Source organism: Aptenodytes patagonicus, chromosome 3, assembly GCF_965638725.1.
Source record: "Aptenodytes patagonicus chromosome 3, bAptPat1.pri.cur, whole genome shotgun sequence".
Taxonomy (NCBI): Eukaryota; Metazoa; Chordata; class Aves; order Sphenisciformes; family Spheniscidae; genus Aptenodytes; species Aptenodytes patagonicus.
In genome coordinates, this window is record NC_134951.1 from 7545827 (window position 1) to 7690005 (window position 144179).

Consider the following 144179-nt stretch of genomic DNA (forward strand, 5'->3'; position numbering starts at 1 on the left):
GAAATGAGCAAGCTTCATCCTATGAACTGTTATGTCGCTTCTCTCCAAACTCCTGTGTGAGTGTTGTTCCAGAATATCAGGGCTGTGCTCTGCAGTGATATTTCCTTTCTAATTTCCAGTCTAAGCACATCCACCACCATATTGTATCCATCGATTCTGAGCAGTGCTGCTTGTAAGCTTTAGCCGTTTCCTCTCCCTCGGATCCGCCCACGGATGTATTTGCAAAAAGAGAATCCCCCCCTTCTCACTCTTTGTTCTGTGAGACTAAACAACCTCTTTTAGACTGCTCACACTCCAATATGGTTCAAACGGCCCTTTTCCGTACCTATTCCAAACTGGATTTACTCTTCTTGAATGTGGTCTTTGTATTCATTTTTCATGAGTAGGTCTTACTAGTTAAATGACGGCATCAACTTTTCCCTATATAATGGAAACACCTCTCCTGATAAACTGAAGAATCGTATTTGTCATTTTTGTGGCTGCATCATGTTAGTGGTGCCAATTACTACTCTGATTTTTCTTCTCAACGTCTATCCTTTTGATCAAATAACTTCTCACCATTAGCTTAAACGCAGGACCAGTGCGGGACCTTGCACTTTGAACTACTGTCTTTCACACTGAGAGGCTTAAAAACAAAGGGAGCATAGTTAATTAGCCCAGTATTTTATTACTTTCTTTCCACTTCAAGACTTCCTCTTTAAGCAGCTGTGTCTAGGTCTTGTCTCACTTTTGGGTATATGAAGCAACCTCCGGAAACATGAACTAAATCTAACTCTACATTGTCCAAAATGCACTGTTGATTTTGTTTGCAAGGAAAACATTTTAATAGCAGAATGTAAAGGCAAAAATAACGCAGAGATGCTGCAAGAGGAATGTGTATCCATCTACTTTAATGAAGGCATTCGCTTTATCAAACTTTAGTCACTGAAGTCTAAGCTAGTTGTGTGGTTTCCCTCTACAACCACCAGAAAGATGCTGGCACCTCTCCAGGGTTTTTATCACTCACATTTTAGGCACTTACTTTAGGATCTGATGAACTGTTTCCTATCAGTGCCTGCTTCTTCCTTTCACAGATTGTCAAATGAACCCACATCAGCAGAGTAGCTGAAGCATGCAGCTAAAATCAGGTGAAATGAGCCTCCCTTCACTGTGTATCTTAAAATTCAAAAGAATATTCCAGTCAGTGACTGAAATGGCTGGGTACATGAAGTGTGCCATGCTGCATTTTTCTAAAAATTACAGGTGGACATTAGCACTTTTCTGAACATTATAACAAGGGTGGATTTCATGCATGGGTGTTCCTGTGTCCCTTTTGACCACTAGCTCTAGAACAACTAAATGTTCCAGTATAACACAGGAGTAGGGCTAGTCAGCAAGAATGAAAAGTGCTGAGGTTTTGGCACTTGGATTTTTCACACACTGAGAAGAAAACAGATCACAGAGCAATCACCTGGGATGTCAGAGAACTGTATAAAAGAACTGCACTCCCTAAATGCAGTCATTACTGACATGTCATAAGACAAATATAAACACTGAAAGAAAAACATAGGACGTTTGAAACTTTTTTTTCCCCCCAGAAACAAGTGTTTTCCAGAATGTTTATTGCAAGAATTGCTGTCATTTTAAATTGGAACAGGAATAAGTTTTGGAATTCTGATTTCCCATGAGAGAGCTCTGATTAACTGGTGTAGAAAATGGCTGAGATGGGAAATTGCCTCTGACCAATCCTATGTTACCACCTGTCCTTGTATCAGACCGATCCTGTTTTCTAAGAGCTCGCTCTGAAAAAAATAGTCTTTTAGCAGACCGGTGTGTCTAAACAAAACTATTGTTTTTGCTCTTGTTTGTGACAAAAGGTCATGAAGAGAGATTGGGCGTTCCCGAGTACAGCAGGAGCTCTGGAACAATCATAAACTGGAATTTCTAAAAAGGAAGGAATTTGATGTGAAGGGCCAAGTCATAAGGATTAATTAGATTCAAGAAGCGATGCTGACTTTCAAGTAGTCTGGGCTGGAAATAACACATAGGGAGAAGTGAAAAAGAATAGAAAACATCGTGTCTGCAAACTGTTCTCTGAGTGGGTGTTTTTGGGAGGGTGCCAGCTAAAGGATTCAACTTTTGGTAGGAAAAGTATGAATTATCCACGCCCATATCTATGGGTAATCAGCTCACAAATCGGCTGATTAGTTAATGTTGCTTCCTTAGAAAAAACACTCAGGTTTGTGAGTATACTTGGTGATACACTTTTGGTGACTCAGATACCGTGGCTGGAGCACATTCCCTTTTTCTGTCACACATTCCCCTCTGCACCTTCTGAGGGGAAAATGCGAGTCCCAGCAACGCAACAAACTATTCCATATAATTAATTTCTTTGTGGTGTTTTTCTTTGCACACAAAAAGCCTACAATTCTTAGCACCTTAATCAGGAAAAGCAGAAATAATCTCAGTTCACTGCCCCCCCTAAAATGGGAACTGAAAAATATTTTACTTGTCAAGACATAAATCCAACCTTCTGTTTGCCTCTCTAACTTCATTGTCTCTGAAAACAAAATAGGAGCTGCTTTTCCTCCTTCAGGTTGAGATGTTGATAACTCTTAAAATGGAAATACAGAGTCAAAATTTCCACTTGCAGCCAGTGGGTGAAACAGAAAACTCATCTTCTGCTGGTTTTGTGGGAATATGCTCTGGTAGAATGTATAATCCTCAACTTCTAAACTTCTTAGGAGGGAAATATAAAGCAATCAGGTGCTTCTGAAGTGCTCAGTCTGTTGTTAGGCTGAGCTTGCTGTCTCTCTAGAAAACCTGATGTGCATTGTTGGCAGCAGGCATCAACGCCCCGAGGGAGAGGATATACAAGCCTGCAGGAATGTAGGTAAGTATCTAAGTTCTTACTCTGCATGACAACAACAAAAAATAATCAGTGAAAGCCTCCAAAGCTCTGCCAAGGGGCCCTTCTTTACAGTCACAAGTACCTTACTAAGAGGAGAGCTAACCCTTCTAATTGAAAATATTTCATATTTATTAGATCCAATCATAATTCTGACTATTTTAACAAAAAAAATTGATAGGTTTTGTTTTGTCTGGGGAAGGGGAGGAAGAAATGTGGCTCCTTTCTTGATCTGCACAATGTTTTCTCTGCAGTAATGCCTAATAGTTTTGTCAGCTGTAATTTACTTGATAACCCTCAGAACTGAAAATGCAGGAAGCCAACCCTTTTGTAAAATTTAGTAGCTTGCTGGAAATAATTATACACCTTACAGAAGCATCTACTGATTATAGCAACACATCCTAGAGTTCAGTTAGTATAACTGAAGGCGAGGGTGTGTAATTGTCAGGGGAAGTAATATTTTATTATAGAATTTTCTAAACAGTGAGTATTTGGTCAAGTCTGGTTATCCCACAGATGTACAGACTGCCCCTTGGGAATGCTATTTATAAACCCAAAAGCGGCTGAACAGCACTCTCAAAAAGGCTGCCACTTTCAAGAAAATTACCGACAATCTTACATTGTTTGAGAATGAAGAGGCATTGTGTTAAGCTTAAAGCACGAAGCGATAGACAAGTATGTTTGCACTCCTTTGTCTTGACCTCTCTATCGAAGACTGTGATATTGATGAAAACGCACTACTCATTGCATTGTCAGCTTAGAAAAATCAATACAGGAAAATGTAAACATACAGGTAACTCCACATCCCATTCTCCAAAAGGCTCCCAAGAGTCTATAGCACATCACTATGGAGAATATTGTGTCTTCGTGTCCTGGAGCTTGCAGGGTGTGGCTTTGCTGTACTTCCATTAATAAAAAAACCACAACAGAACCACAAAAAAACCCCAAGGCAATCATACTCAAAATAGTTCCCTGAGTGCAAGTAATATGTGCAGAGTTTCTGCACCTGATCAGTCTTTTTGGTGATAGCCTGGTTTTATTTGGAATTTTTAAAATTACAGTTGAACATAGTTTAATTGCAAGCCCAAACTGCTCTGAAGACAACAATTCCCTGCTTTAAAAGTTTCCTGCTGGATTTGGAAGCTGAACTGACCGAGCAAAACCATCGGATGAGCACTAGAACTAGCGCAGGAGCCGAGATAGATAGCCAGAAACAGAAGTTCAGTGTCAAAGACTGACACTTTCCAATTGCGGTGGCAATGACTCAGCCGCTTTTGGCAGCCCACTTATAGCACAAAGGGGCTGTACAGGTATCAGTGACTGCCATTTGAATATAAGAGCACCTTCAGTTGACACCATCATCTTACCTGTGGCACAGAAATGCACCTAATACATAACGTGCGTGCATTACAGTGATACAAGTATTCATGATGATGTATCAACTACTACCTTTTGAGCAAACTTTAGATCATTGCAGTTAGGACTACATTGCTGTTACTGATGGAGCGAGGGAAAAATTACATCACTAATACTGTAAGTTTTCTGTGAAGTTGTCTCTGCAGAGAAAAGGCTTCTTATCTCCCTCTCGGAGCACGTGTGAGAACTGTTACAACAACAAGCAGTTTTTCCTTTACTTTTATTTTGGTAAGACAAAACGGCTGAAGGCCACAGCTGTTGATCTATTCAGATGCCGAAGGAAACCATTGGCCCATTGGACCCTGAATTTCTTTGTGCTAGATGTTAATATAAGGAAATCCCAAACAGTGGCTGCCAAAGGGACTTAATACAAATGCAAAATGCCAAATGTACCTAAAAGGGAAGGAGGAAGGTGGTAGCTTATTAGAGAAAAAATAAATAAGCCAGTGAAAAGCACAGTTTGCTTTTTTTCTGCTTCTTCTTGTTTTAAGTACAGTGTGATGTACTACAACCAAACTGTGGAGACGAAAACTCTCCTGTATTTAAATCAAACAGAATATCTTTGAAACTACCTGTATGGTTACACATATGGTTATACCGCTAAGGACTACATGTCCACGTGAAATGCTTTTTATCAGCATGACGTGGACGGAGCTTGTCCACAAACTCCCTGCTGTTTGCAGCTTTGCATTAATTAGTTGTAATAGCCCAGTATAAATGAACTGAATCCTCAGAAGAGATGTCAAAGAAAAAACATAATAGCTGCCATCAGGGTAACTACTCTTTCAGATTACTGTTATAATGGCCTCATGGCAGAAACATGATTAATTGTTGCCTATACTTAGCCTGAATTCCAGATACACCCCTCTCTCCCCCAATTCTTTCCTTTCAAGATTCAACAGTTACAAGTCCTTTATTTCACACCCGTGCAACAGAAGTGACGTTTCTAATACTTCATTCAGGACTTTTCAAGTACTGGACAATCTGTCATCTCCAATAATACTTTAATCAACATTGGGTCCTATTTGAAGGAAGTATTTTTATACAACAAAATGAGGCCACAGAACTGAAACTTGTCCTGGCTCCCCGTCTTGTGCTCAGCCCAGCAAAATGGAGCAAGGCATAGGAACTTTTGGCATGAGGCAAAGGAATAAGACAAGGGAAAAAAACAGTACTTGCTAGTTAAGGCTAGAACCGATTATGGAGAAGAGAACGGGATTGACTAAAGAGGTTGATAATAATGGAGGAAATAGATCAAGAGTGGTTAAACTTGAAACAAAGGACAGAGGAATTTGTTTCCACTGGCTGATGTTCCTCAACCTTTTCAACCAAGAACTTAACCAATAAACAACAAACCATTTTTGTGGTGTTGCCACAATAATTTCCAGTTAAAGACAAATAAAATCAGGATAAACTTCCAGTGCCCATATTATTTCCCTCATTTTGGTTGCTTGCTTGTTCGATGTGTGAGAATGCAAGTGTAGTTGGTTTACAAAGCCTTTCTCAATTATTTTGTAGACCAGCTCCTGAGTTCTCATAGAACATCATTGATCTACACTCCACGTTTGAAAAATACGGCACTATTGCATGATTCTTTCGATAGACTGAAAACCGGCACCTCAATTCCTTAGTATCACCAGCTGTCTGTAGTGACACAGTATTTCATCCTCCTTTAGCAATAATCTGCAAGAAAGACTACGACGAGTTGCTCTCTACCTGGATGGAGGGAGCTGTGCTGCAGTTGCAAAGGGTCCAGCCTTTCTAAGAGCCCTGCATAGCTGTTAAGATGCTGCATAATGGAGTGTCTGTAGGGGGGTAGGAAGAAAAGGACAAAGTTGGTTTTGCTTCTTGAAATAATGCAACCACCCCCGAACAATTAAAAGAAATAATAGGATTAAATGTTAGTGTGCAAGCTTAATTTGCCCTCTCCTTGAAAATCTACATTTTGATACAGTTTTTATTTACAAAAAAATTGCTCTGTGTTTTGTATTTTCTTTTTTTTTTTTTTAAGACTCCTGCCTCATTCTGTGGAATAAGCAGATTCACTCTCCACTGAGTATGCAGTGAAGGGAAAAATACGTGCGTGCTGAATGAATATTTTCCCACAGTTTGTAATTTTTTAAATGAAATATATCTGCTGCTTCTTCAAACCAGCAGAGGGAGTTTCCTCATCTAAATAATTTTTTAATTTCTGAAACACAAACCTGTCTTTGTTTTAGTAATGTTATGTTACCTAATAGGAACTGCTACTGAAAACAAAAGGTGAAATTTTACAGTCATCAAGACTGTTTAATTCCTCAGTGCTAGAGGCTGTATGCTTCCAGTCAATTTTTATGGGTATTATTGTGCAAGAAGTTGTTGTCAGGAAAAATGCAATAGAGTATTAAAAGCATGAAAAATGGACTTGGCTGGAATGTTTGGGAGCAAACTATTTGGTTAAAGGGGAATGTACAATTATTGGAGTACATGTGCCAGTCATGTACACGAAACCATAACTTAGTAACAGCTGACACATGATTTTTGTTTGGAAGAAAAGTCAGTTCTTTTATTTTTTTGCACTCTAGGGAGAAGTTTTGAAAGTTCCGGGTTTAGGTTTCTTTATTTGGAAGTAATGGAGTAATTTTAAGATTACCATAGTGGCAATAAAGTTCAAGCGAAATGTTCACTGTAGCGCTACTAGGAAAAGAATCTATCATTATTCCTAGGTTTTTTGTGAGAAAAAAAAGCATCCCCAGTGGTGACAAATTGTATCATTCTTATGTTATAAACCTACATACCAGGCTTTATACAATGATCTCTCTTATAAAATAAAATTATAGCAGTTACCGACATTAACAGTGAATATTTTCTTGATCTGTGAACATGTCACAACTCCCTGCAAAGGCAGCAGATGGAGGCTCTGGGAGAAGCAGAGGATCCCCTGCCTTCTTGCCACCAGGTAGAAAGAGGGGACCTAAGCGACGGGGGGGAATGGAAACAGGTCCCTGCTCGGGGTGCCAGGCGAACCCCCGCCCGGCCTCCCTCACCTTCCCGGTTGCCTTTACACAACAGATATGGGGCCCTGGAACTTGAGGGCGAGGCAAGCGAGGATGTAGACGAAGGTCCATCCAAGGGGGTCGCATAGGGTGAGGCAGTCAGCCCCATGCATTATGACTGCCACTGCTAAGAGAAAAAGGAGGGTAATTGTCGTAGGCGATTCCCTTCTGAGGGGAACAGAGGGCCCGATATGCCGACTGGACCCATCCCACAGGGAAGTCTGCTGCCTCCCTGGGGCCCGGGTCAGAGACATCACTAGGAAACTCCCTGGTCTGGTACGGTCTTCCGATTACTACCCGCTGTTGGTTATACAGGCTGGCAGTGATGAGGTTCCAGAGAGAAGTCCAGAAGCAATCAAAAGGGACTTCAGGGCACTGGGGCGACTGGTTGAAGGATCAGGAGCACAGGTAGTGTTTTCCTCTATCCCTACAGTGGCAGGGAAGGATACTGGAAGGAACAGGAAAACACACCTGATCAACACGTGGCTCAGGGGCTGGTGCCGTCGGAGGAATTTTGGCTTTTTTGATCATGGGGAGGTTTACACGGCACCGGGCCTGCTGGTGACAGATGGAGTCCAGCTGTCTCACAAGGGAAAAAGGATCATTGCTCATGAATTGGCGGGGGTCACTGAGAGGGCTTTAAACTAGGTTTGAAGGGGGAAGGGGATAAAACCAGGCTCACTAGAAATGAGCCTAGGGGTGGTGTGCCGATGCCGGGGGTGAAATCGATAGCCCAGCTCAAGTGCATCTACACCAATGCACGCAGCATGGGCGGCAAGCAGGAGGAGCTGGAAGCCATTGTGCAGCGGGAGAGATATGACTTAGTCGCCATCACAGAAACATGGTGGGGTGACTCTCATGACTGGAGTGCTGCAATGGATGGCTATAGACTCTTCAGAAGGGACAGGCGAGGAAGGAGAGGCGGTGGGGTGGCCCTGTATGTTAGGGAGTGTTTTGATTGTCTAGAGCTCAACGATTGTGATGATGATACGGTCGAGTGTTTATGGGTAAGGATGAGGGGGAAGGCCAACGAGGCAGATATCCTGCTGGGAGTCTGTTATAGACCACCCAACCAGGATGAAGAGGCAGATGAAGCGTTCTACAAGCAGCTGGCAGAAGTCTCTCAATCGCTAGCCCTTGTTCTCGTGGGGGACTTCAACTTCCCGGACGTCTGCTGGAAATAGAACACGGCAGAGAGGAAGCAGTCTAGGAGGTTCCTGGAGTGTGTGGAAGACAACTTCCTGACACAGCTGGTAAGTGAGCCTACCAGGGGAGGTGCCTCGCTCGACCTGCTGTTTACAAACAGAGAAGGACTGGTGGGAGATGTGGTGGTCAGAGGCCGTCTGGGGCTTAGCGACTGTGAAATGGTGGAATTCTCGATTCTTGGTGAAGTAAGGAGGGGGGGCAGCAAAACCGCAACCATGGACTTCCGGAGGGCGGACTTTGGCCTGTTCAGGACGCTGGTTGAGAGAGTCCCTTGGGAAATAGTCCTGAAGGGCAAAGGGGTCCAGGAAGGCTGGACGATCTTCAGGAAGGAAGTCTTAAAGGCACAGGAGCAGGCTGTTCCCGTACGCCGTAAGAAGAACGGGCGGGGAAGACGACCGGCCTGGCTGAACGGGGAGCTCTTGCTGGGACTCAGGAAAAAAAGGAGAGTTTACCGCTTGTGGAAGAAGGGGCAGGCGACTCAAGAAGAGTACAGGGATCTCGTTAGGTCATGCAGAGAGGAAATGAGAAAGGCAAAAGCCCAGCCAGAACGCAATCTGGCCGCTGTCATTAGAGACAACAAAATATGTTTCTGCAAATATATTAATGACAAGAAGAGAGCCAAGGAGAATCTCCATCCTTTATTGGATGCAGGGGGGAACATTGTCACCGAGGATGAGGAAAAGGCTGAGGTACTCAATGCCTTCCTTGCCTCAGTCTTTAACAGGCAGACCAGTTATCCTCAGGGTATTCAGGCTCCTGAGCTGGAAGACAGGGACGGCGAGCAGGATGAACCCCCCATAATCCAAGGGGAAGCAGTCAACGACCTGCTACGCCACCTGGACGCTCACAAGTCTATGGGGCTGGATGGGATCCACCCGAGTGCTAAGGGAGCTGGTGGAGGTGCTCGCCAAGCCGCTCTCCATCATTTATCAGCAGTCCTGGTTAACGGGGGAGGTCCCGGACGACTGGAGGCTTGCCAATGTGACGCCCATCCACAAGAAGGGCCGGAAGGAGGATCCGGGGAACTACACGCCTGTCAGCCTGACCTCGGTGCCGGGGAAGATTATGGAGCGGTTCATCTTGAGGGCGCTCACAAGGCATGTGCAGGACAACCAGGGGATCAGGCCCAGCCAGCACGGATTCATGAGAGGCAGGTCCTGCTTGACCAACCTGATCTCCTTCTATGACCAGGTGACCCGCCTAGTGGATGAGGGAAAGGCTGTGGATGTGGTCTACCTGGACTTCAGCAAGGCCTTTGACACCGTCTCCCACAGCATTCTCCTCGAGAAGCTGGCGGCTCACGGCTTAGACAGGTGTACTCTGCGCTGGGTCAAAAACTGTCTGGACGGCCGGGCCCAGAGAGTTGTGGTGAATGGAGTTCAATCCAGTTGGCGGCCGGTCACGAGCGGTGTTCCCCAGGGCTCAGTACTGGGGCCGGTCTTGTTCAATATCTTTATCGATGATCTGGATGAGGGGATCGAGGGCACCCTCAGTCAGTTTGCAGACGACACCAAGTTGGGTGGGAGTGTTGACCTGCTCGAGGGTAGGAAGGCTCTGCAGAGGGACCTGGACAGGCTGGATCGATGGGCCCAGGCCAACTGTATGAGGTTCAACAAGGCCAAGTGCCAGGTCCTGCACTTCGGCCACAACAACCCCATGCAGCGCTACAGGCTTGGGGAAGAGTGGCTGGAAAGCTGCCTGGCGGAAAAGGACCTGGGGGTGTTGGTCGACAGCCAGCTGAACATGAGCCGGCAGTGTGCCCAGGCGGCCAAGAAGGCCAATGGCATCCTGGCCTGTATCAGAAATAGTGTGGCCAGCAGGAGTAGGGAAGTGATCGTGCCCCTGTACTCGGCCCTGGTGAGGCCGCACCTCGAATACTGTGTTCAGTTTTGGGCCCCTCGCTACAAGGACGTTGAGGTGCTGGAGCGTGTCCAGAGAAGGGCAACGAGGCTGGTGAGGGGTCTGGAGCACAAGTCTTCTGAGGAGCGGCTGAGGGAACTGGGGTTGTTTAGCCTGGAGAAAAGGAGGCTGAGGGGAGACCTCATCGCTCTCTACAACTACCTGAAAGGAGGTTGTAGCGAGGTGGGTGTTGGTCTTTTCTCCGAAGTAACAAGCGATAGGACGAGAGGAAATGGCCTCAAGTTGCGGCAGGGGAGGTTTAGATTGGACGTGAGGAAAAATTTCTTTCCCGAGAGAGTGGTGAAACATTGGACCAGGCTGCCCAGGGAAGTGGTTGAGTCCCCATCCCTGGAAACAGTTAAAAGACATGTAGATGAGGCGCTTAGGGACATGGTTTAGTGGGCATGGTGGTGTTGGGTTGATGGTTGGACTCGATCTTAGAGGTCTTTTCCAACCTCAATGATTCTATGATTCTTCCTCTCTGAAAAGCAAGCAATAAATTCAGATATTCCATTAAGCTCAACCATAAAGCATTTAAAATGCTAATCTTTCATTTTTAAAAGTTTTGTTGAACAAGTTCCACCTCAGGAGAAAATAATCACAGTTATTCTGGGGAACCTAATCGGATTTGAAAATACTCTGAAACAAATATGCACTTTTATAATTCCATAGAGTTAGAATATCAGTGCTCTACATTCTGCTTGAACTGAAAGAAATGATTGAATAAAAAGCAAGATCCGGTGTTCCCTGCATATATATCAGTGTAACAGCAAGACTGTATTTTCAAAGGTCTGGATAAACACCAATCTTTGCATAATATCCAAGTGAAAATGGATAATTAAATATTTTCAGCTTTTACTGAAATGGAAAGTGAGGAAGGAACTCATTGTAGGTGATTTAGAAGGTAATTATTGGTAAATAAGCATTTAGCACATGACATCAAACATAGAGCATATAGAAAAGAAATGGAGTAGTCACATGGCTTAACGGTCAAGGCATACGTTAATAGCCTAGCACAGATGTGTTTTCCTTATATGTATTTTAATTGCCAACTCATATAAGAATGCCAAATATGGGTCACTATGCTGCTTTTGAGTTACACATGAGCGGGCTCTTGCATTTTTGCAAAACTCACTGCAGCGAAGTCTTGTCAAACTCAGCGGAGCATGAGGCAGACACAACTGTGCAGTGCCATATAACTCACGGACCAAAGCCCCAAAGAAGGACCGGCTTTAGACATGGGCAAAACAGAAAATTGTACGGGGCTGCAGATGATGGATTCAGCAGCATCGCAGCCAGTCGTCCAGAGAGAAAAAGACTTCTGGGCTCAGCAGCCACAGGGGCTTCCCCAGGAACCATCCCATTTCTACCTCACTGGTACTGAAAAGGAGATTGAGGCTAAAGCACAGGACCGGCTGGATGGTGGTGCACTATCATCAGAGCAGATGGGCTCTGAATAAAATTCAGTTTTTGTAGTCAGACTGGTAAGAAGCTTTGAGCCAGCCCTGGCCACAGTTATCAAGACATGTAAAAATAAAACAGAATTTCAGAAAGCCAGCATCTTGCTAGTCCACAACATAAGAACCAAGAACCACTGCTTTGCTCTTCAGCATGTTCTAGACTGAAAAGGAGGGCAAAGGTAGCTTTATGTCAGCATGAGTATTCATTCAGGGCTGATCCAAATGTAGTAACGATGCTTAAATAAACTGGAATGAGCTTTTGCCCTAGTTCAGACCAGCTTCCTGAAAGAAGGCTACATGGAGCTCCTTCAACTCTCTGTAAAGGCATACACTGTGACTATTTTATCTCTCACCTCTCCTTCATGCATACTTAGTCTTCTGGCAGGGTTTAAAAAGGCAAAATTGCTACGTCAGATCAAATTTATAATTCCTCTCATCCTTTATCCTTTTTTTAGCATGTAGCTCTTCAGAGGAAGTTGGAAAAAAACTATACAGATGAGGATAATTCATCCTCATGGAAGTTATTTTCTGAATTTTTGTTGGGAGTGACTTCAATCTCTAAGGATGATGTTTCCTTTCTGTCCCAAATCTCCTCTTGCTACTAACTATTGTAAATCAGGGGGTGCGGGGAGGTTGTACTTTTATAAAAAATAGATTCTCCTTTTAAGGGGAGTATCATGGGGCCATTTATCAGCGTTAAACACTATACCTGCTTCAAGGAAATTCTGACTGTCACTTGTATGTTTCCAGTTCTGCTGATGGAAGAAATGGAAGCACAGTTTGCCTCAAAGTACAGTGAAGGAGATAAAATATCATACTACAATACGGTATATGCTTGTTTATACCCTCAGACTTCACATTTTGTCTTCAGTACTCATTATCTGACTCATTTTCTGTTTATATGCCATGAGAAAGATGCTAAGCAAAAGCTGACTCCTGGAAATACTTGACATTCTTTTTAGGCTAATTTTGTCTTGAGCTTGGCTGAAATGGCTCATTTTGAACCGCTCATAAAAGGATGTCTGCAGCAGGGAAGACAGAATATTTTCATTTCAGAGAGCCCTGCTGTGTTATATTCCCTGATTTTCATCAAAACCAGACCATGTTTACTTGCCCTTTTGGCCTCAGGGTCACTGTTTCTTCTTTAAATCAGTTTAGTTCTAAGTAGTCGTTTTCACTCAGTCCTGGGTTTCCCACAAAAACCTAAACAGTGGCAGCCAGATAATAGCTTTGAACACTTTCCTCCTTTCTTAAGCACATCTTAAGTAAAAAAAAAAAAAACCCAACAAAAAATATCCCTCCCCTATAAACTCTCCAAAAGCAATGCACAAGCGAGGTTAGCAGCCTCGAAGGCTGCATAAAAAGGGGACATGCCCGCTTTCTTCCCCAGGCCTCCCTGCACACACCCGTGCCACCTTCCTTGGGCCAGGAGGAACAACCTGGCCCCTGCAGCCAGAACCCACTCCAAATCTTCAAGACTCCTCTGCCCAAAAGGGTCTTCCCGAAACGAGCCCAACGTGGGCGTTTTTGGGTAGGGGCTAGAGCCAGGAGGCTGCTGGGGGAGGAGGTTGGGAAGCCCCTGGATGCATGGGGCAGCCCGAGGGCCTCCGAGGGCCGGGGTTTTGCCGAGGGGCTGTAGAGCCGTGAGGCAGCTCCTTCCCCCGGGGGAGCTTGTGGGTGCGCGGGCTGAGAGCAGGGCCCCCACCCCGTCCGGGAAGGGGAAGGGGGCATCGCCTCAGTGAGGCGGGGGGTGCCTCCTCAGGAGGGCCTGCGGAGAGGTGACTGCGGGGCGGGCGGGAGACTCGGCGGAAAACTGGACTGGGGCGGGGAAAAGCGGGGCGGCAGCGGGGCAGCGCGCCCCTCCCGCCGGCGGCGGCGGAGGAGGCGGTGGAGGAGGCGGAGTAGGAGGAGGAGGAGGGCCCTGCGCCGGGGCAGCGGGCGGTGAAGGAGGCGGCCCCGCGGGGCGGTGACACCTTCCCGCGCGGGGCGGTGAAGGGGCGGTGACGTCATCCCGCCTGGCAACGGCGGCGCGGCGTGGGGGCGGTGGCGCTCGGCTCTCGCGGGATTTGGCGACCCCCGCCGCGGGCGGGGCGGGGCGGGGGCGGTGCCGCCGGTGCCGGAGCTCGCCTGAGGCGAGGCGAGGCGGTGGCGGGGAGCGACGGGACGGGTCGGGTCTGCGGCCGCCTCCGCCCCGGGCCGCCGGCGGCTGGGAGAAGCCCCCTTCACCCCCGTAGCGGCACGGATGGAGCCGCCGTGTCCGGCTTGAGCGCGTCGGCGGGACCCGGAGCCGCTCTGCCGAGCCCGGGCGGGCGGGCGGGCGCAGCATGGGTGAGCGCGGCGGAGAAGGGCTGCCGCGGCGGGGGGCGGCGAGACTGGCCCCCTCTTCCCGCTCCCCCGGGGCCGTCTCCGCCGCCCTTTGTCTGAGGGGGAGGGCGCGGACTTGGGGTGCCCGGGAAGCGCCGCGTCAGGGCAGCCTCCGAAGTGCCCCGGGGAAGGAGCGTTGCTGGTACCCGGTGCCTTCGCAGAAGGTGGGGGCCGGTGGGGGACCGGAGGAGCTGCCGTCGGTGCCCGGGCCCGGCGGGCGGGAGCTGGTGGCGGCAGGTGCTCGCAGGTGCTTGGGTAAACGCTGCCTCTTCGGCGGGACGAGGGGCGGCGGCGGGGCTGGGAGAGGCCGGGGCCGCTCCCTCTTGCCCGACCTGTCCCGGGGGGGCAGCGGCGGGGGCCCGGGGCGGGAGGAGGTGGGTGGCAGCGCCGGGGGTTACGTGGTTTTCGGTGGGGAGAGCGAGGTTTAAAGCCGTACAGCGAACTCTGATCCAGTGCTGGTTGGAGGGAGCTTGGTTGGAGTGGCTTGGTGAAGAGTAGAAGTTGTCCTGATTAAATCCAGCCGTTTCGGATTTTTTTTACCTAGCTTCAGTTTGAGCTGTGCCTTCACCTATTTCTCCACCAAGGTGTTGGCTTAAAAAAAGCAAGTGTGTAACGACTCAAAGTATTCCTGTTTTCATAACGTGCCAGTTCAGGCTTACACTCAAAACAATCAGTTGTACTGGGTCTAACTTTTAAAGTAAGAGCATCTGCATAGAGAAGTATGGAAGTGTGACTTAAACATCACTCTTCAGAGCCCTCTTTCCTTATTCAGAGTTCCCCCACTGGGGTCCAAAATGGTCCACTGACCATTTTGTCTTCTCAGTTATCTCCACTCGTATTGCATCCCTTGCTTCGCTGTCTGGTATAACATCAGCTGCTTAATGTACTTCTGGAGGGGTGTGTGCAACGGTGCGTGTGACGGTGGCTTTGTGTGTTGTGTGAAGAGGCATGTGTGTGCTTACATTGCTGTGTGCAAGCGTGCCATGTTTGATGAGCGTGACTTAAGTTTTTTTAAGTGGAAGCATACCTGGCTTTTGTATAGCTTTGTTTCCTCCCCCTTGTGCATAAAAAGAAGGGAAGAAGTGCATGGCGTGCAGATTAAACGTGCAGTTAGTGAAGCGATACGTGCTCCTCTTGACTTGTGCGCCTCCTGATTATAAAGATGTGATTTCAGTGTTTTCATTTTAAGGAAAGCTGTCTTATGTGATCAAAGCACACTTAAAATGAAGTCTGAAAATATAAAGTGAAATTGGTGTGTTAGGTTCTGATACAAACCAAACTTAAAGAACTCACTTTTTGATGCTTGTGATTGTTCAGAATAGGTAAGAATTACTGTTTCGTTTCTTTTGGGCTGCATCGTCTTACTTGTAAGTGAGAAGTGTTTACCCAGGTCATTTGCGGTGGCCTGCCATGGTAGTTCCTATAGCATAAAGGTTTAGTATGCTAGTTCAACGTTTTGAACTCAGACTGTGTAATGCTGAAATGTGAAATACCTGAGGATTTACATATGGTAGGTCTGGATTATTAAAATTATTAGTATGCAGTTAGGAATACTGTATATGACTATTAATAAAAGACTGAATCCAGTTTATGACTAATGATTACTATATGACATTGTTTTATGTATTTTTTCCTTACCCTTCCTTTTCTTAAGTGTGGCTTCTTTCTCTGCCTCTTCTGATTACAGTAGTGAGCATATTATTACTGCTCCAGAGGAGACTGAATTGAGTGGGTGCATATACTCCATGTCAAGTGTTGTTATTGCATGGATTGTTATAACCATAACAATTTGTATGCATGGGCAGTTATAGAACTGTTTGTGCCAGAACGGTGGCAAACCTCTATAAATGATTGCAGAATGATCCCAGAGCCTTTTAAACAGACTTTCTATGAAGGTGTCATCCTTTATTCACATTTTCAAGTGTTACTCTCTTGTGACCAAAAGTAGGGAGGAATGTACAGTAAAACATCTCTAAAAATAAGAGTGGAAAAAGAACTAACTGTAGTTTGCGCTGCACTCGCTGTATTTAGTGATGGCCTCATGTTTACCTTGAGAAGTCATTATTTGGTTATTTTTGAATGACATCATGGTAGAGCTGGCTCTTGATAAGACATTGTTTGTCTTTTATGTCAGCTTATGAAAGAGATTTTACATGTAAGAGGTGGCTTGGAGGGGACTGTTGAGGTATCTGTTTGACAAACTCAATCAAGGGTTTCTGAGACTTACGGAGAAGTAAGAATGGGGCAGTATGACTCTGGAGGAACTAAAAGGAGAAGGGCAGAAATACAAAATGCCTTGGAACAGGTTCTTTTATGTTCTTGTAGTAACTGGAAATTAATGTTGCAAGAGCACGTGTCATTCGGACGCTTGAAAGATGGGGAGGAGGATGTTATCAGAGGTGACAAACACTACACCACATAAAGTTACTAGTAATGGCCAGTTACATGCTTAAGCTCTGTCATTATAATTATTTGCCTTCTCTACTAGATTAATCATGAGGATTCAACATATGGCTCTACAAATAGACAGAGAAATAGATTAATTAAAGGAAAAAAATGTATTCAGATGTTCTGGGGAAAAAAACTTTGAGGCAATTATCTTTTTGCCGCCTTGGGTTGATATCCACTTGGAGGTAGAGTTCCATGTATCAGTGCATTATAACATCTGTCCGGTTTACTTCTATGGCTCAGTAACATATTTTTCCTAATTATAGTTGAGAAATGGTTTGATTATAGAACTTGCACGTTAACAGGAAGGTTGAGCTAAATTTGCAGTGTCCAACTAATTTTTTTATGGTGTCACAACTAAAAATGAAATATTGCAACAACAGCTGCCACAGTGGTACACTGAAATCTACTGGACTTCTGTCAGTATCTTAGCTATATGCATTCCCCCCCCTTTTTTTATTTCTAAAAACTTGTGCAAGCTTTGATTTGTGGTTCCCACAAGTTAGTACATTTGAAGTTGCTGCATTTCATCGTTAGAAAACTTTATAACTTTGGAATACTTTAAGAAGCCAGACATACTTCTTCATTGCTCACACAATGAGTATAAGTATACTTAAATATGTTTGGTCTACAGAAACTATTTAGTAAGTTCATCAAACATGAAACTTGTGTGAAGCCTGTTGCTTTCTTCACCTTCGTGTTGGCAACAGAAAAAAATCTAGAAGGTTTTTATAAGCAGACTGAATATTTTTAACATACTGTCACAGGGACAGTGACAGATTGTTTCAGTATTCACTAGTAGTATTACAAGAACCACTTAAAACATTACTTCAAGGTTCTGTAATTTTAAAAACAAACAAACAACTGGAAAACAACAAAGGACTAGGATAGATCAAGAGTCCTTCAGGTAGTATTTTTACCAAGAAATATGTAAGATGCAATGTACAGTTGAACTTTATTCACAGTAAACTACTGAAGAATAAAATTACTTAATCAGAAGTACAAGTTATTGCAGCCCTTCTGCACTAGGGTACTTGACAAGCCTAATGTCGACAGACGAACTGTACTTGTACTGGCAATGTTGAGCAAAGTGCTTTCTTATTATAATTTTCTTTATTCTAGACAAAACTATAAGGGAAGATGATGGAAGGTTGACCTCTGGAAGCTACTGGGAAACCAAATTACAATAACTGGGAAGAGTTGATGGATACTGGGTTTGGGTCAAGGTAGAGGAGAAATCCCATCAAAAGGTGCCAGAGATTCTGTCAGCTCAGTTCTTTCCTCTTTTGTTTTTCCAAGAATGTAAGAGCTGCTGTGCTGAGAGCCCTGTCTGTAGGGCAGGTAGGGAGGAAAAGGATATGGAAAGCAGGTCTGTCATGGAAAGTTCTTTATTTTTTTTATAAAAACCCGTGGTCTGGCAATTAGTAATTTATGGACTTGCTCAACGGTGTTTGTAGTTTCACCAGACCTTTTTTATAGATAGGGATGGACCATCGGGGACTTGGACAAAGAGGAATGTGGCTCTGGTCCTCCACAACTACCTGTGGCAGTGAGAGTCCCTGTTTAGCATGAATGGGGGTGCGTGTCAGAAATAGGTCCTTTCAGCATGTGTTTTTTTTCCCTAAAGCTGCTGCTTGTTCTGCCTGACTCCTTTGTATTTTTGAGAAATGGTGGATGATTGTTTGGTGACTTCAGACTGAGAAGTCTCTCTACGTCTACTTTCCTTGTTTGCCAGCCATCCCAGGTGTTGGTCACCTTTACTGGATGGTTATTTTAATTTTGATAGCACTTTTATCTTCTTGTGGAGCATTGTTCAGGACTGTGTATGTGTTCAAGACTTAACTCCATGCAGGGGTGTAATTATATTTGCTGTCTTGGTTTCTTTTGTTTTCCTAACAGTTCTTAGAGTTTTTGTTTCAGCTAGGTAGGATCTTCCCTTTGAAGTCTCTTCACCTTCACTGGCCGTCTTCACTCCATTGTCTGCCTGTGTTAGGTTTTTTTGTCCCTTAGTGGGTTTTTGTTGCATAAACACAGGCAATGCGTGGTCAGGCATGCTGTACTGTCCGGCTGAGTGAGGTGGCTGCCCGGTCTGTCCCGCTCTGCCTGTCATAGTTCTGCTCTTCCCATCCATTTTGCTTCCTTGGAGATGCTGTCACATGTGACTGCTGGTTTAGTATTTCCCTAACCCGGTTTTATAAAAATGATTTGTTAGGAAAGAGCAGCAATGAAAGTGTTTAAAGTGACTTAGGTCATCTTGACAGGAGTGGGTAAGTCGATCAGGTGAAATTTGTTGCTGGTGGGTCTGGGGTGTAGTGATTTCTAGTAGCTAGTCCAACCTGTGATTACCACCTGGGCACTTAAAATGTGTCTCTGGTCCAGTACAGGGGTTTAGACTACTTCTTCTGTTCCTTTTAAAGTTTTTGTGTTTTTTTTTTTAACTGGCTTCCTATATTTTATAATGTAGTTAAATTATGTTCAACTTTTTCTTCCCTGACACTCTTCCTTTCCATGAACATTGCTTTTCTCTTCTACTCCAAATTGTGAATTTGCTAACTATCTAAAATGTGCCCTGCTCCCTGTGAAGGGGACACCTGTGGCTTTGCTGTCCCTTATCTTCTTGGAAGTGCAGTGATGAGAACTAGTCTTACATAACTTTGTCACTGTGATGGTGCGAGTGTAACCCTGCTTGTGCATTGCCCTCGGCTGTCCTGTCACACTGGTTGTTAGCAGGGCTGAAGTACTAAAACTGCCTGTTCAGTTGCCTCTTTCCTAGAGTGATCCCTTGCTATGTTAAATAAAAGCATACCAAAGATTTAATTTTGATGCTAGCCTTGCTTTGAGCAGGATGTTCGGCTAGATGGCCTCTGTAGGTTCCTCTCAGCCTAGATTATTCTGTGTTTCTTAGTGTAAACTTCAATTCGTTTGAATAATGTGATGCCAGCACAGCTATTTACTTTCTCTGACTAATGCCAACAAGTATTTTTGGGTGGGATTATGTTTTGCTGCTCTAGCCATGTGCAGAATTTACTTTCTCTATATAAAATCAATATGAAATGTTGCTTTTTCAGAAATCTTGAATGAAGAAAATGAAGTATTGTAGATATTTTTGAACAGTATATCTGCATTTCCTGAAAAATTTAAGATCTACCACTGCCAGAGTCCTAAATCAGTTTGAAGGAGAAGTCACAGTATGTGTGTCTGCCAAATGAGTTAAATCTTTCCACTTTTAGGGTGATGTACACTGGAAAGAATATAATACAAGGTCATTTAGAATATTAAGTTTTCTTAAAGGTATATATATTGCCTATAACATGCTCAAGGTGTTAGGCAGGATTGCTTTCAGGGGAACAAATTAGAATCTAATATTTTGAATTATTAAAAAAAGAACCATTTTCCTTTAATTTCAGCAATTTGGACAGTGCTGACTTGTGATGTTACAAGAGAGGATTGCAGTTGGAGTTCTCCACTGAACTCTGGAGAAGGAAGCGAGGATCTGTCTGCTTGCGTGCCTTAGTGCTGAAGAGCTTTGCGATTGTAAACTTTGAGTTTAAATTTGACATTGTTGCTTAAGAAACTCAAAATTAATTTTATCACCTTTATTACTTCAACCAGATAAAGTATTATTTTAAATTACTTAAATGGCTTAAGCTCATGCTGTTTTCTTAACAGTACCTAAATTGCCATGAAATGTGATACTTTTTGACAGTAGAGGAATACATAAATGGTTTTGGAATTAAGCAGTACTAGGTAATCTCTCTCTTTTTTTTTTTTTTTTTTAAATTTCGCTTCTGCAGCAGCAGAGTCTCAGCTGCTGTGAACAGATTTTTGTGGATTGGAGTTGTTGTTGATTTTTATTTTAGTTTTAAATTAAGAAGGCAGTTTTGCTGGAGTTCCTGGAAACTTGCCTGACTTACCATTTAAAGAAGACTCTTAAGTCATCTGTTTCTACCTCTTGGATAAAATTACTAGGTGGTCAGTCTTAGTCAAATGTTTTTGACTGGATATGTAGCTTGATCTTTTTAAGCTGGCGCTGAAATAAAGTCTCACCCTTCATTTACCTCTGGCTAGTGAGTATTGTCCTCTGCGTTTGCTTGTACGAGCTGAGTCTTCTGAAACTTCCCTGTCTTCCTGGATTAGCTTTCAGCCAGGCTGGCTCTCCAGAAACTGAGACTAAGCTCATGGTCAGAAAAATTTCTTTACTGAAAGAGTGGTTAAAGATTGGACCAGGCTGCCCAGGGAAGTGGTTGAGTCCCCATCCCTGGAGGTATTTAAAAGACGTGTAGATGAGGCGCTTAAGGACATGGTTTAGTGGACATGGTGGTGTTGGGTTGACGGTTGGACTCGATGATCTTAGAGGTCTTTTCCAACCTTAATGATTCTATGATTCTGTGATTGCAAACAGAGTGAATGGAAGCAGGAGGAGGCTGAGGATGCTGCTTACAGCGGTGTCAGCTGCAGCCCATTTACAGCAGTTGTCAAAGTCATGCCTGATAGAAATTATTGTCTTCTAATTTTAGGTCTTTAGTTCAGTTGTGGATTTACTGGAAACATACCCGTTTACCTTAATTCCACATAGTTTTTTTTTTTTTCCCCAAGCTGCTTTGTTTCTCCATTTTTCAGGAAAAACACAAAAGCAGAACAATAAGCAAACTTCTCAGAATGGTTCAAGTTGTTTCCACTCAATGCTTCTTTGGGACTGGGGGGAGAAAAGTCTCCCATCTTTGCTGCTTGAAGAAATGAAACCGCTAGTTTCATGAAGTTTTCACTCTCTAGTAAAGGAGAATCACATCACTTAACTCTGAACTTGTATCTTTAGTTATGAAAGGATTTGTTTTAAGGCTGCTTTGCATGCAATCTCTCTTCTCCTGAAGTCATCCTGTGGGTGCAGTTTCACACGGTTCTTCAGCAGAGATAACTTCAGGCTGCTGCCAAAAAGGGCCAGAGCTTTGCGATGCCCCTTCTTGGCTTGCCATGGCTCTAGCGGTTATGAGTATGCGGTGTGAACTGATAAGCTGGCTGGTGTGGAAGAAACTCTTGTGCCAGGTTTGCCATCATGTCAGCAAACTGAATGGCCTTACCCTGACTGCACAGTCATTAGCTCCTGTGCAAGAGTGTGGATGGGACTATATTTCAGGAGCCAGGGAAGGGGGAGTGTTTTTCCTTTTCCATTTTAGCCTGCAGTTACTTTGCACTGATCCAAGCTGAAATTTTATAAGCTTCTTCTGAGTGTCTATATTAATTCCTCTCCCTAAGTGTTCACGATCCAGCAAACAGATTATTTCACAGCTTTTTTGTTCCTAATCTTTGTAATGCTTTTTTTAATCTCCTTGACATCCTCTCCCATCCATTTTAAGCCAGCCAAGTGCCCTTTTTAAACTGTGCTTCTAACTTGCATTCTTTTTTTTTTTTTATTGGTATAATACCACCTTTAAAGAGAAAATAGTTCCTAAACAGCTACAACTTGTTATTCAGGTGCTGTTTGTATTTCTGTGGATTTTGGTTTTGGTTGTCCTCAGTAATGTGTATGTTTTGAGAAGAAGACTGAGCACAGTATGTAGGGAAAAAAAAAGCCTCTGTCCTTCTGTATCCTGGTTTTCTGCAGTTGGGCTGAACTTTAATGTTCCCATCACTTAAATGCTTTTTGGATTTTGGCTTATTTAGTACTGTCATAAATCAATAAATGCAAGATTAACTAGAATAAGCCTGCCTAAAATTTAAGGTAAACTATGTTGCTGTTTGCACTCATCTTAACATCTGAATGTTTCTATCGGGGAAGTTATTAACTACCAGAACAAACTGCCAAGGGAAGTGCTAGATCCATCATTTCTTGATATGGTCAATCCCCTGGATGATGCCCATCTCAGTGCATTCTTGAATCTTCCCTTTTGGCAGACTTAGTGATCATGTGTCCATGGGATGATCTAGTTCAAGATACTGGCCAGAGTTGAATCCAACTGGAAGAGAACCAGCTGGCTGATTTGGCAGCAAACTAAACCGGCACACCCTGGAGCAGCACAACTGCGAGACCAGCACAAGGGAAGAGGCAGTGGTATGGGAACAAGTAGGGGGAGAGCATGCAGGGTCACTCCTTTATTCTCAGATTGTTGGATTAGGTGTAAGAAACTGTATTCTCTGTAAATGACTAAAGCGACTGTTCCTGAAAAGCAGAGCCCGTCTGTTTGGTTTCCGAAGTGGTTAAGTGAAGAATATTCTTTTGTTCAGAGTTTTTAGTACAAGACTTCACAAATTCAGCTAGATTTGCAAGCTGCCTAGGACTGTGAGCAGTTTCGGATGACTATCTGAAGAACGGGCCATGGGCTGTTTGTTTGAAACCTCAGTGTCCCAAACAACACTTCTTTTTGTGTTCATTTGAGTTAGTGCTGTGCTGAAGCCAGGTAAAATGAGATGCCATTCTGAAATTGGGGCAGTGGAAGTGCTGAGGGGCACAAGTCTTTTGTAGACTTGAGGACAAAAGCAAATATGTTAATCCCATACTATCACAGGTATGGTAGATAAGGAGGCAGCAGATCTTTCAGAAAAGTGGAAACAGCAGAATAAAGTCCTTTTATTAAACAAACTATTGTAAACGGTGCTGTTTTGCTCTTGAAAATCAAATATGATGCTTGCTTTGCCTGACTCAAGCTATACGTGGTACCGAAAACATACCTCATCCTTCAGCACAGGGAAGGAGAGTTTGTGTCTCAAGTGGAAGACAGTAGTTACTGTGAAAATGTTAAAGTAGTGTTATACTTAGGCTTCTCATAAAAACAGGATCTGCTTTTACTGCATACCAGTATCTGTGTAAGGATGTGGTACAGGGAAGCAGGGGAATTGGAAACCATCTTGGATGAAACCCTTTGCAGCTTAAGGAGAGCTTGAAGGCATTGCTTGTAGCTGTATGTGCTGTAGGGCTGTATGTGAATTAACAGTGTGGTGGTTCTCAAGTAAAAGCACAGTTGAGAGTGCATAAAATTGTTTCCTCTAATTTTCATGTGTTCATCTTCTTACTAGATGCTTATTTTGTGGGAAGAGGGTTTGCTCTTTCAATCTTAATGCTGCATCCTTACTGAGAGAGAATCATAAAATATGTATATGGATTGTAATGTAAATGGCTTCTAATGTGTAGGTAGTAGAAGAAAACCTGCCCTGGTAGATAACTAGTAACAGGAAGCCTCTGGCTTGATGAATAGCAGATGAAATAAAGCTGTTTATGAAACATGAGATGTGCTGTCAGTAGAGTAAGACACAACCTGCCATGTCCATGCAGCATGACCATGCTAATTTCCTACCAAGACAGAATTGCTGGATCTTTATGTACGCTGCTGTATCACGCTTTTGCAGTTCTGCGCAGCAATTGAAGAGGTAAATCCTGACCTGTGTGTTTTTTTTAAAAAGCTGAGGTTATATTGCTGATTTTTCTCTCCTCTTGATTTTACATTTTTTTTGTGTGTAGTTGGGTCACCAGGGTTGTGCCTGGTAGTTGTGAAATACATGGGGACAGTCAAAAGGATTTCACTTGTTTCTGGAATCCAAACTACTGCTTCAAGCGAATGTGTTGGGAATGGTGGAGGTGTGTGTTCGCTTTCTATGAACTTGTGTTCGGGTGCTTTGTCTCCTGACCGCAGCGACCAGTATCCCTTGCCCCAGACAGCTTTTCATAACCTCCAGTAATGCCTCTGCTCTCTCCCCAAATTCTTCAAATACCGATCGTTCTGTGTTACTATCAATTAGCTGTGCAAGACACAGCACATGCTGTAGCTGCTTCCAAGCTGCATATTTGGTGATTAGCCAACCATCAGGTTAAAAGAGCAGGAGTGTTGGGGCAATCCTGAAGTCTTTTCCTCTGGGAGGCCTGTGATTTGGGTGCTTCAGTGCTGACTCTGAGGAGGGGGGGAAATAGCTCTTATTTTTGAGACACTACTCTTCTGGCATATTTCAACAAAATGGGTGTACAGGGGAAGAATCATTGGGAGTGAAGCAGGAGGATAGGCCGATTGGGACGCTCATGCGAGCCTGGTTTCTTCAAGTGCTCAAGATTATGTTCAGGTACCTGAAAAAAACCACAGTGAATGGGGAGGGGGGATGGTTGATGTGCTGCAGTAGTACTGGGGGAATGGGCCAACAGGAACCTCCTGTGGTTCCAAAAAGACAAATGCATAATCCAGCACCTAGGAGGGAACAACTTTGCTGTCTACCAGGTGGCACAAGCAGGACAGTAGCTAGCAGGTAATGGGGGGTGGTTGTTCCCCGCTACCTGGCACCCATGAGGATGTTACTAAAATACTGTGTCCAGTTTTGCTCCTCTTTCCCCTCAAATGCAAGAGGGATGCCAACAAACAGGAGAGTCGAGTGTGGTTGGGATGCTAGTGCGTATAGTGTGCAAGAAGTTGGTCTAGCATGAAGAAGAGAGAGCCATAGTCTCCTTGGAGGCACAGTGAAAAAATGTAAATCAATGGCTGCAAGTGAGGACAATGGTAATTCCTGTTGAATATAATGGGGAAAAATTACTGTAAGACTTCAATACCAGGAAAGGTGCCCAGGGTGGCTGTTCTAACTCCATCCTTTGAAGACTTCTAAAATTTAGCTGGACCATGCCTTGAGTGACCCGATTTGACTTTGAGGTTAGCCTTGCTCTGACCAGTTTGGAGTAAGCAACCTCCAGAGGTCCTTTCAAACCTTGTTTTTCTGTGATTGGAAATACTGCAAGCCATGCAGGTTTAAATCATGGTCTTAATAAGATATGCTTAAATCCTTCAAAATCCAAGTTACAAATGGATGTTTAAAGGACTTGATCTCCTAACTTTTAGAACATAATTGAGCTAATGAAGCAATTTTGTCTCCTTTAAAACTATCTGGTTGAGATTGTAGGGTGCCCTTGAGCATTTGCAGTTTTGACTGGCTTTTGTAAAAATCCATTGTATAAGGATTTTTCTTTGTGCTTTTCAATCAACGGTTCAGTTTTTTTGTGTTAACTAAAATGTCCACACTGAAAAGTAAATTAACTTTATTAATGCCATAATTAGTATGGACCGTTCTGACAGCATGAAGTCGGATAGGAACACTTGTCCCTGTTTTAATGCTAAGCATATTTTGTGGTTTTTGCAAGATCCCAATCTGGGACCATTCAGACTATTGCATCATGCCTGTTCTTAAAGATGAAGGGAACACTTTGTGCATGCTCCAAATGATGCTTTTAAGTTTCCATAAATTTATTTCAAAGCCAGATTCTTGCCATGTTTGCAGAAATACTAATTGTCATTCTGAATTAGGTATGTGCCAAATTGTAGGCCATCTATCAAAGCATTTTTGCTTTTTTCTTTTATTTTTTCTTTTTTTAAGAGCGTGAAAGGAGTTTTTCTTTTGGTTTAAACCCAAAAGGCTTTCAGAGACTCAGACTTTCTTTTTTTGTAACTCATGAATTTGTAATCTGGAGCTATGATCATGCTGTCCTTCTTGGCAAGAAGAGTCCTGAAAAATATCTGCAGGACGAGCTGAAGCTGTTGTAGTAATATGGGGTCCTGATATTGAAGGAAGAAAACTTTTGTAAAATTCAAATACAGATTATTTTTTTTTTTAGGAGGGGGAAGGGGATGACTTTGTAAAAAGGATTCTAACTGAGATAAGCAACAGAGTCTTCAACTTCAAATGTATTTTTGTGAGCTAATTATCTAGTGGAGATTTTAAGGGAAAAACCTATAAATACGGTGTTGACCCTGTGGTACTCTTACTGCTTATTTGGTGCTTTGGATTTGGACTAAATCTAAATGAGGTATGACTTTTTTTGTTCTTCAGAACTTTTTGGCATGGCTCTGTTATAGCAGCTTTTGTAATTTGGTGTTTTGTGACTCGCCTTGAATGTTTTGCCAAATAGATGTTATAAAATTAACTTAAGGGAAGGAAGAGACATAAATCTATATATGGAACAGTGTCCGAGTCTTGACTTAAGAAAACGTGGTGTGCTTTTTTTAAAGTACATTCCCCTGTGCCTTCTAAGATCCCAGGTTTAATATCCTTATTAATTTAATAACAGTTTTTCACCTTTGCTTGTGAAGACATTTGCTACCTTTCCTGCAGGTGTCACCTCTCACTTCCAGGCTGGTTTTTGGCAGTGAGCTCTACTCGGACTGAAGGAAATAGCAAGTAGCACAAAACATCACTTTCTGCTTAACGTAACTTCCCAGGTGAAACATTTGGACCTCTTCTGTCCTTACAAGGTAGTATCAAATACCTGTAGGTGGTAGAGATCTTACTCTAATATTTCCTATTTCATGTCTTCTCTTGTTTTAATGGGAGGAGCCTGGCAATTCGCGCTCATAGAAGCGAGGGGGTAAAACCAAATCCACAATTTTAGCATTTATTAAGTTTGTGACCGAATTTAAGACAAGTATTTCTGATAATATAGGAGAAGACATGATCGGATGCTTCTTCTAGTGTCAGTTTAATGTACCTGCAGTGAGGAATGTATCACTAAAACGCTCTTTTTGCAGCTGGCTGGTGATGACTTATCTACAGGATACAGTTGTAGGATTATGAGGGTATGTATGGGAATGATTCGCTTTAGGGAAGTGAAAATTGACAAAAAATTTTTTAAGTGTGTTCTATCATACACAGTGGTAAGCACTAGGATGCACTCTAGAAAATTACGGGAGCCTGAAGCAGGAAAATGAGGCATGCGTGGTTTGCATCTTTAATGCTTCAGGGCAGGCTGCTGAGCAGGATTTCTGCTATACTATTTAATTTTCTTCACAAAGTATCTTGCTAATTGTACCGGAGCCAGCTCGAGAAGCTGGTGTTTGAGATGGCTACTATTAGAATGCAATGAGTTTCTCATTACTTGAAATAGTTTGGGAGGAAAAGCGTACTTTTTTTACAGTTTTCATTTGTTCATTTTCTTAATTACTTCAGCCATTCTTACTGGGCTGTAAAATTAGACAATCTTTTATTAAAAATGTGTGGTGAGTCATTTCTTGGGGAATGCACCACTGAGTTGCCCAATCTAAAAATGCCAGGCGGATCCAGGACAGCTTCCAGATGGACTAGTTCTGTGCTGACAGAACCAAGGCTCCTGGCTTTCGACTGTCTCATGGGTAGCCTGCTATTTTTGTTTTTATTTTCCTTTTTTTAGGCAAGCTATTGCTGTAAAAGGATTGTTGCTCTAAAGCAGAAAAGGTTTGTGCTAGAATGGGGTGACGCAGCATAGGGCAAATTATAAAAGGAGTAAGGAAAAACAGCAGACTGCAGGGTGGAAAGAAAAAAAAAAAGAAGCAAAACTTTACTCAAATTGCCTTATCACTGGCTTTGACAGCGACAGGAGCCGGCTGGGGATCACACTGTCTGAGAGTTCATGATTGTGATGTCAGTGGAATAGGAGCAGGAAGGTATTTTTGGGAGAAGTGTTCAGTGGCTGAAATTAATTTCAGTTTGGCCAACTTCTGCAGAGTTGCCTGTCAGCTGTAGATGTAAAATTAGAAGTGTGAGAAACTTTAATGAGGGATCTGACAGATCTTGTTGATCACAAGTCTCTGAAAGTCACAGGATGCCTCTGAAAGAGAACATGCTAAAGCCAGTTACTGATACATTCTTTTATTTGTATGTATATCTAACACCTAGGTAAAATCTCATTAAAAGATTTTTCTGTCTGAATCATAGAATGGTTTGGGTTGGAAGGGACCTTCAAAGATCATCCAGTCCAACCATCCTCGATGGGCAGGGACATCTTTCACTAGATCAGGTTGCTCAGAGCCCCGTCCAACCTGATTTTGAATGCTTTCAGGGTTGGGGCATCCACAGCTTCTCTGGGCAACCTGTTCCAGTGTCTCACCACCCTCATAGTGAAGAACTTCTTCCTTGTATCTAATCTAAATCTACCCTCTTTCAGTTTAAAGCCACTGCCCCTTGTCCTGTCACTACAGACCTTGGTAAAAAGTCTCTCTCCATCTTTCTTATAAGCCCCCTTTATATACTGAAAGGATACAATAAGGTCTCCATTATCATTAGGAAGTATAAAATGCAGTGGGACCCCATACTTTAGGAAAATAACAGAACTACCTTTTATTCCAGCTTGTTACTTCCCCTCTTCCATGGCAATTTTTTTCCCTTGAAGCTCATAGTATTTAATCAAAACGGGAAGCTGACAGTAGCTGGGCTGCTGATGCTGAAGTTTGGGCAAGCAGAGGTCCAAATGTGATATTGGATATTGTGAGACTTAATATGTGTGAAAGTTGTTTTGTTGCTGTGTTGTTTTTTGTTTGATTGTTTTTGTTCCCCCCCGTGTCTGTGTTTATTCTGACTTCATTAATTTTTTTCCTAAAAGCTATCTTTATAATAGTATAAAATACCCTTACTGTAAGCACTCTAGAGTACTCATTAAGTTTCTAACTGATCTTGTAAACCACCACATATATCCAGCGCCTTTTTGGTGGCAACTTGTGATAGAAAGGATACACTGTATTCCAGAAGAATGATATTTTCTTGATAACCAGTGCTATGGTCTTTGGAAAGACTTTGATTTTTAAATTCCCTTCTAAAAAGACTTTTTTTTTTTAAATCTGATGGAGTAGGGGGGGGGCTGGGACTGGAAGACTGAGCTGCCCTGGCACAGTGCTGCATGCATGTGAGCTCAGGTGGGGATGGTGCTCTGTCTGATCAGCTCTTATGTCGGAGAAGTGGAAAGAGGGCTTGTTGGGGAATTTGGCCTGACTGCAGCATGGTGGCTGCTTGCCATGGCTCATCTAATGCTGCATGAAACCTAATGAACCTTCTGAGACGTGGGGTGTGTTGGAGTGAATGTGAAGGCTGTTGCTTCAAATGGAGCAAATCCTGTTGGGATCCAAACTGAGTCCCTGCTGGGTGGCAGCAGTGTGTTTGCAGTGCTCCCAGAGTTTGGGTGGACACAGATGAGCTGGTTTCACATAGAATCAGCTTGGGTCCAACAGTGTGTGTGTGTTCGTGTTGAAGGCATCTTATTGCTTGAAAGCAATATTTATTTGCCCAGCACCTGAGCTAATAAATTCTATGGATTTATGTTCTTCGTCTTTGAAATAATCCACTACTGGAACAATCAGCTTACAGCAAATTGGGAGTTAATTGTATATGCTTAAAAGAAAATGTATATAGAATGGCATGAAAATCTTTCAATTCCATTGGCATTATGTTGTTTTATTATAAACTAATGAAAGAATCCCGATGGCTCAGGGCACTTGGCTTAAAACAAGACTTTTAAGTCAATATTTGAATATATGAGGTCAGCATTGTCTTAAACTGCAAAGTGCCTCCTCTGCCACATCCCTTCCTTGTGGCAGCAGAAGTTTGCTTGGCTGGCATGTAGGGGATCAAAGCTTCAGGAGCAGGAAGCAATATGACTGCTTTGGTAGAGAGTTGTTTATCAGGACTGGAGCTGGCATGACAGGTATGGCTCACTTTGGAGTAGGCACAGGTAGAAATGGCTCTGCTATGTGTCACTGCTGTTTCTGAGGCCATACAGGAGGCGCCTGACCTCCTTTTGAGCTGCTATGAAGGTAGAACATCTTACTTGTGACGCATAATGCTTTCAGTAGTCCTCGTGATGCAGCTGTTTTGCAGGTCCTCCCCGTGGAGCATGAACGTGATGGCTCCGCATGGCTCAGCTTGGTTAAGTGTCTGCTATTCTGTATAGTGTGACTTAAAACTGTTGATTTACTGAAGGCTGTGGTGAACTGTACTGTAAAATATGTGTAGACTGCATGGTCTCCATTAGTTAAATATACTCTTTCCTTGTTCGATGTCTTAATAGCTTGGAACTGCATCTCTGACATCAGAGTCAACATCAGAGTTGACAGGAATCCAGTGGCCTTGCATCATTAATGCATTATGTTAGGATGTGGTTTCGTGGCAGATTTTGGCTATGTGCAAAGCAGCAAATGGTGAGGGGCAAGATGAGTGAATCTGTAGAGGGAAACTGCTGGTGTTAGGGACCTGACATTCATATTGCATGTTTTGGACACTTTTATATCATCATAGTTCTAGTCTCATCCCATGGACTTAATGCCTATTAAAGACTAGCATGAAAAGTGCTTCTGGGCTGCATATCTTTGATTTAATTTCAGTGAAAAGAAATCCAGATTATTTGCTGTGGGACTGCACCATGCTGTGAACTGAAGCACAATAAATGAGGATGGTTCGGAGCTTCACTGAGAAGTGTGCTCCTGATCTGGACGGTAACAGTGATGTAGATGTTGATCTAAGTTGGGTTTGGTGCAATCCTGCTCCTCTGACCCTGCAGTGAGCCATCTTAGGGAGGTAAACTTGCAGAAAATCGACACTAAATAGTTTTCTCCCGGGCTGTTTTCTTTATCTGATTCACGCAGAGCAGGGGGAAGGGACTATGTGAACACACAGAGAAGAGGATGGAATCACAGCATCCCTGGGTTAAGATGTCTTGGAAGTACAACTTTGCAGGTTTCCCACTTGCCATTAGTGATGTAGCTGTCTTGGGCACTGTGAGAAGGAAAGAAGGAAATACTGTATGTTTCCATCTGTTCAAGGTTCAGTCCCTAGGCTGTTTCTCATGCTGATGGCTATTGGGGTGTGAAAGGAAGGGAAGTACCTTTTTGCACAAGACCAGTGGTTGGGGTGGTTTCCCCAATAGTGGGAAGTGTGAGGCACTTCCCTGCTCAGTGTGAGGAAGACCAAACCCACACCTGTACCCCAAAAGAATACTTTGATCTTTGGGGAACTGGTTATTATGATCATTGTGGGTCGTTGTGTAAACAGGAGAGTGAATCACGGGAGCAGATGCAGAGCGCAGAAGGAGGAGCCTGGCGGCAGAGCAGTAGAGGCTTTTGGCCAGGAGGGATTTGTCTTTGGTTGCCAAACCCTGGTGCTCACCTTGTGCGTGTGTCTTACCAGGAGAGCTTTGTAGGGCAAAACTCATGCAGTTTTGGAAGCAGGGGCTAGAATTCTAAGGGCAATGGGGAGTCCACCAGGTCTCTTTATTTGAGCATATGAGTTGTCATTAGTGACTTAGGTCAGGATAACGGGGAATTATGTGGCGTTGAAGTGGGGGAAAAAAAACATTCTCAGAACCACTACTTAATGTTTAACACTTATGGGTGTGTTTTCATTGTTCAGCATTTAAACACCTGAACTGCTTTTTCAGTGTTAAGATCTGTCTTCAGCGGCCAAACGTATACTATGGTATTACTATTAAAACAGCTGGAACTCTTATATCTCACAAATTGTAGGAATGTTTCTGGGGGAAAGCAATTGGAAGGAGCTTTTTCCTTCAGTCCAGCATCTGATTTTGAGATAGTTGTGAAGAAAAGTATGATAGTTAAAAGGATAAGATTGTGTCTTCTGTCATCTTTTCTCTCTAGTGTAAGCTTGCTGTCTGCTATAAAACTAAATACCTTTGCAACTCTGTGTGTCATTCATAAATAATGACAAAAATGTTAGCTTGGTTTTACAGAAGACTAAACTTTGTTTTTTTGTGATAGATGTACAAGTGGAAATAACAGTACTAATAAAGCTTGTTTCAGGCATCTAGCAACTGTCTGTTATGATAAATTGGAAAAGCAAAGTCTCAGTTTCTAGCGTAACTGCAGTTCTGCTGGCAAGATGCTTCTGGAGGCCACACAACTTTCCATGGTTCACGTTCCAATAAATGACTTTTAATCTGAGCTGACCGAAAACCAGCCTGAAGAGACCTTTATGGAGCATGGCACGCAACTCGAGCTCCTTTTGCTGTTTGATGTTGGACTCTTCCTCCAGGTCTGCTGCAAGTTTCAGCAAGGCTTCCTGAATAGCTTTAGAGTTATATGCAAGGATTTCAGTTATCCCACAAACTATTTTTTTCATTTTATAAGCTATTAAATGTGTTTTTCATGGGATTTATTTTATATCTGGTTTGTGTCTCTTTCTGGCTACTACAGAAAGGTCACTGGATTCTGACAGTATTGTAATATCCTAAACAAAGTACCAAGAATGTGAAATTGTGCTCTTTGCTGGATGAGTGTCTCACACTTGGTTATTTCTGTTGAAGACACAGGCATGCTAGAATTTCAGTGTATTTTCCATTCTTTTGCTGATTTATTTATGGTTTTTTTCTTGTAGGGTTCCCAGAGGGCCTTAGTTACCTATAATAGCCAACTTCAGAAAGAGTCTGAGTAGCTGAAGACTGCCTTTGTTTAAAGTCAGTGAAGATGGGTGTTACGCAGCCATGCTTATCAGGAGGCTTGCCTTCTGCTTTGGCACCGGGATGTGGTTGGCAAAAGAGCCGGTTGTGTAAGTTTTCGAGAAGTGGAGAGTCCACCTGTGCCAGCAGTGACTGAATGCCTTGTGCAGGCAGCGTTACTATGTTGACTAATAGTGTGAGCTAGTTTGTCAAAGAGGCAGTGTTGTTAGACAGGACGCTTTGCGTCTTTGCCATGGGGAACAACGTAGTCTGTAGCTGTTGTCAGGGCTGACTGGCTTTGACGTGTTTGGTCTGTTTTATTGTTTCATTAGTCACGTTGTCATCTTACTTGAAACCAAGAGCTGAACAGACCCCTCCCGTAAAGCCTGCTATAACCACCTTTCCCCCAAAGATGGCCAGTCAATATCTTTTCTTTTTTTCACTTAGCACTGTTGATTTAATCGATGCCCTGCCCCTGAAAATGGGTCAGAACCTTCAAAAAGCACCAACTGGGAAGTTCCCTAATTAAGTTGGAAAGCTGTCACGGCTGGATGACAGAAAGCTGCCACCTAAGGCATATCTTTGGCTTGAATCAGTCACAGAATCGCTGAGGCTGGAAGGCACCTTTGGAGATCATCTAGTCCAACTCCTGCTCAGAGCAGGGTCAGCTACAGCAGGTTGCTCAGGACCATGTCCAGCTGGGTTTTGAGCATCTCTAAGGAGACTGCACAGCCCCTCAGGACAAACTGTTCCGGTTTTTGATCACTCTTGCAGTGTGTATGTGTACATATATATATACGTGTGTGTATATATGTTTATGGAATTTGTTCCACTTCAGTGTTTGCCCGCTGCCTCTCGTTCTTTCACTGGGCATCGCTCAGTCTTCTCCATGCTCTCATTAATAAGATCTCCATGAGTCTTCTTCCAGCTCTTTCAGCCTTTCCTTGCATGAAGATGCTCCAGTCCCTTAATCATCTTTTTGGCCCTTTGTTGGGCTCACTGCAGTATGTTCATGTCTGTCTTGTACTGGGGACCCCAGAACAGGACCCAGTGCTCCAGATGGGTCTCACCAGTGCTGAGCAGAGGGGGAGGATCACCTCCCTCAACCTGCTGGCAATATTACTCCTAATGCATCCCAAGATGCTGTTGGCCTTCTATTGCTGCAAGGGTGCGTTGCTGGCTCATGTCAACTTGGTGTCCACCAGGTCCTCTGCCAATCTGCTTTCCAGCCAAGCAGTCCACAGCCTGTACCGGGTTGTTCCTCCCCCAAGGGCAGGACTTGGCATTTCCCTTTGAACTTCATGAGGTTCCTGTTGGTCCATTTCCTCAGCCTCTTGAGGTCCCTCTGAACAGCAGCACACCCGTCGGTCTGTTAGCCACTTCTCACGGTTTTGTATCATCTGCAGACTTGCTGAGGGTGCATTCAGTCCCATCATCCAGATCATTAATGAAGATGTTGAACAACTCAGCACTGACTTCTGGGGCACACTGCTGGTGACTCTCCTCCAGCTGGACTTTGTGTCATTGATCGCAACCCTTTGAGTCTGGCATTTTGGACAGTTTTCAGTCCATTTCACTGTATGCTCACCTGGCCTATACTCTTATCAGTTTGTGTATGAGGCTGTTATGGGAGACAGTGTCCAAAGCCTTGCTGAAGTTGAGATCAACAATGTCTGCTGCTTCCCCATCGTCCACTGAACTAGTCATTTCATCGTGGAAGGCTGTCAGGTTGGTCAGGCATGATTTCTTCTTCATACATCTTTGCTAATTCCCACTATCACCACCCTGGTGCTCTTGAGTGGCACAGGCTCAGCTGCCTCTGATGCTTCATTGAACAGAGCTTCCAACCTCTTGACTGCTACCAGGGCACTGAACCTAGTTCCATGTTTCTAAATTTGTTCTGTCAGTTCTTACAGTCTGTTATAACTTATTTCCTATAATACCCTAATCAACCTGACTCTAATTTGGCCTGTCACTTTTTTGTTTCCTTCCCTCTTCTCTTGGTTGGAAGGATGCTTATCTTTTGAATTCTTGCCAAAATGAGGTTGCCACTTACTTGTTAGAGATCTAGGATAAAGACATCTTTGTATGCTGTATAGGAGATGGTTTGTGATGGCCCATGCTGCCTGTGAAAACTTAGAAGAATGTTGTCTCCCTCTCAGGTGAGCTTTGATCCTGCTGGATGTGCAAAAAGAGCACGATTAAGCTCACTCAAGCTTGAGAGAACTTTTTCATCCAAGACTTGGTCATTATGGACTTTTAAGCTACAGACAATTGATTTGAGTTGGGTTTGAAATGGAGAAAGCTGTGTAAAAAGCAGAGGGGAGGTAAGATAGGTATTTTTGGTAGTTTGTGTTGCTGAGGTGTTCTGCACCTTCTACCAGTTGAGACTTTCTGGTTTTTGAACGTTTTGACCAGCTTATATTACATGCAGTTCAACTTACTGCTGACTGATTTTAGTATCACATCTGTTCTTGAGTAAAGCTTTTAAGTGAGAGCTTTAAGCATTCACAAGTATAATTCAGAAGCATTCAGAACTACTTCAAGTGTTCAGAAGTATAATCCGTGGATTGAGATGACTCCTAATTATCGTTATTATAAGGAGTTGTGATTCCTTAAAAACATTTTCTGTCACCACTGAACACTGTTTTTGCTTGGGTAAATATTATACTTGAAGACCTTTCAGAGGCTTATTTAACCTGGACTGTTTTGGCAGTAGAATGGTTTCTTGCCCATCACACTGCAGTCCTAATTACCCGGACGGTTCATCTACTGCTACTTGCTAATGTTGAAAAGCAAAACTGGTAAGTGTTCCTCTTGAGGATCAAGTAGTAGAGAGATGTGTAGCTTCTTGCTGTTTCTGTGTCTTCACATGAAAAAACATACGGGATGAAACTATCTTGACATTCCCCATGACCTCTCTCGCTTCTCAGGTGAGAGAGCAGAGTTTAGATCTGTTTTGTGTATGTATCCGTGAGAATGAGGGTGGTATTGAGTATCACTGACATACAAGAGGAAATTCAGCACCTAAATTTAAAAAAAAAAAAAAAAAGTATATTCATTTGCTGCTATTTTTCTTTGGAACACAGACTCATGGATGATGACTGGGAAGTTCTCAAGATCCTCCTTCGGTTGTTGGCATGACTGAGTCCATGTTTTACAGTCTGGAAAGGTGACCAAAATGAACGTGTTGTGCATTTCAAGCGCAAATACAGAAATGTTCCCCCAAGGAAGTAAAGAAGCTTTCAAAATAATTAGTTCATGTTGACATAGTGTGGCTATGATTACCTACTACTTCTGTGGAAAAAAGACCAGGTGTTTGGCAGTTCAAGTCATAGTCTGCAATGCTGTAAGCGTTTACCATGACTGACACTGTGTTCTGATCCATTTTCCATGTTTAACTTTGTAAAACTGTCCTACAGTGTGTGTATATTGAAACGTAATACCTACTAATGTGCTTAAAAACAGAGTTTATCATGAGAGAAATATGTAACATGGATATTTCTTACATTTTTATGCATTTGTAGTTTTCCAAACTGGTGGGGTTGAGTTGGTTGGAAGATGACATTTTTATTTCCAGACTATAGGTGATGAATGCCAGTTGTCTTTATGATCTGTGGCTGCCAGAATTTCCTATCTGTTGGGCAATATTTCCTGTCAGCCACTCAAAAAACAATTCAGTGCAGAAGCAAGACAAAACTACTATGCTTGCTGCAGGCAGTAATGGGGAAATATGATGCCTTGAAGCAAGCTTAGAGAATGTGTTTGGCAAAAATAAATATATACAGTACAAAAAGCGTATGTTAGGAGTTCCACAATGTGTATCACGAGCGGATAACTCTGGTGATGACTTCTGTTCACAATGAAGAAAGAAAATTTTCTTTCTTAATGGAAAAAAAGCAAAACTAAGTCTTCATGTTTATATTCAACTGGCTCCTTTGTTAATGGGTGTATTCAGAAAATAGTTTGCCAGACAGATCATTCTAGCTTCTCTTGTATTCATGGCACCATCACATGGTTCTGTTTTTTACCAAGGGTTTTCTGACTTCATCTATAGGCATCAGAGGGATAAAGGCTATGTTGCAACATGTGCGCAGCAGCACTTCTGATCAAAACTCTCCCCAGATCAGAATTATACATTGATTAGTGGAGCTGTAAGTTCAATACTGGGAAGAAATACTTTCTCCCATTTGATTCCTTAACTTGTGAATTAATTGTTGGATGTTATCATGCACTGATTGAATAAGGAGTAACCTGGGAAAAAACTTTTACAGCCATTCAGGATTTCTGTTTTAACCCTGTTGTGCTCTCATCTTTGTTCGTGTTTGTTGTGATCTGCAGAGGAGAGGGAGGTTTTGGTGAGAACAGGGTTACATTGGATATCCAGTCAGGATACTGGGTATCCTGACTGGATTTGAGTGAGAGGGAAGATTATTTGATTGCTGCAGGTTTGTGGAAATTTCTGGCATAAACAGAATTTCTTGATGAACAAATGAGTTTTTATTGCCAAACGAGCCTTAAGCTGTTGGTAAGCAACTCTTGTGGATCTTGTGCAACAGATGGACAAGTATGTAAATACATTGCTATGCTCCTCCGAGTAAACTTAATTGTATCAAAATTAAAGCTCGTTTGCTTGTTCTTCTTCATACAAAACCAGATGAATCTGAAGGAGGGTGCCTTTTACATGTCTTTGCAAATTAAATTGTATGACATTGTCAGTTTTACACCTGGCTGTATTACATTGCTTGGATCAAACCTGCAAAAATATTGTGTGTGCAGCAATCAATTTCTTGCAGCTATAATAGCAGATGCAAGTATGAGAATTAACAAAGCATTGCATGTATGTACCGTACATGCACAATTTGAACCCTTCTCCCTCCTTGGCCCCAACTATGTGCTGAGTAACAAACGCTTGCCCTGTGGGCAGTGATTCATAGTTGGTAAATCTTGGGCTGGGACTTGGCGGGGTGGGGGGGTGGGAAAAAACCGCTGCCAGCAATCCCTTCCACCGCACGTGCACAAAAACCTACCCACCACCACCAAAATAGGTGACACTGCAGGTTTTTTTCCCCTCCCCAAAACGTTTGGGAACACTACATTTCACAAATGAGTGTTGCTGTAAGGGAAACCCTTGTTTGTAGCATTTGTCATTAGGTTGTACATGCATGGCGGAATTTCAAGTTGCGTTTCCATGTCTGAATTGCATTCACTTTTTTTTTTTTTCTTTTTAGTGGACTATATTGTGGAATATGACTATGATGCAGTGCATGATGATGAGTTAACAATCCGAGTTGGGGAAATCATCAGGAATGTGAAAAAACTGGAAGAAGAAGGATGGTTAGAAGGGGAGCTAAATGGCAAAAGGGGCATGTTCCCTGACAACTTTGTGAAGGTGAGTTTTCTACATTGACGTGGTTTTACTGTGATCGTACAGCAGGCTAGTTATTATTGAAATGGTTAGAATACACATCAGTTGTATTTGTAATGAGATGATTTTTTTTTAACTGGAAGATCTTTGAGGTGATTACATTTTTTTTTTTAGTATGCTTTTGAAGGTCTCTTTTGTTTGAGTAAGTTCTGCTGTCTGTTCTTGCTCACTTTAGTATTTCTTTTGGTCTGTACCCTTGCACTGTATGTTCTGTCTCCTTCCTACTGCTGCAGTGCCCTAACAGTTGTCTGTAGCCATGATGACCTGCTTTAGTGAGACGAACTGATTAAAAAAAAAAAACAAACCAAAACCACAAAAAAAATCCCATACCTACCCCTGCAGAAGACATCAAGTCATGAGAGAGTTGGGAAAGTGGGGTCACAGCTCAGTCAGTGCAGCTATAATGAAAAACTACATCCTCAGGCTGTGGTTGTGTGGGTGCTTGAGCCTGGATTAAGCTGCTTTGTTTGAAGGAGCAATTCTGCCCTACCCATGACTCCCCGCTGCTGGCACTGCCTTTCTTGTGACTGTGCAAAGGGGCAGGGCAGGGAACGTGTCCAGCTAAAAGGTAACTGAAATCAGGTTGGCTTTCAGCTTGTTTGGTTTCCTGACTGGGCTCCCCATTTGTCAGCAGCAAATATTTGAAATGGGAAGAGTGTGAGGTAAGTGCTCCACTGGGCTGCAGCACTGTCGTGTCTTTGGATTAGTCGTCATCTTTCTAAATATCATCCTCTTCTCTGCGATCTCTGTCTCGCTCAGTGCTGCGTGACTGACTTGCGGTAGTTGTCTTCTGCTGTGAGATATTGCTTCTCAAACCTTTTATTTAACCTTTTATATTTATTCTGTGTGTGTCCTAATTTTAATTGAAGTTCTTGTTTGCACCTTCCACATTTTTTCCTGTTTTCTCTACAAATTTTCTAAATGCATACTCTAAATTGAGTATGCACCTATTTATTAGTTACTTACAATGAAGAAGTCTGCAAAGCAGCTAGCTACTGCAAAGTAGCAAAATAGCTACGCTATTCCACGTGTAACTTCTGAAATTCAGTCTGCTGAGCTGTAGATATTTTCTCATCTAAACTACGCAAGTGTTATGGAGATGTTATGCATTGCTTCTTTATGCTTTCTAAGCTTTTTAGTAACTTCCGTAAAGTATAATCAAAGAGAATTTAGATATTCCTGTCTCTTTTGAAGTGAAATTAATTCTTTGCAAAATGGAATTCTCTAATGTATCTTACTGTGGTATTTTCATATCGTTAAACCTAAGGGGAAATTTGTCCACTGCTATAAACACTTCTTTACACTTGCTTACATTAAATTTGACAATTTTTCTGCTCATCTTACTGAAAAAGCAAAATTACTCATTTTTTTTATTTACTTCTGAGGGATTTAAGTATCTACCTTTTAAAACTGATGGGAATAATCCAGTTGTTCTCAGAGGGTCTTTTACCAAGGAAAAGTTTGTACAAATGCCTTTCACTTGTCTAATATTTTTAAGTTGTTTGTAGTTTAGTTCAAAATCCATTTTGGGTTTTGAGTCCTGTATAAATAGTATTTTTACCTTAAGTGGTGTTTTGATGATTACTGTGTTGGTGATATACTTAATTAGTACTCAAGTGCCATATAGGAAGAAAGCATCAGGCATGGCTCTTCTCTGGTTCTTGTGTCATCAAGACCATCAGTCTACTGAACAGCAAAGAGGGGTTGGATGTGGCTTGTTTCCATGTTAAATACTATATACTTGTTGGGTGTTTTCTTGCCCTTCTGCAGCTGTGGCTGTCATAAACTTAATTTTAAATTATTTCCATCCTGAACAATCTTTATGCATCTCAGCTCCAGGTATTTTTAACTATACAGCTGTTCAGTATGTGCATGGCATGGTCAGATATCCTGAATTACAGAGGACAGTCGGTTTTCTACAAGATGTAGGGATTTGGAGAAGTGGAAAGAAGTTGCGTAGAAGAAAATTATCTCTTTGGTTTCATGACAACAGGGTATAACTTGCCTTCTTGGTGTTGAGTGGAGTGCAGTTATAAGGCTGATCTTGGGAACTTTTTCTTTTAAGACGGTATGCGTAGGCTGGAAGACTGTCATGCAGTGGTGAGATGATGGGAAAGCATTACTTGTTAGGGAAGTGAAAGTCATGGTTTTCTTCATGGCCAATTTGATTACGGTTTCTTCTTAAAAGTTAATTTACAGGTAGTGATAGTTTGAGAGACTGTTTCTGGGAAGGCTGTTGCAGAAAAGTGGGGTTTTTCTGCCTGCCCCTCAACTGTTCTCATTTGCTGCTGCAGTAGGTTGTTGATAGTGCAGGATCTATGAAACGGTACTATGACCGGACTGCTGCAAATAGCAAGCCTCAACAACTAAACTCAAATGCTCCAGCTTGGCCTGGTGCAATGTTAACACCCGCAAGGTGCGGATGAACTGCAGGAGGGAGGTGGAAACAAGCTGAAGCAGGGTTGTACCTGCAGCCTTGTGAACAAGGAAGGTCTCTTGAGAAATGGATTTACTCATTTGCTGCCTTGCCCAGTAGCTCACCACCACCAGGTGGTGGTGGCCTCTGTGTCCTCTGAGCTTTCTATGGGAAGGGGTGTCTTACTGCTCTAAGTAGTAACCTCCTTACAGCATCTGCAAGGGGGTGTAGAGTTGAGAGTAGAGAAGTGTAGCAAGTTGATTGGGAGGGGTAATGACAAGAAGGATGCTGAAGAGGGACAAATATTGCTAACTTCTCATGACCCACACAAGAGGGAAAGGAGGCTGAAGGTCTGAAGGATGCAGTGAGGAGGAAACAGCTGGAAGGACACTAGGCTGGGAGGACTGGGGGGGACCTTGGGTGCATGGGGTGGGTCTCCCAGGTCAGCTCAGTAGAAACGTGACCATGGAGAGCAAATTGGTGTGGACAGGACCAAGGGTTGCATCAAGTTTTACATGTTTGGATGCAAAATTCTGGGACTGTACCTTAATATTTATTCCTTCCTGAAAGGATTTTCTTATTCTCTTGTTATGAGTGTAATTTCATGCATTAGATGGAGATCTGGTCTGAACTCATTATATGGACAAATTTGTTGTGTTTTTTTTTTTGTGATGTATATGCTGGTTTGTTAAGAATTGAACTGAGGCCAGGGTATAACCTCTCCATGCAGAATTTGGATGGTAAATTATAATCTGCGCTGATCTGAAAAAGATTAGCATTTGAAGCTAAAAGTGCATGTGTTATCCACTAGATTTGCCTAGCCTCTTCATGTATAAAATACTTTAATCTGTCATATTTATTACATTTTTAACTGGGTGAAGATGGACATGTTTTCTTTTTCAAATGTTAAATGTTTTTAGAGAAGATAAATGAGTTCTTTAAAAGAAGCCTTTGGTTTTCATCAGACAACTGCAGGAGAATCGGGAGGGAGGCGCTAATTCCAGCTAGTTTGGTTTTTGCTCATTTTGTTAGTTTGTCTCTTCCTCATCCTGCCCTTGGACAGGAAAAGAGCTTGTTGCCTTGGTGGCAGCTGCAAACTGTCCTTGGCTGCCAGGCAGTGTGCAGCTGCTTCTTGCCTGTTTGAAGGACAACCAAAACGCCGACAGGAGGATTATGGCTGCGTGCAGCTTGGATGTGTTGGATGCTACAGACTCGAACTGTATCGTCACCACTAAAGCAGATCAGTCCCCTTCTGTTCCCTCCTTCTGGGCTCCTCTGATACATAGGATTTACTGACATTTTACACCACTCCTCATACTTTGACTTTTCCATGCTTTGACAAATGCGTCTTTTCTGTTTGAAGTATGACCAAGTGCTACCAACTTCATTTTGAGTTGTGCAGGAAACAGCTTTTTGATTGTGTCGTCTTTTTTTTTTCTCAGGTCTTCTAAATACTGCAAAGTAGTTTTATGTAGTGGTAGTGGGTTTATGTTTCATGCAGTAGTAGTGATTGGGTCTTTGCTATTAGAACTGCAGCAAAGGAAGCTGACTTTGTTTTCAAATGGGTTAATTTGTTGTACAGACAAGTAGGTGAGCTAAGCCCTATGACTTTGAAATACTCATATGTGGAAGGGAATGTATGGAAGCTTCCTGTGGATACTGATGTGAAGCTGATGCTCGGTACCTTAAAACATCTGCTGGTAACTTTTTGGTTGGATTTTTTTCGGCTTCTACCCTTACTTTTTGCCCATTGATGGTGAGATCCTGAAGAAGGATTGGAGCTTGGTGGTGCCTGGTTCCTCGTGCCAGCTGGGACCTGGGCATTTTCTGCGAGCTCGTCACTTGATGGGTTAACCAGCAGTCTGAGATGGTCTGTCCCAAAAGCTACAGTTCTTGCTTGGTGCTGACTTCCACCTGCGTTGTTTTGCATTAGAAGAAAGAGAACCGGTAGGCTCTGTTAAGGGGAACCCCATATAGCCTCCAAAACATCCTCAGATATTAGTGTGACAGTGTCACTGCATTGGATGGAGAGTGGGAGGTATTGTAAAGGCTGGGAGGGAAGTCAGAGCGTGGGACATATGAAGCAGTCCTGAAACCAGAGCTTAGGGGTGGTGGAGAAGCTTGCGGTGACTGTATAGTTGAAAACAAGTAGGTAAAAAAGGTACAAGCGATTACACTGCCCGCTTGTGAAGCTAATCTCCTTGAATTCACTTTTCAGTAATAGGCCTTTTTAAAGATTTTCTGCCCGTATTGCAGTGTTGGATTTTGGAGTGCATAGACTTTCAATTTTATTAACAAAACCTGATTTGAAATTCCCATTTGAACTGTGTGTATGTATGTTTTTAGTGGGGTTGAAATATTTGAATAAGAGTTCTTGTTCCTGACATTGTTATTGCCATTTTTTCCCTCTTCCTGTATGGGCAATTTAAATTAAACAACTTCATAAATTCCTGAAAGGAATTAGCAGTGGAAACCTAGCAGACTTTCATTCTTTTCTTTGAGAGTGGCTTTTCCTTTCTAAAATACATCACAGTGCGGAATGTGCACACTGACATTCCTCTCCAGTATGGGTTAGAGCAGTGCAGTGATGCTATTAGATTGAATATGTGAGGGTTTGGGAGATGTTAAGGTGCGTGGGATGTGGAAGGCTTTTTGGTTTTGGGTTGGGTTTTTTTTGTTTCTTTGTTTGTATTTTGTTATTTATTTATTTATAGTAGCTCTATTCATTCTCCAGCTAACTATTGTGTTGATAAGCTGGAAGTGATGATTTGGCGTTCATCCTTCTGCTCATTTTTGCAGGTTTTTGTCTGTGCATAGCTGAGAAGGTTTTTAAGAACTTGAGTTCCTTGTTTTATTTCATTTATTGCTATCTTAGTTTTGTAACTAGCTATATTGTGAGTAATATGGCTTTTCATGGTAGTAAAACCAGTTCGATCATAAGCTCAAGGCAGTAACTCAAATGAGGGAGGAGCAGCGGATAGATTAATTAGCAGCTTTCATCAGTTAAGGTAGAAAAATTTGCCGGTAGGCTTTGGGGGCATTCTGGTGAGCAAGCTGGACACTTCTACAACCGTGTTTGAGATATGCACCGCTTCAGCCGCCCGCTCAGCGGAGGACATGTCTGTGATAGAACTCCTTCGGAGAAAACTTTTTGCCTGCGCAGGTGTGTGCAGCTGCTCCCACTTAGCTTAGCGCCGAGCCTGGATCATTTTCAGGTTAACACGTGAACTTTGCTCGCTGTGACATTTTTCTTCCTCCCCCTAAATAAAAAAACTGCAACACTGGGTGTGTTCAAGCAAATATGTCCTTGGAAGCGGTAAGCTTGCTTTATTTTCTATATGTTCTTAACATCAAATATTGTAAACAGACTTTGCGTTTCGGGGTAATGAACGTGAACAGCAGCACAAATTTAAAAGTTGTGATTGCAGTATAATTTTTAGAGTTGTTTCTGTAATAAAGTTACTTGGGTTTGGTTTAGCTTATCCACCATTCTGTAGTGTATAGAGACGCTTAGGAACTGCAGACAACTATGGTGCTTGCATGAAGAATTTCCTTAAAAAAGGGTGGTTTGTTTTTAGGGGTTACTTCCTTGTTCAACTTCCTGGTCTATGTGTTTGTCCATGTAAACAAAACAAAACCCAGGCCCCTTTTCTTCCCTTAAAAGCCCCCCTACATCAAAACTTCAGGGTATTAGCACAGCTGACCTACCTTCTTAAGGCTGTGTCTTTGTGTCTTTGCTGCCTCTTTCCTGAGTTCTCGCTGGTGGGATGCTGTTAAGCACCGAGCATGCTGTGAACTGGTGAGAGAAGTTTTGGCTGAAAATTCCTTCAAGTGTAGTGTCTTCCGTAATTCTTTTACAAAAAATAGAAAATTGACCTCTCCCGGAACTTTAAACAGGAATCGTGGAGTCCGGAGGGATTGCGGGCGAGACAGTGTCATTCTCTTCTGGGTCATTCTTAATTCTAACCTAGGCACAATTAAATAGTGTAGTAACATTAATTAAAAAAAACAGATTAATAACTGCAAGCTTTTAAACAGTGTATATAGTATAAGCCATATGCATCTAGTTTGAAGTAATTAGGTTGTCTTTATAAAATGGAATAAAACATGTATCTATTTCCAGAATTTTGGGGTTTGCTCCTATGCTAGGTGTTCTGTCCGAATTCTTTGCATCCACGTAAGGCTTGGAGAAAATTAGATATGCAGTAATCTGTCAATCCTATTGGTAAATGATATTTCGCTTTTTACAGCTTTTTCCTTTGCTTTATTGTTGTTTTGAGGAAACTGTAATTGCAGTGGGTTGTGTAGGGAGGTGAGACTGAGGAGCTCGGAGGTGTCGTTAGCTTCCTGGGGAGAGGTAGGCAGCCCTGCCGGTAAGAAGGCGATGCTTGCTTTGAAGCTGGCAGTTCTCGTTTTTCAGAAACAGAGATAACATGCAAGATTGAAAAGCCATATTAAGTAATTTTGGTTTCAGTGCTGAGTATATGAGAGAAACAATGGGTGTAAGCTGGCTCTTTGTTTCCTGGCAAGGAGTGAAGCTGAGAGTTCAGGCTGGTGCTTTAAGACCTGTTGCCAATACGATGGTGCCATCCATCGTTCCTGCTGATTTTTCTTCTGGCTTTTGGAGAAAATAGTGCCACTGGAGAGTGTGTTATCAGGGGGTGCCACATGGGTTTGCCTGAGCTGCTCCCGCTAATCCCGTCCATCGGCATGTGCCTGTGATTTGCGAGAACGGTGATAGTGATTCCTGTGCTTGTGGGGTGAGAGATGGGTCTCTACTAGCCAGCTATTTTGGCCTGAATAAACAAGGAAACAGGTTTCTTCCAACCGGAACATCAGGGTAAATGGCTTGGGTGACCCTTGCTTATGAAGGGGAACCACTGTTTTGAAAAATAAGATTTAAAAAAACCCAAACAAAACAACAGCTGAAAACACTGGCAGATATAGCCAGTGGCACTGATATTGAGATATATATATATGTATAGGCATGTAGTCATATATGAGTTGTCGCTGGGATTCAGAGCTCATCATGGATTATTCTTATTCCTGTGATTTTTTTTTTTTTTTTTTTGGTCAAATCGCTGGATTGACTGCTTGGGTTTATACCAGTTGGGCCCCGATCCTGTGAGTTCCCTCTGTAAACTGACTGTATCTGGCATGAAGGGGGGGGGGGAAGCGAAGTTTTGAGGTTGGTTTGAGCTTGCAGATAATCTGAGACTTTGAACCATAGAGCTGCTGTGGCTGACACAGCTATGCCAACACAGCTGCTTGTGGACACCTGTGTGCCAGGTTGTCTCTTCATATCGTCACTGTGTCTACACTGGGATTTTATTGCCATATCGGTGTTGCTTGGGGATCTGTGATATTTCATATTCCAAGGCAGTACAGGTATGTTGGTTGTAAAGATATGGCATGAGAAAGTTATGTGGCTGTATGAATTACTTATCTTGATGGACTGTTAGATCTGAAATGTCACAAATTTTTTCCTCAGAAGTTAACTATTTAAGTGCAGAAAATTTGATGAAATGATGTGGCCCTTTCCCTGTTCTAGATGAGCATCCATGCTTTAAAATGTTTAAAAAAATAAAATAAAATCACCTGTCAAGAAGTTTTCAGTTTGCGTTTGAAAATCGTTGTTTCACTGTAAGAGTAAAAATCTGTAGTATCGTGAAGTCTTCCATGGCTGAATGTGAACACAGAATGAAAACAACACTGGTGCTTCTTTTAATATTTAGTATTTTAAAATCTATTTATATATTCTGTATTTTAAAATACTGTGTTGCTAAGAGCATGGGAGAAATGGAAAGAGCTCCTAAACTTTGCCTCAGTGGCAGTACTGGTGTGGCAGGGAACTTGAGGTACTGTTCCGAAGGACGGCAGGATAAAACGTGATTAATGACTTGTGTGAATCCTGCTTAATATGCTAATTATTCTCTCTGATTCAAGTTTCTTGATTGTACACGCACCTCATTTTCTAAATGGCGTATCGGCTTGTGATGTTGCCCTGTTGTAACTGCACACTTCTGGATACTCATAGTGCTGCCCAGTTTGGGTGTAATGGTTTGTTGCACAAGCTAGTCTGGAAGGGGCAACAGGTATATATACAAGTAGTTACTCCTTTAACCACATGAAACAGTCTGCTTTTTTGCCCTTCCTTATTTAGTTTTTACACTTGATTTATGTGTAATTTTATAACTTCCTCTCCGAGCACCGGAGAAGGGTAACCATTCTCTGGCTGGAAGCTTGCAAACAGGGTGTGTTGCATCAGATGGTATTTGCAACCCTTATTGAGTAAACTCCACAAAGCATCACCAGTGTCTTGGTCAGCGATAACTGACTGGATGTGTGCAGAAAAATTACTTTTAAGTTTAGACCTTTACTGTATACTGAAGTCTAAAATACAGCCATAAATATGCACTCTGGAATTAGCATATGTAATAATACCAAAAAGGTCAGTTATCCAGGTAATGTAATGTGTAATGTTTGTTACACCCTGGGAGGCTCTCCGTGTGCATTCCAGCGCTGTTTTTTTAGTACTTTGCCATATGTCTAATAAATCAACATGTGTGTACACCGAACACAGTTAATATTAAATCTGTTCTTCTGCTTTTTTATGAGGTTGAATGAAGTAATCTACTTGTGAATTTGAAACTTAAACTTGCGTGAGGCTAGCTCGTCTGGCCTGTCATCTCATAACGTTTGTACCACTTGTGAATATATATATATATTTTTTTTTTAAATGGGTCATCATTTTGGAGGGGGGAAGTTAGCTCTCCTCTACTGTAGTGTTTTCAGTATTAAATTTATTTTTGAATGTATGTTTTCATTCCTTGAACACTGAGTTCTATCTATTACAATGAACTGGTCTCAGTTAGATGTGATAAATGTTTGCTAGGCTTAACAAGCTTTTTGTGTACTTTTCACTTACTAAAAATATTATTTCAGTGTATGTATGTAAGTACATTAGCTTTAGACTTGGTGTAATAAGCTTTCAGACTGTTAGAAACTGATGATGACTGGCAGGTGCCCTGTCACCTCCCTCTCCTTATAAAACAGCAGCAGAAAGCAAGATGTGTTTTTAGTTAAAAATGTTAGTTAATATGTGAATCTTTGATAAAATGTAATCTTCAAACCTCTTTTAATCTTCACTGAGATTTTGAGGTTTATATTTTTAGCCCTGATTCAGCAAATCTCATAAGCATTTAATTTTGTGTCTTAGGCAAGAGTTGTGATGGGATGTAGGTGTGGCAATGTTTTGACTTGCTTTAACCTTTGTGCAGAGGTGGCCACGAGTGAAGTGCTGGAGGTTTTACAGGGAATGGAGAGAGATGGGTGCCCTGGAAAAGGGATGCAGGAAAGAAGAAAGCTGAGTACGGCAGCGGATGCAGAAAGCCAGGATGATGGCGAGAAGGAACAAGGGATGTTATGAGTTAAACATTGAAGTGGACCTGTAGTGATTAATGGATCACACATTTCTCTGGACCAGCAATAGAGGCACTTAACAGGGAGAAGGGAAGGAAATGTGTCTTCCTGCCTTCCCTTGTGTGGGAAGCTTGATAAAACACCACGTGCTGCAGGAGCTGGATCTATGTCTTGCCCTCTGCCACGTGCGATTCTTGGTTTCATTGATCTAAAGTACTGTTTTGTGGCTGGTGGTTGACAGGACACTAACTGTTAGTCTATAAAACAATTAAAAGAAATATAATTAAATTGTCATATGTATAAGCAAGTAGAATAGAAAAGAAATGCAATTAACACTTTAAGATGTTTTTATCTGGCTGTGAATGTGGCAGCACCATAAAATATTATTTAGGTATTATTTTTCAAACTATTTTAAGGCTAACTTTTTTTCTTAATTAAATGGTTGGGAGACATTGATGTAAACATTTGTGCTTCCTTTAGTTACTCCTGTTAATTTAGGTTTCTTTGCCTCACTGTTGGTAGGCCTGGTGATCTGACTGTGTGCTTTTCTGTATCTAGGCTTTGGTCTTTGTTGAAAGCATATGGAAAGAGTCTTTTTAACATTGGCAAAAGCTTCTTAGGATGCTAAGACGTTACACGTTTTTAGGTCTCTCGTATTTTGTAAATATTAACAAGACCTCAGATCAGAATCTGTTTTGACACTTGTTTGGCACAAGCTTTACAGGTATGCAGTTCTCCACAATAAAAATTAATTATTTTTATATATATATTAAAAAAAGGCATGTATAATAATTATTATATTTATATATATATAAAAGCTATATCAAGATCTGAAATTCCAAGCCTGCTTCTACATTCCCTCTGTAGAGATGAGTTTTCCTTATTTAGGAAAGTCCAGTTGTTTGCCTGTCCTTCACCTTCAAATATTACATTTATTCAATGGCTCAAGTTTTAGTCTGTAAGTCTGAAGTGACTCAGTAATTTTTTTTTATGCTTCCCAGAGATCCTGCTTATTCCACGAGTTATGTAGTGTGAGAAGGATTGCCTTATTGATGATGCCTTTCTTCCTAACAGGGAGGTAGTGTGATTATATGATCTATATTTAGCATAGATTCTAACAGATGTAAAAATATTGGTAACTTGTTAAACTTCATGCTGAGTGACGTGATGTGGGTGTGATTTAATAGAAGGAAACACTGGGTTTCTGTCTGCAAACTGGAGAAGTGTGAGCCTGGCTTGAGTCACTTCTGTAGCTAATTATATTTTATTCTTGGGGGAAAAAGTTAGAAGTTCTGATTTAAATCTGCAGCAGGCACAAATATTAATAATTCAACTTTCTCAAAATACTTCTCCAACCACTTACGAAATTCTGCTTGGTGGATAAGTGGATAAGATTATCTACCGGACTTTGCATCCTTGCTTTCTGTACTGTCATGTTTAAAGCACGTGAAAACTTTCAGATGTAAATGGATAGTACTGCGTAAAACTCTCATAAGAAACATTTAGGGGAATTTCCAAAGCCATGCTCAGATGATAATGGCCTTTGAGTGAGTAGAGTGCTGTGTTGAAGAACTACAGCAACCGTCGCTTCCATAGCAGTATGCGTCTGTAGCTCCTGTGAAAACTGCTGGGGATTCATGTCAGCTGGAAACTTTTTTCTAACCTTCGTCTTGAACAGAAATGCCTTTGACTGCCGTGTACAGCAGTCAGAATATGAAGCAACTTCAGTTTTGGAAGAGGCAAAGATGAGGAGTGATCCTGCCTTACTGTTGGTTCAGCCTGATCAGGCCAGCCCTTAACAGTAAATCACTGGGTTTATTTTTAAATGGTCCGTACTTCGGCCATAAATTAGGCCCAAAAAAATCAACCTGTGACACATGTTAAATTGCCCAGGAGGTAATTTGTCTTGCAAAACAAAGGTTATCAAGTTTGTCCATTCTTCAGATGGTAACTACTTTCATCTTTAAAGTGATTTGTTTCTATTTTCAATAATAACGTTTAATCCTCTGGGGAGTCGGAGGCCTCTCTCAGCTGAGCAATTCTGTCAAGCAACTTGCTCTGACCTCCGAATGCTCCAGGGAAAGAGCTCAGGAGCTTCTCAGCTATTTTGGTTCATAAATTGTCTTGATCTGTCCCTTTTTAGTTCATGGCAAGTGTGGCAAAGGAATGGGGCAGATAGGAATAGCTGCAAATTATTAATCTTTCTTTGCCTTTATTAAATATTTTGCCTCTGTGGGCGCCTGCATTAAGGATGAGAAAACATGTTTTCTGTTCAAGGAGGAGGCATTGGCAAAATGCAAGGATGTGGGATATCTTAGATTTAAGAGACTGGAGCTGTTAAAGCTGCCCTGTGCCTGCCTGTCTGCTGCTGTAACTAAGACTGTAAATGCGAGAGGAAATGGATGCTTAAATAATTAGCTTTGTGAAGATTTTTGTGTTCCAGGAACCACGGTGTTTCATTGCACTTGAACAGATTATGGCTGACAATATCTCATCTGTATGCAGCTGTACAGATTTTTATATGTATTTATGTAGTCACACAGGAGAAGGACTTGGGGATGTTGGTGGATGAGAAGCTCAGCATGAGCCAGCAATGTGCGCTTGCAGCCCAGAAAGCCAACCGTATCCTGGGCTGCATCCAAAGCAGCTTGGCCAGCAGGTCGAGGGAGGGGATTCTGCCCCTCTACTCTGCTCTGGTGAGACCCCACCTGGAGTACTGTGTCCGGCTCTGGGGCCCCCAAAATAAGAAGGACACAGACCTGTTGGAGCGAGTCCAGAAGAGGTCCACAAAGACGATCAGAGGGCTGGAACACCTCTCCTGTGAAGAAAGGCTGAGAGAGTTGGGGTTGTTCAGCCCGGAGAAGAAAAGGCTCCAGGGAGACCTTCAGCAGCCTTCCAGTACCTGAAAGGGGCCTACAAGAAAGCTGGAGAGGGACTTTTTACCAGGGCCTGTTGCGACAGGACAAAGGGTAATGGCTTTAAAGTGAAAGAGGGTAGATTTAGATTAGATACCAGGAAAAAATTCTGGTAAATTCTGGAAAAAATGTGGGTGGTGAGGCACTGGAACAGGTTGCCCAGAGAAGTGGTAGATGCCCCATCCCTGGAAGTGTTCAAGGCCAGGTTGGATGGGGCTTTGAGCAACCTGGTCTAGTGGAAGGTGTCCCTGCCCACGGCAAGGGGGTTGGAACTAGATGATCTTTAAGGTCTCTTCCAACCCAAACGATTCTGGGATTCTTCAGTGACAGGGTTTTGCAGGCTGTGAGGGGAAGAAGACAAACTTGTGTGAACAAAACTATTGCCTCTAGACTTACCACAAGCTTCCAATTCCTCCCTTTCCCCTAAAATAAGTGATAGGTTCAATTCTGACTTCCTTGTTTTCTGCCCAGTAAAATATGAATCATAAACTTAATTTACGAGTTCATGGGTTCTTTATTGCTGTTCTGATGGGGAGGGAAAGAGATGAAAAAAGGGGAAAAGGGATGAGAGAATCGTATGTGGAGGCTCAGATGTTTACCTTTGTGTATTCTTCATCTCGGCCTCTTTAGAGATTGAGACCATTTACTGCTCCATGAGATCTTGCTTTAAAATGTACTCAGCCAATAACAGAAATGCGCGTTGCTTTTGTACAAGCTGATGTTTTGTAGTTTACAGTGGAAATAATGTAAAAAGTCTAAAGATGATTGTTCTTGGTATAATGATATATATAGAAGGAGATGGGCAGCTAAAGTCTTAATATTTATGCTTGAAGAATCTAGCTAAGTATTTAGGTTTGCTGGATAATGAACTTTTCTGTGCACTGTAATTCAGGAATAGACTTCATATTTATAACTGTCTATTGCTCATGTCCTTTCAGATGATCTGACCCGCTTTCTCTATCTCCAGTGCCCTGCTGATTTTAGTGCTCTTCGCTTCTGGCGAGGGAAGTGGGGAGGATCCTGCTGTCCCCACTGGAGTGATGCATGGGCACGCGGCTGATGGTGGGAAGGTTGCTTGCTTGCTCGCTTAAAAAGTAGGTCAGGACCGCCTGCTTATTTGTTTATTTTAATAGGCATCATGAGGCTATAGATGAGTTTAGATGCATTAGATTTTTGTCTGTGTATAAAGAAGAATAATTCTTGTTTCACATGTTGCTGTACCTGAATGATTTTGAGATTTTAATATATATAAATATATACATTTCCCTGACGAACTGTTTTAATTGCACCTGTCACAGTTTAACAGTAGCCCCTTAAGATCACTCCAATCTTTTTTGCCATTGAGTTAGATTTATACGCATCTTTGCATATCGGCCTGTAGTGATTTCGGCAAATTTTCTAAGTGTTGTGAAGTACGCGTTTAGTGGAGCTTATGAAAACTTCAAACCTTTATGACTAGTGCTGTAGTCTGTAACAGAAAGACTGGGTGGTTACTTCCCAGTTGAGTGTGTTTTATGCCAAGAGACAGTCTGTATTGACCTTCTACTGCCAAGTCACAAATGCATAAAATCTGTGTTGCTAATGGAAACACTGACAAGCCTTGAACTGCAGCAGACTGGCATAATAAAAATATTAAAATTTCCAGCTGCAGTTAATGTCAGATCTTCATTTCGTTTTTGCTGGCTGGCAGCTGGTGGTGGCCTCATCTCAAAACAAGCTGAAGTGTCATGGAGTTTTTTTTGTTGGTATTGTCACAGCACAGACTCTGTCTGTTAGTTTGGATATACGAGGCTGACTTAACAAACAACAAAAACAAAGAAAGAAAAATGCCTTACTTGTTGTGAAGCCAATGAATAGGAGTCTTGGGCGTGTTCAGGTTGGTTATAGTGGTACTTTGGAGATGAGATCTGTGGGCAGTGTCGTTTTCCAACCACTGAAATTCAGGCCAGCTGTTTGGGCAGAGATGTAAAAATTGTAAACTCTTATTAACGTTTAATGTTAATTGCAGACTCTTATGAACGTTATTAATGTGCATGTATTAAAGTTTGCATCGATTAGTGTTGGTTTTCAGAGATCCAAACCGATATGTGTCTTGTTTAGAAATTCCTTCCTTTGTAAAATCTTAACGTCCAAAATGTCAGAGAGTCGTCATGATGATGCTCAGGGTGAGATTGCTGGCAGTGGTGATGGGTACATACGTCAGAGGATCCTGATGTGTGCTTTTGAAAATGAACTTTAGAGCAGTTTCCTACTGTTAGAGGACTGATGTGAAATACAGGTTTGTGGTATAGTGGACTGCCTGTGGGTGTGGAGACCAGGGATTCCTGAATTTGCTTTAACTTAGTTTGGATTTAATGTGGTTTTTAATGCCCTAAGGAAGGATAATTAACGCTGCAGTTCATCTTTAACAAGAAGAAAAAAAAATAGTCCTTACTTTACAAGGATGTTCTAAAGGTTAGTAGGTTAAATATGGAGAAAGCAATTGTTGGCTTATCCATGCAGTGCTTACTGACCCCTTCTTCTGCAGTTCTTTGTCAAAACTAGATTTATCACTGGTTGCTGTAGCGGTAGACTCTTGAGAGGTTATTTTTCCTCCCCTTGTTGCAAAGCAGCTTCACTTGACGCTATGGTCACAGTGTGCTTTCGGATATGTGAAGTAAAATGTCACCATCCACTCTTTTAAGCGTGGCTGGCATCAGTTCTTTACCCATGTCTATTTATTGCAAATCGTTTCTGATTATTTGCAGGTCTCTGCTCCTGTTTTTTCACATAGGCATCTTGCTTTTTTCCTTGCATCCTCTTTCCTTTTATATATCTTAGATTAGGAAGATTTCTTTTAACTGTGTATTGAAGTATTCAACCTTCATATCTTAGCTGTATTAGGAAGGTCTGGTGGTACCAGTCTCTCCCAGTACCTGATCGTTCTTTCTGGTTTCTGCTAATGAAATTCTTAAATAAATCTTCAGCCTTTGAATCTGTTTGCAAGATTTTCTTCATATAACTGTTGCTCACAGATTAAAAGATAAGATCTAAAATAACTCTCATTCCACTATATTTTTTGTTATATTTGCCATTGCTAGTCTTGTGTTAGACTTTGAGTATTTCCTACCTGTCACCACTTCAATTACTGACTCAAGCCAGGCAAGAAAGTCGCTCAAGCATTCCTCCTTTCATCTTTGGGTCTTTCTTTGGTCTTTTGTTGTGGCCACTGCTTTTGTCTCAAATAATTTCCTGTTGTTTGTAACCTATCAATTACTTTTCTGCCTTTGATACTACTGCTGGACTTAAAAGTATGTTTTCTGTATGTGCTGGTTTTGGCTGGGATAGAGTTGAGTTAATTCATAGTAGCTAGTATGGGGCTGATTTGTGCTGGAAACAGTGTTGATAACACAGGGATGTTTTTGCTATTGCTGAGCAGTGCTGACACAGAGTCAAGGCCTCTTCTGCTTCTCACCCCACCCCACCAGCGAGTAGGCTGGGGGTGCACAAGAAGTTGGGAGGGGGCACAGCCAGGACAGCTGACCCCAACTGACCCAAGGGATATTCCACACCAGATGACGTCATGCTCAGTATATAAAGCTGGGGGAAGAAGAAGGAAGGGGGGGATGTTTGGAGTGATGGCGTTTGTCTTCCCAAGTAGCCGTTACGCGTGATGGAACCCTGCTTTCCTGGAGATGGCTGAACACCTGCCTGCCAATGGGAAGGAGTGAATGGATTCCTTGTTTTGCTTTGCTTGCGTGTGCGGCTTTTGCTTTCCCTATTAGACTTTGTCTCAGCCCACGAGTTTTCTCACTTTTGCTCTTCCGATTCTCTCCCCCCTCCTGCCGGGGGGGGGGAGCGAGCGAGCGGCTGTGTGGGGATTAGTTGCCGGCTGGGGTTAAACCACAATATTGTACTAGAAGTTACTGACAAAGGTGATGCTTACCTTACAGCCTGTTCTAGCATTTGGAAGTGGTTTGTGGTTTTTTTTTCTTTTTTTTTTTTTTAAATTTATTAGAAGTAGGTCATGTTTCTGACCAGGCTGCCTGTGTATGTCTTCCCCACTTCTCTTTTGCATCTCTGCTTTTCACAAAATTATTGCAGCAGCCACTTCTGAAGTCTTGTGCGAAGTGCAAACCTGGGGAAGGAGCCTGGAGCTGACTCTTCACCAGAGCGCGTTACAATTGAGAAACCAGTTAACTGGGGAAGTATTAGTTCCTGGAGCAGGTGGAAGCTTTTGGAGGCTGTATAAGTTGCATAGCAAAAGATTATAATTTTAAAGATCCAGGGACATATCCACGCTAGGCAAGTTTTCAAGTGCCAGTATGTTTTTCAGTTGAGCACAATGGCCTTGTCAGTAAGGCAGCTAGAAAGGTGTTTTGCAGGTGGCAAACTTTTCAGCTGTAGCCAAATTTAATTCCTCATGGTTTAGCAGACTTGCAAGTAACTGGCCAAAAAACATCTATAAGACTGAGAATTACGAAGTCTTTGAAATGTGGGATGTCTACTCAAATGGGAGGTAGACATGATGCTGTGCTATTCTGGAGCGCTTTTTTTGACTTGGAAGATGGGATCTCAGCAGAACTAAGATCTCCAGGGCAGAAGTGTCTGCGGATGAAGGAGAGTAACAGCAGGAACTACTCACCTGTTTTCTGAAAGCCTCTTTATGTAATGTAGATGAAGTGGGAAGATAAATTGTGCTGTCTGTAGTCTGGCCTATTTGACTTGCTCTGCTCTTTCGGGAAATAGGAAGGTGCTTTGGACTGTTTGACTTGAGGTTCGTAGTTTGTTTGAAAGCATCAGTAGCTTTCCAGACCTGCTGTTTTCCAGCTGGACAGCTGCAGTAAGTAGCCTGGGTTTTAATGTTCCAGAAGGCACCGGAGAGGTCCTGTTGAATATGCTTCTCATTTTTTGGCATTTCATCAATGCATGGGTTTTGTTGTCTTAAAGCTCATGTTTAAGAGTTCACACAGCATTAATACGAGAGTGTGTGTGTATATATATATGGCCAATATTGTTTTCAATATTATTAAATATTTTATTGCAGCTGTAGCTGAAATAACTAGTGGAGTTGTTAACCAGTGGCTACTGTTGATGGATGCAAGAATTGTTTTGAAGTGGATCACAAAAAGCTGCAAAGTACTTATGGGTGTTTTGCTTTCCTCAAGACATGGTAATGCTGTGGTGGTGGGAAAGCTGACGGGCTTTGAGGGACTTGCTAAGCACACAGGCGCATGAGATTCAGTGGATGTAACACACTTGGGTTTTCAGAAAGTCTTTATGATAAAGTTTTTCATCAAGTTATTGAAGGAATGAAGTTGCTCTGAGACTGAAGGAAAAATTCTTTTATGGATTGGAAGTTGCTTAAAGAATAAGAAGCAAAGGACTTGTCAGTGACTTGTCAGGATAGAGGAGGGTCAGCGATGGGATCCCCCAAGACCTGGTTGTGGTACTGGCTTTGTTCAGCATCTGCAGTCATCTGGAGAGGGGATTTAACAGCAGACACTCCCATTCTGTGAGTGCTATTAAACTCTTATGTAGTCCAATGCCATGCTGTTGGCAAGGAGCTGAGCAGGCAAAAAGGGGTGGCAGGTGAGCTTGAAGGTAGGTAAATACCAAGTAATGTGTATAAGAATAGGTAATCCATACCACGCCTACAGGGAACTGCCAGCTGAGACTTGAGCATCAGCTCATGAATATCTGGTAGTGCGGCTTTCAGTTTTCAGAAATCCTCAGCTCTGGGTGCAGCGACAGCCCAAGACACCGGCAGGATGCCAGGTGTTATCAGATCTATTGAGACCAGGATGGGGACATGTTTAAGGGGATGGAGCAGCTGCCTGGTGAGATGGGGGCTGACAAGGGTGGGACTCTTCAGTTGAGAGGTTAAAGCCAAGGGGGGATATGATCAAGGTTTACACAGCCGTGGAGGTAGTGATAAACTAAATGCAGTGGTGGGGAGCGCACACTGGCACTCGTAAGGTGTCAGCTTAAAGCAGATGGGAGGGAGGAGCTTCTTTACATAGCAGAGAGTGAATATCTGGTGTCTATCCCCAAGGAAGCTGTGGAGGCAGACAAGGATTAGACAGCTTCATCCGCAGACATGAAAGGGAGAGAGGAGGGGATGTATCTCCCTAATGAAACCCTTATGGGTGCTCTGGGAATGTGGGAGGATCTGCGTTGCAGGCTAGCTTTCCAAAGAGCGTCTGGGATTGCGGCTGCTGGGAGCTGTGTTCTGCACTAGATGAGCCATTGATCTGACTTAATGGGTTTCTTCTTGTGCAAAGCGATGATTTCCTTCTTTCAGAGTATCTGTTCTCCGGTGGAATATCATTTAATGAGCCGATGCAGGAGAGTAACTGCTGCGTGCATGGCCTTTTCTGTCAAGAACTGATGCTTTCTTATTTATAGGCTTCTTAGTCTTGATTGACACATTCAATTCCAATGCTAACACCTTAATTTGGAAAGATAGGAAGGTGGGAGACAATTATCAGAAAAACGATGTCTGTTACTTTCCTCGTACACCTTTCCCCTCACTTCCTCCCACTCTTTCTTGTATCTCTCTTTCTTTTCCACTTGTGTCTTTCAGCAGTACGATTACATCTTGTCTGTAAACAACCTTTGAGCTTTCTGAGGCAGAGATGATCACCTAATACAGTTTTGTGTACTAAAATATTTTATTTAGTGCCCTACCCTATAGGTCTGTCATTGAAGTAATATTTATATTTTTAAAAATGTTTTCAAGTATGAGCTGTGAGTTAAGAGTTGTAATATGGGGCTTCTGGGCTCAAAGCTACTTTTCTTAGGGTTAGAGCAGATGGCTAAAATACTGCCCCTGTTTCTGAATTTTCTCAGCACATCAGCTTACCTGTTTACTAACATGATTGTATGGAAGGGTCAAGTTTATTAAGGCCTTTAGTATGTTTAGGTGCAGATGCCATGATTTTTGAGTATAATACATCGTTACACACCAAATGGTAAGTACCTGAAATCTGTTAGTCTATGGAATGCCTGTCTAAAAACACTGACCTCTTGGGTAATTTAAACGGCCTCTCAGTCTTTTAAATCTCTTGTTTCAGGAAGTTAAGAAGGATGTAGAGCCCAAGGATGATGCCGTACCAGTCAGGAGGGAGAAATCTGGCAATGTAGCCAGCCTTGTGCAGCGTATGAGCAGCTATGGGCTTCCAGCAGGAGGATTTCAGCCTCATCCCCCATCCAAAAGCTTCAAGAAGAGTATGTAGTCTTTCCATTCCTTCAATTGTGTAAGCTGCTGATGTGCATTTTTTTAATAAATACGAATTATTTAATGTCTGACTTAGTTTTAAGGTTGTGCAGAAAACTAGAGACATAGGAGGAAAAACTTCGATTCTAAACCAAATTCCGCTCCTGAATGCGTGGGCAGAAAGCTTGTATGTAGTTCTTAACAGCAGCAATAGGGATGAATTTTCCTGAGAACAGGATTTAGACCCCATCCAGATTCCAGAGTTACTCTGTAGCTTTATGTAAGCTCTGCTTGTATTGTCAGGTACCTGAATGAGAGCTGCAGGCCTGTTCATGATAATCAAAAGTCTTCCTGTGGTCATTTCTTCTAAACATAAAAGTTTTGCTACAAATTCAAGGCTTTGACAAGGAAGCACTCTGTAGTTCAGGTTCCTCTTGTTTGGTAGGCTCGCTTCTAGTGTGAAATAAGGTGGAGTTAGTGGTGTCTAAGAAAAACTAGTGGTCTTCCTTTGGTTGTAACTGCAGCCCGCAGGATGCTCATGAGTACGGACTTGGTGCCTTGGTATCTGTGGTTTCTATGTTTTAATGCCAGTATTTAAAGCAAGGTGACTGAAACATAGAGTAGAAAATGGCATTCCCTGCATCCAGAAAATTGCTATGTGATTTGGATTTGGACACCTCAGTCTTACAACAGACACTGGCTTCCTCTCTCTTACAAGAGATTACAGGCATTTATGATTTAAGCTTGCTTTTTTAAAAGAAAGAATTCAGAACTTACTGTTTCTGGTATGTTTATGCTTTGAGTTTTTGCCCATAAAAGGAGAAGAGGCACTAGTCGTCTTCTAAAGCCCTGAAATGGGACCACCAGATTTACAACTTTGTTGAAACCTTCTAGGCAACTAAGGATGTTACCTTCAAAATTACTTTTTAATGAATCTGATCTGTGTATGCATATTGGCAACAGCGCGTATGTGCCTGTTAGATGTTTGCATCAGCAGGCTTTTGAAAACGTAGCCTGAAAGATTAATGTTGTTCCTAGATTAATGCAGCCAGGCTCTGAAAGGGAATCAACATGATCCTTGTGGGTCCTTCCAACTCGAGATATTGTAGGATTCTGTGATTCTATGAACATGATCTGATGCCAGTTCAGGTGTCAGCTATTCATTCTGGCCTCCCTAACCCTGGAACGATCCCGTATTCAGCATGTCTTGTCTTCATGCTGGTGGCTGTGTGGCTGTGGCCAGGTGTCCTGGTTTTGGCTGGGATAGAGTTAATTTTCTTCCTAGTAGCTGGTACAGCGCTGTGTTTTGGATTTAGCATGAGAATAATGTGATAACACACTGATGTTTTAGTTGTGCTAAGCAGTGCTTATACTAAGGACTTTTCAGCTTCCCGTGCTGTGCCAGTGAGGAAGTGCGTAAGAAGCTGCAAGGGACCACGGCCAGGACAGCTGACGCAAACTGGCCGAAGGGATATTCCATACCATGTGACATCATGCTCAGTATATAAGCTGGGGGAAGTTGGCCAGGGGGCAGCGATCGCTGCTTGGGGACTGGCTGGGCATTGGTCATTGGGTGGTGAGCAATTGCATCACTTGTGTTTTGGTTTTTTTTTTTGGTGTCCTGTCCCGTTCTCCGCCCCCCCCCCCCCCCCCCTTACAATTTATGATGATGATTATTATTTCAATTATTAAACTGTTCTTATCTCAACCTACAAGTTTTCTCACTTTTACCCTTCTGATTCTCTCCCCCATCCCCCTGGTGGGGGGGGAGGGTGAGCGAGCGGCTGTGTGGTGCTCAGTTGCTGACTGGGGTTAGACCACGACACCAGGGTAGCAGGTACAACTTGGTGTCACTCTGAAGTGCTCTGGCTGGTCTCGTCCTCCTAGAGGAAAATGGTGTTCAAGCACCTTCCTTTAAGCGCACAACTGTTTACCTGGTGCAACGACAATCTCTGTGTTTCCATTTTACGTGCTGTTCCCTCTTTCCTGGAAGACTGTTTAAACAGCTCTTGCAGATCCTGTTTGCTCTGTGCCTGGGCAATTGCTCACTCCCTTCAAAAGGTTTCCAGTGCTTAGTCGTCTTTCCGTTTCTGGTTCCTAACCGGGTAAAATGAGGTTTACAATGTTAAAAACAAAGTTAAGCTTCTTTAATAGCAAGTTTCTAGTGTGCGGTGAGGTTGTCTCTGCCTGGGAAGTCCCTTGCATTGTTCTCATGTGCAGCTCTCGCTGAATTCAGGCATTTTATATCGGGTGAGTAGTAAGCTGCAGGCAGTATTCCTATCAGTTAGATGGCTGCCTTTATTCAGGAAAAGGAAAATACAGAAGGTGTGCTAAATTATGGCAACAAAGGGCTAAATTTGGTTTACCTTGTACAAAACAAATAAAACCTGAAGCCATACAAGTTGTTTTGGAAATGGACAGAATTGCCTGGGGGCTGCCAGCCCAGCAGTCCTGCAGCACCTCGTGAAGCTGGACTGGTGTTTTCTGAGCCGTTTGGTTAGCTTCCTAGGTTAATCTAGGGATTTTTCAAATCTGAAAGGCAGTACTTCCTAAACTCGGTATCACTGAAAACAGACGTCAGGTAAGAGAGAGGTCTGGATGTGAAATGTATCTGTGGGTTTTTCTCCCCCTCTTCCCCATTTAGACAGAATTACAATATGAAAAGGAATGCTCAGATCAGATTTATACCAAATGGCCGTGACTTTTTAATTTGCCTTTTTTTGGTATCAGTTAATCTCATACAAAGGAGGAGCCCTGAAAGCGCTGTAGGAGGTAGTAAAGGCCAGTGAACCGTTTATTAAAATTATTGTTAACCTAACAATCCCTCTTGGCTGATGTATGAGTTTCAGTGGAGTTAAAAGAAAGGTGTATTATGTGGGCAATTATGTGTTATTAGAAATAACCCATAGAGCTTCATACTTTTGGTTTATTTGCTTCCTGCCCCTTTTTAAAAGCTCTTTAGAGCACAGACCATATACCAGCCTGTAGAAAATTCTTGATTTGGTGAGTCCTTTCTGAGAAGTTTTAGATGCTAAATATTACTCAGATGCCTGGTGGGTTTTGTACTGAGGACGGTGGGTGTGGCGGTCTTTTAAATGTCTGACTTTGGGCTTTCAACACTGCTATAGTAAGACAAGGATCAATCTTAGAGGCAGTATCTGTGTTTTGAAATGTTTTTACCCAGCTAATCTTAATTGCTGAAGCTTGAGTATGGAAGGACTGCAAAGTATAAGAGAGAGTATGGGAATTACACAGCTCCTACAAGATTAAGCTTTGCCACTTCAAGCTTTTGATTGATATTTTCACTTAAACTGTTTTTGAGGAGGATAAGGGAGCACGTGTGGGTCATACCTCAGGATGACAATTGCCTTCAAAAGCGTGCCAGCTCTTCTGTTGTGGAAAAGGTCTGAAGGCATGGCCTCTTGTTTGAAGGAGAAAAGCCTAAACTCTCCGGGTTCAGTAGCAGCATCACTCCAGGGTATGTGCAGCGTAATTGGGCAATGTAGGTTCACACTGCTCTGGCTGGAGGGGTTGCTGGAAGCCACTTCAATGCTCTCCCCTCTCGGGATGTCATTTTGTCTTTTTAATGCCTGCAAAGCGTTAACGATATGTGGCAAACATCTAAAGACTGCACTTTATTTTGATTTTGCCTTTGTCAAACACTGCTAATTGAAGCTTAGGTTGAATTTCTTGACTCCTTACTGGTGCTGAGAAAAGAGGTTTTTTGCATTCATAGACAAAAATGAGTTTGGATTTTGAAATATGAGCCGAGCAAATGTTAGCATTACCTCAGACCTGTAGTTAGCAAGGTCTTTGTTAGAGGGCAGAAAGGCTATCGGCAGTTCAGTGTTGTGCAGAACAAAACATTTGTTATTTCTTTCAGGATTGCTTAAAGACTGGAGGCTCAAACTTGCACATTTTCTTCCAAGCAAGTGCTAACACTGCCACTGGCAGTGGTTGTCATTCTTGCAGATTTCAGTCAGGAAATAGCTAGAAAATCATTGTACTGGGGATTTATCTGACTTGCTTGTGTCAACGTGTTTTTTTTATAGCATGTTGGTAATTGGCAGGGTAGTGTGTGTTTGTAATTGGCAGTCTGTGAAGCTTGATGGCTTTCAAGCTCTGTCTAAGATACAGCTTGCTAGCCTAAAGTGACCCAAGCAAACTGGAAAACCAGCAGCAAAAGCTACATCACTTTTTGGGATGGCTTATGGGTGTTCTGGTCAGATTTGATCCTCAGGAGCTGAGTGTAGGAAAAACTAGTTTTCCTTTGCAAGCGTTCTTACTTTTGCCATTTCCTTTGAATCAGGGTCCAAGAAACGGCAGTGCAAAGTGCTCTTTGAATACATCCCGCAGAACGAGGATGAGCTGGAACTCAGGCTGGGGGATGTGATTGACATCAATGAAGAGGTAAGCTGTTTTAGAGAGCCAATTGTCTCTTTATGTGGCCAAAAGTCAAATTGGTTTTTTGGCTGATTACTTGAATTACAAGGATGTTGGAAAAATAGCATGGGAAGTAGTGTTTTTGAAGCTGAAGCTAATAGTTTAGGATTTCTTTCTCTCAGGATCAATGAACACTAGATGTTTAGGGGAAGTATTTGATCATTGCAGCAATAAATTGTGATCTATTAAACTGATTCCTTTTTCAAAAGTCTTTTCCTGTTCTTTGGCCCTGTCTCTGTGATCCTCACTTTTAGGATGCTTATGCTAAAACTGTTTGACCAGTTTCCCTTAAGTTGACATACCCTAACTTGATTTAGGTGAAAAATGTTATTTGACCTGATTTTCCAGTTTTGTCCTTTCTTGTGAAGTCATTAAAAGCTTTGAACCAATAGTAACAGTATTCAGTACAAAAACCCGTACCTGTAGTATAATATACTTCAACTCACTTGCACAAAAATATGGAACATTAAAATGCACTCAGCAACATGCTGTTATTTCTATTGCCTTCATTTTCCCCTGGGTAGGAAATGTAAAGATCTGTCTTGATGTTCAGAACTTGATGGCAATGGCCCATGTATCTGAGAGGGGCTTTAGGGGTAGGGGATTCTTTTCTTTTCCTACCTACATGCTTCCTTGATATCTGTTCTGTTCAATAGCAACTTGTGTTGTGGGATGCTTGAATATGTGGAAGGAGTGTCTCTTAAAAGAGCTGAATCTGTCGGGGAACTTGTGGAAAAGATCAGAACGATCATGGAAGGAACCTTTTCAGAACTAGGTGGAAAACTTCTGCACGGTGTGCTCGGACCTTCACAGGTGCCATCTCTTCTTATTACCTCCCTGAGAGTCGGAGGAAGGAGAAGATCGAACCTTTCTTTCTAGCCATGTGTCTGGTGGTGCTTTTTAAGTAGCTTTGAGACTGTGTCTTTTCAGATGCATGACCTCTTTTGAAGAGAGTGCTAACTCTCCAGGATCCAGACAGTTGCCAGAAAGGACTTTTCTGTTCTGCTAGCAAGGAAAAAGTTATGCTTTTAGATGCATTTGCACTAGTGACTTCTAGAATTTATCTTCGAATAAACAGAGCAAGTGACTTGTAAAACCTGCTCGCTAAAATCACAGTTTCATAAATACCATTGTGTGTGGATGTTTTGTAAAGGAGTGCTCCTGGATAACCTCACCGGTTTAATCTGTGGATAGTGCCTGTACACAGCAGTCATGACTTTGGTCGTGCGTGAGCATTTACAAGAGAGAGCATGTGCAGTAAACTATTGCAGAAGTTGCTGTTTTGGGTCGCACATGTCAACATCTGGAATTATTTTGGGAGGGGTGTTCAGTGTGATGTATCAGAGATGACCAAATAGCCAAACAGAATAAAAAGATCAAAGCATTTCCTCATCTGGTTTCTTAAGGAGACATGGATTTTATTTTATTCCTTTAACTTTTTTTTGATCAGTCCCCATGCTTCTTCCTTTCCTAGTGATTTGAAAATACATATTTGTAGTACCCAGCCTTTGCTACTTCTGAGAAAAAACGTTAATCAAATTTTTAGGCAAATGCTACCAGGTAGAAAAATATTGCAGCTAACTACTAGCACAGAGCTCTTTGCACATTGTTTTCATGATGGTCTAGAATAGACTTGACAGGTGTAGGCTAGGTCTGCTTCACAAAACTGTACTGATGGACCAGAAATGTGAAGAATGGTAGAAAATACCATCCATTGGTTGTGCAATATACTGGGATAATTTGTCTTAGGTAATTTGTCTTCACTACTGTGAGGCGATCTTTGCTTCCATTTATATCTAAAAGATGCTATTTATATATATATGCAGATAACTTGTAACTGTTACTTCAATGGAAGATAATTTGGTCACTTTTTTCGTGGGGAAAATAAGGTAAAATCAACTCCACAAGGGGATCGGTTCTGCCAGTTACCTGAGAATAATTCAGTATTTAGCCCTTGCAATTGTTTTCATAAATTGAGTAGTTACAACTGACACTACTGATCATGAAATCAAAGGTGGAGGCAGATGGGTTCAGAAATTAAATGGCTAATATTGAAGAGAGCAGGCTACAAGGATCAGAAGTAGCTTTTAGGGAAGAAGGCCCTTGTGCTATGTGCTGGCTGAATCCACAGGGTTTTTTGTTTATAGAACATGTGAGTTTTGCGTGCAAAACACACGACAAAGTGCACATAATAACTGTATCATTGCTGTAAAACTCTTGTTTCTCCTTCATATCTTCCCCCTGTCAGATGCAGCACTAAATAGCAGATTTATTTTTGTAGTATTACATTTGTAGTATTTGCATGCTGTGTTATCAAGCATAATCAAAATTCATGACTCAATTAGCGGAATTTTTATTAAAAAAAAAAAATATCAGGTTGGCAAAACTGCTTGTTTCAGCCTTCCCCCCCCCCCCCCTTGTTTAGAAGTCTGAGATTTCCTCATCTTATAGAAATAAGTTGATGGAATTCACACTCAAAAAGAAAAAAGTACCGATGTGCGTACCAGAGCTGTAACTCCCTCTTGTGGAAATTGTATCACGTGGTAAGATTTTGAAATGGAAGATGAGTTGTGAAATTGTCATCTGTGTTGCTAGCACCCAGAGATGTGCAGATGCTCTCCACCAAAGCGTGTAGAACTTCTTTAACCTGTTTATTAATATCGATTAAAGATACCTTTTCTGGTAATACAGTTTGTATATAGTCAGGTTTTTTAAAGACAGTGTGGTGAGGAGGCTGAAGCAAGTACACTCAAGAAATTTGTTTTATTCCTGTCTGTCTCTGAACTGGCATCGCTTTGCCTTGCAAGTCTGTAAAGTGCTTTGCTGACCATATTTCTTGGCAGAAGAATAAATAGACGGTTGAGTCGCTTTCTGTATCGTAAGCATTAAAAGTCCCTTTCTTATGGCTCTTGGGTGTAGTATGGGTGAGTCAAGGCATTTGAATTTTAGTTTTCTGTGATGTATTTTGTAAAGCACGAGGTGCCGGAGCCTGGTCACCACTTGTCAGGGATCTATGCTTAAAATTTGTTTCAGAGGACCGGAGTCTGAATTTGAACCATCCACAGCAAAGCTATATTTGAGCACCAGGATGTCTTTAAAAATAACAGTGCTCTTTTCATTGCCTGTCTGTCTCTGTAGCTGCCAGGTTTTGCATGCGTTCTGGTTGCCTGGAGGTAGGCTAGCGTTTAAAAACTATGCCTGTGTGTCAGGCGTAGTGAACCTACAAAACAAGGCTAAAAAAAGATAATGTAAACAACTGCTGTTGTTTTGGTTTTCCCTGTTGCTTTTCTTTCTTATCTAAAACCAGCTTTCCAGCCCCAAAACAGAGCAGTTGAAATTAAATATTTTGAAAATTTATCTTAATTACCATTTTTAAGTAGTGCTCATTAGGCAAATACATTTGATTTATTTAAGACATTTTGAAAACTGTTCATAAATTTGAAGAGCACAATTCTTACTCAGTCTTCTGGCATTGTTTTACACCTTCACCGATGCATGCCCAGCTTTTGCTTGTTCTGCTTTGGACTGTGGGGAATTCCTGATAAACGTTCCATTAAATTTTGGAGTATTGCAGTGTAAATGACACACCAGGAATCCAAGCACATAACTGAGCGTTAGAGTCGTCATGCTTCCTAATTCTTGAACAGGTTTATTTCCAGTGCAAAAATGAGTTGTTTTGTGAATAGCAAAGCCAACAAAATTTGGCATCCAACAGACTTCTATCCTTAGGACTGCTCTGTGTGCCACCACAAAATCCTTGTGTGTCTTGGCTACTGTCGTTGGCTGGCCAGCTCTGATGAGAAAGTATCTGTACCTTCTGACACGTCTAAAGCTAGGCATATGCTGTTCAGCCAGTTGCCTCCTGCTAGAAAGAATGGACAGCTTAGTTTTCCATTACTCTGTGATGTCCTTAAGGATTTTTCTCTGTTCTATCCAACATTATCTGTAGAAATTATATCTTTGGAACTTGTGTCTTTTGATCAGAATTGTTTGAAGCTGTTCAATGGATACGAGGCCAGTGTGAATAGGACTGCTGGAAACTGGACAAGACAGAGAAAAAGACAGATGGACAGCAAGAATACATAAAAATTTCCTTAGAAAACCAGGCTAAAAGTTGCATCTCTATTTCATAAACAGTTTTAATATTTTTCCCTGCCCACAGCAGGGGGGTTGGACTAGATGACCTTTAAAGGTCACTTCCAACCCAAACCATTCTGTGATTTTCTTCTTCTGTTACATGTGTAATGCCTGTTATTCTGTCTTACCTTTAGAAAGCTGATGAACATTTTGCTGCTCTTCTGGATTAATTGGCATGGGGCTAGTCTCGTGTTTCAGGATCATTGCTGTAGTGATAGAAGTGACAGTAAATTATTTTCTTGCTCTTCTTTTTGCCTACTGTTTCTACATCTTTGGTAGGTTTCTTTAAAGAGAAATCATGGTCATTTGAACCTTCCCAAAGTTGTTTGTAGAGTTTTATAAGTGAAGTATGGATGGAATTGATAGGAATTTCCTTCTGCTTTATTGGTAACGTGCAAAATATTTCTATACAGGTAGAAGAAGGCTGGTGGAGTGGAACACTGAATGGCAAAGCAGGGTTGTTTCCTTCAAACTTTGTGAAAGAATTGGAATTGACAGATGATGGAGAAACACAGGACACTCTGGATGACACAGGAGGTATTCTGTTTGTTGTAAACCCTTAGCAAAGTCATTTTAGATCTCAGGTATAGTTTGGAGTATTATGGTTGTAGTACAACAAAAATTGTAAAAAATTTGAGCTTCCTAAGAATGGTAAGTATTTAATTTCATTCTAGAAAATATTGATGCTGAGTATGAAGATACCTGTCTTGCTCCCAATACACTTCTAATAAAATTGCAGTCAAGGTCTTGATCTTGCAAATGTATATCCTGCATTTTATCACTAGAAATCTTATCATATTCAGTGTTGAGCTTTTTTTAGTATTGGATTTGAAGTTATTCTTCCATTTAATAGCTTTTTTCAGTCTTATTCTCACAGACATGAGTTCTCTAACATGGAAAACTTAAGCGTTTAACCATGTCAGTTGAGAATTAAAACTTGAATTGAATCAAAACAGTATAGAGACCCTCAACTTAAAATGAATCCTGGGAAGGGGGCCCTGGTTCTTTATTATGTTTTACTCTAACAATAAAATGTTTTTAAGGCAGTATTTCCATTTAGCCGTTCCCTTGTGGCTATGACTGTATAGCTCGGGCAGAAGCAGATGGTCTGTGGCTGAACAGTAGTTGAGTGCCGAGTGGTGCCAGGCAGGTGCATGCTTTACAGGCAATTACTTTGTTCCCTTAAAACTGCACTTTAGAGGCATTCATGCCTTCATAGACAGTTTGAAGGCTGGGGACTTGTGATATGATACTGCTGGAATGGGAGTGTTCTTTGGGAACAACATCTTAATGTGAGTTAATCGATGCTTAAAGACAGCTGTGTAATGTTCAAGGGAAAAAGTTATTTTCCCCCCCCTCCCCCTTGTAGTAATGTGCACCCTCATTTACAAGGTGTTCAGTATTGATTGTTTCTAACAAGGGTTTGCTCAGGGATAGGAAAGAAAAGTCTGGCTTGTTGGTTTGTTTTGGTTTGTTTTGGTTTTGGGTTGTTGGGGGTTTTTTTGTAAATTGTGGAAGTAATTTCAGTAGTGTAAAACAAGAGTTGCTTGACTTGAGCAGTCCGAAATAGCTCAGTGGCTATCTCCTTGGAGGTAAAGTTCCCTGAGTTTAGTGGGGTCTGGTGAGATTAATTTACAAATGGGTATGTGTTGGTCTTAATTCCTGAATACTGAGATTAGTGGGACTGCACAGTAATTTGAAGTAATTGTATTTTCTGTCAGTAACTAACAAGTTATGATTTTCAGCCCCTCACACCCCCAGGGGTTTTATTTAATGCTCAGTACTTTCACAGTCAGGATCTCAAGTATCTGCTAGTTCTTTCCTCACTCCTGGGAAACAGTAAATGCCCCATTCACTGAGCTATGGTCTTTCAAACATGCAACCTGGACTCTTCTCATCAATGAAATTTCTAGCTATCCTTTTAGATATCGAAAAGGGATATAACGAAGTGAAGAGTAATTCAATGGAGAAAAGGTGAGAAACTGAAGTCAAGAGGCTATGTAACTTTGTGGTATTATCGAAACCCCTTAAATTTATGGTTGAGGGAAGAGGCTTTAATCTTTATTGCAATTCCCAGGGATGCATACGCTGGGAAGAACTTAACTGACAGGCTAAAAGATGTGGAGGCTATTTTTAACTTGGTTTATAAAAGCTGTCTATTTTCACATGACTGTCTCCTGGAATTCTGCATGTGGAAATAGTTTGCCCGTGAATACTAGTTTGTAGGTTTTAACAGATTTGACTGTAACTTAAAAATTAAAAAAAAAAAAAAAAGTCTTAAAAGCTCCTAACACCTAAATTAAGTTCTTCTCTGAACTACATTTTTTGGGGGTGGATAAATGTTGTCCCTTAAAACTGAACAATTAAAAGAATCTTAAATACTTTTTATCTACCAGTGATTAATCTCAAACAACTATACCTAATTTGAACGTTTAACTCATTTAACATAGGTTTTAAGGGTTATCAGGTTAAAAAGCTATTTAAATAAATTTGCAAGAAACTCTTTTCAGGTATTTTTGATAGTGCATTTTAAGCAATAGGAAAATTTCACTTTGGTGCCTTGAGAGGCATCACTCTACTACTGAAACACGCTGTTTTTTCCTGTGGCTGTGGTCAGACGTGGTAGAAACATGGTAGGACTCACTGTGGACCTTTATTGATTATCACTTTCAGCAGCTATAGCTGTGCAAATGACAAGCTTTTAAATGTTGGACTAAAAACACGTCTTCAGAGAATGCGTAAGCAGTGTTTCATAAAACTAATGGAAAACATAACATTGACGTTTATAGACTGTGGAGCCTGCGTGATAATTGAAATAGCAAGAAGTATTAGTGATCTAATGACTTAGTTGCCAGAGTATTCAGTCCAATACTGGTGTCACTTCAAATGGTCTTATGTTAAATACACAACTAGAACAAATGTGAGGTATTACAGCTACAATAATGTTCCTAGAAAAGCTGTTTAGCAAGAGCAGTGCACACAGCTGTGTTATTCCACTTTTCTTTTCCCAGAAGAGAAAATAATTTCAGATATTAAAACAACTTTTTCTTTCTGTTTTTACTTTCAGAGTCTGTTTTCAGTGGTCCTACCTCACCTGTGGTCTCTCCAGGAAATGGGAGTGAACCTGGATCTGGACCAGCACAGCCAAAGAAAATCCGAGGTATTGGGTTTGGAGATATCTTTAAAGAAGGCTCAGTGAAACTGAAGACAAGATTATCCAGTAATGAATCAGAAGATAAAAAGCAAGATAAGGTTTGTAGCAGTTCATATTGTTATTTTTGGGTTTCCTGTAAAAACAATTTAAAAGACGTGGAATCCGAAGACATAATATCTTACAGATGCTGAATACACTGGCCACTTTAAAATTTGTCAATATCGTTCCATAATCAGACCATAATCATCTCACAGAGCTCTTGCTTATAAAACCAAACAAGCCTCCTCAAACTTCTTTCATAGTATATTTAACATTGATTCCAAAAGGTCTATTCAAACGTCTTGGTATTTAAAACATTAGAGAGGAAAAACCAAGCTGATATAAAAATTGTCATTTCAAAGCCATGTGGTGTAAGACATAATAACTTCTCAAACACATCTACAGTACAAGGTCTCTCATAGTTCTCTTTGTAACAGACTTTGTATACAATCTGGGACAAGATTGTTAGGTCTTCCTATACAAGTTAAACTTGGCCTTCAAAACAAGGAATATCTTGGGGTTTCTTTAGGTTTTGGTTTGGTTTTTTTTCCCCAGTTTTGGTGGGTGTTGAGATTGTTGTTCTAGGTGTCAGCCATCATTACCAATGTAAATGTCCTTCAGTGAATGCTGCCAAGCTTTTGTCTTTGATGTCTTAGGTTAATGAGCTACATGAACTGCTGATTGTGTAAGCCTGAAAAAGACTGTTCTACAATTTTGCATCCTCTTTCATTTTCTTTTCTCCTTTTTTATGAGTGAGTGGGAAAAGGAGCACTTTTATCCTCTATATATCAAACTTAAAGCTTAGGAGAGAGCAGATAATGTGATGATAGAGAAATTGCTTTAGTTTGAGTTTTATTTTGATCTGAACCCAAGTGTGCTCTTATCTCTTGGAAGCACAACAGCGATGTTCAGTCCTTTATCTTGAACTTATGCATTGTTTATACCAAGAGCTTATGTATGGATTTTCAGCTTTTGATGAATTAACGGCAGCTGAGATAATCCAGTGTTTCACTTTTTACTCAAGTGATCAATTTGAGAAAGCTTTTAAAACCTTTGTTCAGTTTCAATTTTTTGTCTGTGGGTTATGGTCATTAATGCTGTTTTGCTGACTGATTTGCTTTCCTCTGCTGCTATGGAAATAATTGTAATGGTGTAGGGCAAAAGGTGGGGTGAGTCCCTGGGGAGACGGTAGGGACAGATACTTCCTTGAATGTGTTTTCCCTCCGTAGCAGTGCTAAGAGCGGTGCTCATCCACCCATAGACATGGTGTGTGTCCTCTTTGTTTCTGGTCCAGCCAAAACATCAGATGATTCAGAAAGTGAAAGTTACAAGAGTGTTGCTTTCTGTTTAAGGCTCCGGGAATGTTATCTCCTAAGGAAGATGTTGTTTAGTTTGGAGAAGAGAAGGCTCCAGGGATACTTTATTGCATTCTTTCAGTATATAAAGGGGGCTTATAAGAAGGATGTAGACAGACTTTTTACCGAGGTCTGTAGTGACAGGACAAAGGGCAATGGTTTTAAACTGAAAGAGGGTAGATTTAGACTGGACACGAGGGAGAAATTCTTTATGATGAGGGTGGTGAGACACTGGAACAGGTTGCCCAGAGAAGTTGTGGATGCCCCATCCCTGGAAGTGTTCAAGGCCAGGTTGGGCGGGGCTTTGAGCAACCTGATCTTAGTGAAAGATGTCCCTGACCATGACAGGAGGGTTGGACTAAATGATCATTGAAGGTCCCTTCCAACCCAAACTATTCTGTGATTCTATGAAGGCACATTGATTTTCTTTGGTTCTCTCCAGGCTTTGTCCCTTGAACACTCCATCTTTGTGTGAATGCTGTTAGACTGTGGTTTCAGGATCTAGCTTTCAATTTGCTTTCTTGTCATGAGATCGTTCAAAAGTGTGTTTCCCTACTTTCTACCTTGTAACTTGGGAGTATAAAGAGCCTATCTAAAGTATGTTCAATTAATGTGACGTCTGCTCAGACATTTTGAATTGTGTTATGTGACTGTGTATAAACACTTAAGATATGTTGGCACTCTGTTTTGTTAGTTGGCTTGTCTGGAAAGTTGTTGTAGGCCACTTCTCAGCAAGAGGGGAAATGAAGTGAGAAAACAGTTCTGCATAGCTTAAAGACAATGAAATAAACAGTTGAGTTTAGCACTTCATATTCCACTTATGCTTGTTGCCGAAGTCATCCTAAAGGCAGACAGACTTACAGAATAACGTGGAGAGCCCTAGGGAGAAAATTCTCATGAAGGTCTTGCGAAAATAGATGGCTTCTTTGGATTTGTGCTCAACTCGCTTTGGAGTTAGATGGAGGGATGCTGGAAGGGCATTCTCAGTCTTTAAGCCAGTAAAGAAAAGAGCTGTCATCAGGAAACTCTAGAGCAGAGAGGGCGGCTTTTCCCTTGTGGAATTCAGAGACTGTTCAGCACAGGAAGGCTGAGCACTGATGTATCTGAAGTGCTCAAGAGTATGTATGCTCCTGCAGGAGATAGATAGGTTTCAGCTGGTCCCAGCATCTTGCCTGGGCTCAGGCTATTTATACCCCGTCTGCCTAAACTTCCTCTTGCACTTCTAATTGCATCTCATTTTGGAAGGGGGAAATGTAGAGAACTATTTCCATGGTGGACTTGTTTATTCTCATAGGTGAGTTATTTTAGTGCTTCCTTCATCTAGCATTCTGGAGTGAGTTAAATTGTATATGTGCTCCAAGAACATCCCAAGTGGCTGTGGCTTCCTCTATGGTATGTCAGAGGTACCAAACACCGGCCCACAGGCATCATCTGGTTTTAAGGAGAGTAAATCTAGTTCTCTGGCAGTAGAGAGTCTGCAAAGTTTAAATGAAAATGAACAGAGTAACTAAAGGCAATGGGATTTTTCACGTCAGTAACACTATTAGGGCTGCTCAGGTAAGTACTGACTGTAAGATCATATTCTATGTTTGTAGCTCATAGGGTTGTGAAGAAGTGGCTGCAACTGAAGCTGTCTGAATCTTCCTGGCAGCTCAGTAAGTCTGTGGGGGGGGAGCGGGGGGGCGGGGTGGAATATTGGAACAATTATTTTGGTTAGATGTTAAGTCTGAAACTTGTTACCGGTTGCAATGCCTCTGTGCTTTTTTGCTTCAGGAGGAATCTCTAGTGACGTTTATCTGTTCTGGTTCTGTTCTGTACATATCACTAAGAGTGAAGGGAAGCTGGGATGGGCTTTCATGTGCTCTTACATTTGTCTGAGTAGTTAAAAACTGATTGCCTCTTCTGCTGAGGTGGTGTATGACTACTGAATATTCCTGCTTTATTCCAGTGCAAAGTAAGCGTGGTCAGTGCGTTACTTTCAGCAGAGCTGTTAAATAATTGCTTCTGCTCTGTGCTGGAGGAGGCAATTTTCAGGATAATGGAACAGTAACACTTGGAACTGCTGAAATATGATTGCAAAAGTATATGTGGCAATGTCCTGAGATTGGTTTCCAGTTTGAAAGCTGTGCTGTGTCTTTAATTGGTAGACAAAATTCTAATTGCAGTGGCCGTAACTACAGTAAGTTAAGTATTTAATGGGAAAGCTCACTGAATCTCTTGGAGATGGTCATTCGCATCATCTCAGCTAATGAAAACCTGACTGCGTCCTGTAGCGTAATCAAAAGTAAAAATGAATTTTTGTTAACAAAGTTCTGTTTCGTTCATACAGCCATCACCTAACCATCCCCCTGGAACAAAGCTAATTCATTTTCCCAGTACAACAAAAACTGAAAGCTCGTCAGAAGTAGTAAAATCAGAAGCTGAAAGTAAACCAAAAGGTAAGGCTGATGGAACTTTACATCTATTACTTGGTAGTCCTCTCTAGGGAAGTATTTGGTTGTCACTTTTTTTGCTGTTAAAATCTTAAACTTTTGTCTGGACTGGGTTTTTGTGTAATGTTCCGTACCTTTGAGGAGTTATGCAAATGCAAAAAAGTCTGAAGGAGTTTTTGCTTGCATTTCTGTGGAAAATGAATCAAAAACACTTGTAGGGTTGTCTCCCAGAACAAAATAAGGCTAGGGTATGAAGTTTTATTGCAGCAGCCCCTTTGCATTAATTTGCTACGTTGACGTGCTCAAACTGACTGACCTCCTGCCTAGCTTTCAGTGTTCAACCGGGATGCTGGAAATCTATTGCTATGGAACAGTCCCCTAACTCAGTTTCTGTCCCTAGGCTATAGAAGTGACTTTCTAGGCTCAGGATTTACTGTGGAGTTGCTAGTGTCTTGTCATAACTGTATGCAAAGTTTCTTGCATCAGAAAGTTGGTGCTTAGGTTTTGTTGAAGTCTGTTCCCTAGATAATCCAGTTCCATTGTGGTTCTGTTTATAACTTATTTTTTATTTTTCTTTTTTATTATCTCTAAGAATTTATGACTTCATTTAACTACCGAATTGCATAGTTTTATCTAGAGAGGTATTTTTAAGTCAACCCAAAACATCTTGTGGGAGTGCCACCCCCATATAAAAAACTAACTTCAATTATGTGATGTGTAGACAGCTAATTTCACCTGGTTCCAGAGCAGACCTTTTTTTGACTTCTGTATTGTAATTTCAAGTATATTTTTGTTTTATGTGGAAATACCTTATTTTGGTGTAAGTGGGTTGTTTTACATGGAATGCATAATTTGCAGAAATAAGAAAACTGTTACAAACAATTGACTTTTTGCCTATGTTCAGGAGTTGTGTAATCTAGCAGAACAGGGCACTTGAAATGGCAGGCTTGTTAGTCAGAGCCCTAGTTTATCTGTAGCTATAGCAGTATATAGGGCATTCATGCCATTTTAGCCATATTTTGGCTTTATTGACTTGGATAGCTATAAATAGCATTACCATATTTACAAACAGCTGATTACTGTCAAGAAGTGTTTGATGTAATGGCTTGAGCGTAGTTAATACTTAAGTTTTACCATTGCAAAGCACATATCAAAAGTTTGTGTACGATGCATTCAACGGAAGTAGATGCTTACTTGCAGCTTTGAAATCTTTACTAAACTTCAAAATTGGGATAGTCTTGGGGTCTTAAACCATTCCAGTGCTATTGCTGTAAGAGCCAGCAAGACAGTGTGCAGCCCTGAGCATTGTGAAATTTGACTTGTCTAAAACTTTGCATAAAAATTAACCCAAGTCTGCCTAAAAAATCTGAACATTCAGTACTGAACACTCAGAATATTCGGTATGTAGCTCTTTTCATAATTTCAGGTGCATCTCATACTAAAAGCATAGAAATTGGACTAATCCAGTAGTCGTGCTGAGTCTCTGCTCCCCAGAGAAATGAACACATCAGAGAGGAGCTCGAATATGGTAGTAATAGATGCTGTAGAACATCAGTAGATAATACCTATAGACACCATTTAAGAACATCTTACAACCTTTGGAAGAAAGCTTGTTTTCTTCCTTAGTGTTTTATTTTAATATAGACCATATTACAGTTTATGTATATCATCCTCAGTTTTGAGAGAGCAAGTTTAAAATAAACTGTGTTCAGTATGTTAGTAAACAAGCAGAGATCTCTAAAATGTTTAGACTAGTGTGGCTTATTTTGTGGTGTGGCTCTGCTATTTCTGGGAAGCTTGTTTTGGCCTCTGGTGCAAGTATGTAAAAATATTTTGTTTAAAAAATAAAATAATCACAATTTGACCCCTTTCCCCCCGTTATGTTAGACTACATCATCTGTGATTCCTGCTGCTGTATTGTTAGTCCTGAGTCTTTGGAAAAGATTCAGTTTTAAACTACCTTTTACTAAAAGTATTTACTGAAGTTCAGATTTACTGTTTTGTAAATACCATCTTAGATTTAAATGCTGGAAAGTTAAACTGGACTCTTTCCTCGTCTTAACTACTGGCAGAATATCAGGCTCACAAAATAAGATGCCGAAGTGGCAAATTGTACATACTCTTAACGTAGGTGGCTGGGTTTCTAGGGTGGTGCTGACTGCTGGGGTTCGCAGCCTGGCACATACAGGGACCTTGGCAGTCTGCAGGGTGCTGGGCTCCCTGTCTCCAGCCTTCCTGGCAGCTGGAGCAGAGTGAAAGGTTCCCTTTCTGGCACGGTTTTTTGTCTGTTGTGGGACTTGGTGCATGTGAGGACGGGAGAAGCGCTTGGAAGAGGAGGAGGAGGAGGACCGCATAGTTCAGCTGTACTGGCCAAATCCCCAGGCAGTAAGGAAATGCATGTATTTTTACAGAATCAGAATGTATAGAAATGTATTACACTTGTGTTACACTTAGTAATTACTAATTAATAAAATCCCTGAATTTGATAGATATTTGTAGTGTATCTGTTAGATTTTTTTTTTTTAGTCAGTGATTTTTTTTTTTGACCTTGATTTAAACATTCATCTCTCTGACATGGTTCTGCTTATGTTTCTGTAGTTCTTCATAAACCACAATATAGTCAATCTATAGTTGAGCATTTTTGATCACTAGATAAGGCAGTAAAATAATGCAAGTTCTTGTACCTAGGATTACTCATGCGGTTACGTATCTATATATGTCTATCTCTTAAGCTTGGCATACTTTTGCATTTTAACAATGGTTGGCACTGACCAAGGTAGATTTTTTTCTTTTTTAATTTAAGAATACAATTTGTGCTTTCTTTTAAATACAGAGTTATATCTTGATTAAACAAAATACAACAACAACAAAAAGGTTCAAATGCAACTCACTCATTTACTTTCTTACCATCCAGCAAAAGGCAGTCATTAACAAGTTGACTTGCAGACGATCCTAATGATGCCTTGATGTTGTGCTGTCAGATAACTGAGGGTTAATACAGCTGCTCACTTGTGCGTTGTGTCAGTGCCAAATACCCGACAGGTTATGGCAGCACATTAGAGTCCATTTTGTTTGCTTCCTCTTCCTTAATCTGTCAGAAATCCAGCCTTTTTATCAGCTAAATAATTTTAAATGTGCTGGGGTTAAAAAAGGTGCAAAAAATGCTTTGCAGTCAAGACTTCTGTATTAATGTACTTTGGCCTGCCTTATGTTGTTTTTGTTCTAGTGTGGGAAAGGAAAACAAATCCTCCTGCTTTTTTACCTGAAATCGTTATCACAATTTTAAATGGATTAGTTATTGAACTGTACCAAATGGAAAGAAAGGAATTTATTCTTTCTACTTTTTGCAGAGGAGGCTGTGACTGTCTGAGTTGATCACGCAGATGAGCTCAGGTTTCAGGTGCTTAGTCAAGGAACTCCTTTGCTTCAGTTAGTTGATGTCACTGCAGACTTTCAGCAAATGTCCTGCTTGGGTATTTGAAGTTTCTGTAATTGTACGTGTTGTTAAAGGATGTCACTTTGAAACAGTTGCATGTATTTAATTAGGATTGCAAATTTGAAATTTAGATCAATTTTGAGAAAATATCATATAAACTCTCAATGGAAAGCTTGAAACCATTTTTGTCTAAAGTAGCTCAAAATTGAATATATAATTATATAATATATTAAATATTACATTGTATATATAATACATATATTCTTATATAATATATACAGGGAGGGTTAGATAGGCTGTTACAATTGAGTAGGCTCCTCTTTTCTCCCTCAGAAGTCAGAGTACTTGAATTACGTTGCTGTTGTGGAAAAAAATGTTTTGGAGCTTAAACTACTGACTTCACAAAGATTTATCTCCATTGCTCTGTAAATGTATAATCTTATTTTTCTTGTGATATGAATGACATGGTGAACATTTGCAAAGCAGTCTCAGATGGCTATCCTAGAAGGGAAGTATGTTTATAGTGATAATCTCTGAGCTCTCCTTTCAGACAGCACAAGTGAGTTGGTATTATGTATGTTACTACCCATGGTATGCAAGTGTAGTAATTGTGCTGCTTTGTTTCAGCCAAGGAATATTGCAGGACAATATTTTCCTGTGAAGGCTCAAATGATGAACTCAGCTTTAAAGAAGGCGAGATCATTCAAATAATCAGTAAGGTAAGATGTTTGGTCTGCTTTAACCGTTTATATAGCTTTTGTGGGTTTGTACAGGTAGGTAACATGTAAAATGTAAAAGCGGGAGAGTCTGTTGGAGTGGATATTCCCGTAGACTGATTTGTCTCATGTGAGGGTCAAATCTTGGCTTCTTTGCTTGGTGGAGATACAGATGTCCTTAAAGATTGTTCCAGAGTGGGAAGTTATCTTAGACTCCTCAAAGGCCAGTCGGATCAGTATACACCCAGTACCAAATGCCTTTTCAGTGAGGAAATTGGAAAAACATTGCAAATAGCCCTTTTACCTTCAGAACTTGTACTTCTTCTCTGGTGATATATCAGGCTGACCTAGAGGTGGTGGTTGGAAAGTATTATTGTGTCAAAAGGAGAGAAATTAAGATCTGTACTGACTGATTTTGATCTAGGTATTATGAAAAAAAACCTGAGCAAATGTTTTCAGTAGGAGAATGAAGTCCAGGTGTTAGACACTTGCTATTTCAGAATAACCATACCGAAGTTAATGATACAGTCTGGTTATTTAGAGAAAGATGATTATTTAGTTGAATATTTCTATTTGTGTTGAATGTTGAAAACACCTTTTTGAAAGGTCATCTTGTTACAGAGATGGTTTTTAACAGGCAATGAACCTACCCATACTTAATTTTCCTGCAGTACTCTGCAGTCTTTTGCTAGTTACTGTTTAGATGCTGCTATATTAAGGAATAACAACTTGCCTAAAAAAAGTGGAAAGTCCTTCCCCCCCTCCCCCCCCCTCCCCCCCCCCAGCTTTCACACAGTTGTGGAAGAAAAGTAACACTTTGTTTCTTTAGGAGGATTTTAGTTTATGGAAAAGATTGCTGCTTTTCTTAACAAGAAAATTGATATCAGTATTATTGACAGTAATTACAGTGGAAAAGAATAGTTACGGAAGGCACATTTTGAAACACGACAGCCCTTGGCCCAGGGGATTATCTTCACTGTATCTCTTGCCTCTCTGTTCTTTTTAAACTCATTTACCCAAAGCATACCCTGGTCCAAACTGGAGCGAAGAAGGGTTATCCAGAGCAGAGCTCTCCCTCCAAAACCATCTTCTGAAGTTTGAGTACATTAATTTAACTGTCAGGTGGCTGACTCAGTCCAGGGTTTTGATCTTGCAAGTGTTAAGGTATTTTCTTCTAGCACATTCACTTTGTGTAAAGCCTGTCCCCCTCAGCCATTTCTTCTCTGTTTGTTCTGCATATGATCGTTTTCCAAGGAGTTGTCTCTGACTTGCTATCATGCCTCAGCACTCTCTAAATGAAGTTTAGCAATGGATGCCTTATCCCATTCATGACTGCACACTGTTCAGAAATTGGACTCTACAGTACTTAATTGAAAGGGTGATGGAGGGAGAAATGAAAGAAAACTTCAGCAAACTTTTACTTTCATCACTAATCATCCATTCAGGTCTTTTTCCTGCCGATTCCTCCTTTAGTTTAATGTGGGGTGGGATTTTTTTTTGTTAAATTATTTTATTTCATATTTTATTTTTCCCGCTCTCCTTTACCTGTTCAGTGTCTCAGCTGAACTTAGTGTTGAATTGTCCTTGCTGTGGACTGAACTTTGGGATGAACTACTTGGTGCTGCTAACAGTGGCACATATCAGCAGTAATCCACTTGGGCTTGTATGCAGGAGCGACATCTGCAGTAGTTTGCATCTGAGGCACAGAGGAAAGCTGTTATTTATGCTGCTAAAAATATTCGAATAATGTCGTACTTTCTGTTATGGATAAACTAAGGCCTTGATCCAGTAAGATCATGTAATGGATTTCTGTGCCACTGAATTAATTCTCCTTTTTTTTTTCCTTATGTCTCAACGTGGTGATTTTTTTCCTCAGTAGGGTACATCCTATTGCTTCTTCATCCTTTTCAGACCGATGGACCTGATCAATCACATCAGAATCACTTTTATTTAGTAGAATTGTGTTACTCCAATGACACTTGAAGTATTTACCGAATAAGTTGCCAGTCAAGGAAGTTGCGAATACTGAATATTGTGTATTGGGTCATAACTGGGTTTATGTCCTTTCCTTCCCTTTGCAGATCTTATCCTTATACCCTTATCTTACATATGATATAATATCATTTCATTCTGCTTTTCAGAAAAACAAAAAGTGACCAAATCTGATCTGTAGCTGTTTCCCCTTGTTAAGGTGGCCAAAGTATTCCTCTTATAAACACGATATTTCAAACAAACGATTATTTTTATATTGTGGGTAAAAGCAAAAACGTTGTTCCTGTAACTGTATCTCTTCTGGGGAAGAAGTAAATATTGATTGAAATATTCCTGTTTATTTTAGGACACTGGAGAGCCAGGCTGGTGGAAAGGAGAACTCAATGGTAAAGAAGGAGTCTTCCCAGATAACTTTGCTATTCAAATACAAGAGTCTGATAAAGACTTCCCTGTAAGTTCTTACGTGTATCGTTCAGTAGCACAAAAAAGTATTGATGGAAATGCAAGGAATAAAAGACTTCACAGCACATTCTGCTGCTTAAAATATTATTACAGTTGTGGCAGTTTTTAACTTTATCTTGAATTGGCTATATCAAAGAAGAAAGATTTAAAGGTTGATGTTTGTGTTTAAACTTCTCCTTAAATGTTAAACTGAGGCATGCTTTTCGAGATTAACTGTAATTAATGAGGATGATTAGGTCATACAGAAAAGGATATAGCTCTGATAACATGGTGGTATGTGTAACTGACTACTGAATTAATCCCTTACTGTTTTGGAAGGAGATAAGCAGTCGGTCTCTTCCATAGGTAGTCCTGTAAGTAACTATAACTGCAAAATGCTGAATGACCCCTGTGGGACTGACTGGGATTTTTCCATGTGAAGACTTGCCAGTAGGTTGCAGTGCGTGAAGGATAATCTTTGGGTGGGATCTAGAAATACTTTTTTTCCACCATCTCATGTGCTAACTTGTACCACATGAAAACATGAATTTCTAGTCCTTGGTCTGGTAATTTTGGTTCTTATTTTATAATTTTTTTTTTTGTTGAGATTAGTGTGATGTTTTGGTTCTGACAAGTTTGTGTAGTAAAGATGGTTGTGTTAATTCACAAATGTACGTCATCCCCAGATGGGACGGATTCAGCTCCAGTTCAGGACATCTAAACGTTGAAGCCTGTATCTCAGCAGAACAGAGTTTGAGTTTCATAGTAATTTAGTGCCATTTGGTCTGGAATTGGAGACGCTCACAGAGGATTGCTAGATACAACCTGACAGATAGTTATTAACTTAGCATTAGCCTCAGTTACCTAACGTACGCAGAAAGTCTAGTTACTCCAAGTCAGGATTTTCTTTTCAAATTGATTCTCAGCTTTGCAAGGATGGCATAAATGCTGTAGCATACGGCTGACTTGGTTTGAGGGGTGGGTGGGTAGTATCGCTGTTTTGCAATACAGAATTGCTCCTGTGAGAGAGGGGAAAAAAATTATTCTTTTACCATAAACAATGTTTCCTGCAGACAGACCTTCCTTTATTCTGCTTTGTGTAGTGTGTCTCAGTACAGGGATTCACCTTGCCCTGAGCAGCTTCGAAGTTCAAGGTATTGGATGGCTGATTATTGTAATCAGCTATTTGATAGCGACTTAATAAAAACACATCAAAATTGTATCATGGCAAGTTGATGTTGAACTTTCAGTGTAATTGTTTTTGATATAGGCAGCAGTGCTGCACAGCTGGATAATGTATTTGATTTTGTGGGAAAGAAGGAAAATACGGTCTTGTTATTTAAGTTCAGTAGCTTTTGTGTTCTCTGGAACTAGAGAAAGAAATTTAATATGGGTTTTCATGCTTGCTTAATTACATTTCACTTGTCAGAATAAAATCTTTCTGCATTAAGAAGAGCTTATTCAATAGTGATAGGGGCACAGAAGTGAAATCCATCCATAGCAACTGTTTCAAAAATACCCACTAAAAGGCATTTTTGGAGGGGCTGTATTAGACTGAGCCCATACGGTTTCAGCAGTGTTTGTGTAAAGAACAAGTGCTTTTGTAGGCTTTTGTGATCGTTTTATTAGTGAGTCTTGTCCTTAGTACAACCACAAAGATACCCCTTCTAGAGCATTTTCATGAATCAGATTCTGAGGATGAGGTGGCTGGAGGTGTCTGTCCTCAGAGGTGCCAGTTCTCCTTCAGCAGGAGAGAGAATCAAATTCAACTTTACCAGTTTAAGGAAAGTGATTAGTGACTGCATTTTAAAATAGAGTTATTTTCAATGTACAGTACTGTGGCACCATAATACTTCGAAAATTTTGAATGGCTAGAGTAGTTTGTGCACCTTTCCTTACTTAAATATACAGTGATAAGGAAGCTCAAACCAATGTTTTTCGTGTGTTTATGTTGCAAATGCTGCTATTTTTTTGTCTTACACTGTTGTAATTTAGCAACAATTAATTGAAATAGTTCTTTCGATATTTAGTTTCAAACCTTTTTTTTTTCAGTGAAAGTGACCATTTTTGGTTCAAAAACTTACCTGATTACTCCTTTAAACTTGCATTGTACTAACCCAGATTGAGGTTTACATATTGAAATTAAAATGGGTGTGAACAGAGCAATTTTTTGGCTAGAAAAGATGTAGTTCTTAATTTTTAGTTCTTTGTACCTCTGCTGCTTATGCATGTTGCTGAAGCACTGATCTGAGATTTGAAGAAACCTGCATTTTGTTCCTGTTTTTGCAACTGGTTGTCTGGGAGATATCAAAGGAATTACTCCAGTTCTCTGTGTTTCCTGTCTGTGAATTGATTGCCTCCTTTGTGAAGTACTTTGAAATCAGCTAGTAAACAAGCTAGACATTACAGTATGCAAAACAAAACAGAAACAAGGCTGTCTTCGATAGAGAATATCTGTTTGTTTATTTATTTGACTTTTGTTTGTTTGTTTTGCATTTTGCAGAAGCCAAAGAAACCTCCACCTCCAGTTAAAACTCCAGGTACGTAATATATGTATGGTGGTACGTGTCTGAGGAAATACTAAGTTTCAGAAGCAATGCATAACTTCAAAAGAAAATTCAGAAGTAGCTTTCTATTTCCTAGTAACACAGCCACCCGTAGTCACAGTTTGAGGTTACTTTTTATGCTTTATGTATTATGCTGCTGCTATATATTTTTCAAAATTATGATGGAGCCTACTTTTGGAAACATTTTAATGCAGGCCTACAGTTTGCTGGACTCAAAAGAGTGTTTATAAATGGTATTACACTCCTTGCAAAGGAGAAAATATAACACAAATTCGTGTATGTCATATTTTTAGCTAGTAACTAAGATAATTAAAGCTCTTTGAGAAATGTCTATGGTTTGTTTTTGCATTCAGCTCCTAAGCCTGAATTGCCAACTGGAGAGAAGAAATTCCCTTCTTTGAGGCCTGAAGAAAAAGGTGAGACCAGTTTTCTCCATAGTGAATTTCAGACTACGTAAACGAGTTACAATTTTTAGCTTGGCTGCTCTGTGCAATAGGTGCCTGTTTGGAAGACGTCATACAGGTTCTCTTGATACCATCTACTGAAGTTGTCGTGTCTGTGATGTTACGGAAATGCGTTTAGATTGATTAGAAGAGCAACTACACTTTCATGAAATGTGTATTTCTTGTTATTACATGACATTCTGAAAAATGTTGATTGCACTGCGTAATAACATAGTTACTACTGAATTCATTTAAGTATAGTTCTGTGATAGTGACTGCAGTTTTGAATAGCAATAGTACGTTATTAGAAATGAAAATGTTTGCTGCTGCTTCTGAATGTTTTGGCCAAAATCAGTCTCTGATGGAAAATATTTTTGAAAGAAATACATGGAACAGTTACAACACGCCTTAGACAGATGTTACGGTCACAATGCTCAGAAATTGAGATTCCTTGTCCTGTTAATTCTTGCCATATTCCATGTTTTCCAGTTCCACAAAATGTGGAGGTGTTTACCACTTTTCTTAAAATTTAAAGGACCCTTTTTTTTCAGAAGAAAAGCTACTATTATCACCCAAACACATTTCTAAAAGGCTTCTTTTCATATTTGAAAAACTTGCCAAATCAAACTGTTAAACTTTTTTAATTGTGTTTAAAAGTCAGAAGCTTAAACAAACATGCTGGTTGGGTCTTAAAGAAGAAATTCTGACGTTACTGCAGCTTAACCATATTACAAAAACATACTCTGTTCTGTGAATCGTGAACTATGGCTGACCATTGGCTAAACAGCATTTTGACAAGTAAGCCTGCTCGATGGGTTTCTTGACTTCCTTGGGCAGTTTTTATAACTCACGTTTTAAACAAAGCACGTTCTCAGGTGTTTCATATGAAGAATACTTGTTAAAATCAGCTGTTTCCTCTGCATGTGAGCAAACAAGTTATCTTTATCTGTTGGAACAGTATCTTCAGGTGTGAATTGAGATCAGCTGTATGATTCTAGAAATTTTGATCACTTGGCTCTTTATAAGTTTAAGTTTATTTAAACTGAAGTAAGTTTAATTCTAGACTGGTTCTGTTTGTACTATGGTCTTGACCTTTACATAGTTGAGTTCAACTATTCGTGGAGGAATATAGGAAAAAATATATTGAGTGACACCATCCAAAATGCTCAGGAATATGAAAGCTTCTGAAAAATTAAGTAAGGTAGAGAACCGTCCTTTACTGTGGTACAGGAAATGATGGAGGAAAAGTTTGTCTTGTATTCAGTTGAAGGTCAGGTCTTAAGTTACTTATTGAGATAGCAGTAGTGTTTTACTAGAAGAAATGCCCGTTTATCAGTGCAGTTTTACTTGTGGAAAAATAACCATGTTGATACTAGTGATTAAATTCATTAAGTATGAAATTGTACTGTAGTAAGTTTTCAAAATAAAATTAATTGAGCAGCTCTAATCACAAGCTATCAAACCATGTAATATTTTTTATGCCTATTGGGAGACTAACAAATCTGCCTTTAACTGCAATCAAAAATTGATCAAAAATTAAAAGCAATACTCCTATAAGTATTTCTGTATTTATAGTGAAGGACACTTGGTGGTATCATCTAGAAATTTTTGTCCAGCGTAAATGTCTTCAGATTAGTATTTTTATTTCCATTACTAAACTGCTCATTTTTAGCCAAGCCTTATCTTTTTCATTGCGGAACAAAATCTAAATGAGGCATGCCACTTTGTCCAGCAGAATTGTCCGGTTTCTGTGGTGTCACGGTGAATCTTGACCTTTGGTATTAACTTTTTCCACTTAGCTGTGGACTGTTTTTATATTCAGATTTTGAGTGGGAGTAATTGAAGGGAAAACTGACAGATGATAATTCAGGATACAATCTGATGACAGCATTTTTTCTGCCCTGTTCGTGAACTCACTTATTCTTAAAAACAAAAAGAGTAATTCTCAACTTGTGTTCAGCATAGCTAAAATAAAGCTAATTGATCTTCAGTAATACTAACTGCTATCGGGCTTTTAAAATTTAAATTTTGCATATAGGATCAGTAGGCAGAAGTGGCTAGCACTGTTAACAGGCTGTTTTACACAGGACAGTCAGCACCACCGTGTGGCAAAATCCTTTCACTACTTCAGTATTTTAATTTTTTTCACTCAATACTAAGAGAGACTGGAAGGAGATGCCAACCAGTTTAGGTTTTTTGTTCCTATCTCCTCCTAATGTTCAAATGTCCCAAAGAAGGAAGATAATTCTGCCCTGGATAATGCTTTTTTGCAGAAGTATCTCTATGATCTGTTTACTTCCAAGTACTCCTCTGAAAGAATATCGGTGTTTTCCCATTTTATGGTTGGAGGGCTGACACTCAGTGGCTGCAGGACTTGCCCAAAGGAAGTCAGTCATAGACCTGGCAGCTCAGGCACTTAGCTGGGATGGAGCTGAAGCAAATTTCCAACCCTACCCCCAAATCCATAGCATATGTAAACATTTTACATTAGACCAATACTTGGTTAAAAGCAAAGTCATAGGAGGGGAGGATGGAGAGAATCAAAGCTGAAGGTCAGCCTCTCCATCCCAGTTTACTGATTTACTGCCCTGTAAGGGCAGTAATTGTAAAGGACTGTAACTCCTTACTGTAACCTAACAACAATCTTTTAAATCCTCAGTGCTTTATGCATGCCTGACTTAGCTGTAGCATAGTTTTACACAGAAAAGTAGAAGGCATGCTCTGGATATCTCACAGGGTGTGATTAGGGAACATGGGTTGAAGAGTATTCAACTAACATTTGTGAAGCAGCTTGAATTCTTCGGTGTCCCATATGTTATATGTCAGCTCCTCTGGACCATATTCAATTAAGTCATGTATGCATTGAACAATTTTTTTTGTTGTTGTTTGATTATCCGTACTTAATTTGTATCTTGAATTTGTAGGAAGGTAGACTTTATCTAAAATAAATTCAGTTACTCAGGTAAATACTCATTTTCCTCCCTTTTCTCCATAGATAAGTTATGCTGCTTTTGTGTATGGAAGAAGTCTAGTTACAACAAAATAAAAAACCCAAACCCTACCTTTTTAAGAGGAGATCAGGTGAATTCGTAGAAAAGAGAAAGCAGTAGCAGTACGGAGAGATTCTTGGTTCTTAGCTGTCATTTGCAGTGCAATAATGTGAATCCATAATTTCTTACTACTGTTTCATGTCAGTAGAAGGACATTTTGCTTACTTTAACATGTTTTGTAAGTTCAGGTAAGTAGTTTGTGTGTTTTGATAAGGTATCACTTAAGACACTTGCATATCTATTTTTCACTTTTATCTAATCTTCAAAGAAAGTATTTCTGACAGCAGTTGCTTTCTAATTGATTAGCATTTTAAGAATTCTAGACAACAGGGGTTTTTAAAATGTTATGGTGACTTATTTTGTCAGATGAAAAAGGAGCTTTGGATCAGAAGCCTTTGAAGCCACAGGCTCCTCAAGTACCACCCAAGAAGCCTATTCCTCCAAGCAAGACTAACAGCTTACTGAGAGCAGGGCTTCTGCACCCAAAACGTCCAGATAAACCTGTTTTGCCGTCATCTGTATCCAAGTCAGTATAACTTACATCATATACACCAAGTATATTTTATTTGGTTTGTTGTTCGATCTTCCTTCATGGATGAGGTGGGAAGAAATGTATGTTTTAAGGGTGAAAAGGATGCAAGGATAAGTTTTGCCCTACACTTACCAGTATCTTGGTTCTCCAAGTCTTTATCAATGTGAACTTAGAACTTTCTAATTCTTTGAGACATTGAATCCATCTCAGAGTAAATATTACAGCATAACTAAGCATGGGGCAGATCAAGTTACAAATCTGTGGGTTGCTTTGCTTTAAGCCTGCCCCATAATGAAGAAGTTGTAGCTACAGTAGCAGTATGGTGTAAAAGAAGCTGTGGACGTGGCACTTGACAATTATTATTGTGTTGGAAAAAACCTGAAGATTTGAGCTGCATCAGTGTACAATGTTTTAGTGCTTTATATAGAATAAGATAGATGGAAAGGAAGAGTTGAGCACAGTTAGTACCTGTGCTAAAGGTACTCAGTGTTGCTCATGTGCTCTTCTGGGGAAGAAAGCACTTGTTACAGAACCACACCCAGTCTTTATACTCTGTCCTGAGTATTCTCAGTTGAGTTACTGGACAAATAGGGATGGTAATAGCAAGTAATCGCTCACTATTTCTTTCAGATCCACTTTTAAAAAAAAAGTTTTTTCATGAGTTTGAAACAATTATTTGTGGTGTTTCACTAAGACTAATTTTACATCAATACGATCCCCCCCCCCCAGTTTCCCTTTCTGTCTCCATCAAAGCATTTGCTAGCTCCTTACCCGAAACTGTAAATAAACTGCTGATGGGTAACTGTCCCTTGGGGATGTTTAGTTGACTTGAAAGAACCATGTGAAAGTAAGGTCATGATGCACTTGGCCTTGTACGAATAAAGGAGCAGACAGCTGCTACATCAAAGACCTTGCACCTTAAATACCTGCAAAGATACAGGGTGGCAGCAAACATTTGTCAAGGTTTGTCTTTTTTTACAGCTGGTCCTGTACAGCTGAACCAAAAGGAAGAATATCTAAAGGGAGAAAACAGTGAGGAGGGAGGGCAGTGAGGAAAGGGAGCGTGGGTAAGGCACACACTTTCGACGGTTGACTCCAACAGAGGACAATCTAGGCAGGGCTGCCTCTGATCCCACCCTGCACAGCCCTGGGAACATTGGATGCCCAACTGAAGAGTTAGACCATTGCCACTTTACTGCTATTTAGGTTTTCAGTATGTAATTGTGTTATATCACTTGGTATTTTGGAGTTTCCCAAGTGCAGGTTTTTTTTTTTCAAACCACAAGTCACATTCCCCTCCCCCATCTTAGAAAATAATTATGGATATAAAGGGATACACACGTGCAGTTAAATAGGGGTCTCTAGTAAACTGTGGTCCTTTAGTAATTGAAAATTTTAAATAGCTGACAACTGATCCATTTATATACTTTATTTTTATGCTGACTATATTGAGCATGACGTCATCTGGTGTGGAATATCCCTTTGGTCAGTTGGGGTCAGCTGTCCCGGCTGTGCCCCCTCCCAACTTCTTGTGCACCCCCAGCCTACTCGCTGGTGGGGTGGGGTGAGAAGCAGAAGAGGCCTTGACTCTGTGTCAGCACTGCTCAGCAACAACGAAAACATCCCTGTGTTATCAACACTGTTTTCAGCACAAATCCAGAACACAGCCCCATACTAGCTATTATGAAGAAAATTAACTCTATCCCAGCCAAAACCAGCACAGGCATAAATGATGGCAAGAATTGTAAAGGAAAATGTCATCTGTTCTTTTTGTTTGTTTGTTTTGGTGGTTTTTTTTTTGTCCCTGGATGATGTGACCAGACATGCAAAGAATACATGGTAGAATAAAAGCCATATATACAAGGTATTTTATTCTATATCCAGAAAGAAATAACTTGTTCTTGGCAGCATCTTTCTTTACAGGAAGATTTTGATGTAAAGGAGTCTGAGTATGTTTCTGAGTATTTCAGGAGATATTACTGAAGGTGCCATTCAGCTTTCTTGTTTTCTGTTGCACTGAAGTGTAATATTTTAGAATTAAAGTGCCAAAATGTGCTGTGTAGTAAAAGTTTTGGATTATTTTTACAAGGGGATTGTACATGTTTGACAACTCTGCAAGAGCTGGAACAGAAGAATTGGCTTTTACAGGAGTAGAATTGCTCTTCAAAAGACTTGATTTTAAGCAAGGCTTTAGAAAATGATAAAATCTGCTGAAATTTTTCCATTTATTTCTAATTCTTGGTATGTTTCAGTTGTAAACTATTTAACCTCTTGACTAGGTATGTCTTGTCATTTTTTTTCTTACTACAGATCTAATGGAGAAATTGTTTCTCTTCGACCAAAATCTGAAGTTGAGCCAGTAGCAAAACCAAAGTTAGACTCTGAACCATTACCACTTAGACCAAAATCAGTAGAGGTAGATTCACTTGCGGTAAAAAGCTCTAAAGAATCAGGTAAGAAAAGAATAAAAAGTTCTTTTGGGTCTTTCTGTTTGGATTGCAGTATTTTACAAGGTTAGAACAAGCTTTTTAAGTAATTTACTCGAAATGCCACAGAGTGCAATTATGCCTGTTCAGTATAAAGTCTGGTTTTTTAGAACTGCTGTAAGTAGCTGAAGGTAAGAGTCAGCAAGCGATGAACGGATGTCAGTAGGCTGTTTGGAGGTAGTTGAATGAGCCCTGTGTTGTAATAGATGATAGGAAGGGAGGAACATAGGTAATGGTTTGTTCTTCTATTTTGAAAGCATGTATTTTTGCTGTCACTTTTATCTTGTGTTTTTATGAAATTGGTTTCCTTACTGACTGGTTCTGTTTGTTCTGCTCTTGCATTTCAGATAACTTTTGCTTCTCTAGCTAACTTGCATATTTTTAGTAATACCATTACCCTCAGCGTTCTTACCTTAAATTTGGGCCAGCGTGCTATATTGTACATTTGAATTTCATGCTTATGGCTTTGCTTAATGCACCTTGAGCCAAACCTGGCATCTCCTTAAATCTAAATTTGTCCAGTAAAAACCTTGATACTGGTTAAAGCACCCACATTGATGATCAGGCTCTCTGAGCTATTATATAGTTACATTTTGTCCTTGACTTGACAGCACAACTGATTTCAGTCCTCTGTGTGCCTCTTAAGCAGAGATCATCTGCTCTGGGCATTTTTTTTTTAAACTCTAAATTGTTTTTATTGTATGACTACCCACTGCAGAAAAAGCTGTAGTGAATTGTACCTGCAGTGTTTGGCTTGCATATCTCAAATGCGATTGTTCATCTCCAAAGAGATTTTAGCAATACTACATTTTGAAATTGTAGTATAACTTGATTTTTTTTTTTAAGGCCAATTATGATATTCACGTTGTAGAATAGTTGATCCTAAAGTGTAATGAATTAACCTGCAAGATAAAAATAATGCATTAAAAAACTGAAGCAGCTTATGAATAGAAAGGAGTAGTACTGATTTTTTCCATTAGGCATTTAAAAATATGATTCTAAGGTTAAATGCTTTGTATGAGGGAAGGTTAGTTCATGTATGTTTGGGTTTTTTAATACAGAAGTTATATTTTTCTGAACCACAAAAAGATGGATTTCAGTAGGTATTAGAATATCCTAGAAATATTACAAATACTATCAGTGTTACTTATAAATACCCTAAAGTATTTATAAGTTCTTTTTTTATTCCCCAGTAAAATCTAGGCATATGCTGTGATATGCCTTGTTTTAAAGGTTTTGAATTGGCGGTTTAACTGTTGCATCTATTTAAAGATGAGTTTGAGTGAGGGTACGGAAGAAACACTTTCAGGCCAAAGTAAGCTGAGAGATGAAAGAGCGATGCACAACCTTGCCTTAAAAATATAAGCCTTGTCCTACTACTCAGATGTTTATCTCCAGGACTGTGCTAGATGTGTTACTGTATAGCATAGTATCATTTATCCCCAGGAAAAAGCTCCCCATGAAAACATGGAACTTTTTCTTCAGGTGCAGTTATCTTGACATCTTTAATAACCAGAGTGTCAACATAGTAGCTGTGATATTAGATACTATATATATATATATGTGTGTGTATCTCTAATTTAATACAGATTTAAAAAAAATAAAAATCTATGAATTCCTGTTTGCTGACACAAGATTTTACAGGCTCACAGAAATTTGAGATTTTAATACCTAGGTGCGCAGGGGGTGGGAGTAGGGAACTGGCAAGTGGGTGAGGTCTGTTCAGTGGTCCTTGTTCGGTGCAGAGCAAGCAAAGGAGGCTCAGGCAGTCCTGTGGGGATGCAGCACTGACAGTGTCAAGGAGCTGCTACTTGAGGAAAGTTTTCAAAAGTCCTCTGTTGTGTGAAATTGTCCTCGTTTAAAACTATCTGCATAAGTCACTTGTAGTTTTACTGCTTTTGTGAAAGGAGTCTAGTCCAAACTCCTGCCAGTAAAATAGAATGAATCTCATGCTTATGTCTCTGTATGCATTCTACTGCTAAAGACATAATACTCCATGCAGCAGCTAATACTATATAAAACTCCAAAGATGTTAGGTCCTTATAGAAAGTTTAAGGTTGTTTAATCTTACAAGAACTAGATACTAAAACATGGGGAAAAATGTATGGCTAGAGTTGGCAACTCTGTTACCAGGGTCTCTTTTTTTTTTCTTTTTTTCCTCCTTTAGCTTGAGATCCTGAAGTGAATGATTATTTTAGAAAACCAATTTCTTTAAGTATGGGTTTATTTTTTTTGCAACTTAGTTTGACCATGAAGTGTGGTGTAGGTTCAGCCACTTTCAGTTTAGCCTAAGGAAAAGCTGTAAATATTCTGTATCTATAGGAAAAAAACAACCCAACCCAGACCAAAATTGGGCCCCCCAGCCATCAGATCAGGACAAACACTCAAAAACATTCAGAAACATTGATCATGTTGAAATACCTCCTCTTAAAGCTTTATTTGAAAAATTGCATAAATGTTTCTCTGTTTGGTTAGAATTAAAGTACTGTAAAATACTGAAGCTGTAATACTAGTATGCTGAACATGTAAAGCGATTCTGTTTCTTCTACAAATGTTTCTTTTTCCTGCTTTGTAAAATAATTTTTTTGTTCAGAATCTTTTTCTAGACATTCCTCTCCTTGACTTTTCTTTCCAGATTTTGTTTCCTATCCTGTTTGCCATGTTTCCCTTCTTACGTGTCAGGAAATTACCCTACCCTTCTCCATTTTGGTAAGATAACAATCTATAAGGAAATCCAAATGCTTTATGCCATACACATAGCCTCTTCTTAACTTCATAAGCGTAATTTTCAGTTGCAGTTATTGATACTAAACTTTTTGGGTTTCAATTTAAAATGCTTTTTTGTTTCTTTGAATGCCTGTTTTCCTTAGCTGTTAAACAAGAAGTTACTTTCAGTATACTTTTCAATTAGGAACTTGTAGAGGTAAAAAAAAAAAAGAAAAACTTTACAGTCCAGCTATTGATAAGCCAAACATATTGAACACATTTCACTATAAACACTATCTATAGGACTTCTGGTGTATTTAGGTTGAATGGCTTTATCTTTCTGTAGCACAAATTAGCCAAAGACTTCATAGCTGCATATTTAGTATTATAAGTCTTGTAAAATAGTATTTGTGAAAGTCACGTATTAGGCACATGCTTAATTGTAGCAAATACCTTACTATTGCCCAACTGCAAATTTAAATATTCTAAAGCTTATATCTGTCCCCTAAATTTTTGGGGTGCAATCTCATCAAGATGAGTAATAGCAAAAAGGGCTGCCATCTTCTCTTAGTCTGCAGATTAATGTGAGGTCTTGTCTTCTAAAATACTGGATACGTTTCACTTCTATCATGGGTTTTTAAACCCCAGCCATATGATATGTTGGAACCATAATTTCTTTAGACACCCCTTCAGCTTTGCTTCTTTTTGTGAAGGTTTTTTAAGACAAACTGGTATGAATACACCTGAAGCATTCACAAATCTTAACAAAACCTCTCACCTAATTGTATCTGTTAAAGCTCCTAGCAGTTCTGTTATGTATGGATCCATGTTAAGCTTGCAGAAGAGACGTTTCTAATAGTCTGTCCTAAGTAACTGCTTAAATTAGCTCATCTTTCTAGAAAGAAAGGTGCTCTCGCTCAGCTTTAAAATCATTTTTTGACTCAAATTATCCCCAGATGTATGGTATTGCTCATTTGGCACTATGATGGGATTCCCTTTAACGATTACTCACAGGCTATCTGTAAGAAAGTTGATTGATAAATCACTTTATTGATTGAAATGGGTGTAAATTGTGATCTTTCAGTGGATTTCACTGGTATCTCTGTTGGTTTCAGTGGGGCCAAGCTTTCTCCGAAGATAATTAAGAATGCTGTTTAAAAAGAAAAACAAACAAACAAAAACCCCCAAACCTGCAACAGAACAAACAAACACCACCACCAAAAACCCAAACCCAAATCCCCACCAGCATGTGTTTAATTTCTTCCTTATACCAAAGCAACACAATGGAAAGGTGAAAAGGAAAATGCAAGTGCAGTCAGAATTCCCTCTGACTGTAATGTGCTGGTAATATTTTTATGCTGAGCTATTGTCTCAGGTGGAGCAATTTCCTTTAGAAGCTCTTACAAATAGGGGGGGAAAAAAAAAACATCCCACCATCTATATTTAAATCATATACAATTCAAGACTGTAGCAGTCTTCATCTTCAAGCCTTGTCAAATACTGCGGGTTTTTTCAAAAGTACACATTGTTCTTAATGTTCTTAACATGCCTGATGTTTACTTTGTTCATGGAGACAGGGCTGGCATTACAATCATAATAGCAACTCAATTTACAATTCTTATTTAAATTTACTGCCAAATGGTTTGTCATTTCTGCAGAATGGCAAAAGGAGCGTCATTTAAAGGCAAAAAATACTGAGATGGGGGATAGGACATTTTTTTTTTTTTCCTTGCCTTCTTGTTACCTCTTTAATAATACCTAACTAATGTAAATCCTGATTTACATTTTGGCATGGGTTAGTGCTCTGGGATTACAGACGACTGAGTAAAGAACATGAAGATATACCCCTTGGTCACTGTTGACTTCTAATATGTTAAGTATTTTATTGGCGCAGAGTACAACAGAAATACCTTCATAGTTATTTATTTCTCCCTCATCCTCTTTTCCGTCAGCCACTTGCCATTCATCACTCTTCTGTTTCTTCCTTCTTTTGTTTTTCTTCCCTGCTTTTTAAAATTGCAAATATGATTACATGTTTACAAAAGACTATCTTTACATTCTCTTTTAATAAAATTAAAAAGCAGCAAAACTGATTGGTAACAGATTGCATTTCAACAAGGCAACAGATGATGAAGTAGATACGTTCAGGGATGTCCGAAAGATGTGAATATTTTAAGGACTTCAAGGATAGTAACACAGAGTAGAAGACATTAAAATCAGTTAAAACATTCAGTGGAAAACTTAGTTCCTACAGGTATAAATTAGCTTTGACAATGCATGAGTAAAACTTGGATTAATCAGATGATTTTAAGTCATCCAAACACTGAAGTGGTATGAATGGTCTGGCTCAGTGTTCTTAGGACTTTTTTTCTTATCTGACCTCTTGCTATAGCTTCAAAATGAATGAGAAAATAGGGAAAGAAGTATCATAGCTTCTGTCTGATAAATCCATAATGGCATGTAAAAATCAGAGGTTGCCAAAAAACCTCCCAATACCCACCCCATCCCCCCCCCCCAAAAAAAAAAAAAAAAACACCACTAAACCTTGAATGTTACTTTTGGTGCCCATAGTAAATGCTGTGTGGCATTTTAGTTAAACATTTAGAGTCTCTAAAATAAGTCTAAAGAATTTGTGTTGTAAAAACGTATATAATACCCATAATCTTACGCTGATGCTTAAATAAAAACCTATCTCGTTGCACATCTGTTGGCAGGTAAGTATTATTATTATTATTGAGAAACAGTTAAGAAGTTGAGTTGTTAACTAGGTGAACTACTTATGTTACTAGATTAGGTATGTTCTGTTCTTCCTATTAATGTTTTTTTTCTAAGGTTGTCCCTTCCCATAGGATGTAAAGAATTTCTACTGATCTAAGAGAGAGTTTACCTAGAGCATAAAGAAACTAATGAGCAGAGAGATCTGTATGTTTTAATAAAGTATGAGAATGGAGTTTTGAAATGTTTTATTACAGACTTTGTGAAGTCATGTATTTTCTTTAGACAAAGCACTGCATAGGAAAAAACTGCCCTGCACAGAAATGTTTGCAGTTAATGTCTTGTTAACTTACGTTCACCAACTGGTCGACATGTACTTTACCATGTTGCTTTTATTTTTTTGTCTTAGTCACTAAACTTGGATTTTCATGCTTTTCATGCAAGTTTAGCGACAAGAAAATACGCTCTTTTAAGTAGTTGAATATGGCACCTCTCAAAAAAACAGTCATAAATATATCTTTCTCCAGATGCTTGTTAGGTCTGGTTTATGCTGCCATGTTACTACAGCACTTCTGTTGAGAACTTGAATTTAAATGCTAGTTGAATTAACTCTTAATTTTTTTTCAAGGGGGAAAATGTGGTTTCCCAGATATGCCAAAGTCATGTAGCTGTTTTGTATGGCTCGTGTTGTATATGCTGAAAATCTATGAAACGATAAGAATTCTGATAATTTTTTTTTTTTGTCCTAAGGAAAAAAGTGATAAAAAAGAATGCAGCAAAACCTTCTGGTCTTGATGGTGGTCTGTATTTTCATCTTTTTCTAGGTCTGTTAAGCTTTGATGATGTAATAGCTACCTCAGATAATCTATCGCACCCTACTGCAAACCGACCCAAGATGCCTGGTAGGAGGTTGCCTTCACGTTTCCATGGCACTAGTCCTGTGAGTATATTTGGTGTGTTTTCCTAGCAGTGAACTAAGAACTAACTTCCCAGGAAGCAGGGTTGAACTGGGAAACAGTCTTATGAACCATTTACCTGAGAGCGAAATGCAAAATGCCGCAGAGGTTCAGTTCCTATAGACTTTGTCTACAGGAATATCCATTCCCAGGAGGGAAGTGTACGTAAGAGAAACGACACAACTGCGTTGTAGCTGAAGGAGTTTTTCTGTTCTGTGGGGTATTACTGCAGTAAGTACTCAGCTCTTCTAGCATCCCTGATGGTGAAACAGGTGTTGTACATACCCACAACTCTGAAAGTGTCTTCAGTCCCTTACAAGCCTGACAATAATATTGTGGCCTGTCTTTGGCCACAATAAATTTGTAACTTAATGTTGCTGTAATGCAGGACTTGTGATCTCATGTGCTAAGACGTGAGACTGTCAGACCGTGAGAATCGGGTGATGCAGAGCCCTTGAAATCAAATTATATCATCAGATGTTGTATAGTTCAGTTGTGCCAGTTACCATCTACAATTACTGTCTGTTAATGTCTGTGTCTATGGAAGCACCTGCAGGCTCCCAAAAGCATCAAGGACTTGTTAAGTACTGCGGAGACGCTCGAAAATCCTGCCCAAGATTCCTATGTTTGATTTAAATTCAGCTGAATGAGTATTGAGGGGAAGGAAAGTTCTGACTGGCAGGGAAAGAAAACTATGGTGGTCTAGCAATTTGTTTGGTTATTTTATTCTATTTTTTTTATTTTTACTATTGCATCTTTAGGAACCTGACAGTTCTTTTATTTACTTTTTAATTTTTTTTAATTCTGAAAACCTTTTCATTTTTTATGAATGGTTTACCAGGCAAGTCAAAATGTGAGTCCAGAAAAAAATTTGAAGGTGCAGAAAGAAGAAGAAAGTGCCAAACCAAAGTCAGTTGAAACAAAAAAGGTATGATACCAAGCAGCTAGAGAAGTACCAGGCAGCTAGGTGTTCTGTTCATCTTGCTCATATTTCCAGTTTAGATTGATGCAACCATCTAAATGCAAATTATTGTATTTAAATGCAAGTGAGCAGTATCATTTAGTATAAAGTTCATAGTAGAAATTTTAGTATAAAGTTCATTTATGCTTTAGTATGAAGTACATCAGTTCTGATGAGAACTATTGTATCAGGTAGCATGAAACTATGGTGGTATTTCCTAAATAAGCTTCATGTCTGCTCAGCCTTTAGTCTCCCGACAGACAGAACAACTGAGCAGATCAGAAAGGTGCACAAAAGATTGCTTATAATGAACCAATGGCTCCATTAAATCACACTTTTTTTAAAGTGTAGAGAACTCTAGTGTGAGTACTTTTTTTTTTAGTAACTACAGGAACCTCAGGGAAATGCTTAATAAAGAGCTGTATAAAAGAACTATCTCATATGCTACAGTAGTCCATTTGAACTGGACATTGTTTTTTACCTTTTGGGTAGAAAATGAAGGAAACTTGTGCACATGTAGCTCCCATACCAGTACAACCTGTATGCTCTAAGTGGTCAGTTCATAAAGACTTCATTTCTTAGCTTTCTACTGATTTATTTTTTCAGCCGTCTCCATTTGGTCCACCAATTCCATCTTCATCTCAGAGACCAAGTTCTGTTATACTCAGCTTTTTTCCTGGAGACATCCAATTTAAAGGAGAAACAGATGATGAAAAGATTTCTGTGGAAGAGCTCAGGACTCAGATTAATGATTTGATTGGTTTAGTAGACACACTGAAGAAAGAACATGGGTAAATATTTTCCTTCTCAATCTGCAAAGGGATATAGCAACATCTTCCAAATGTCTTTAATGCCAAACTTCTTAAAAATAAAAAGCTATTCTATATTAATATTAATTGAGAACTTCTTTCTTTAGAAGTTGATCCAACTAGATGTCCTAAATACGTACAAATTTAATGTCAGAGTATTTTTGGAATTTGTACGCATTTTTTCTGTCCTACTTTGTGCTCCTGCATTCATTACAGCTTTTTGAAAATATTTCTTAAACAGTTAGTACTTCCACTCTAAGGAAAAGTAGATAATTTTTGTGGTATTTAATATAAGCACATGTGCTGTCCTTATGTATCACTGCGCACAAGTAATTGCAGTATTGACATGACTGGTAGTAGGGAAAGATATTACTGAGCTTTTCAAATTGGTGATCATTGTGACCCCATCGTCTGTGCGCATGTGGGTAGGGTTGTGTTTGGCGAATGATGTAGAAGAAAAATGTAATTGGTGTTTGAGTAAACATAGTAAAGACCAATCTGTGGGAAATTTACCTCTTCTGTTCTTAGTTTTACAGCACAGACGTTCATTTTGGTACTATTTAAATGGTGACTAGTGCTAACCAAACCGGCTTTTAGAGTGACCTCTTGAGAGGTTATAAAGCATCAGGATCAGTTGGTCTCCAAAGCAATCTAGTAAATTATCAGTTCTGGAGATTCATGAACTAGTTCTTCAGCAACTTGGGGATAATTCTTAGCACTTTCTTGCCTGAACATAGGAAATAAAACATGTTTTAGGAACTTTCTATTCTAAAGAATTTCTATTCTCTGTGTAGAAGTTGCCAGGTTATTTTGGTTTAAATTCAACTCTCCAAGTAAAATAACAGTACAAATTTTAAGTAGCCTACTTAAAATTGTGATTGTAAGTTAGGGATAAGTGCATAGTGATAGGTAAGAAGTGTTGAGAGTTGGTGGAAGCTCGTGGTCCACCGGATTTGAGTACCAGTTCACTAGTGGGCATGTACTTACATTTAAGTTTTATTTATAAGATGTAGCATCAGACAGTTGTTACGTGAATTCCTCTTGTAAAATTTAAATGAGGCCTGTGCTTCCTGTTCTCAGTAATGTGAAATTTTTTCCCCTTCTAACTTGTATTTCTGATATCTTAACTACTATTAGGAGAGAACTGGAAAAACTAAAGAAGGATTTGGAAGAAGAAAAGCTGTTGCGAAGTAATCTGGAGGTAATGTTAGCTATTTAGAGGGGTAAAGTTTAGAAGTATGTAGGCAGTGTTCTGGAATTTGGTGCCACAGGAAAGTCTTAACGAACCTGCTCAACCTTTTGTGTTTTGTTTTTTTTTTTTATTGCTGTGTAACTGTGTGGCTGAATGAATGCCTCACAAGGCAGTTGGATGTATATAGAAGATTCACAGTTCATCTTAGTTCAGCTTTCTTTATCTGGAAAATTATTTTTAACAATATGTATGGGTGTTGGGATGTGAATTCAGTTTAGTGTTGCTAGATTCTGCTCTTCGCTAGAAATATGTCCAACTGGCCACGTTCCAAGAGAGAAGATTAATACTTTGCTTTTGTAAGACTTGAAGGACAAGTTTCCTTTATGTAATCAAAAGAAAAACAGGGCAAAAGTAAACTTTCCTAAATTTTTGGTGAACTGTTTAAATATTAAGTGGATAACTTGCCGAAAGAACAGAACGCATCTGAAAAATTTCCTTATGAATGAACTCCCCTCCTCTCAATTTATTGATGAAGAAGGCTACCTGCCTTACAACATGATGCCATTAAGTAGTTAATAGGATGAGCTCATTGTAGAACATTATTTCAGTCTGGTACAAAAGGGCATTTTATTTGTGAAACACTACTTCTTATTGACTACAAAGCTACTTTCAAAACTTGAGAAGAACTCTGAGTCTCTAAAGCAATCAATGAAGTTGCCTTAAATGTGCACTGGGGATGAAGAGGAGGTAACTTCCATGTATCCTCTAAATCCATTTGAAGACCTACAAATTAATCATGGCACGGTATTTTGCATGAAGGCTGCTTTAGTAAGTTAGTCTGAGGTGATGATGCAGCGTTATGCGGGGACGTGTCAGGTGATTCCGCAACCCAGCTTTGGCTACTTTATTCAGAGTGAATTTCTCCAGTAAGATGTACCAGAACTATAGGCAAATTTTTAATGATTTTAAATTCTTGTTTGTTTAGCAATACAGTAGTATAAAATCAGCTGTAAATATTGAGCTGTCAAATGCTTCTGTGTTAGGATTTTATTTACTTAAGTGTCTTTGACATAAAAGGTTATAATTTTGATGAAAGCTCTGAAATTGTAAATTATTGATACTTTGATACTGACTCTTTTTCTTTTCAAAATGTCCATTTTCCAGCTTGAAATAGAAAAATTGAAGAAAGCAGTAACATCTACATGAGACAGCTATGGACTCAATGTTTTTAACTCACCAGGAATTCAAAGCTGAACACAAGGAGAACTGTCTCTTATTTCATCATAATGGATGCTGGTGTTCTACAGTCTTAAAGAAAAAAATATAGTAAAAAAAAAAAAGGAATATAGTCTTTTATTCAGAGAGATAAGAAAACAAAAAAGAATAATGGTGTAATTTTCTTGCCAATATAGAAGAGGCCTTATTTCTTACTGTGCTGGAATTGCAGACCTTATTTTTTGGTTTGCTTGAAAATACTACTGAATCTGTATAGAAAGGAGAGGGAATTCTTAATAGATTTTTATTGAATATCTGTAGCTTAATTTTTAAAGAGATCTATACTATAAATAGGGTGATCTATCTTTACAACTAATCTGTAAAATAGTCTGTTGGGAGGGATGGAATAACTGTATCGTAATTGTAATCACTACGTTCCCCCTACACGCAAAAGGGAATATTTGGTATTTGTATAATTTTTGGCAGTCTTACCCAGGGTTATGCTGTTGTGCCTGTCTGCAGTGAGAATATTAATAATATGCTGTTTATAAGTTGAGTAATGAGATAGGAATTTGTTAATTCAATGAAGCAGGTGAAACGCCTATGCATTGTGGTAAGAACGAATGATCTAATCTGGGTAGTTTAGCAGAACACTTTGTCGCTTGCACTATTGGATTAAAAAGGGATTTAGGACTGAATCATGAAGTTATGACAAAACTAACTTTTAAAACCACAAAATGCAAGAAATACAGAAACAAGACTAGAATCCAGTCTTAACTCAACCTGTTGTGCCTAAAATATTACAGCATGAAAAAGTAAACCTTAAATCACAACGTCTGTGCTTCTGTGCATCTAAGCTGAAGTCATCAGTCTTTCTAGTGGTTAAATATGCATCTTGATCTGTTTTTACAATAGTCAGGTTTTGTTTATAATATGTCTCCAAATAAATCCCTTTGGAACTTTGATACTCTCAAAAGGTCTCAATATTTATATATTTATGCCATAAACTTTATCAGTATATTGTGTACCTCTAAATTTAATAACATCTTTGTATTTTAATGAGTGATTGGAACAATTGCTTTGACAGCATTGTGCTGGTTTCCAAGACAGCGTCTTTCACATTTTGTGGAAAACAGTTGAAATCTTGTGGATGACCATTATCTTTAACCCCTGAGCTCAACACTGTGCACCAGAGTAATACACAAATAATATGCAAAGTGATGGGAGACAATGATATTTATTGCTGTGTTCATTTGATTAAAGAATTAATAAAACATACAGCTTTAGAAAGCCAGTCAAATGCATTATTTCTGTTAGTAATCACCTGATCTCCTTTTGGTCTACTAGAATTTAAACGACAAAAACATGCCACATAGTTTGGCAGCTTCACCAGTAAGAGAAGTAATTAAGTTTCTATTCATGGGAATAGTCATAAATATAGTAATTATTTAGTGTGTCACTTGCTCAAGTGACATGGAAGTGTTGCTTCTTGAGAGTATACTTTTTCCACAGTTGATGCATCATAAAATACAAACATCAAAAAGTCAATTGGAGGATGTTTGTCAGTTGCTGATTTAAACTGTTCATAAAATTTGATTAATGTACTACGCAAGTATTAGGTAATACTTGCTAGTCACGTTGCTAATGAGCTGATTCAATATTAATGCTTTTAACTTTTAATTGCCTAGATGCATCACAAATGAAGACTTGAGCCAGATCTTTATGTTGAGGAATAATGTGCAGCAGTAATACTTTTCATCAGACACTAAACTCTTACTTAGAACTCATACCTCTAAGTCAGGTGATGAAAAGCAAGAATTGAGCCTAATGGAATAGCCAATTTTTGTTATACAAGCTCTTCACTGTGATTAGAGCACGAAACAAATCTTGGAATGGATTGCTCTACAGAAATTGTGTCTGCATGTAGGCTTGTGGCGGACGAACAGAACAAGACAATCAGTTAAAACCACAAATGAAGGGTGTTCGTTATTTAATGGCCTTTGTTCGCTATAGCAATAAATGACCCAAGTGCAATGACTTAATAAAACCCTCCTTTAAAAGTCGCTGCTATGAGTATTTTTAGCCATAAGGAAGTTGCCCTGATATATGTCTGTCTTGTCTTCAGCTAGTGTTACGTACTAGAGTGGAGGGGGGAAGGTAATGGTTTTGAAGACATTCCACAGTACAAGTTCCTAAAAGCAGGATGCTTCACTGACTTGTTTACCGGTGCTGTAAAATGATGCATGCTATCCAAACTGAGCAAATAAAATAAGTTTAAAAACCTGTTGAAATGTCTGCTCGGTTCTGTTCAGGAATGTTGCGTATGCCATTAAATTATTTGCAGGAGGAGTTTGGGCGGTGGGAGCGAAGTGTATTATTATTTATACAGTCCCCCTCGAGGCTTTCAGATTTTAATTTACTCACTGGGATGCTGTGGTTCCTGACTGTCAGGATGGCTTAGGATCCAAACAGTTGGAAAGCTTACTAGTTTTCTTTGCAAGTGTAACTGGGAATCTTAACTTCTCAGTATCTCTTTATTAGTTTTGTGGGTTTTTTTCCCTGTTGGTCCATATTGAACTGACCTTACTGTGCATCTTCAGAGCCACTCAGTAACGTGGATAAATGCATGTTTGAATCACTTCTCAAATATATAGTGAAGAACTGAAGACTGAGAGTATGGCATGTCTAAAAGGGGTGTGGATGAGGCAAAAGGCAAATGAAGAACAACAACAGAAGGGCATTTTTAAACTGCAAGGTTTTTATTCAAACTTCATAACATTCTCTAAAAAGCTTTTGTTTGCAAACAAGGTATAGTTTTAAAAAAAAAAAAATTACAGGTCTACTTATTTTATTTTTTAAAATTTATTTAAACAATCACCATGAAGATAATATTTTTCATTAATGTTGCTTCAGGGGAATGAAGTTTCTGATGAAAACCTGTAATATATTGCAAGGTTTGACTTTGAGTTGTGTAGCAAAGCATCTGTTGAATTTTTAATGAATACAAGGTATTTATTTAAAGTCATAAATTAGCAGAAGTCTGTTAAATTTTTCCAAAGGAAATACTAAAAACAGATTTTCACAGCTGCCTTACTTTTGGCTGCTATTGAAGCTCCGAGATGTTCCTGATTGCTGACTGTTTGCTTTCTCAGAGCAGTGTCAAAGCAGCTGCTCATATATCTTGGGTAATTGGATTTTGCAAGAGCTGAAAAGGACAAACCACGCCCTTTTGGGTGCCTAGGCACATGCCTCCCAGCTTGAAGCATGCAAACAGCCTGGACCAGCTTGCAAAGCATGAGGCTGATGCTCCTGGTTCGGGGTTTGGAGTACCCTCCTTGTTTGTTGGGAGTCATGGTTTGAATGTCTTTCGAAGCCCCAGGAAGCGCAGATCACACCTCTTCCTTCTGGGAGAAGCATGTGCGTGTGTCTGTTGAAGTATGCCAGCCTTTGTGCCCTTCAGAGGACTTCTGCTTAGGTTGAGGAGGTGTTTGAGAGTCGAGGGGTATTTGGTCTAGCCATCATAGCAGAGGTTCGGCCGTGCGGGGGAGTGTGTGTAGAAGCACAACTCCAAGTGCCTAGGGGAAAAAATCTTTTAAAACAGGTGTCCGTACCCTGACACGATCTGGTCTTTGGCCCTTTTCTGACTTAAAAGATTGCTGAGATGCCACCTTTTAATTCATCTCTACCTGGTACTGTATCAAGAGCAAGTAGTTTAACCTTCCTGGGTGGGTTCTGTTGGCTATGTCTAACTGTGCCTGGCTTAATTCCTACTTGATAGCAATGTGAGATGCAAGGCTGGCTATATCAATACAGAACAGTAAATAATACCTACCTTTAGGCTAAAACTGGAGACCTACCTTGTGGCTGAGGACTGACTGAAGTTGTGGTAGCAGACAGAATGACATTACTTCAGGAAGCCCTATAAACTCATGACAAACGCGTTGCAGGACTGTGGAAAAAATGAGTGACCAAAGTTCTTCCAAAGCAGCCCTGTGAGTAGAAGGAGCATTAGGAATTGCTCTTCTGTTGTGGTAAACTACTTGCTGTAAATTACTGGCTTTTGGAAATCCTTAGAAAAGGAGGAATGGAGTTGAACCAATATTAAGAGAGCCAACGCTGAACGTGGCACAAGATTGGACAACTCTCACCCCTTACCGTGGGTACAGCCCGTAAGAAAATATTACTTGCTCCTTGAGCTTTTTAGCTGCCCAAGATATTGTCAGTAGTGTCATCTTTCATTTATGAAGGGTAATGCATTAACTTGACCAGGTTTTGATTGTGAATTTTTTTGGGTCTTTAAAGTCTAGAAGATCTGTTGAATGCAGAAGAGCAGAAGATACCTCCTCCAGCAGGAGGAATGGTACAAACCACGCAGGCATGATTCATCTGCGTGGACTCCTGGCAAAGGTGGCAGTTTTGTGGGTGTGTTGTAACTTGTTTTGTCATTTTGCAGTGCAATACCTTTATCGTCATCTGCAGGTTCCTCAATGTTAATCCAGTCGGACAAGGAAAGAAGCAGGCTGAGGCCCAAGGTTATTTCTTCATGGGAAAACTCTAGATGAACCAGAGCACCCAAGCAACGCGGGGTAAGACCGTAAGAGTGACACTGGGGCACGATGGCAGCAGATGAATGGTTAGACGCTCGCCTGTGATATCTTGAGGATCTCTGGCTGTGTTAATTTTGCTTACAGTAGAACCCAGACTTCTGAAAACAGTGAGTACTATCACAAAACAACATTTTTCCGGAACTGCTTGAAATCTATCGGTGGTCTGTGAAATTGGTTCATTCGTAATCTAAAATGCACCTAACTGCTTAGGCTGTATTTACTTTGCACTTATTTTCTCAGTTTTATATTCTCCTTGCATCTGTGGAAATAATTAGACATCTTAATTATCCTCTCACCTTTTTCTCGTACTTTTGTGATTGGTCTCTAATCACGGTGTTGTCACTTTTAAGAAAATCTGAAATTTTCTTACAGCTAAAGTTACTGTAAAGATCACTCTCCTCAGAACTTGCTTTACTTAAATTCACATTTTCCAAGTGTGATGCCTTTAAAAATACAACTAATACTATGCAAGCTTTTGTATAATTAAGAGCTTTAATTTTTATCCTCAGATGACCATTTTGAAGACTCTTAAGGCCCCTGCTGCAGCCTTTATAACTTGCCATGTAGCAGCGGCAAGTGACCACGTTATGGTGGTTTATGAGCTGTTTGGGTTTTAAGCTAGCCATGTAGCCGTTCAAGCCCTAAAAATAATAGATCAGGTTCAGTAACAAAGGATTTGATATTTTTTTTAAAATGTTAAGTACAGACAGTGCAAGATTGCAGTGAGTGAGAAAATATATTTGTATTGCTAATTATGGCAAGCTGAGTGTAAACTTTTTTTGTACAATATGTGCTTGTGATTTCTGTGCAGGATAGCTTTCCCCATAAACTTCACTATAGTTCGTCGTCTGGGGTAGTGGAGAAAGGGAAAGCTGTAACCCCAAGGTGGTGGAGAACCCTTTGGCCAGAGACCTTGGGTCCACCAGCCTGGGGGTGTAGTTCCCACAGTTGTCGCTGCTTGGGCTGAGCCCTCCGGTAGCTGTGACCACACAGGGCCAGGCTGCCTTGCAATGCGTCCTGCCAGAAATTAAAAGCAAGAAAGCGCTTGGGGTAGGGGAAGGAGGGGTAGTTTGTAGGGTTTTACAAAACGCTTTGATTTTTAAACCAACAGTAGTCACAGAACAAGGGCTTTGAATTTAAGGCTATGATACAGTAACCAAAGTATGGATTACTTTTTAAAAACGTGATCAGTTTACGTTTTTTTAGTGTTTTAAGAGGCTCTTTCCTCTCTCGTAACCACTACCTAGCCACTCACTCCTCGCTCTTTCCCTCCTGTTGAGGGCTTTGCATCTGCTGAGGTGCTCTGACCAAATGAAATGAGCTGGAGAAGGAGGATCAGCAGCTGGTGACAATCTTCTGAGCTGGGTAGGAGACACCTAAGGGTATGGAAGTGTCCTCTTACTAGAAAGCCCCTTCTATGTGAGAGGGTTTTGACAACTCAGCTGCTCGTGTGCCTGTGCCCTGATGGAGCAGAAACCTCTGAAGAGAGGAGTAACGTGTTTACAGCTTCTTAAAAAAGGAGGCAAAGTTAATAGCCTAGTGCTCCTGCCATTGCCCTTCAAATGTGAATGAATCCCAGCAAGCATGGGTGCATGGAGGGCCAAGGTGGCCTTCATCCAGGGGATGATTTTCAAAAAGTGTCAAGTTTCTAATTGTGGTGTCTTGGATTAACAGCTCAGTTGCTCTTTATGGACCTTTCTCCAAAAAAAAAGTGCATTGCCTGAGTTTGGACCAGGAGATCACTGATACCCTGCATTCACACTGTGTGTTCCTGTTAATGGCAGTAGACAGTTTATGATTAGATATATATCGTCCTCTATCTAAAGTACCATAATGGGATGCTTTGGAGGGAGAGGAATAGCTATATATGCTTTCACATGGGCTTATGTCGGTTTATCCATGTTTTTTTCCCTAAAGTGACAGTGACTTGCTGCTGCATCGCTTGTTTTGCTCTAAGCTTCTATTGCTGCATAGTAGTTATCTTGGCACGTTCTTGCAGCGGTGAGACTGGGTGGTTTCCATGTCCAGCAATGCAACTGGGCGAGATCAGTGTTTTGCTGATAATGTGGGCCGGTATCTCGGTGAGCCTTAGATACCTGGAGCTGTCCCAGATTTCTACCTCCCTTAAAGGTAACAGCCCTAGGTGGAGTTACATCAGTGGTTAAATACAAAATGAATATGAACTTACTAATGATCAAACATGATGAGCTCAAGGATTCCCAGGTATGAGATGGAATTAGGGCTACGAGCATACAATAAACATTTAATGGCTGCAGAAATCGGAAAAGAATTTGATACGGTCCTTTGCCTCAAACCTGTAGGTGTTTCCCAGCCACCTCCCGTTCTTCAGCAATATTGATCTGAGTCTTTTGGTTCACCTCTCTATCCGTTTTATTTCCTTAGAAGAAGCTTTAGCTAAAGCTAAAGCTAAATTATTAGCTTTAAACCCAGAAAATGCTTTTACCGATAGCAGCTGAGTTCAAGAGGCTGGCACGAGGTTCTCCTTTAGAGCTACCTTAGAAATTCAGTGCATAAATCTAGCTCTTCCTTTTATGATCTTTTCATAATTAAGTAATAAACCTGCGGATCTAAAAATACAGTAAGGTGAACAAATGTCACAGATGAAAGGGGCAGCCAGCTGTGTGCCTGGTCCTTTGATACCGTCAGATTGTGAGAGCTTGGAGTCTCCTGGATAGGAAAACACATCTCTGCTTCGTCAGTGCAGGACCCCTTCTGTTTTGGCATCGTCTGTGCTGATCAGTACGTATCGGGGAAAATTGAGTGGCTCCTATCAAGGCATGGTGATTTGGCAAGGCTTCTCCTGTGTGCATCTTCTGAAAACCAACCAGTGTCCTGCTTTGTCACCTTGCATTCATTTTATTTTTTTTTAGTATGTGGCTTAATCTACTTATACATCCAGTCGCAGATCAGTGTCTCAATTCTTTTGCATCCACAGCAGCTGTTGCTTTTGCTTTGGACATGTTTGACATCTAATAATCAGATTTGATGTAATGCATTATTTTTCCTTCATTCCCTTTACTGGATTATTTTCCTCCAGCAAATATGCCTGTAACAAGTTGCATCCCAGGATATTAAGCTTTTACCAAGGACCATAGGAAACCTCATGGAGGGAGCAGAGGCCTGAATCCTTCTGCGAAGCAAATAACACTTTACTTCAGTCTGTTTATCAGATTTTGATATCCGAGCCCCGAGGGCCCGAGTTTCCTACTTCACATGGCAGGCCTCATCAGGAACTGCCCGAGGAGAGACAGCAGCGTTGAACCCAGTGGAGGCGAGGCTGTCTTAAATCACTTCAAAAGGGACCCACAGGCTGAACTGCTTTAATAAGCTCACCACCTCACTGTTTACAGTATATTATTAATGCAGTAACTTCCAGTGTTGAACAGTTGGTTTTGGTTTTGTTTTGTTTTGTTTTTTTTTAAGAAAAGGTTCACAAATCATTCTCAGTAAAAAAGTCAATAAACGGTAAATGTTTGAAAATCACCTTGCAAGACCGGTAAGGACAGTCTTTGAGATAGGTTTAGCTGCTCTCTTACTAGCAACCGGACTGTCTTCAAAAGTGAAAACAGAGATGTCTAAATGTCTTTAACATCTCTCTCTCTCTTCCAGGAGGAAACAGTAAACGCCAGGCGATGGATGTGAGGGTAGCCCACTGCCTGCTCCTTTGGGCTGCGCACTTCTTCCCGGCCGCGCCACGCGCTGCTCTCAGGGTAAGTTTCACTAGACCAGGTTGCTCAGAGCCCCATCCCACCTGACCTTGAACACTTCCAGGGAGGGGGCATCCACAACTTCTCTGGGCAACCTGTTCCAGTGTTTTACCACCCTCATCGCAAAGAATTTCTTCCTCATGTCCAATCTAAATCTACCCTCTTTCAGTTTAAAACCATTGCCCCTTGTCCTGTCACTACAGGAGAAAATACTTTGAAGTATTTAATACGTTCAACATGCCAAACAACCTCCAGCACAACTCTTGGAGTGTCAGAAATCTGCTCTTCAGCCTGCTCTACCCAGCAATAACAGTGCCATTTCCAGGGTGTGGCGTAGCCAGGCTTTGCTTCCAGACTGACAGGGTTTGGCTGCTTGTAGATGATAGACCATTTGACCAAGCGGTGATGGAAGCTGTTCTAGATTGCGCCTGGCCGTACGACATGCAGTCCCAGCAAGCGGTCCTGCCTGCAGGAGCCTGGTACGCCTGCCTCGGGGTTGCTTCCCAGTCAGGAGAGGAACAAAGCAGCTATTGGTATTCGTACAACTGTAGCTTTTTCTTATAGCAAAAGTCATATAGAGCGCATATTCTCATCAACAAGTCACATTCTCATCAACATGAGAAATACTGGAGAGCTTAAGTCTAATACAGGCTTTTTGACTGAGGAATAAGTGCTGGAGGCATGTGCGATCCTGTCCACTAGCTCAGCATATCACTTCAGTAGAAGGGTGCAACTGAAGGCTTAATATAGAGAGACAAACTGTTAGTAGAGTGTTCTCAGTTGGTCTGTATGAGCTCTGCAATCTGGACCTTGAAGAGGTTTCTGGACCTCAAAAGGACTATTTTGCCCTTGAAATCACCTTTCTAGTTTGTGCCAAGGAGTCATCTTTTGCTTATGTATTTTAACATACAATCTACATTCCACTTTTCCTTATTTTTCAGGTTCTCAGTAAGGAATCAAAGACTGGTAATCAGCAAGGTACAGTGAATAGCTATGTGTCTTTTCAATTCTTTGTGAAATGTTATCAGTTAGCAATACTTTACACCCCTGATACTCACCTCGTAGACCATGGCATGCTGTCTTACACCTTATAACAGTATCTGCTTGACTTGTTTTCCAGATGGGTGTGTAAATCTCATTCCCTGCAAAGATAACGGAGCTATTTGTATTCAGCCTTGTTCTCCCTCCTTCCATGGGGAGACAAGCTTTGTCTGTAAAGACAGAAACTGGCAAATGTTCACAGATGCCTGTGCAAGCCTGGATGTTCAGTCCCTTTTTCAGGTGAGGTAACTGTTATGCATCTACTTTGGCCTGTGCTCATAATTTCTTGCAAAGATACCCCCTTCCTCCATGCCTTTTAAAAGTTGAGTAAACGGAAGAAGATGGGATCCTAAAACACAGATTACTTTGGTAACAGGCTTTGACTTCATCTTAAATCAAGTGATGGGAAATGAATTTGGGAAATTCCTGCGTGGAAACATAATTCAGAAATGAAATTGCCTTGTTCACTTGGTTAATGTTCTTCATGTGGATCTAAACAAAGGCAATGAACCCGAGAAAAGTGCAACACAATTATCTGTAATAAACAGATGATTCACGGTAAATTCTCCCCAACTCCAAAATAAAGAACCTTATTCATCTCACTTCAAGAATAAGGCACTGCATTTAGTTCTTGCCTCTTCCTTCATGTGTGTTGCATGAGCAAGACATTCTTCTCAGGTGAGCTTTGGTCCTGGGTTTCAGGCCATCCGGCACATTCATTGCACACCCAGCACTGTACCTCTTGCCTGGTTGTAGCTGTAGCTTCGTTTTCATTCTGTTCATTAATTTTCTCAAATTTCTTTTCCTCCCTCCAGAGGATTTCTGAGCGTGAACTCCTTCCAAGCTCTGGAGGACATGTTAATGTTGCTGGAGGACACCTTCCTTTTGTAGGGGAAGGAAAGCCGGTGTATGGGAAGCCTGGAGATGGAGCAAAATATTTTGGTGCTGATGACCATGGGACTAGTAACTGCCAAGCTGATTTTTCATGCATCATCCCAGATATCCTGTCTTCACCAGCCACTCCAGGAAACATTGCTGATATAGTGGAATTGCTAAAGAAGATTTCCCTGCTGTTATCAGAGAATGTCAATAGAGGGAAAATGCAGGTATTTACTTTTATGGGCTTCAGGAGGTGTTTCTGAGCTTGCCAGAGCATCCATACATGTTTTGTCCTTATAGCCACTCTCCAATGAAGCGGTGGCTGCGAGTCACATGGAGATCACCTGGCAAGTTTCCAGAGAGAGCTGTATTTTGTTGTCAGAGAAACTATTTGACCTATTCCTGTATGGTGAAAATACTCTGTGGAATTAACTTTCTTTCAAAGCAAAAGCTTTCAGAAACTGCTGTTACAGACATGGGAGAGTAGCACAAGGAAGAATTCATTTTTAAAGTATGACACTGAAGGGAAGGCAGCCTTGGAGATGCTGACCCGCAGCTGTGTTGTCATGTGTTGCACAATGGAAACTGAAATCTTTCCCTGATGAACTCAGAAATCAGAGAGGTGGGGGAAGAAATATCGGGAGGGTGATGTAAAGCAGACCTGCATAGCAGGTCAGCGTCTGGAATAGAACTTAGGTGTCCTGATTTTTGCTTTCTACTTGCTTCTCCAATCACCTTTTGAGCTATCATATGAAGAGGATAGGACAATTCTGGTAGTGACCATGCTGATGAGATGTTTGGGTTTCACTGGGATGGATCATAAAAACCTGTTCGTTGTCAAAGAAGAATATTCCCTTTATAGAAATCACTCTTGAATTAAATGAGCCGTTCTGGAGGCTCTGCCAGTGGAATAAGAGTTGGTTTCTTTTAACATGAAAATAACTTCCTTTTTTCTTGTTCATTTCAGAGTTACAGCAGGATAGCAAACCATATTCTGAACAGCTCCATCATTTCCAGCTGGGCTTTTGTAAAGGACAGAAATGCCGGTTCTATGTTACTGGACTCGGTGAATTTATTTGCTGGGAAACTTCTTCTAAGGAATGGGTCGGAAAGTGTACAGGAGCACTTCATCTCTACAAAAGGCTACAGCATACATAAAAATAGTTCAGGAAAGAGCTTTGATTTTTCTGTGGAGTTCAATAACACAGGCAATATCACTGGGCACGTGCTCATTCCAGAAGAAGAGCTTTTGAAGTTACCCAAGACTTCCAAAGCCGTCAGCATTGCATTTCCAACGCTTGGAGCCATTATAGAAACCAACCGATTGGACCCTGTTTTTGTGAATGGAATGGTGTTATCGGTGTCCCTGCCGGAAGAGCTCCGGCATATTTTGCTCACCTTTGAAAAGGTGAATAAACTGGAGAACATCAAGGCTCAGTGTGTTGGGTGGCATTCTACTGAAAGGAGGTGGGATAACAGGGCATGCAAAATGAAGTCTGACAACATCAGCAATGTTGTTTGCATCTGCAAGCATCACCGTCGGACATTCAAATCCTTCTCCATTTTGATGTCCCCCACCATGCTGCGGAATGCAGTGCTGGATTACATTACACGTGTAGGGTTAGGCCTTTCCATTTTCAGCTTGGTTCTCTGCCTTATCATCGAGACTGTTGTCTGGCATCACGTTACAAAAACTGAAATAACCTACATGCGCCATTTTTGTTTGGTCAACATTGCTACATCGCTTCTCATTGCTGATATTTTGTTCATCTTAACGGCTATTGTGCACAATACAGCCCTAAACTACCAGCTGTGTGTAGCAGCCACTTTTTTCCTTCACTTTTTCTATCTTGCCTTGTTTTTTTGGATGTTTACCCTGGGCCTCTTGATTCTCTATGGATTATTATTAATTTTTTTTAAGATAACAAGATCTGTATTCATAGCTACAGCATTCTCTATTGGATATGGATGTCCCTTGGTCATATCTATCCTCACTGTTGCTATTACTGAACCGAAGAATGGGTATTTAAGGAGTGGAGCCTGCTGGCTCAATTGGTATGAGACGAAAGCCCTTTTGGCCTTTGTTGTACCCGCTCTGAGCATCATTGTTGTGAATGTGGTGGTGGTGGTGGTGGTTGTGGTGAAGACCGGGAGATCCTCTGTTGGAGAAGGCTGCAAGTCACAAGATTTGAGCAACATGATCCGAATTAGCAAAAACGTGGCCCTTCTGACACCTCTTCTGGGTCTCACCTGGGCATTTGGATTAGCAACAATTGTCGACAGTCGCTCTCTGGCATTCCACGTTACGTTTGCGCTACTGAACGCCTTCCAGGTAAACTCTGCGAGACTGGGAATAGTGTGCGCTCAGACTTTGAGCCTGGGAAAAGGTAGCAGATCAAAGAGGGGCTGGCAGCATGCGTTGTGCGTGGAAAAACAGGATGTCAGCTTTCCTTTCGACTCAACTATTTTACATGGTACATGCACTAGGCATCCTGCATTGACATAGTAAATGCAGATGGGTAATGGAACAAACTAGTTGGTGTAAAGTGTGATGAAGAATTAAGATGATGAATTCATGTTAAACATAAAATACACTGGTTAATGTCCAGTAACTGCAAAGATGTCTCATCCTTATCAATTAACAAATACGCCGAAAATTCTCACTTGCCATGGAAGATGGTTTTGTTCAACTCATCGGCATAAACATCCAATGTTACCTGACGTACTGTTGTACACCCAGTCTGCCTTAGCTCTTCTTGGCTAATACTGCTACAGCGTGGGTTGAGAAAGTCCTGGTATGTAACCCATCAGTCCAGTTCGTAATGAGAATTAGCGTGGGTTGTATATCCCTTCTTGACGTTCCCAGATAGCCCGTGTGACCTGGGTGGATAAACCCATTTTGTGCGTTGCTGTTATCTGAGTCATAAGTGATGAGACCTATTACACTGACAAAAACACTATTCTATCTATCCTTAAGGGAATAGCATCTAGATGCATTTAAGAAACATCATGTGGTTATGCTGGTTTTGTTAACTGGTTTTGCAATTTTTTAGGGATTCTTCATCCTGTTGTTTGGGACACTTCTGGACAGAAAGGTACTTGGGTGACTTCAGCACTTATTCAGGATTATATGAACATTTTCTACACTCTGAGAAGCTGTTCCCTTTAACATTTTATTTATTTTTTTTTTTTTAAATCTACAGACTAGAGAAGCCTTAAGGATGAACTGCCTTTCATCAAAGCGGAAGTGTAGTCTAGAAAAGGTAAAGATTCCTCCTCTCTGGGCCCCCCCCCCCTTAATGGCTTAATTTACCAACTTACATATCTTCTTATTTGTACATGGAAAGAATGGAACATTCACTAAATCTTACCTAGTTTAACATTTTTCTAAGGCAAATGCTTGCTGAAGGAAACGCAGGTCTCTTGAAAGTATGCTGAGGATATTAAGCTTCTAAATATTAGAAGTGGCAATCCGTAGATTTTTATGACCGCTACGTAACCTACTGCTGTTGTTACAAAATTAAAAATGGTATTTTAATCTAATCCCTTCACCTGTGGATATCAAAGCCCTTTAGATAGAGAATGCCTATGACTTTTTTTCCATCTGTAAAATAGATTTTCTTTAAGGTTGCTGACTAAGTAAGGACCAGAATTAGGAGTCCAAAATCGCAATCTAATGACCTGTTTGCCGCCTTCACAAAAATATGGATCTGTATGACAGCAGGGCTGCTTTAGGATGTCAGAGGATTGTTTTGCTTCCAGCTGAACGTCAGCTCAGGATGGAAACCACTCAGAGCCCAGCCAGTATGTTTGGTGCAAATCAATGTTGTGTACTCATAAGAGCTTGAGGGTTTTTTTTAAATATCAGGGCGATTAATTAAAAGGAAATGTTTTAACCTTAAGGAAACAACTGTGTTTCAGCAGCTTCCTAGGAAAACGTTGGCAGAATTGATGCATTGACATCACTGAGTTAGTGTTTCCTACCTCTGCTGGAAAACTTTTATCTGCTGTTTGTTAGATTTCTTTTGGTACCAAGGCTTTAATGGTTTCATGCTATATTTATAAAAGGGAATCCCCTTTAGCTGTCTCACAAGAATCGTCTGCAGTGCTGCTATCTGCCAAAAGAAACTGTGTCAGTTCAGTTTGGACTTTGGAAAAATAAAGTTATTTCCTTGCTTTTCTGTAGTCTATTTATTAATCAGTCCTGACTCTAGTATTGAAAGCTGCGGAGTGTCTTTCAGTGACAGTGTGTCCAAATGTACTTGGTTTATGAGGAAAAAATAGAGGGGTTAAGGAAACTATACCTCCTTTCTGCTAGCAGCCTTGCCTGGTGTGCTTTGGGTCATTTGGTGCAAGAGAGGCTGCATGTTTGTGCAACTTCTGACTCCTCTTCTCTGCATCCTTCCTCTCCAATTTAGTCTTCAGGTGCATCCAGCACTGCTGTTATGCGCTAAGTCTAAATGCGGTGCAGAAGGTCCTCTCTTCAAAAACACCAACCAACCGAAAAAACCCAAGTAACAAAACAAACCCAATAACAAACAAAAAGAACAACCCCCAAACTTCTGCTAAAATTAACTGTTTCCTACCTAACAGAGGAAAAAGAAAGCAAGTGCTTGAGGCTGCTCCAAATTTAATAAACTGAGATTACAATTCCTGCTTTTACAGATCTAGGATCCAATGAACAGTGAAGATGTGAAACCTCTTATCAGGCTTTAGGTCAGGATTGAAAGTTTGAAAGTTAAAATTCCCCCAAGTCACCACCAATATAATGTTCTGGAAACAACAGGTGGAAATTTCGCTAATCCCATGACTCAGCAACATTTGTTAAAAGTGTTAAGTGGTCTCACTGGGCAAAACTTGGTGTGGAAACCACAGCTGCATGTGCCTAAGAACTTGGGTTCATGTTGTTACTTACCTGGGTGGAAGAGATGACATATGGGTGTTTACCATTGCCTAACAGAGAGGGGGAAAATGTTAGTCATCCACTTTTGTAAACTTGGCTGTAAATATGGAGTTTGACTCATGAGAGCTGGAAAGGTTTGTCACACCTGAAATGATTGTTAAAAAAAAAAAAAATCTTGTTTCAGAGAGCTTCAGAATGGGACTGTGTATCTGGGGGTTTAATGGTGAATATGTAAAACATCTAGAAGGGTTATGCAGACTCTTGCTTCAGGCGTCCGAGTTTCTCCAGACTCGTAAGAGCCTTTCTTCTGGGTCAGATTTTAAGATGACCATCTTGTGGCGTTTCTTGCAGGACTCTGAGGCACCTCCTTTTTGAAATGGAACCTCCACCTACATGGATGATCTGTCTAATCTGACCTGCTGATTTCTTTTCTCCTAGTCCTAGCAGTGGACAGTTGTCTTCAGTGGATCCGACCAGTGAGAGGAAAAGGAGCACTTCTTACACAGAAATCCTGGTTTGAGATGAGCCGAAGTGGCTGACCAGCTTGGAGCATGGACAGCACTGTCTTGGAGCACAACCACAGGAAGCATCATGAAAACCAGAAGAGAAAAGGCCCTGAACCTGCTGTCAGGAGCTAGAAACCATCAGTGTTGCTGCAACCCTTGGAGGAAACACGCTGTAAAGGTTGTTTCTTCATGAAAACTGCTGTGAAGAGAGTTTGTCCTCGTTTGCCATTTCAGTGCTTCAATTTCTTTCTTTTTTTTTTTTCATGTCAGTGCAATAAGGAGCTGTACAGCATGTGGAGCTGTTCTAAAATTATTTAATTTTTAATGTCGTGTATGATGTTGAGTGTTATCTATCTGGTTTTGGCTGTCTTTGATCAAAAGCGATTCTGTTAGGTGGCACTGTATTCATCATTTCCATCTGTCTTCCCGGACTGATGGACAACGTAACTCTATTCTGCATTACAACTGTTGTCTCCATCTCAATATTTGTTCTCTCCATCTTAGTACTTGTGTGTCAAAGGAATTGTACAAAGCTCTTTTTTGGTCTGTCAGGACAGAATTTTCATTCTTTTTGCAGTCCTGCAAGAAGATGACAGAGATAAACAAGAGCGAGCGCTCTGCAAATAATTGGTTTCCCTCTGTAGACGTGGGAAAGCAAGCTTTGAATATGCTTCAGAGTTGAATCAAGTGGATGGAGTTCTCCCGTGTCCCGTGCAATGTGCTAACAAAGGAAATGGTTCGTCCATGTGAGATGATGTATCTGGTTTCATTAGAAAATCAGTCCTTGGTCTGAGAAACCCTTTCTAATGAAAGCTTTTATAGAAACATTATTGTCTCTTGTCAGGGCAAATTGATGTTTTCAAATGGAAATAAAGTTGAAATTTTGTCATTGTTTCTAATAAGTGGTCCTTATCCTCCTCTACCAAAAAAAGGTGGATAAATGCCCTTTAATATTAGCTGGCATTACTCAAGTCAGAAATCACTCATCCCCCTGTGGCTTCACATACGTTTGAAATATAGAAGATTTAGGCGAAATAATACTGTTTTAATGTCAACACCCTTTTACTGAAGAGGGAGAAAAATACCCTGGCAGATGAACTGCGGGATGTGGGGCATGTGATATGTACTATGGAAAAACAGACAGCCAGATGTCTCGGGGGGAGAAGCCGGGGCTCTGGAGGCAGTGATCTGGAGGGCAGAGCTCTGCCCTGGTCCGTGAGACAGTTCTTGTCCCCAGGACTCTTGCTTCCTCGTGTTTTCCTCTCCTATCTTCTTTCCTCATAGACTGTAGTCTTGTTACAAGAGATTACCCCTGCTCCTTTCATACAGTGCATTTGCACATTTGGAGAGTTTTGATGAAATAGAGATAAAATTGGGCTTATGTGCTGTTGTAACATAAATTTCAAAAGACCATTACCCCAAAGTTTGCTTCTTAGTGTCAAGCAGCATCTTCTGTGCTTTAGTTTCTTTCTCTCCTTGAAGCGCTTAGAGGGTTTTTTCTTTCCTTCCCTTTCCCCCCTTAATAAGTTACATGTATCTTGGAGTTGCCTCCGTTAAACCTTTTTCAACATCAGTAGCATCTCCTCCAAGTCCCTGCATGGCCTCTTTCAATGCAGTATCGGAGCTATGTGCCCCTCATGCTTGAGGGTTTTATTTCGTTGTGGTATTGTACACCTGATTTATGAATCGGCCACTGTATTTTAAAGAATAGTTCAAAGACTGGCACAGGATGCATGGTGTCGGGTGAAGATGTTGGTCAACGTTCAGCGTGTCCTTTGCAGCTGTGAACCCTTGTACAGGTACCTCTGTCACCTCTGAAGGAAGGGGATCACATTGTGCGGTTTGCAGCGTGGAGAAAACAACTGCTTTGCACCTGAATTTGTTGCAATATATTTAAAAAGACCTCCGTTTCCCACCGCTCTTCTGCTTGGGATGGCATTTAACTCAGCTGGTATTTTTTGTTCATTTGTTTTACCGTTAACATTGAAATTTTATTAATGAAATATGATTTTTTTTTTCATAGCACCTGAAAATTTAAGAGAACTGGCTTCAACCTAGCGCCTTACCCTTCTCTCACGTGCGCACAAACGTGCATGAGAAACCACAGTCCATTACAACTGTGGATTTATAGACAGTCTCGGATGAGGCTTCCTGGATTATACACACCCCCTCCAAATTCCCAAGAAATTCAGCAGGAGTCTTGCCCAGGCAACAGCACTGCAAAAGGTATCTGTTTCATCTGCAGTTTGCTGAGAAAAGTATCTAAGCCGTTTATCAAAGGGTGTTTGAAGTACGGTGCTTATTTTCAGAAGCTGGCACACCGCGGAGTGTTTTACCCTGTTTTATGATCATTTACCTATGTAAAAATAACTGGGGTCTTACAGAGAACCAGTTAATGGTACAGGATGAGGATGGGCACTGAAGTTTTATTTTTAATACCCCAAAATTAAACTGACCAGGAGCATTTAACGAATAAATGTTTTTGAGAAGTGGAAGCTGTGGCTGTCCTCTATGGGTTCTGAACTGGTATTTCTTTAAATGCCGTGGGCTGATGGCCCAGTTCTAATCCCAGCTCGGGGGGGGGGGGGGGGAAATATGAAAATCACTAGAGTTGGAATTCTGCCAGTTTCCCAAATTATCAGTGTTGCAACAGCTTAATAATGTCAGTGTTGAATATGTCAGACCCCCTGATGTGCAGGAGCTTGTTTTGGAGCTGTTCCACCCTGCCTGCCAAAGTGGTCAGACTCGAAAACCCCAAGTGCTGCTCTTCACAAGGTGTCACAGGGACAACCCTTCTTTTTTTTTTTTTTTTCATAAACTTACAGCGTTGGTTGTGTGGCCAAGCATAGAGAGATGTCAGAGCTCCTTGGCCAGGCAAATAAAATCGAATTCTCTTGTGTCAAGTGTGACACCAAAACAAGTTATTGGGCAGAACATTAATTTACCTCAGATACCTCAAGTTTTACGTTGCTTTTCCAGAGCCAGGCAATTTCCCCCCTCTTTTTCTATCTAGCACAGGCGTCTCCTTCACGGTTGGTGAATCAAAAGAGAGGAAGATGCCAAACCAGCAGAGTCTTGGCAGGCTGTTAACAAGGCTGCTGGGCTGCCCCATAAAATGTGCTTATGGTAGACGCTTGCCTGCACCATGAGGCTCGGCACTGCTAGCTCCAGGCCTGTTTCCAGCCTGCTCCCCACGGCTCCAAGAACCAGTGGGTGCTTGACCTGTGGTCCTTCACAAAGGCATGGCGTGGCTCTGGGTCTGGCTTGCTGGTTTGCCTCACTGAGAAGTGTCCTGGTGCCCAGTGGTCAGTCTACTTGGCTGTAGGTGTTAACGGTATGTGTTGCTAGACAAGCAGGGCTTGTAGGGTAATGTCCTTCCCAAAGTTAAAGTTCATATCGGGGTTTGGGGGGGGAAAGCACAATTTTGGACATGCAGCACTCTTTCACCTCTGCCCCCACAATGAAGATGCACCTAAAATTTCTGGTGGGTGTGCTCCCAGGAGAGAGCCCATTGGGAGCTCTGCCTCCTCCTCTGGCTCCAGTTTCAGTGGTTTTGTTTAGGCTAATAGTACTATGTGAATGTATTTGCAGCATGTCTGTGAATGCAATCGGGTCAAAATTGTAAACCCAATGGTATTCCCCCTCCCTGACTGCCAGGTCAGATGTCCCATTTGTGTCCTGTAAACAGAGTGATGCTGATGACTTAGTTTACGATCTCTAACATATTCTGCACTATAAACCAGATATTTTTGTCTTCATTCTCCCAAGCGGGATGTAATCAACATCAAATGCCAGTAGAGTTGTATATAACTTTAACTTTTCTGTTATCTTTTGATGTAATCAACTCTTTCCGTGGTTTTGCTCTGAACACTGTAGTTGGAGGTGTTTTTCTTGAACGGCTTCCATTTGGATGTAAGAGAGAAACCTTTCTAATGGTGTAAAGTTTGTAAACTTGTTTACATGCGGTCTACGTTTCAGGTCAAATTTGGTTGGACACCATGTACCTTTGGGCCCTCAGGTTCCCACTGTATCTGAAACCCAGCCTGACTTTAGTGATACCTTGAGGCTAGTTCAAACTTTGGGAAAAGGTGCATGCCTCTTCTGATTTTACAAAAATAGTTCATCTGTTGCTAATTACTGCAGCCATGTGCTAAGGTCATTCTCTTTCACAACTGGAAGAAGTCATCTTTGATTAATTTATTTACTTAACTGCAGCCAGTAAATGGAATTGCATTTTTATTTGTTCAGTGTTGCTAAACTTTAAAAGCCCAGTGCTCTCCTGCTTGCTTTAAGCATCAGTGTTTACTTTCATGTGGGTTGAAGGTCTGTAAGATGTACGTGTACCCTTTGGGTACTTTTGTTTCAGGCTGAGATCAGTAATAAATAATCTGCTTGGGTTGTTTGAAGATTGTGTTGAACGACGGATTGATTAGGAAGACCATTCCGACCCTTGAGGAGTGCAAGTCGAGTTTTATCATTTACTTTTTATTCGTGCTGCAGCGTCTCTGGTCAGGGGACAGGCAGACCAGTACAATTACTGGGCTATTGGAAGATCGAGCTATATTTAGCTGGAGTTTGTCCAGCTTCAAGTACCCTGCCTTAAGAAGGGTAAGTTAGTAGTGGAACAAGGTATTTTAAGAAGCAGTGGGTTTTTCTTTCTCTGGTGGTGTTGAATCAGGCTTTCAGTGAACGTTAATTATTGGGATCTGTACAGTGGTGTGAAAGCGGTTCTCCAGCCTGTGAAACAGTCCCTTCTGGCCTTAACGCTCGGTAACTATCCCAGGCCTTTCTTTCCATTGCAATGTTGTTACCAGTAGCCGAATGTGAATTTCTAGTATTATAGGTGGCCATCCCCAGGCAGAGCTCTCTGCTTTGGCTGGCTCTTTGACGGCAATTGTAAGGAAAAGGAAGGTGGGGTAATTGCATCAGTATACTTGCATTGGTGCCAACCCTCTTAATAAACCCTGCTATTCATTAGGAGTATCTTTGGCCCCCTTTGGAAGAGTGTTTTTCTTCCAGAAATACTCTATTGATGTCAGTGGTGGTACAAGAGAGCAGAACTGGACTTGGGGTACCACTCGCCTGTTTAAATCACATCAGATCCATCACACTGCTGCGTGTCTCTCTCAGCGATCGCTATTTCCACGGTAAGGGATTCATTTTTTTCTGGGTAATGACACTTACTCATGCAATCTTTTTTTCTGTCATGGTGTAGCTGAAAATATCCCACATTGCTGGGATGGCTGGCTTGGGAGCTCTGGGGCAGCCTGGATTTCTTGCTTAGCTTCTGCGTTATTACAAAATGTTATCTTAATCTCTGCTTGCTGCAGAGAGCCCAAGGTATTCATCTAACCAGCTGGAGAGGTACAGCAGAAATCCTCTCTATCTCCTGTACTGCAAGTATAGGCGCTGCTGGGCATAGCAAGAATAGGGCAGTAGAATAGAGGATTTTGACCTTTTTATCAATAAGCTCTAAAGCTACTAGAGTATAATGTGTGTCAGGATCTGCCAAAAGATCTATTGAAGACAAGACCTGAAGGCTGACTTTGAAGTGTGCTGATTAGTAGTAAAATTCTCACTGACTCTAAAACAAACTGCCAAGCAGTAAGTGTCTTGAAAATGTCTGCTTTTGGGAAAAGGTTCACTGATACATTTTTTTCTTTTTAAGCTTTTATTTTTTAGGCCAGAAGAAACTGTTGAGATTAACCAGAGCCTTCTCCTCTCAAATGTGATCAAACCACCTTTCAACCTTCTTTTGGGCAAGCTAGATAGATTGACCTGTCTTTTTTCTTTCAGAAGAGGAGTTGTAGTATTGAATTTGTATTGATTTCAATTTTTGCTAGCAGACAGAAGAATTAATTTAGTACACAAATACATCCTGGACATGAGCCGGCAATGTGCGCTCGCAGCCCAGAAGGCCAACCATATCCTGGGCTGCATCCAAAGCAGCGTGGCCAGCAGGTCGAGGGAGGTGATTCTGCCCCTCTACTCTGCTCTGCTGAGACCCCACCTGCAGTCCTGCGTCCAGCTCTGGAGCCCTCAGCAGAAGAAAGACACGGACCTGTTGGAGCGGGTCCAGAAGAGGGCCACAAAAATGGTCAGGGGGATGGAACACCTCTCCTCTGAAGAAAGGCTGAGAGAGTTGGGGTTGTTCAGCCTAGAGAAGAGAAGGCTTCGGGGAGACCTTATTGCAGCCTGTCAGTACGTAAAGGGGGCTTGTAAAAAAGATGGGGACAGACTTTTTAGCAGGGCCTGTTGCGACAGGACAGGGGGGAATGGCTTTAAACTAAAGGGGGGTAGACTGAGACCAGATCTAAGGAAGACATTTTTTCTGCTGAGTGTGGTGAAACACTGGCACAGGTTTCCCCGAGAGGTGGTGGATGCCCCATCCCTGGAAACATTCCAGGTCAGGTTGGAGGGGGCTCTGAGCAACCTGATCTAGTTGCAGATGTTCCTGCCCATGGCAGGGGGGGTTGGACTAGATGACCTTTAGAGGTCCCTTCCAACCCAAACTACTCTATGATTCTATGATCCTTCAGGTTACAAGCTGTGTTAAACTAATAGGAATTTGGGTCTTCTTCCTTCAATGAACATGTGTGAAAACCCACAAAAAAAAAAAAAGGAGAGTCAAGACAAAGTTTTTGGTTACTGAGACTTAGGCTGCAAATACAGGAATGAAATTCATAAAAATTAGTGGTTGACATCTGAAACAGATACAAGACAACTCAATCGCAATGTTGGCAAAGAAAAAAAGCTACAAATCTTTAGTTTTTTTGACTAGCTCATGGGAGGCTTTGTGCTTCAGCAGCCAGCCCTTGAAACCCCATCTGGGACCTGCTGTGATAGCCAGATTGTAGCTGGACGCAGGGTTTTGGCCATCAGGCTGCTTCAAGAGAGTACGTGCTGTTGTGCGGCTCCCCCTTGGGTTCTGCAGCCCCGCGTTGTGTCATGTGGCTCTTCCTGGGTTGGTCAGCTCTACCTTGCACCAGACCCATTTCACGGTGAGGCCCACACAGGCTGCAGTGTTGCAAAGGAGCGGGAACATGCTGTGCGACAGAGGTGGGATGACCGTTAGCTGGTACTACCATGGAGACCTTTGCATGGGGGAGCTTTGTCCCAAAGCATTTGGGACATCTGCAGGTTCGGTGTGTGGTGATGGGAGATAGCAGATGCCTGAAACTGAAAGCAAAGGGTGGTGCAGAAGGTGATGAGATGTCCAAAGATTGCTCTCCCAGGTAATCTGGAGCTCTGCAGTTGTTTAGCAGCAGCAGAAGGCAGCCTCTATGTAAGATGCTTTACTATGGAGGGTTTATGAGGAATAAGCCCACAAAATGGGATGCTCCTGACGAATGCATGACTTCTTCCTTCTGAAGGAATGCTTCCCTTTTTGCTGGTCACAATCCTAAATTACTTGAATTATAAAGCTGTATAAATAGCTGGCATGTATTCCTGATCACTTGAGCTGCTACAGGGTTCTTAAAAATAAACGTGCTTTATGGAAACGAAAGTTTAGAGCCAGAGGGGAGAAAGGAGATTGGCTGAGTGAGAAACACTGTCGTTGCTTCCAGCTCTTCTATGAATGCTAGTTTGCAGGGAGGTGAGAAATGTGAAGGAAAGCTGTGTAAGCCAAATAAGCATGACTTTCAGCTGAAATATGCCTAAAATATAATTGATCTGATGACAGAATAGTCACCTTTCTGCAGAGATTAGATTAACTGCTGTCGATCAGTCCGAATTTCTTCCAGCTTGTAAATTCTCTTGGGGAACCTCAAGAAGTGAGGGGGGGATGTAAGCCTGAATTCTTCTTTTCTAAAACCAGTATGGATAATTGCATCCAAGAATAGCTCTAAGGCTGGCATTCTCTGGGGAGGAGATGCATGGGGAGCCTGAGTGCATAATTTGACACTGGATGTATTGCACAATGGGCACCAGCCCTGAAGCAGAAATGGTCACAGGTAGAGCTGCTGAAAACTCAGTGTCTGTTCTTTAGGGAGGAAAAAAAAAAGTTTGCCATGGCGAAAGTCTGATACTGGTTTGGAACTTCGGTCCTGCTGTGTAGCTCCCTGGTCAGGATGCAGTCGTTCGAAAAGAAGGCAAAATGTTTTACTGATTGTGTGGCTGGTCACATCAGGCTGAGTGTAATAAGGACTGGGACAATCCACGGCTCATACTAAACCCATTCAGAATCTTATTGCTTTAATTAATCTAATTGTTCCTGTAGCAAGGCATTAATACTTTCAAATGTGGATCTACCTAAATGGATTTTTTACAGGGAATTACATATGATTGTATTTTTTAACTCTGTTAAAAAAATCCATGAATGCTGTTTATCTTAGTGAAAGTTTTTGATAACTTGATTTTCATAAAGGTTGACCAGTCCAATCATTTATGTGGATGATTACTTATGGCATTAAGACTCTGTCGTGGTTTAACCCCAGCCGGCAACTAATCCCCACCCAGCCGCTCGCTCACTCCCCCCTGGTGGGAGGGGGGAGAGAATCAGAAGAGTAAAAGTGAGAAAACTCGTGGGTTGAGATAAAGACAGTTTAATAGGGAAAGCAAAAGCCGCGCACGCAAGCAAAGCAAAGCAAAACAAGGAATTCATTCACTCCTTCCCATCGGCAGGCAGGTGTTCAGCCATCTCCAGGAAAGCAGGGCTCCATCACGCATAATGGTGACTTGGGAAGACAAACACCATCACTCCCAACGTCCCCCCCTTCCTTCTTCTTCCCCCAGATTTGTCTGCTGAGCATGATGTCATATGGTGTGGAATATCCCTTGGGTCAGTTGGGGTCAGCTGTCCTGGCTGTGCCCCCTCCCAGCTTCTTGTGCACCTCCTCGCTGGCAGAGCATGGGAACCTGAATAGTCCTTGACTTAGTATAAGCACTGCTTAGCAACAACTAAAACATCCGTGTGTTATCACATTATTCTCATGCTAAATCCAAAACACAGCGCTGTACCAGCTACTATGAAGAAAATTAACTCTACCCCAGCCAAAACCAGCACAGACTCTAACCTTGGATTTTATTTCTTGAAGGTCTTCACACTGGTAGCTGTATTCTCTGACCTTGGTTAACTTCTCCCTTGGTAAAATGGGGTAACATGAACCCGACTTAAGTACCAAATATGAATGTTGAGAATACGACCTATTCTGTTGTGCTATAGAATTATAGAATCATTTAGGTTGGAGAAGACCTTTAAGATCATCGAGTCCAAATGTGCTGTGATTGCACAGAGCTCAGCATGCTGGAGTCCTGGACCGTGGCTCAAGAGCCTACGTGACACCACAGTATTGGTGAATAATAATAATGCTAGTGACTCCGAAGACTTCCTCTTGAATACTTTTTGTTATGCATGTGTTTATGAAATTACACTCTGAAAGGTGTTGGTGACAGGTAAGAGAAATATTTGCAAATATGTACCTGCTAAACAAAAGTCATTGCCCTGTGGAGTTCTAAGTAGAAGTGATGTGATTTAGTAGCATAAGATAATCTTCCACTGCAGGCAGAAAAGCAGGTGATTAACAATCACTTACCAAAATTCTTAATTGTTAATTTTGCTGATACAAGGGGAAAAGGGTATCCTACAGACATTATGTCTGGAGTTGTGTTTTTATGAAAGAAACTCTTAAAAATTGTATTATTTTTAAACTGGTGAGCTCTGGGCTTGAACTCTGGTCAGCTTGGTATGATTTGACATAACTAGATAATTGTTTCTAGGAAATAAAAACAAGACGTAGCTCAGAGACAGATCTTAGGACAACTTAAATAAAAACCAGTAATATGAAACAAATTCTTGGATTATTTCTCCAGGGTAAACCCATGATTTTCACAATGCATTATTGCTGTTTTCAGACCAAAGTTATTTTATTGGTGCAGTAAAGATAAACCATGCAAACTAGAAAAATAGAAAAGAAATGTAACGGGCTTTGCTCAGTTCTCTTGTACAACAGTGCAGTCATCCTAATAAGTAAATAAAACCCGAAAGTTTGAAGGAGCAACTGGGGCACTTGTTGAAAATTTTCTTTGCCCTCATGTAAAGAAGTCTGAAACTTCAGTTGCCTTGCTCTTATATTGTCGTGGTTTAACCTCAGTCGGCAACTAAGCACCACCCAGCCGCTCGTTCCCCCCCCGGTGGGATGGGGGAGAGAATTGGAAGAGCACAAGTGAGAAAAACTTATGAGTTGAGATAAAGACAGTTTAATAATTGAAATAAAATGATAATAATAATAATATGATAATAATAAAAATACACAAAGCAAGTGATGCACAGTACAATTGCTCACCACCCGCCAACCGATGCCCAGCCAGTCCTCGAGCAGCGGCCCCCCCAGCCAACTCCCCCCCAATTTATGTACTGAGCATGACGTCCCATGGTATGGAATGTCCCCTTGGCCAGTTTGGGTCAGCTGTCCTGGCTGTGTCCCCTCCCAGCTTCTTGTGCACCCCCAGCCTTCTCAGTCGGCAGAGCATGGGAAACTGAAAAGTCCTTGACTAGTGTAAGCACTGCTCAGCAACAACTAAAACATTGGTGCGTTATCAACTTTGTTCTCACCCTAAATCCAAAACACAGCACTGTACCAGCTACTAGGAAGGAAATTAACTCTATCCCTGCCGAAACCAGGACGTATATCGAGGTCATCTTGACATTCATTCAACCCAGTTTCTGTCCAAGTTAAGAATGAAGAAAGCATCAGTGCAACAAGATATGGATTTGGAAAATAACATTTGAGACAAGTTCCCTCTGAATTTCAGCTTTCTTCTGGTCTTTTCCTGGGCTATTCAGTGAACCTAAAGCCTTTCTTGCAGAGCTATTGTTAGCGTAATAATTTTGCATTGTTCTGGTTGTGTTGCTTCGCTGTTGAAAGGTAACTGAAAGACACCAATTCTGCTAGTTTTGAGGAAGCTTTTGCCCATGAAGCACCCTGGGCAGGGTTGGTCTTTCTGCACGCTGGACGTTCACTTCTGAGCCAGCGTATTAGGGCAGCTTGGCGAGCGACTCGGAGATACTGCTGTCAACAGACTCCCTGAGTGCTGCTTTAAGTTTTTTCCCCCAAAGAGTAACCCTGAAAGCAAAACTCTTAATGCCGTCTCAGGTTGCGTACCTCCGTAGCATCTTTTGGATGACGTTTATGAGTTTGTTTTCTCAAGCAGCACATTTCTCAGTGCATCAACTTTAATTTTTTTACTAAGGTGCTGTAAAGATAGGAAGCAGTAGATTTATTTGTGGATAAAAGGTATTTCTTTGGCTTTGTCACCAGACTTAAAGGTGTGTACATGTATGTGCATGTCTCAAAATACTTCCTATGTGCAGGAAAAAATAAATCTCTCCATGCAATATCGATAGAGGCTGTGTATGGAATAAATTCTTTTGTTTGTTAACATCTTTATAGGGCTTTGGATATGTAGAGCTATTAAAAATAAACCACCAAACCAATGAAAAGAAATATCTCTGATAGGATTAAAATTTACCAATTTGTGGCCAGCAGCAAAGACGTGATATCTGTTAGAGCATGCATGGCTGGGGCTACAGCGTAATGCGATTGTTTGTTGCCTGCAATTGTCTAAGAGAGAGATGGGGAAAAACATATATTAATTTCCTTGTTCTAATTTTTTTATCATCAAAGATACAGACAGTAGCTTCTTGGAGAGGCTGAGATGAAGGCAGGAATTTTTCCCTAAAGGTTGACTGAAGGATTTTAAAAATGGAAACCATGTGGAAGAATGAAAATATGGAAACAATACGGAAAAATAAAATCAAAACATTTGCTTACAAAGAAATCATAAATTTTCGTTAAAAAACTGAATGTTTTAGAGGTTTGCTATTTTATTAACAACAATGGGGGGAGCAGAAATATCCTCCACCCCCTCTGAAATGGTCCACCAAAAGAATTGAAATAAACTTCATTATGAGACAAAGTTAGTGAAAACAATTCTTGTGTATCCTTTGAGAGTGTTGAATTTGAGGTGAAAATCTGATTTTGAATCCTCGTTCAATATTTCCTGTCTGTAGTGTGAACCCAATAATGGCTTTTCTTACCCTTTTGCTTGCTGCTTTTGCCACCGCAGGAACTTTCTGGTATACTTTCAGATGGGCTGTGTTCTTAGTTTTTTCTCAGTTCTCAGCTTGTTTATGCGTGTGTGCTTGATACAGCACTAACAACCATCTCTGAAACATCTTTTCCTGCTGGGTTGTGAGCTGAGCATGTTTGGAAATGTCCGGTCTGACTCCCCATCGCACTGAGAGCACCTTGCTAACGCCCTGCAAAGCCAGAGACGAGCCAAGGGCAGGGCGAGCATCGCTGTGGTAAGGGAACAGCGCCCAATTAAAAGTTTGGGCTGCTTGCGTGACCTTGTTAAAAGCAGTTTTTAAAAGTCAAAGTCATCTTGCTCGGCACATTCACACTTTCTTTTTCCTGGCCAGACAGTCACTGAAGGTGCAAATATAATGGAATCTGTCATTTTAATGTCATAGATTTTCCCCCTCTTTGGTCGGTGTTAGCACAGACCCTTGGGGACTTTGCGGTGTGAGCTCTGAGCTGTCCATCCCATGAAGCGTCTCGTTCATCAGCAAGAGTCATCTGCACAGAGGAAATCCAAAAGGTAATTTTTCTAAACCACAAAAATCCATTTTTAAGGGGTAATACACACAAACAGCCAAACTTGTCCTCTTTATTGGCCAGATCCTAAACCAAAATGCGAGGTTTTTCATCCCTGGGACCATGGCATAACCATAACTCTTCTCTCCGGATATTAGCAGTTCTGGAGAGGTATGAGAGATCGACATAGTGTCAGATCCTATCCAGGTTATTCACGTCAGTCATATAACCACGTAAGTCTCTAAGCAAAATACAGGGAATGTGTATTCTCCCCAGTAAAACAATTCTCCATCTCACCAAGCCCAACTCTTCACAGGGAGAGTGTAGTGGAAAGCATGCATGAGATTATGAAACATAGCCTATTTTCAGTGGTATCTGTCTCCATGCAGGGTACTAATCTGTGCTCGCTGCTAAGCATCTCCTACACTACTTGAATATACCAGCAACAGCACTAACAAGCACCGTCCCCTCTGCCAGGATTTGTAGAGACAATTTAGTGGCATCTACAGCTCTTCTTGCCTTTACCATTGGGCAGAAAAGCCTCCCCTTGGTGAGCCAAAAGGTGCAACCTGTCAACGTTAAGTCACTTATCTTAAAATGGTGCATTTATTTCACAATGTTTATCAAAGAACTTGCAATGTCCAAAAAGGTAACGACGCCCATCTGAGCTGGGGAGTTTACAGGGTTTACAGGCTTGACATCTTAAAATTGAATGATGGCCCTTACACAAGTATCGGTACATATGACCACTTTTAATTTCATATATAGCATGATACTGCTGGTATGAAATGTAAATTCAGCTGTGTTTGAATGGGAACTTTCAGGAACTTCTGATATCTGCAATTGGCTTTGTATTTTCTGTAAATATTGACCTGTTTAGAGCAAGGCTGATGAGGTGAAGACCCCAAGCCACATCTAAGTCGGGGAAAAAAATTCACCCAGCCTTCAACCTGCACCTTGCCATCCTCTCCCTGGGACTCTCACATACAGGTTATTGCCTTTTCCCATAGGGAAATTTGGAAGAAATGGAGAAACTTGCAAATGGAGGAGTTTGCAGCTGAGTACTTTCCTCTGTGCGTTTGGCAGGAGCCCTTCTGGCCCTTCCTCAGCTGTATGACTGATTGTGCAGCATTATATGAGCAAAATGCAATTGCCCTGGAAAAAAATACAGTTCTATCTTGTCCTACTGCAGGGATGAGCCTGGTAATGCTCCAGGGCATAGCTGCATTCTCCTCCCATGGGCAGTCGTGTGCACTATGTTTATCTGCTGGTACCACGGGTATGGGCCAGATGATGATAGGGAGGGGGAAGAGGAAGGAAGCCCTGGATCATCTGCACAAGAAGCTATATGGCCAGTACGTATGTATTTGTTAATTTTTGGTGTGGATGTTGTCCAGCATGAATCATGAGTCTTCATTCGGTGTCCCGACTGATAATAAAAACTTTAAAAAAAAATGACAGGACACAGAGTTTGAATAAAACTGGAACTCTATTCTGAATGTCATGTAACCAATCTTTTGTGGGAAAAGTTGAGGTTCTTTTCAATTTGTGAACACTTTTATAAACACTTTATGGAAACAGTAAGTCTGCAATCCCCCTATGAAAGCACTTTTTTTCAGGTTTACTTGATACTAAAACTCAACTTTCATACATACCTATGTTCTGCTGAGCTCCTCACTGATGTCGATTGGGCAGCTCTTGATAAATGCCCAGAGAGAATTTGGTGAATTTAGCAGTACAATTTTACCACAGGTTGCAAATGTAAGATAAATCACAAATTTTGGTCATGAGGAAAAATTTCTTTACTGAAAGAGTGGTGAAACATTGGAACAGGCTGCCCAGGGAAGTGGTGGAGTCCCCACCCCTGGAGGTATTTAAAAGACGTGTAGATGAGGCGCTTAGGGACATGGTTTAGTGGACATGGTGGTGTTGGGTTGACGGTTGGACTCGATGATCTTAGAGGTCTTTTCCAACCTTAATGATTCTATAATTCTAAATGTCATCTCCAGTCCTGCTTCCTGCATTATGGGCAATTATGAGCAGATGTTTTAGAAGGCTGGTTACTCCTCTTTTGCTCCATGTTTTTCCTTGACACCTGTATTTGTTCCAGGCCCTTCCCATATGGAATAACTGATACCAGTTTGGTACCTGTCTGACTGAATGTTTAACTCAAATTTAGTCAAAGCATGTCTAATCTAAAAAAATGCCCAACACACGCTTTCTAATTAATCCACAACCTTCCTCCCCTCCATGCTTGACATGTTCTTCTCTTTTTTTCTTAGTATCGAGACATGATTTTGCCGATTCCCTCTGGCACTAAATATACAGTCAGAAAATCACCTTGTCTTGATTATTTTCCTAGATTTTCTGTGCTATTTTGGATTTTATGAAATCCTCTTTCATTGGGGCTGTCTGTTGTGGTGTAAGATGTAATCATGTATTGGGGAAAAAAATGTTTAAAGAAATTACTCAGGGAGAATAATGGAAACATCTTTTTGTCTTAGCAAGTTAATGCATGATTTCACTTTTGCACGTGTAAAGTGGCTGCATCAGCTAAACATTTTATGCTGTTGGTATTGCACAGCCATGTCACCCGTACTAAGATATATTAGAAATGGTTTATTTGTTTTCATTAGAAATATGAGGTGAATGACTTTTCCTATTATTATCTGATTTCTCTTTAGGGGAAAATGTCAGTGTGACTTGATTAAATTAACATCCTTGGGGCAATTTCTGACTGTGAACTTTTCTCAGAAAAATCACCCGTATGTACTGATTATCAGCAGCAGCAGCAGCAGCATAAATTTAGCATGCACTAATTTTGCTGGCAAATTGTTAATTAAATAAACCTTAATTATATTTAGCAAAACCAAGTGAAAAGCCAGTCACAAAGGTATAGACAAGTATCTCTTTCCTTAATATTCTCGATAAAGACTTCGGAACAGTAATCGTGGAAACTTAGAAATATTTTAGCTATAAAAACCTCAAAAAATCTCAGGGAGACTGAATGGGAAGGAAGCACCCTGTCATTAAATGGATGGTATCATAGGTATAGAAAATTATTACTTAAATAGTTTTAAAATTAATTTGGGGTGTAAGGAGAAAACATTTCTATGCAATGTCTGTGAGCCTTTAATCAAATAGTATAGTTGTGTGACAACAAGACAGACAAACTTACCTGCATCTTTCTGCTCCAGAGAGTTTGAGTAGTCTCTTTTTACGTTTACAGTCTGAAGTAAGAAACAAGCCTTATAGTGTCCTAATAAGTGATTCAGAAACAAATAATAATGCACATCTCAAGCACATGTATTTGGCATCCCATAGATTTTAGCCAGAAGACCTTCCCAAGCTTAAACAGATCCTTATTTTACTGGTACTTTGGAGGACTGTAATGTGGTAATGGATGAAAATAAAATTATTCTAAGAAATCTTCTCTATTGTGCATGTGAAGGCAGATGGACGTGTTTCCAGTGATGTATCAGAGGCTACAGCTTTCAGTGTTGATATGTAACTGCCAGGTGGTGAGTAAAATGGACTGCCCTGGTAGGGATGGTTTAATGGCTGAACTGTATTTGTTTGTGAGAGTGCAAAAGTAAATCCATTTTCTTATCATGGCATAGCAGGACTGGGGATCTCATCAAAGCACAGATAAGAATAGTTCTGTGAAGTACCTATACATATTCATTGTTGCATGAGCGCCTGCCTCCTAGATAATGAGTTTGTGAAGCAGGAATTGCATTTGTGTGACAAGAGCAAAATATTCCCATGTTTTGAATGGTTTGAGTTCCTTACAAGTTTGTCCAAAAGTCCCCCTCTGTAATAGTACATTATTTATAAACTTTAATGTTCTTGGGAGAAGCCCTCTCCATGGGATATCTCTGCGTACTTCTATGCTGAGTTGGGATTGAACCTCAGTCTGGAGGTACCTGTGTGTCACCCTTATCTACAGAGCTTATGGACTACCTTGGACTGGATGCCTTATGTTTAAGGCAAATGGATCCCACCTCCTTGCCCTTTTTGTGTACTATGGCACATGCTAGTATGCAGAGGGGGTGTCAGATGTCCCTCCCCACGAGATGTGTTTGATCGCTCTTGCACAAGGCTGGGCACCACAGTGCCCCAGGGTATTTTGTTGGCTACCCAAAGTTGGCAGCTCAGGCTGAGGACCAAAGGGATGTGCAGAGAAAATGATAATCTCCTTTACAATGCAACGGCCGTTTCATCTGTTTTCCAAAATATGGCAGCTAAGTTCCCCAAGAGCTAAAAAGCATTAATGCTCCCACTGAATTCAAGATATGGAAGACCCTGGCTCTCCCAGAGCACATTTGAATATCTCTTTCCCCTCCCTTGCAGCAGTATGGCATGAACATACGATCCTGCTATTACGTTTTGTGTGGGACGTGCACGCTGCTTAGCTTTCTTCTTGGCCGCGTTGCTTTGCATCCCTCCTCCAAACCACAAAGTTGAGTTCATATTCTCCACCTCCACTTCTCAGGAGTGAAGGAAAATACTCTGATTCATAGAATCATTGAGGTTGGAAAAGACCTCTAAGATCATCGAGTCCAACCATCAATGGACGTCCTGAATGCTTCACTCAAACCTGTGTTTGTACCTCTCTTTCCAGAGGTGCTTTCCATAGCAAAAGTGAAGCATAGGGCTACTATGAGCATTTGGAAAAAAAACCTCGCTGGTTAGAAGTGGAAAACCTTTCTGTTCTTGCTGCTAAATGAAATTTCCAACATGCCATTCCAGTCAGTTTGATCTGCATTTCCTGTTTTTGGTGGGTTTGATATCATGAGGGAATTTACTCATGGTTTCTTTCTTTTTCACTCCAAACACGAAAGGCAAAACAGTTTTTCCTAGAGAAGAGCTCGGTGACCTTGGAAATATGCACTGCACCAGCTCCTACCAGCATGTTTGTGTGCAGATGTGCAGTGTGTATATAATCTATGTTGATGCCCTTGAAATAATCTAAGCAAGTTCAGCGGTGGTGGGTTAGCGTGCGATTCCCTGTCATGATATGCCTGAGTCTTTTTTTTCTTAATTGCTTTACTTCAATAGGATGATGTTAGCCATTTACCAGTCCTCAAGGGATTTCTCTTAAAGTTGTGAAAACTCCAGCTAGCGTTCCAGTAATTATCTTTTTTCCTTCTATGCCTTCCAGAGAACATTATGTTGGAATGATGTGTTTACAGTTACAAAGAGGTTTTTGTTAAAGCATTTTCTACTTCTTGGATAGACTCGATTTTTCAGGTTCTGGTTCATGTTATAAGGTCCAGCCCTGTGACTGGGAGCTCCCAGTACCCCAGCAGAGATCGTAATGTCCATGTGCCTCCATTTAGAGAAGGAGAGACTGTGAACAGCAAGGGATTTAAAATAAACAAATAGACCTCTTTTGAACACTTGGAATGGTTAAGGTGAAGGCTTATCCACCATCATGGGTTTCTATGTTTTCAAATCTTTTATTCCTTTAGGAAGAAAATCTTTTTAGAGGATAACACTTCAGGTTACACATTTTTACTGGAACTTTACTCAGTTGCTATGTGGGACATTAGGCTCTCATAGTGTGAAAACTGTAAAATTAATCCACTGAGTGTAGAGGACTCTCTTATTTTCACAGAAGTTTTTTCCATCCCTCTGGTAGTATGATTTATACTGCAGTGAGAACCTCATAGAAGAAGGGCTTAGAAAAAAGAAAATTGTTGATTTTACAAGACTGAACTGGGCTTAGCTGCATACCATGGCCGTGAGTTCTGGTTACATCTTCACCTCTCCATGCTGCAGTCACTCAGTGCTCTACCTCTTCTTTGGTCCATGGCTGTTAGTGAATATAATCTATTATGAGTATTTTAAATAGTTGCAATGCCTCATTTGATTTTATTCACCCTGTAATTCTTACTCTGTTCATTTTATCATCTCCCAATTAATCTACTTTGGGGTCAGAGCTTCAATCATCTTGTTAAAAATGTATGCATTATACTAAAAGAATTCAAAATCACGTTGAACTTTCTTATGCTAAATATATGCTTAATATCTTAGATATATTATAACATCAGAAAGTAGACTGTCTGCTTCTATGCATGTTGAAGTAATTAAATCCCCACATGAGCCATAGTCTGATTTATATAAAAGCTTTTTGGATTTAATGATAGCTCACAGTTTGAGGACAATAACAGCATTATCTTTGCAATACTGGGTATAGTATGAACAAGAATTAGTCATTAAAAGGTAATCCTTTTGCTTGTGGAGAAAAGGTACAATTGATACAATTAGGCAATTTTTTTGTTGTTGTTATCAGGACATATCTTCTGTAGGAGCAGATGTACATTTGTTTCCTATTAAGTTAATGGTCAAAAGTCCTTAAAATCCACTTTGTGCTTATTCAGAGCACTTAGACAGCTTTTTTTTTTTTTAACTGCAAAAGCTCTTGGTGCTGCTTCCCTTAGTAAGAAGCGGAGGAATAACCCTTTAATTAGAAATGCATCACTAGCACGATGACTAGTCAAAGAATGAGATTGTATTTGTGGGAATTGATTCTTCTTACTACCTTTAGCGTCTTGTGTAATATTGCTTTGGGGTGACACAAAAAAGTCACTCAGGATTATTTGAGGAACTTAATTGCTATCTTAAATAAGAAAAAAAAATAAAAAAAAAAGGAAAAAAGAAAAAAGTCAAATCTCTTTTGGGCTTTAGTATTTAAAAGGACAAAGTGCTCATTTTTAGTAATGCTATATGGTCTTCATTCTGCAAGCTTTATTCTTTCAAAGGTCATGTACATACTGTTTCTGGAATTCTGTGACAGTTTTACAATGTCTCTGTAGTTATTTGTAGACAGGTGTTATGGGCAGTCATTTTTTTTTTTTTCAGTAGCTTCTCAATGTAAATAAAAGTCACTACTTATCTACTACAGTGCCGTGCTACAATACTTTGTATTCAGTCATCTAGCATTAACTTATATCACAAAACCCCCATAGACTGGGAAACTAAAATGTCAATATCTTTCAGAAACTGATGGGTTTCTATAATTCTGATTCTTTACATCCATACCTAACTGTTAAAAAGGCAAAAATCATCCTTAGTCCAAAGGCAAATACACTGCTTTTGACTGATTTAAACCATCAGCAATAAGCCAGGTCTGTACCTATCCTCAATGATCATGCTTGTTGTTGATCTGCTCGAGGGTAGGAAGGCTCTGCAGAGGGACCTGGACAGGCTGGATCGATGGGCCCAGGCCAACTGTACGAGGTTCAACAAGGCCAAGTGCCAGGTCCTGCACTTCAGCCACAACAACCCCATGCAGCGCTACAGGCTTGGGGAAGAGTGGCTGGAAAGCTGCCCAGTGGAAAAGGACCTGGGGGCGCTGGTTGACAGCTGGCTGAACGTGAGCCAGCAGTGTGCCCAGGCGGCCAAGAAGGCCAATGGCATCCTGGCCTGTATCAGAAATAGTGTGGCCAGCAGGAGCAGGGGACAGATTGTCCCCCTGTACTCGGCCCTGGTGAGGCTGCACCTCGAATACTGTGTTCAGTTTTGGGCCCCTCACTACAAGAAGGACGTTGAGGTGCTGGAGCGTGTCCAGAGAAGGGCAACGAGGCTGGTGAGGGGTCTGGAGAACAAGTCTTGTGAGGCGCGGCTGAGGGAACTGGGGTTGTTTAGCCTGGAGAAGAGGAGGCTGAGGGGAGACCTCATCGCTCTCTACAACGACCTGAAAGGAGGTTGTAGCGAGGTGGGTGTTGGTCTCTTCTCCCAAGGAACAAGTGATAGGACGAGAGGAAATGGCCTCAAGTTGCACCAGGGGAGATTTAGATTGGACGTGAGGAAAAATGTCTTTACTGAAGGAGTGGTTAAAGATTGGACCAGGCTGCCCAGGGCAGTGGTGGAGTCCCCATCCCTGGAGGTATTTAAAAGACGTGTAGATGAGGTGCTTAGGGACATGGTTTAGTGGGCATGGTGGTGTTGGGTTGACGGTTGGACTCGATGATCTTAGAGGTCTTTTCCAACCTTAATGATTCTATGATTCTATGCTTAATCGGGAGGAGATTAAAAGAGCACATGTTGGGTGCATTGGCACTGGGAATGTTATCAGGACCACAGCTAGCACTTTGGCCCTGATGGCAGCCAGTATTTCGGTGCTATGAAGCTCCTTTGGCCTCCAAAATGGTGTGGCCACATCCAGGCTACATTTTGGAAATGGTTCCTGGCCCATGGTTGGGATTTGTTGGTAGGGTGCTGATTTGTCTTGGCCAAAAATGTGCCAGGGACTACACAATCAGCTTAATAAGTGTAGGTGACTGAGGTTCAGTGACAGGGAATAATTTCCTAGTAGGAGTGTGGCTGATGAAAACAGAGTCACCTTGAAGTCTGAAATAAGTGGAAATGGGTGAGGTAGATAACTACCAAGTACAAGGTATGCCCTTAGGACATAGTGGCAGGGACTGCTCTTATGTTGTTTCCTGAGCTCAACTTATCCTGACGTGAAGGACTGTCCCATCATGGGCTCAACACAGACCCTCATTCTACTGCTGCCGAAAAGCTGAATGGTCTCCTAAATCATATCAGAGAAGTCTTTCAAAAAATACAGGTAGAATGAATCCCCCCAGGTACATGATAGATATATATATACACACATATAACCTCATCTAGGATGTAGTGTCTCACACTGAGTAAAGATGGATAAACTAACACAGATCCTGAGAGTGACTAACTGTGATCTGAGAAGTGGGGAATCTCTCTTCGTGAAGAAACTGAAGGTACTTTGTTTATTTGGATGGCAAAATGAAGGTTGAAATGATATTGGTTCCCGTAATACTCTGGAGAAATAAATGCTGGAACAGGGAAAGAGTTACCAAAGCTACAGGAGAGTTTCAACATAGTAACAAATAGGTGTATGTTCAGGCTGGACATCAGAGAGAGGTTTCTAACCATCACTGAATGAAAGTCAGGAACAGGCTTTGGTAAAAGCAAAAGGAACAAGTAGCTAAGCTGTGAAAAAAAAAAAAAAAAGAAAATAAAAAGGAGTATGTTGAGCTTACACACTGTTGCCTGCAGTGCTGGGTGATGAGATTTCATAGCTCCAAACATTCTTCCTAATGCCGTGTTCCCGCTTCATCTGGTTATTTGTATAGCTCTGTAAATCACATATTAACTGCATTGAAAATAATCTCTGAATATGATCCCTATATATGTATTTATATATCTTATATAAATGTTTACGTGTACCTTATATATAAATTCATATATACATATTTAGAAAGAAGATACATTGTTCCAGCTGGGACTGACAAGCACACAATATGGGGCAAATTGCCTTTGGGAAGTGCCAGTGTGTCCATAGGCAGAGCTCAACGACCAGGCACTTAAATTCTAAGTGAGTATGGGTCAGACAAACTCTTCCACGGACAATTCATTCGTCCTTTTTTCCCTACCTTCTACCAGCCAGAAAACAGTTTATCACAGAGTGATTTTTAGACAGTGATTATAGTTTATCCCAGAGCAACTTTTTTAACACTTTTAATAATCCATCCACACGGTATGAATGACTTAAAGAACAAGCATTTAGGATTAAGGGAATTATAAACTTGCATTAGCAGGGGAAAACAACTGCTTTACATTCTTGAGCTGATTTGGGACAGTAGCACTGGTTTTGTGGTAAACAAAAATATAGGTAGAAAAGCAGAAAAATGATCTGAAAAGTCTTTGCTGGTATTTTCTGCTTGGTGGTTTCACAGTGGCTGACGCACGGCTGCAGAAATGCCATTGCCGGGTTGGACCTCTGTTTCATGCTTGTTGCTGGTGATGGCACCTCTTGGATAGTCATCTAGCAAAGCTGACAATGTTGTCTTCACCTTTTTCTCTCCTTCAGTGGCATGCCTAGACACGGCAGATGGTGTCATTTGAGTTTGGGGCACCATGCTTGTCTATAGGGCTGACTCCCATTTTATACACTTTTTGGCACCACTTTTGTAACTGCAGAGCCAGGCAGAAAGCCCTGGCACCCTGGAGACAGTCACCGTGACAGAGATGTCATTGAAGTGGGATCATCTCAGCATGCCATTGCGTGTCACACATTTTGCAAAGGTGTAAAACAGTAAGAGAAAAAGTGGGTTTATTTTTGAGGAAGGTGTTTCCAGCCTGCTGTCTGTGCTGGACCATATACACGGAGAGACCTCTAACGTCCATCCCTACGCGTAAACACACGGTGCTTTGGATTTACATTTAACGACCTCCAAGAAAGTCACAAAACTTGTCAGCATACAAGAAAACAGAAGTAGATACTGTAGCCCTGTTAGATGAAGGTTTGTGCTCATCTTCCAAAAGCGTGTTACATAAATGCAGAGACAGCTGCCTTTAGGTCTCAGAAATTGAAGAGGGTGAAAAATTAGTTGCATCAAACTCAAATTTTGTTGCCTCTTGCACTCAACTGTTTGCAAGTGTTATTGGTTTGTCCTTTGCGCTCCCCTCCCCTCCCCTCCCCTCCCCTCCCCTCCCCTCCCCTCCTGTGGTCTTCACTTTAGTAATTGTTAAGTCCAGTTTTCTGTATAACTGCCTAATCCTCAAGGTATTTCCAAGTTGTCTTCTCCTAGCTGGGAAGGTTTTCCTGTCCTGTGGTTTTTTGTTTATATCTTGTCTCAAGTGATGCAAAATGGGTGAGTACTGGTGTATTGATATAAAAATAAACAGTGGTTAAGGTTTTGGATACCCGTTTAAAATATAAAGTGTGACTTGTCCATCTGTATTTGAAGTTTGTGAAAATACCATGAAAGATTTGATGTTAAACCTGCGTCTATCACAAACACATTCAAATGGACAAAATGGAACATTTCCTTTGCAGTTTTCCACAAAAAACTAATTAATTTGTTCAAGCAACAGTCTTTTGCTGTGACTATCTTTTTTTTTTAAGTACACCTCTCACTTTTAATTAATGCACCAGAAAGGAATCAATGACAAAAGCTCAAGAAGCTAATATTTCACATCTCCAAGCACTAATTCTGTTGTTTTACTACCTTCTGTGTTACTTGAGAAACTTATAATTTTTAGTTGCTGCCACCTCCTGTTGCATTGATGGTAACGCTGTTTAAGGGTGTTTTTTTGGTAGTATAAAAGTGTTAATTTGATGGTAGCATCTGCTTACCACTCTGCTGCACGCAGAGACTTTCCTGCTACGACGCTTGCTCTTACACAGCTGGTTCAGTCCGTGTTGGCAGGGCACGATGAGCGTAACCTCGACCAGGCACAGCATTCTCCAAAACACTTCATGGGTACTTGTTTTTCTTTCTCTGGAAGTAAATAGAGCATAGTAAATAGACTTCAGCCTGACACTTGTGGGACTGGGATGATGCGGAGACTGTGGTCCAAGGATTAAAATGTGTGACATGCACAGGGAAGCAACAGTGCCTGGGAAAGGAGTGGGAAGGGAGGGAAAAAAAGGCAAGAGATAAACAAGGCTGAGCAGGGGGCTGAAGGGGGGAACTGCACGGGGAAGTGAAAAGGGAGGGTGTCCCTACCCTGAAACATTAAAGGGGAGATTGCTGAACCATAGAAGATGCAGTTTAAATGAATGACAACTTATTGTCAGAAACTCTTCCACTTTCCTTTTTTCCTTTGAGCCTCTTTCATCTTCTGGACCATTTTACTTCAAGACTTTTATCTCTTGCTTTTTACTGTTTTGAATACCTTTTTTTGCCCACCTGATATTGCTGTTTCTGTCCATTCTTCTTTTCTTTTCCTTTTCCTGTCTTTTGCATTCACTCTTTCTGTCCTCTTCAGGAGATTCTGCTTAACAGGCCACAGTTTGTGTTTTTTCTTATTTTCTGTGCCCAAAGAGCACCCAAAGAAAGACTTGAAAATATCATTTACACATACAGTTGCCATCGGACAAGTCAGCTGGTGGCCTCAGCTGGGTCATGCTTGCATTAAACTAGCTGATCTGATGGTTACAGTTCCTTGATCACTGCACTTTGTTGGAGGTCGTGCAGGCTACACAATCAAAATCCTTTTGCTGTGGTGGATAAACCAGCAACTCCAATGAAGACTCATGCGAGATCCTGGGAATCAGGTGCATAATAGATAGTCCTCTTTCTCTGTGGTTGCAAAAAAATTTTGCTTTTACATGAATCCTTGTGTCAGGATGCTGCTCCTGGTACATTTTTTGGCAGCAATGTTAAGTTTGATGAATATTTTATTCTTGCATGTTCTCTCATCTGTGTCATGCAACTGTTTGTAGGGCTGTATGATAGGGGATCAGTCAAGTGAGGTGGATAAAAAATATTCCTCTGCTTCTCTCCCCTCTTTCACCCAAGAGCATGGACCTGAGGAAAGCCTGGACCCGTGAGCGAAGATACAACAGTGTTGCTTCAAGGATATGGGGCTTTATCAATAACTTCAACTTCTCATCTATCCTTCTCTAGCTATTGACTCAAAAGGAGGTGTCATATATGTAGGCAAACATATACCAACCAGTAGGCTGCCAGTGTGTTCAAAAACTAAACAAACAAGAGCCAAAATGAGAACCACAAAGTTAAAGTATTATTATCTCTAAAGGATGGTGTTGGAGTGGTGATAACTGCACAAGTGGAGACATATTTCTCTGATGTGTTGCATGAAATCTTATCAAAACCACTCACTGGCAAGACACACCTGACTACCAACTTCTCTTTGCTATAGAGCACTGCTCTTTGGAAAGGAGGTCAAGCAGTTGCTGTTGATCATTTTGCAGTGGATTAATTGGGCTGTGTAACTTTTAGAGCACAGTAGTTAGCAGCTGTGTGCCCCGTTATGAGTCATGCTAAGTCACGCATTCATGGAGGCCCTCAGCAGGGAAGCATGTGCATGTGTGTGTGCACGCACACTCGCACAAGCAAACAAGACCAGTGGAAGAATCCTTTTGTGCTTGTCGTGGTTTAACCCCAGCCGGCAACTGAGCACCACACAGCTGCTCGCTCACTCCTGCCCAGTGGGATGCAGGAGAGAATCGGAAGGGTAAAAGTGAGAAAACTCGTGGGTTGAGATAAAGACAGTTTAATAGGGAAAGCAAAAGCCGCGCACACAAGCAAAGCAAAACAAGCACAAATCCAAAACACAGCCCCATACTAGCTACTATGTTGAAAATTAACTCCCCCAACCAAAACCAGCACATTCTCCACCCCTTATTCCATACCATTTACGTCATGTTCAGGTCCCACACTATCTAATACAACCTTATTAACCACCACCCCCCTTCCTGACCGTTGATATAATACACAGATATCATTCCCTTAGTCTACGGACCAGCCCTGTAAAATGTCTGTAAAATGCCCACAAAACGTCCACTGAGTTCATTTAGAACATGACTTTGGGCTCCATCTGTTATGGTGGTCACTCAGGACAGGAGAGGTGGTGTGTTGCGTGGAGTTACTGGGCACCAAAGCCAGCTCAGGTCGGGTCACTGCTGCACTTGCACTGCTTCTTGTAAGGCTTCTCCTCCATTGGTTCAGGTGGTTCCTGCTGTAGTAATTCCTATAACATGCAACTCAAATCCCTGGTTACAACAATTTAAAGGTATTTCCATTACAATCTCCACCTCTGGTTCCTTTGGGCCAGGTTATAGGGTTTAACATTGCAATGAACTCTTCCCCTTGCCCTTGCTCTGGCTTGGACTTATCCACAGACTGCAGTCCCTTAGGGGTGTACCTGCTCCCAGTGGAGTCTTATCTATGAGCCACAGTCTGTCCAGGGGTACACCTGTTGCGGCATAGACTTATCCACAGCCACAGTCGCCTTGAGGTGCACCTGTTCCACCGTGGCCTTATCCATGGCCACAATGCCTTCAGAGATATACCTGCTCCAGCTTGGCCTTACCCACAGCCACAGTCCCTTCAGGAGTGAACCTGCTCCAACAGGGCCTTACCCATGGCTGCAGTCCCTCCAGGGGTGTACCTGCTCTGTCGTGGGTTTATCCATGGCCACACGCTTTGAGGTGCTCCAGCATGACCTCATGCACAGCCACTGATGCTTCAAGGTGTACCTGCTGCAGCATGGACTTATCCTTGGGCCACAATGCCTTCAGAGCTATACCTGCTGCAGCACAAACATAACCACGGCCACAGACACTTCAAGATGTACCTGCTCTGGCATGGGCTTATCCACGGCCACAGATGCTTCAGGGTGTCCCACTCCCACGTGGACTCATCCACAGGTCACAGTCCCGTCGACTCGAGTTCACACTGGAGTTCCAGCCTGTCCAGTACAGCAGTACAGACACAGCAGGGATGCCCTGGCCATCTGCCAGCCCAGGCACATGGCCATTGCTGTTATCAAAATGTTCCCAGGCACAGCAGAGTAAGGTGATCAGCAGTACAGCAGTGCAGCAAGCAGCGAAAGCAAAAAGCAGCCACTAATGAGCACTAGACTCTCATATACAGTAAGGCAAGCAAGCCCCGTGGCAAGCACAGGAGCCTGCCGATTAATGGCTAAACAGCAATAACAGCTGTGAAATTGATCTAGCACATTCCAATCAAACCTGTTGGTATCTCAAACCCTTCGAGCTCCACATTGGGCACCAAAAAGGACTGTTGTGGTTTAACCCCAGCCAGCAACTAAGCACCATGCAGCCACTCGCTTACTCCCCCCAGATGGGATGGCGGAGAGAATTGGAAAAATAAAAGTGAGAAAACTCGTGGGTTGAGATAAAGACAGTTTAATAGGGAAAGCAAAAGCCGCGCACGCAAGCAAAGCAAAACAAGGAATTCATTCACTCCTTCCCATCGGCAGGCAGGTGTTCAGCCATCTCCAGGAAAGCAGGGCTCCATCACATGTAACGGTTACTTGGGAAGACAAATGCCATCACTGTGAACGTCCCCCCCTTCCTTCTTCTTCCCCCAGCTTTGTCTGCTGAGCATGACGTCATCTGGTGTGGAATATCCCTTTGGTCAGTTGGGGTCAGCTGTCCCGGCTGTGTCCCCTCCCAACTTCTTGTGCCCCCCCAGCCTACTCGCTGGTGGGGTGGGGTGAGGAGCAGAAAAGGCCTTGACTCTGTGTCGGCCCTGCTCAACAAATACTAAAACATCCCTGTGTTATCAACACTGTTTCCAGCACCAATCCAAAACACTGCCCCATACTAGCTACTGTGAAGAAAATTAACTCTATCCCAGCCAAAACCAGCACAGTGCATAATATGATTGTGAAATGATCAGGGTTGGATCAGCTGAGCTATTCTAAAATGGATCATAAAAAGCCTACTGAGACATTACGTCCACAACAAAATGGAAGCAAAATATAAAAATTCTTTATGGGGAAAAATTGGTTTGGTCTTTAGTCCTGGTTTGAGCTCCCCATGGAAGAAATTCTGTTTCTTTTCTGCAAATGCCTAGCTGATCCATAACTCTGCATAAGTCAAAGCATCCTCATTTATATTTAGCTATTAAGCTATATTATTGCCCTTAGAAAGACTCTGACCATCTCAAACAAATATTAGTTCTTCTAATACTATTCTAAAATTCAGTGCCTGAGCTTATGGGTAATTGTCTTAACTAAATAGTGTTACCTCAGTATTGCTTAAGCTGTTTCAATAATACAATAAATATGGAGTGTTCTTGAATTAGTTTTAAATATTATTAAGTTTTATCATCTCCTGTAAGTGGAGAGAAATGGAGAGAAATGGAGAGAAATTAAGAAACTGAAACTTGTCTAATATACTGGAAAATTTAAAAAAAAAAAGTGTCCTTTGTCCTTTTTCATTTGCAATTAAGATAGCGAGAGCCTATGTGGGTAAAAGATGGATCCAGGGTGACTTGTAATTTTCCTCTTCCTCAGACTGCCACCAACATGTTTAATAATTAGATGTAGGCAGAATTAGGTGTTTGGACTCCATTTTTTATATCTAGGGAAATGAAATATAGCAAGAAGTTGCTACACTTTCTAG

The 144179-nt window shown here is 41.0% G+C and overlaps 2 protein-coding genes across 4 annotated transcripts; both read left to right on the forward strand.

The window, feature by feature from the left end:
• The first annotated feature begins 14043 nt into the window (after positions 1-14043).
• CD2AP (CD2 associated protein) lies at positions 14044-102307 on the forward strand. Of its 2 annotated transcripts, XM_076332669.1 has the most exons (18): positions 14044-14231; positions 38097-38257; positions 58102-58255; positions 62554-62654; positions 67238-67361; positions 69892-70076; positions 73702-73810; positions 77868-77959; positions 80295-80399; positions 82893-82929; positions 83310-83372; positions 86816-86975; positions 89292-89434; positions 95713-95828; positions 96686-96772; positions 97412-97596; positions 98752-98815; positions 99971-102307. In XM_076332669.1, the coding sequence occupies exons 1-18, from the start codon at positions 14228-14230 to the stop codon at positions 100010-100012; spliced, it is 1932 nt and encodes a 643-aa protein (XP_076188784.1). In that variant the 5' UTR covers positions 14044-14227; the 3' UTR covers positions 100013-102307. The 2 variants fall into 2 exon arrangements, with proteins under 2 accessions (XP_076188784.1, XP_076188785.1); XM_076332670.1 differs by lacking the exon at positions 96686-96772.
• A 2314-nt stretch (positions 102308-104621) lies between these two features.
• ADGRF4 (adhesion G protein-coupled receptor F4) lies at positions 104622-116587 on the forward strand. Of its 2 annotated transcripts, XM_076335415.1 has the most exons (9): positions 104622-104735; positions 108259-108359; positions 109298-109334; positions 109477-109637; positions 110213-110503; positions 111244-112608; positions 113330-113371; positions 113480-113539; positions 115618-116587. In XM_076335415.1, exons 2-9 carry the CDS (start codon positions 108282-108284, stop codon positions 115621-115623), a joined length of 2040 nt encoding a protein of 679 aa, XP_076191530.1. In that variant the 5' UTR covers positions 104622-104735; positions 108259-108281; the 3' UTR covers positions 115624-116587. The 2 variants fall into 2 exon arrangements, with proteins under 2 accessions (XP_076191530.1, XP_076191531.1); XM_076335416.1 differs by lacking the exon at positions 113330-113371.
• Positions 116588-144179: the final 27592 nt, after the last annotated feature.

What these genes read in the sequence shown, in the direction of transcription:
- CD2AP (XM_076332669.1), top strand. An exon ending in TTTGAGGCCTGAAGAAAAAG is followed by an intron (nt 83,373 to 86,815) that starts GTGAGACCAGTT and finishes TTATTTTGTCAG; the next exon opens with ATGAAAAAGGAGCTTTGGAT. An exon ending in AAAAAGCTCTAAAGAATCAG is followed by an intron (nt 89,435 to 95,712) that starts GTAAGAAAAGAA and finishes ATCTTTTTCTAG; the next exon opens with GTCTGTTAAGCTTTGATGAT.
- ADGRF4 (XM_076335415.1), top strand. Translation starts at nt 108,282, where the DNA reads ATGGATGTGAGGGTAGCCCACTGCCTGCTCCTTTGGGCTGCGCACTTC. An exon ending in ATGTTCAGTCCCTTTTTCAG is followed by an intron (nt 109,638 to 110,212) that starts GTGAGGTAACTG and finishes TCCTCCCTCCAG; the next exon opens with AGGATTTCTGAGCGTGAACT. An exon ending in TCAATAGAGGGAAAATGCAG is followed by an intron (nt 110,504 to 111,243) that starts GTATTTACTTTT and finishes TGTTCATTTCAG; the next exon opens with AGTTACAGCAGGATAGCAAA.